This window comes from Rhea pennata, chromosome 3 (assembly GCF_028389875.1).
Source record: "Rhea pennata isolate bPtePen1 chromosome 3, bPtePen1.pri, whole genome shotgun sequence".
Classification (NCBI taxonomy): Eukaryota; Metazoa; Chordata; class Aves; order Rheiformes; family Rheidae; genus Rhea; species Rhea pennata.
Genome location: NC_084665.1, coordinates 59060299 through 59204477, shown reverse-complemented (window position 1 = coordinate 59204477; position 144179 = coordinate 59060299). Strand labels below are relative to the sequence as shown.

General features: G+C 38.6%; 1 protein-coding gene across 1 annotated transcript; it reads left to right on the top strand.

Moving 5' to 3' along the window:
* Nucleotides 1–69273: 69273 nt before the first annotated feature.
* On the top strand, nucleotides 69274–143880 carry RGS17 (regulator of G protein signaling 17). Its single transcript, XM_062573733.1, has 5 exons — nucleotides 69274–69333; nucleotides 116600–116743; nucleotides 137458–137547; nucleotides 139829–140063; nucleotides 143692–143880. Exons 2-5 carry the CDS (start codon nucleotides 116625–116627, stop codon nucleotides 143878–143880), a joined length of 633 nt encoding a protein of 210 aa, XP_062429717.1. The 5' UTR covers nucleotides 69274–69333; nucleotides 116600–116624.
* The last annotated feature ends 299 nt before the right edge of the window (nucleotides 143881–144179 follow it).

The following is a 144179-nucleotide window of genomic DNA, read 5'->3' as shown; positions in this document are numbered from 1 at the left end:
TGGCAAGGGATGACAAGGACAAGAAGGGATTCTTCAAATACATCGGTAGCAAGAGGAAGACTAGGAAAATGTGGACCCATTGCTGAATGGGGTGGGGTGCCCTGGTGATGAAGGATGCAGAGAAGGCAGAATTACTGAATGCCTTCTTTGCTTCAGTCTTTACTGCTAAGGGCGGCCTCAGGAATCCCAGAACCTGGAGACAAGACAGAAAGTCTGGAGAAAGGAAGACTTTCCTTTGGTTGAGGAGGATTGAGTTAAGAGATGTTTTAGGCAGACTTGACATCCACAAATCCATGGGCTGCGACAAGATGCACCCATGATTACTGAGGGAGATTTTATTGCTAGGCTGCTCTCTATCATCTTTGAAAGGTCATGGAGAACTGGAGTGGTGCCCGAGGACTGGAAGAAAGCTCATGTCATTCCAATCTTTAAAAAGGGCAAGAAAGAGGACCCAGGAAACTACAGGCTAGTCAGTCTCACCTCTGTCCATGGAAAGGTGATGCAACAGCTCATTCTGGTTGTCATCTCCAAGCATATGGAGGAAAATAAGGTGATCAGGAGTAGTTAGCATTGGTTCATGCTTAACCAACCTGATAGACTTCTGTGATGGAATGACTGGCTGGGTAGATGAGGGGAGAGCAGTACATGTTGTCTACCTTGACTTCAGCGAGGCTTTTGACACTGTCTCCCATTGCATCTACCTAGGCAACCTCAGGAAGTGTGGGATAGATGAGTGGACAGTGAGATGGATTGAAAACTGGCTGAAAGGCAGAGCTCAGAGGGTTGTGATCAATGGTACAGAGTCTAGTTGGAGGCCTGTAGCCAGTGGAGTTCCCCAGGACTCAGTCCTGGGTCCAATCCTGTTCAATTTCTTGTTCAATGACCTGGATGAGGGGACAGAGTACCTCCTCAGCAAGTTTGCTGATGATACCAAACTGGGAGGAGTGGCTGATACACCAGAGGGCTGTGCTGCCATTCAGAGAGACCTGGACAGGCTGGAGAATTGGGTGGAGAGGAACCTCATGAGGTTGAACAAGGGCAACTGCAGAGTCCTACACTTAGGGAGGAATAACTGCATGCACCAGTACAAGGTGGGGGCTGACCTTCTGGAGAGCAGCTCTGCAGAGAAGGACCTGGGAGTGCTGGTGGATGACAGGTTGACCATGAGCCAGCAATGTGCCCTTGTGGCCAAGAAGGCCAATGGTCTCCTGGGGTGCATTGGGAAGAGTGTTGCCAGCAGGTTGAGGAAGATGAACCTTCCCACCTACTCAGTGCTGGTGAGGCCTCAGCTGGAGTACTGTGTCCAATTCTGGGCTTCCCAGTACAAGAGAGACATGGAGCTACTGGAGAGAGTCCAGCATAGTGCTATGAAGATGGTTAGAGCATCTCTCTCATGAGGAAAGGCTGCGAGAGCTGGGCCTGTTTGGCCTGGATAAGAGAAGGCTAAGAGGGGATCTTATCTATATGTATAAATACCTGAAGAGAGGGTTTCAAGAGGATGGGGCCGGACTCTTTTCAGTGATGCTAAGTGACAGGACAAGAGGCAATGGGCACAAACTGAAACACAGGAAGTTCCACCTGAATATGAGGGGGAATTTCTTCCGTGTGAGAGTGGCAGAGCACTGGAACAGGTTGCCCAGAATGTCTGCAGTCTCCTTCTCTGTAGATATGCAAAACCTGCCTGGATGCGATCCTGTGTAACACGCTTTCAATGACACTGCTTGAGCAGGGAGGTTGGATTGGATCATCTCCCAAGGTCCCTTCCAACCTCAAACATTCTGTGATTCTGTTATTCTGTGATTCTGTGTGATAATCTGTGTGGTAGCGACATGCTTTTTGGAGACACAGGGATGGGTATTTTGAGTAGCTACTGTATAAATCGAATGGCTCCACTGGTTCCTTCTTCTCTCTCACCTTTGGTCTGTCCTGTATGCAAGAAGAGAACAGAAATCCTGAAAGAGGTCCAGGTTTTCAAGGAGCACTGGTCACCTTAGTCCCTCATCCTAAGAACAGCAAATTCCAGTTTTATCTGTGTTTCTGAAACACTTGCACCTAGTTTTGTTTTTATTTTTTTTTTTCCTGCTACATGGTGCAGTACAAGCTAAAAACAGGAATGACTCAAATATCTGGACAAAAGATATTTTGATGATTTGTAAAATGAGTTGCCAACAAATAAGTTACTAGGATAATAACTAGCCTAATACACATTAGTAAAAATAGGATATACCTGGACCAACAGTTAAAGTTGATTGTCTTTATTTTCACTATTCCTTCCCTCCCAGTATGAAGTTTTCTAGTTATATTCAGTAGTTTCTTTTGAGGTAACCAAACATTATTGCTTGACATAGCTAAATCCCATTAAGAGCATATAGTTACCTGACAAAGAATTTCCTCTTCATTGCAATTTCTTACATACTCTCAGCAACTGAAGTGGGGGTGGCGGGGGTGAGGGAGAGAGAAAATCACTTCCTGTTAGCGGGGAGAGTATGGCTGATTTGAGCTGTGCCAATGCACTTGCAGAACTTGCTGAGACTTATTCAAAGAAGTAAGGTCAAATGATTGAAGAAGGCAAATCAACACACTAGTGAACATGAAGAAGAATGAAAAATCCTCTTGCTGCTGCATCCAAGCAATTGTACTACAGTAAGCCAATCAACATTTTTACACATAAATATAATGGTTCATATTGTATGCAGGCTTTGTATGCGTTTGTATGCAGGCTTTGACTCTCTGTGACCTGCTGCTTATCTTACAGAGTCTTTTATCTATCTGGTCTTAGGGCACACAAATAGGCAAACTGAGATCAACTTTAGCCCTATTCTGGGATTTCAGATTTGGATGACATGTAGGAAAAAGTTGGCAGTAGTCTCACCAAGAATCATGGCAGATTCAGGCTTAAATTCCTGAAATTGTATGTTAAGCCTGTCCTGATAACTGACCGGTTCTAGGCAAATTATTTCTGAGAAGCCATTGTGCTAGACAGAGAAAAATTGACTTTCACAGCACAGAAATGGAAGCAAAATAACTCAGATTTCTTGCAGTCCAAGTAGAGGCCACCTTTAATCCATGACAGTAGTATTTGACACATTTCATATCAAAGGATTTGGGGGCTTCTTTAATGCACCAAAGACATAGGAATGTAGTTACAAGTCTTCAGGTTGTTAGCCTGATATCAGGTAAGGTTACTTTTTAATACCTTCTAAATTTTAAAAATAATTTTTAGACCTTTTTCATTTTTGAACAGTGGCTTCAAATGTTTTTTCCAGCAGAAAGATACTTATTACTCTTCATTACACTTGTTGACCATAATATGTTCTGAAACATTTCAGCTAGTATTCAATTAAACACATTCTAATGAAGAGTCCAGTCTGTAATCTCCCGGCCTAATCATGAGCCACGATGCTTCAGTTCTGTTTACTATGTGTATATCTGATGTTACTGAATAGATATCTACCACAGATAGAATAACAAAAGAAACTGCCCATAATTATAATGAATAATCAATAAAATAATCTTTGCATTCTTTTTTTTTTTCCATGCAGAAGGGAAAAAGGACAGTAGTTGCAATGTCCGAGACTCTGCAATAATTACTTCTAGTCATAATTTATTGAAGCAATGAGAGGGAATTTGAGACTGTGCAGAGGGTCAGTGGCAATAACAGCAGTAACAGCATCCTTCTCTGTAGTAGTTATAACCATGGAAAGGCTAAAAGGGCAGCCTTTGAACATACTTGAACACCTTGATATAGCTGTCTGAATCTAGTGGGAGAAAACTGAAATATGCTTTCAATTCCTGTTGTAAGCTGAACAGTGGAGGAAGAACTGATCATTTTATTTAAAAAGAAAGAAACATTTGTATCCGGTTGCACATGTTTGATTTTTCAATTTGGAAAGAAAAAGGCTTCAGAAGGGAGAGAGGATAAAAGGGATCCCTGTACACCATGAGTAGAACAGTCACATAATGCTAAAGGGCCAAAGATCTGTCACTATAAGGTTGGTGCACAAGCCACAGACTGAACACAAAGAACAAAGTTTACTTGTGAAACCTCCCTCTTACCTTTATTATACATTTTACATTTCCACTCCTTTCTCCTAGTCCTCCATTTTGGCTCAGTCTGGCATCCTTGTGGTCAATTGTAGCTGATGCCTCCAGCTCTGATCCTGGACAGAATGAGCTACACGTCCTTCTGTATCATATCCCATGCTACGCTATTCTCTTTATTAATGTTTCAGTGTAGTAAGACATACAGTTTTAAATTTGTGTCTGCTGACTACAGAAAAGCAATTAGAAGATCCAGCCTGCTTCTTGCCTAGCCTAGGACTTCATTTAATTTGTAATTTACAAACAAAAATGCTTACAGTTGTTGGAGGAAAGGAGGGCATATATTTCTCTCAATAACGCAGAGATACTGTTTTCTGTTCTTTTATTAGCACATCATAAGATTTAGAGAAGCTAGAGACACTGATAACTTACTCTTCTTTGCTTCTGTGCATCCAGTATTGCTCCTCCATAGCTACTGCTACAAAATATAGTACCTACATCCCACAGTTTTCAAGTTTAGTATGCAATACATATACATCTATAAGAAAAAAAATCATATGGTAATATTCAGTTCTGCATCAACTACAATGACAAGATGCTTGAAAGAAGTGAAATTACACTTTTTAAAAAATGTTAAAATACTTTTAAAAAAAAGTATTTTTAACTCAATAAAGCAAAAATTATTTTTTTGTGTGTGAGGTAATATAAGGTACTTTTCTTCCAGTTTTCCAACAATTTAAAAGAATGTTTCTTTAAGAAAGTTAGTGTATTGCTGATTAAGATGTTTAAATTTTCTGTGAGCACTAAAGAAGCTGTTGGGCAACTTTTCAATGTGGGAAGAAAAAAGTATTTTATAATACTGCAGTCTTGGCAATATGATAAAGATAACATTCTCTGTCTTTCTTAAAAGAATATCTGTTTTTGAAATGTGATTTCCTTTGGTTTAAGTGTTTTACAATACAAATGGAAAGAACCCTTTTGGTAATATTTACATGCACAGACATATTAGACTAGAAAGTCAAGTATTCAGAAGTTGAGAAAATGTTATAATTCAGGTTCCTATTATTATTATATTAATTTGACTAAGCTCAAATATAGCATTAATTGCATAATCTCAGTCTTATTTGTTCCCTTCAAGCTCTGACACTGCAGGAATCTGAAAGAAGACTGTTTGCTAAAAGAAACATAACAATTATGATTAAGATTTCTTCTATTTCCTCAATGGTTATTCTTTTGGTTTTTTTCCTGAACTTTACTCATATTTAAGGATTTTTTATTATTATTATTCCTTGTTAGACTTTTAAAGTATTTATTCCCAGTACCATATGGGTGCTTCACAAACTTCCTTTGAAGAAGAGGTATTATTATTTCATCTTTCAGATCTTGACTGAAGACCTCAGATAACAACATTGAAAAGGGACAACAATTTTCAGTATTTTTTAGTTCCCAGACAGACATTTCAAGAACTCCCTTTCAATTCTACTTAACATTATGTGGTACTTCATATGCTCAAGGCAAACACCCTTCTGCATTCAGTTGCATTTTTTGACAATTCAGCACGAGATACCAGCCTTGAATGTGGCAGCCAGGAAATGAGGCCAGCTCAACTGGTGACAATCCTCAAAATATTTAGGAGGCATGCTCAGCATCACATAGCAGCAGGGGTATGGCAGACACAAACCCCAAATTCTCCAAGCCTGTGCTATTCTCAATAGCACATTGCTATTTTAGGTATAAGATTTCTTAGTAGTTCTTTTTCTTCTTATCTGCTAGGCAAGGAAATTTTTTTATGGTTTCATCCTTTTCCCTTACATGGCATATCAGATTTATAGCAAGAAATAGCACTGAGGTCTGGATCTGAGGCCAGCTGGTACAGTCTACCCGCATCCACACTAACAAGTTCTCTTAGACTCCAAAATGCTGTGGGCTCTTCCAAACTGCATCCTGTATCCCTAGCTAACTCCCAGCTCTGCCTGGAAATCATTTGGAGCCTTTCCAGTTGGCATAGCCCAAATCCATGCTAGGGACCTTTTAACAGTTTCTGCAAATAGACGATTGAAGTCCAGTGCCTGTTCCCATGCTGTGGCACTGCTTAGAGTTTCATTTTTATTGAAGAAAAAAATCATTTTCAAAAGCAAAAGAGAGCCCCAAATGTTCAGCCCTCACCCATCCTGCCAGTGTCTTCTTTGAACACCTTGAAAGCAGCCAGCTTTTGAAATGGTAGCCACAACATCTTTGGGCACAACTGGATCTACATAGCTACATACACACACAGGTTTGCACACTGATCCATTTTTTTGAACAGAGTAGATGTGTTCAAAATTGCATGCATGCTAAGCCATAATGCTAATTTTAGAAATGATTTTTGTTCTTATCCTCTAACAATGGAACAGAAGCTTAATAAGCTGTTTTGTCCTTTGTCCATAATTACAAAGCAAACAGTAAAAAACTACTCTGAAAGATGTTTTAGAAACTAGTTATAATTGGTATGACATGATTACTGGTAAGTACAATGATCGTAAAAATATGATTCATGTCTAATAATATTTAAAGAAATTTGTCTTTGATTATGCAGTGATGGCAAGTGAGCAAAGCTCTTATCATTTTTTAATAGTCATTTTTCCTTGTCATGGATATCTGGATGGAATTTACTTCTTGTTTTGATTTTCTTGCTAATTGAGAACTTTGGAAGTTTCAGTTGGATTACTTTGTAATACAAGCATCTTCAACCAAACACTTCACCCAACTTCAATGACTTTGTTTACAAGTCTTCCATCTGGAATCAATATCTGATTATACATTTAACTAAATGTGCGGTTATAGACATCTAATTAACTGTAGTGTTTACCAGACATTTATACAGCCTAACCTTTTTTGAAAAAGCTATTAAATGGTAACACAGGCCTTGCTTTAACACAGAGAACAGCATTGCTTAATATTTTGTAAGGAATGACTAATCTGTGAAATGAAATCCACTTTGCTGAAAACAAAGATTTTCTTACTGAGAGTGACTCCTTCTTGTGCATTGACTACTTGGCTTGGCCCTCTGAATTCTCTTGTGGTTTTTTTGTCCACCATTTCCAAACCACATTGTATACCAGTACAAAAAAAAACTTACTGTTGGTAAGTAAAAAAGGTGCGCTGGTGTGAAGTCAAGCAGATAATTCTGTTTTAATGTTTTAAATGTAGAAGGCTGTATTCACATAGGATGATGTGCCCACAATCTTTCGGACATCAGCTCCAAGTGCCCATACCTAGGGAGCGCAAGGGAGTTGCACAGTTGTCAGTCTGCTCGAGTGCCTGATTTCCTGCCAAGGAGTTGAAGATGTGGGGAAGCAGAGTAAAGAGTTGCCTTGCATCCTGGTGCACAACCAGGATGCACAGGGGTAGGATTGCTGTCACTGGTACCGTGGGGGCGCCGCAAAGCCCCGAGGAGCTGCAACGAAGAAATTATTCAGCTCTGTGCTCCTTTTACTTAGCCTCAGGCCATGTCAAAATGACAGTATGACTTCTTTCAGTCTTTGTAGATCAGAATTATCCAAAACAGTTATCTGTAGTAGACATACTGGCTCCAATGCCCCAGCAAACAAAAAGCTAGGCAGCTATATTCCAGCTATGGAAATTCTCCAAACAGTTACACTGATTGTTATTTTTCATCTTAACTAGTTGCACAGTGAATACATGGCATGTTTCACTGAAGAGATGACAGGATTTTAAACGTGAATGAAGTGATTCAAATGAATACAGCAGTGCTTTTGTGCGATTAGAAAAATAAATAAGCTGTGCACATCTATTCTCCCTTTTGGGTGAAAGGACCTATATAGGATAGTTATCCAGTATCAAATACATAGATGATTATTTTGAGAACTGACAAGAAACATAGAAATTTGGACTGTTTTTAGTCTACTAGAACAGCAAGGCTATCACTGATAATACTACAGGGGTCTTCCTAGAGCTTATTCTTTCCCTATGTGGCTGACTAGCAGTCCTCCAGATTCCAAACTACTAAAATTACTTACCAAAGTAAACAAAAGTAAATGGCTAACCTTGTGTTCAATGACCTACATTATTTATACCACATTATAATTGTTTCACTGAGTCACCATAACACTGTCTCTAGTAATATTGATGCGTATACAAGGTCTTGTTTTGAAATAGAAGCAGCTTCAGAGTTATATGCACTCCTTGATTTTAAGTTGCTAAATGACATATACCTTCCTGCACTAAAGCCAAGTGATTTTAGAGTGGTCTCAGAGCATGATGCGTTGTGCCTGCAATGAGATCCCATGACTGAGGATATATACATTTGTCATTTTGAAAAAAAAAAAAGATTAAATGAACCTGGAGAACAGTCACTTTTACTGTAATAAACTGGAACACCATATCTTTTTTCTCTTCTCTTTTTCCTTCCTCAGATTACTGAAGTAATAGTATGTTTCTTAAAATGCTTGATTACTATTTTTCTGTAATTTTCTAGGAAAGAGACATCTTATCTATCTTGACAGAAGTGTTGCTACAGAATATCTGAAAAAAATATATAATCTCAGAACCTAACACAGAAGTGGCCTGAGTTTCAATTTCTTTGCTCTTGGGTTCAAACTGGATACAAGAGGTAGGTGTGACAAATGGCTCTTTAACCCGTCATCAGTCTCTCTCTTGTTCAGTGATTTGCCTACAGCCTACTATAGAATGAATTCAAAACCTCTAGCTTACCTTTTGCTTCCTGATGGAGTTTCCTCATGGGCCATCTGTAAGCCTGACTAGCCCTTTCAGAAATTGGAAGATTCAGGTTTAAATTTATTTGCCAAGCTACCAGTGATTTGTGGAACCCAGAGACTGCATCCAGACTTCGCTTGCTGGGACATGTCATGATTCCTCACTGGATTGTGCACCTTTTTGAGAGAAACCAGATACAGGATTGAGGAAAGGAGCTCAGACACCCAGATGCCTTGACTGTGTGGAGTCCTCATGCAGCCAAGGCATGGGAACTTGGAAGTGCTCCAGCCTCATCAGAAATGGACAGAGATCCTACGTTCACCCTTATCTTTTTCTTGTAAGATACAAATTAGTATGAAATTTCATTTCAGTTCCAAAACAGCCTATTAGAGCTGTTTTCCACTGCAGTGCAAAATTACTACAACACTGTGCCAGGTACTCTGTGTGATAACTTGTAGGAAAAAGGCTTATGTGAATTCCCACTCCTCAGGAAGAATGATATAGCCCTTCAAAATTTGGAGCTATGTAAAATTAGAAAGGTCTTAAATGTCAGTAAAATGCAAGGCTTCCTTGTTGTTCGTGACCTTTTAGCTAGCTGCATACAATGAGATTTAAGCAAAAGACTTTTCTTCATTAAAAACTACCACAATCATGACCTCCATAAAATGCAGTTACTGTTTTTTGTTCAGCAAATGAATCTCACAAGCAGCAGCAAAAGCAAAAGCAACTCAAGTGAATGATGAAATGCATATGATACTTTAGAAAAAAAAGTGCTCTAGGAGAAAAGCAAATCAATTGATCAACAATTGTATAGCTCCTTTACTAACAACAGTGGTGTATGGAAGAAAGGATACATTTAACTACCACTTGTGAAGACATTAGAACAAAAAATGCATCAATAGATCGATCTCTCCCTTGGGCTTCCATACAGCCTTGTGTGTTCATCAATTACCAGCAGCTAATTGAGATTTGTATCACTCTTCAGTCTAAAAAAATTATGAGTTCCATCAAACCTCAAATGACCCCCCACTGACCGAGCACATTGCCCTGGAGAAAAGCCTGTATAGAAAAGACCTAGCACTTACATTATCACAATTGTAATTATGTGTTCCTCTTCTGTAAACTGCCAAGATAATCCCTTTCACCAAATTGGTATTATACACAAATCTGTGAAGCTTTTACATTTGTGTTCTTGCAAAGTGAACCAAATTAGTATGAAAAGAATCAAGCAATAAGAATTTTTAAGGTGGTAGGCAGGGTAGTGATGGGAGGAGGACAAATGGACAAAGAGAGAAGGAAATGAAGCAGAAAGCTGGCCAGTCTATATTAAAAGATATGCTGTTTAGCAATGAGATCTCCAAGGCAAGGAGAGAGTGAAGTGGACTAAGGAAAGAGTTCTGTGGAAATCCCACAAACCAATGAGTAGAGAACATATCAGACAAAAGGTAGCGGACACATAGCATGACAGCTGAGAGAGGGTGGTTGGAAAAGACAAAGACACTTGAACACTGAAGAACAAGAGCACAGTATGGTTCAGGCTGGTGGTAGATTCTGTAGGCTGACCTGTTGGGCACTGCTAGTCATTTAATGATAAAAATTACATAGCTTCTGGTCTCAGAATTAGTTCATGTCTCCTGCTACAAATGTAGCCTGGGTGTGTAGTACAGAAAGCTAAACTAACAATTGTTAAACTAACCAAGGAAAGCTCAAAATAAAGTTCATTGTAAAGCTTAAAATAAGAAGCCACTTAAGAGGCTGTTCTGGCTGAGTTTGCAGAATATACTACAAATGTGAGTAACATATCTTGTATATTTGAGTTTATTGCTCTGCTTCCGCATGCAAGCAGAACTATTTACTTCTATTAATGAGTTTTAAGATATACTAGAATTTGACTGGGGATTTTTTTATTTGAGATTATTTTACTTTGATTTCCTGGCAAAGATAAAGTAGATATGAATGACAACTATTTATGGTAGCATCAATAGGTTCTAGTATGGACTGACAGTAGGCTTGAGTGTCTATTTACTAGCAGAATATTCATCAAAATGAAAATCCTTCCATCTAAACATGTTCATTATTTCAGGCTACACTGGAAGAAAAGTTAGGTCAAAAAATGACAGAAATATCTAAATACCTTAAAAAAATGTTTGAACTGAACATTTCTGTTTTTTTTTTTTTTTTAATAGGTTGCAGACACCATTTACAGAAGCCTATATTTTAAAATAGCATCCCAGAGTAACTGTAGTTTTCCTCTTTTCTTGGATTACGCTATTCTCACTCTCCATTTTATGAGATGACAATTTTATATAAAATGATACAACTACAAAAAGAAAACTTGGAGAAGTGATGATGGTCAGATTGCTCTCCCAAGAGGTTAAGAAATCAGGATTTATATTCTTATTGATAAATGAGCAAAGAGTTAGGATTTGTATCTGTCTTTTTCCAGCCTACTAGGAGAGACTGTTTTTCCTTCCCAGCTGTTTTAGGAAAGATGACTACTGTGTGTAAATATAATTTTGCAGAGTGAAGCTCATTTGCTCTCTCAGTAATTTTTAACTGTAAGTTCCTCCACAAATTTACTGTCCAGTAGAAACAGAGCAAAATTTATTCAGAGAGAAATAGATCCATGTAGAAAGAGCAAATACATCTACTTCATAATAAATATGTGTTATTTGTGTATATTTAAAGGACTCACCTACAGAGAATGCAAAGTAAAACCTAGGAAATGTAGCCCCTAAAAAGCTTAATCCTAACCTATGACATACAAGCTGAGCAACCTCCCTTATAACAAGGGGCAGAAATTTGCAGAAATTCCTACTGTAATGCATCTATTTTTGGTTAGTTCAAGACATTGGCATGCTACATGGATATGACATATGGGCATATCCTTTGGCATACTGGATGGACACTACAGCCTGTTTTATTTAATTTAATACATTCCTTTTTAGTTTGTCAATATCAAAGAGCTATTTAAGGTAAATTACCTGTTAATATGTTTTTTTTTTTTTAATATTGTTATGATAGTTTCTTCTAGAAACTTTATTTGGAGCAAATAACGGTACTGCCTTTTGCTATCGCTGCCATAGAAACAGCAACCTTCTGCTGAAGACTAGTGTGACTGAGGAAGACAGGTTATCTTTTAAATGGTTGCCACTCTTTGGCAAGTGTGACTGAAGCCCTAAAGCTGCCTGAGATCAACAACTGTGCTGACCAAGGATCTGGTAGCAAACAATGTGCTTGGCTCTGTAGAAAGTCTGAGGAAGGCACTGGCAGCAAAAAGTCATTTTTGTGTCAGTCAGTAGATTTGTCAAGTGCTGTCTACAACTACAGCTTTCAGGCAGGTTTTTTCAGATGTTTTAACATGATGAGATAAGGATGCACAAAAGACAGTTATTGGAAAGTTTGCTCAAAAATACGTCCCTTGAGAAAAATATTGATAGCAACTGAGTTAGAACAAAAGTGGAAAAATAGGATAGAAACATTGTTATTCTGCAGATCTGAGGAAATGTTTTGGATTTTTTGTCATTTTTAAACTGTCAAATTAATGGCTTTCTGTCCCTCATACAGTAGCTGACTCATTGTTAGTTTAGAACTTGGAACATTGAACATCATAAAATCTTTGCAATCTGTCATTCCACAGCTGCAGGAGGTATTTTATAAGCTATCAAAGGAGATATAAAATTTAATCTAATCTTATAAATGCTTGAATCTCTAGGGCTACATTTTTTCATAAGCTCTTATGTTTGAGTTGGTTGTCTTTAATTATCAGCTATGGTTGCCTCTCTAATTGTTGGCTCTAGCATGCTCTGAAATATCTACTTACTTTACAATAATTACTGTAGGGCTTTGCACAGTTCAGCATTGTGGGAGAAATAATTATGCTCAGTATATATTTGCATTAATGAGATTGAGCTGCTTTGACATATTCTAGTGTTTGCAGAAAGAAAAAAGTAAGGAAATTATCTGAACATTTATAGATAATTTGCTATCAGAGGACATTCTGAGCTCTGTCTATAAAGAAGATGCAAATAGAGTTGAGTAAAAACTGAAATTCATGTTTCCATTGTACAGTCCCAGCTATTATAATTTCCCTGCTTTTTTTTTGACATTCTATACATTTATATAAAATAGAAATGTTCAGGAAGAAAAGAGATGTTGAGGCAGGGGGCAGATTGAGATAATTTTTGAGGTTTAGAAACCTGCAGTTGGGTACTATGAAACCTTCACAAATATTGCCTGGCTGGGTCACTGAGTTGAAGGTGCCAGCAAGGATATTTGCCAACCGGTGATTTAATGTCTCCCTTCCTTAAATGTGCCAAATGTCCCAATCCAAACAAAATATGTCATACTTCTCAATTCAAGAACACTGTCAATCCAAAAGGAGTTTGTTCACATAGTCTGCCTTTACAGAATAAAACATATGATGAAAGTGACTGACTTGAGAAAGAGGTTTTAACTAATCTGATGAAGATGCACTTTCCTTCTTAGATTAACTCTGAATTCCAAAAAAAGAGCAAGCATTGTGTGAAAAATCACAAAAGCACAGTGTATTTGCTCTTATTTTGCACCAAAATACACAATACTGCTGGCAAAATGACCAGAAGTAGTTCTCTGCACATTATTCTGTGTCCTGGATGCTGAAAAATTGTGTGAGAGCCATCTGATAGTCCCTGATAGTTCAGTAGCATGGCTGATAGGCACTATAGTGTGGAAATTCCTTGCATCACAGAGAACATCAGAGAAAACCACTGGAATACTCATGGCAATGCTCTAGCACCCAGACACCCACACCCACATGCACACACACACACACAAACACACACAAGGTGTTTTAGCCTCATGTCCACAGCGTACGAAGAGTGCAACATTATCTTAAAACCATCTCTGCACTCCTATTCCAGTCGTAGTTAAGGAGTATCAAACATAGTTATAGCTATTTAGGGTATTCTCATTTCTTTAGTGCCATAAATCCCCTTGTCTTTAAGAGTCAGTCTGGAAAATAAAAGTTTATGTGCTTAAAGTATTATCATATCACCATAAAGAAATAAAAACTTTTCCAAGAATTTAGGCCAATATTGGTGAATGCCACCTCCTAAATTATAGAATCATAAAATCATAGAATCAGTAAGGTTGGAAGGCACCTCTGGAGATCATCTAGTCCAACCTCCCTGCTCAAGCAGGGTCACCTAGAGCATGTTAGACAGGGTTGCATCCAGGCGGGCCTTGAATATCTCCAGAGAAGGAGACTCCACAGCCTCTCTGCGCAACCTGTGCCAGTGCTCCGTCACTCTCACAGGGAAGAAATTCCCCCTCACGGTCAGGCCGAACTTCCTGTGCTTCAATTTCTGCCCATTGCCTCTTGTCTTGTCACACGGGGCAACTGAAAAGAGTTTGTCCCCGTCCCCTTGACACCCTCCCTTCAGGTACTTGTAGACATTGATAGGATCCCCCCTCAGCCTTCTCTTCCCCAGGCTAAACAGGCCCAGCTCTTGCAGCCGTTCCTCATAGGGCAGATGCTCCAGCCCTCTGATCATCCTCGTAGCCCTACGCTGGACTCTCTCCAGTAGCTCCATGTCTCTCTTGTCCTGGGGAGCCCAGAACTGGACACAGGACTCCAGATGAGGCCTCCCCAGGGCTGAGCAGAGGGCAGGATCACCTCCCTCGACTTGCTGGCAACACTCTTCCCAATGCACCCCAGGATACCATTGGCCTTCTTGGCCACAAGGGCACATTGCTGGCTCATGGTCAACTTGTCATCCACCAGCACTCCCAGGACTTTCTCTGCAGAGCTGCTCTCCAGGTCAGCCCCCACCTTGTACTAGTGCCTAGGGGAAGGGAAGGGAAGGGAAGGGAAGGGAAGGGAAGGGAAGGGAAGGGAAGGGAAGGGAAGGGAAGGGGGAAAGACAAAAGAAAGAAAGAAAAAAACAAAGAAAGAAAGAAGGAGATCAAAATGTCCTGAGCAGCAGCACCCCGTGCACCTTGGGAGAACAGTAACGCTGCCAGGAGCTGCCGGGTGCTCTCACCCGTCGGAGCCGGCCCTCGGTCAGCGCTCCACGCCGTGCTGAGGGCTCCGGGTAGCCCAGCGCCGGGGGACTTTGCATTCACTCCTGCCTCACGTCCCTGCAATAAAGCACTTTTCTGCACCCCGCGTGGGCTCCTGCTCGTCTCTCTTGCAAACGCTCGGGCACCCCGGGGCTTGCGGCTCCTTTCGGGCTGCTCTGTGCACGGCACGGCGGGTCTGCCCGAGTGCCCTGGCGCAGCGCCGGCAGCAGGAGCCGGAGGGCGAGGGACTGAACCGCGGGCAGCAGCAGCGCAGGTGCTGTGGTGGGAGACTGCGAGCTGCGTCCGGGGGAGAACTGCCTGCGTGTCGGGGAATCAAGGGTCACCCCCGGAGAGCAGCAGGGAGCTGCGGCGGGGGCACAGAAGTGGCGGAGACGTGCTGCTGCTGCTGCTGCTGCTGCTGCTGCTGCTGCTGCTGCTGCTGCCGCCAAAGGGGCTGGGGAGAAAAGCAGCACCGCGGCATGGCAGGTGGGCTGTCTGCTGGGTGCAGCTGTTGCCGGGCCTCGGAGGAAAGGGGCAGGAGAGGACCTGGCCTGACAGCAGCTGTGGCTGGGCAGAGGAGCACGTGGGTAGGCTGCAACTCTCTGCAACTCCAGTAGAGTCTGCATCAGAGTCTCTCTGCACACTCCTGGTAGGGAGTTGAGTGGAGGTGGCATTTAGCCTGCAGGCATTTGGGAGCTACAGGGCATTGCAAGGACTTTTTGAAGGCATCAGCCACTGGTGGATGCCAGTCCTGGTGTTTAGGCAACTTGGGAAATCTTTCCCTCCACTCACCTGTGCCTGGGCAGCAGGAGCACTCTGCTCCCAAGGCAGCCAAGCGAGAGGGTCCCGTTGCAAGTGGCCAAAGGCATTTCCCAGGCTCTGGGACCTGCAGCTCTGCCGCCACGAGGCTTCCAGCTCTCCTCTGTATAAACCAGGAGCGTTTTGTCCTCATGGCAGAGCTGGGCATGAAGAGACAACCCCCGCCCCTGGGGCCGTGCCAAGACTCAGAGGCCACAGAACCAATAACAAGAGCTTCAAAGTGTCTTTAAGCAAAAACCCATGGATTTCTATGGCGGCTCACTCACTTGTGTTGCCTGTGCCAAGAGGAAGAATCCCAGGAAGAGAAAGTGCCAGTTTCCTGCTCTGGAAGCACAGGAGAAATCCTAGGGAGAATGATCTTCCAAACACTACACTGCAGAGGAAAGAGGTCTCTCTTTGGGCCCAAGGAGGTGTCCGAGGGCAGGCATGATAGTAAGCTTAGCTGGGCTCCAAATCTTCAGGACTCGTGAGCCTGAATCTTCCAGCTTCTGCATGAGAAAAGGTTTTTATTCTTTCAGAGACACTTTCAAGGCACTTCCAACACAGAAATGGAAAATAAATTAGGGGGGTAAAACCCAGAGTAGCTCTACACATTGGTAACAAACAAGGTTTAGTGGGAAGGAGTTACACAGAACTGTGCTCCAGCCTCCCTCAGCTTGCTCTTGCACTGGTTCAAGTCTAAGAAGCACCACAATCAAAGAAGGCTTCACTGTAAACAGATCCCACAAGAAATTGCCTTCTCTGTTACAGAGAACTTTATCTTCCTCCATCTCTTTCCTCGTTTACTTACCTTGTCAGTCCACATTCTCTGTTCATGGCATGTGCCTTCTCACAGGTGACTTCTCTTCCAGACACACACTTTGGGCGGCTTCAAAGAAGAGTAAGAAGGCTTTTCTTTAGCATTCTATGTTCTGCCTTCAACTTGACAAGTTAATTTACCACGCTAGCAGAGCACCCAACTACAATCACACATCTGGCTCAGCTCTCCTGGCTTCCAAGGGGAAGGCTCTTGGACCACTGTAGCCAATAAGCAAATTCTCTGAGAGCTTTTGTCAAAGCTGCCTTTGGCTCCCTAGCCAGAAATATCAAATGCCCAGTTAGAGCTGTGTCAGCATGTCCTGGCCTTTAGCGCAAGAGCCAAATGATGACGGCAAGGCTCCTCTGCTTGTTGGGTTGCTCCATGAATAGTATTGCACCACATGCTTCACACATCCCTTTAAATTTCAGAAAGGCACTCTAAATACACAACCATGAGTAAAACAGAAGATCCAAGCATTGCAGTGGCAGACAATACTGGAAGGCTACTGATGCAGCCTGAATGAAGCTCCTCTTGTCCGAATCTTGCTGGAGTTTGAAATCAGAAGATGCACTCTGTTCTTCCCAACGTCATGCAGCTGCACTGGGGAGGAGCCCTTGTTGTGCTGCAAAGGAGACAGTCTGGCATTCCCCAACTCAGCTTGCCCAGTAGAGCAGCCTGCCTTTGAACATCCTGGTATGTCTGATTTTCTAGGATTTGAAAGAGTAAACAGAAGAACATGGTTGTTCACTGAATTGCAAATCGTTGAGGTTGGAAGGAACCTCCTGAGATGATCTAGTCCAATCCCCCTACTCAAGCAGGATTCACATTTCTCTTGTACTGAGGAGCCCAGCCAGCACTGCATCTGTGGCCTCATCAGGTCTGTGCAGAAGTATCACCTCCCTCACCTGCTGGCAATGCTCTTCCTAATATAGCCCAAGATGCCATTGGCCTTCTTTGCCACATGCACCTCCTGCTCTTCAATAATGCCATTACTTTTGCCAGCTTCAAGAATAGCCATCACAGTCGTAGTACAGCTGGCTCTCTCTCTTAGATGTCACATCTATGGGCTTGATTTCCATTGCAAAGATGAGTGATGTGACAGATTTCAGAGAGCAGAAACAATAGGAGGATGCATGCTCTTCTAGACATGCAAAACAGAAGATATCCAAATAAAGCTACACCTATGCAATTAGCTTCATGAAGATGGACTCTTTCCCACCCAGGCTGCATGGTCTTGCTTTTGGACACATTTCTGAATGAAAAGAGATGCTGATGGGTCCTAATGCTGACATCCCAAGCAGGTGAGGTCCTTCACTGGTGATGCATTTATGCACATGCATCAGAGAAAGAAGTTATCTAAATCTTTTGTATTAATCTAAAACCTAGAATACAATTGTGAAAACCCTACTTATTGCTTTGCATAAAACCAAAGACTATTCTGTAAAGAACTAAAATAGAATTATAGCTAGTTTATTCAGTTCCCAACTTTGCCCTGTCACATAGGTGAGCTGGTTGTGCAGCATGGTAATGCATTACCTTGGCAGTGATTTAGTCTCTCAGCTATGGAGATCTGTTTATTGGCATATTTGTCACACAGGTTTCTGAGTGAACAATAGATCCAGAGCTTGTAGAAACTTATGCGAGTCATAGACAGAGTGCTGACAGCTTCGTGTTTTGGCATAACTTTGCATTAAATAAGTGTACATCTGATACATGATATTGTGCTCATCCAGACTACACTATTAATCATAGTTACAGCGCATAAAAGGCTAAAAGTGAGCCAGTCCAAAGGAGCACTGTTATTCCGCCCTTGGTAAGAAAGAGAGAACCCTGAATCACCTTCTTTTCCCCTTTCTTTCAGGGTGAGCAGGAACCAGATTACTGCTGGAACAACATTCCCTCTTCCTTGAGGACTTACTGTTTGACTTCCTAAAGGAAAGGGAGAAAAGAAAGATTGCCTACTTTTGCACCTTTGCACAATCACTACCACCGTTCCTTCATTTTATTTTCATGTGAAGACCACAAAGGTTTGTGTCTTGTGCTGAATCTGATCTTACTTGAGGTCTCCTTTATCTTTGTTCTCATACCTCACATGGAGTGTAGAGAGTAACATCCTAAAAAGCTGTGGGTTGTATTTTTCAAATAGGGCTGCCTAATGATTATCTTGTTTCACCCACCTTGTTGCATACTGAAAAATAAAGACTTAAACAACCCTGTCGCTGGCACAGTGAATCAGTAAGTGTAAAACTACTTGGTTTCACTCCATATGAAGGATATAACTTTCTGGAATTAAAGTTCTACTACTGAGGAATGCTAAGGGACTTTTCATGATTATTTCAAAAAAATATTTTGCTCTATTTCTGTCAAGCAGGCATCAAAAATGGGCCTGAAAGAAAATCCTGTACTGGTAGATCAGGAGTTCAACTCTCACCTTTGTAGGAAATTACAAAGCCCCACGGATCAGTGTATTATTTGTATGTATGAAATGAGTTCAGCTAGAATCTTAGCACTATATTTGGATTTACAGTCCTCAAAACTCTCACACATCTGATGTCTCTACTCTATGAGTTCTTCAAATTGTCAGTGTTAAAATTCCAAAGGCACCCTAAAATCTGTATCTGTCTGTGCCAAAGGTGCTGGCTGCCTTGGCACCTTATCAACACCTCAGTCTTACTGTGAATCAAAGTGTCTCTCAATTGTGTCCCTGGTGAGGGTCAGGCTGGCCAGCATGCTCAGGGGTGTTGCGTGGGGTAAGCACAAAACACAGCAGCAGTGGCTTTCTTCCACAGCAGCGCCTCCTGGACAGATAGGGTGGGTGTAAGTAGGGCAGACTGGCGTTTAGTCTCCTCAGATTCAAGGTTGCTCATTCTGCTGTAGAGAGGTGTGGAGGTATAGTAGCCTAACGGTAAATTTATTGGGGAATTAGAGGGGGAGGAAATTCTTGTTTCTAAATATTACTTCCGATAGACTTACCATCACTGGATAAAATAGTCCATTGTTGTGTTCCCAAGAGTTTCTACATGGGCTTGAGAGAGGTAATTGAGAGTCACCCCTATCTGGAATAAAATATAGACTGGTCCCTGCGACATTTCTGTGGCTCCAGCTCTACCAGATTTCCCAGGCAGCTAAGAAAGTGATCCCCAGTCTCCTGTGGAAGGCGAGTGAGGGGAAGCCTTTCCTTGCCTTGCCTTTGGAAACTGAAGGACTATCCCTCTCCAACATGCATACACTAATTTTGAGGAAAGAACAGACTTAGGCACACAGGCAATTTGAACAGGGTGTGAGCAGCTAGGGAAGGACAGGATTGAAATCTACCCCCCTACAGGGGGGTCAGTTGGGTTGCTGCTGGTTGATTTAGGCAGCCCTTTCCTCAGTCCTTCTGCTTTCTCTTCTGGGACAACTCTGCCACTTTGACAGAGGAAGGATGGTGAAGCAGGGCTGTCCCTAGAGGAGTCACGGACCCACAGTTACACCTGAGAGCACACAGTGCTGGAGCACTTTCACCTTCTCATTGATTGAGGTCAAAAAGCTGTCTCAGCATGAGATCCCCAGTGAAAGAAAGGCTGCCTTTTGACTTCTGAAATGCAAAGTTTCAGACCTTAGCACTGTTACAGACCTATACCCAAAATTCCAGCATCTATTCAGTAATAAAAACTCTCATGTATCTGAGAAAGAAGCCAGTTGACCTCAGGCCAAATAAGGTGACCTAACATGCAGTGTGACATTTTATTTCATCAGTGACTCTTTTTCTGAGCAATTGTGTGAAAGTGATGGTGACATTAGTATCAAAAGGATTATCAGCATGATTATGCTGACTAGAGAATTAATTAATCAATGGAGTTTGTCAAAAAACTGTCATTGAAATTCTATTACTTTATTATTAGCATAATGAAGAGATCGTGTTTGCTCTCTCTGGCAATCAATCAAGCATCTGAGATGCACTCCAAAGTCAAAGAACTAAACTTAAAACCAGAAAGTATTTGAATTTGAAAACAGGTTCTTTTCTTGGTTTGATGAGTTATACACACTGTTTTTCAACAGTTAGGTATTATTTGTATCTTTGAGATGATACTGGATAAAAGTCAAAGGATCACAGATGCCAGAGCAAAATGGCTTACCTATACTAAAATAGGATTATGAACTAGTTACACATAGGATAAAACTAATCCTTTCTTCTGTGAGGTTTTATGAATAGATTTCAGAGTGTTTTTTTCTAGTGACTGTTATCATTATACATGTTTATCAGTGGCAAAAGTGGCAGAAAGAAGTGACATGACATGCCCTTAGACAAGTAGCAAAGCTACCCTCCCGAGTATTCGTTCACTGCTGTATTGCCAAAATAAAACTTTGCTAATTAAACTTATCTTGATTGTAATGCCATTTTCAAAAATCAGAGATGAATTTGACCCTCATTCATTACTGAATCACAGCATTCAGAAAAGTAATCACAAAACTAATGTCTCACAATAATTGAACTTACTGCTATATTGTTTCGGCACAGGTATCTCAAGGAAATACCTGAAGTCAGAACCAAGGAAGTATAAACAGGGTAGTACTAATGTTTCGTATCATGCTGTCTGAAGTTCAGGCATGATATACCATGCTGCTGCCTCCTGTCTCCTTGAGTCATAACCTTAAATTTTGCTCAAGTCATAACCAATCCATGTCTTCTGCAACTCAATAGTAGGAGTTGCTTTTTCTGCTGAATAGCAAATGGCCCAACTGAACTTTTTGAGCAGCATTCCCTGAATACGCCTGTGGAACTACTTTCTAGGTATCAAGGTTTCATCAGGATCTTATCTTTTTTCATGTAACCATAGGATATGCTTTATGTGATATTTTCCTGATTCCTCAGATGCATAGAATATCAATGAAAACTGCAAGAGAAAATAACAGCTACAGGTCCTGTACTTGAAGGCTTAGATAACATTTAGCCTATGTTGTGTTATTTACAGAGTTGCTGGCTCTTTTTTCAGTCTACAATGACTGTGATGTTTTTAATCAATATTTAATTTGGACACAGACAAAATATATCAGTCCTTCTGACAAGAATTTTCCCCAATTTTTCTTTCTCTTGAACAAAATCCACCTCTTTATTCCTTCTTTTCCCTGTATAAAAAGGAGGAAATAATACTGCTCTTGTTTATAAAGTCTGTGTATGTATAGGAAGTATTTCCTATATTACTAACTCATAGCTTTACCAGCTTTCCGGCCTCATACTGGTGGAAGCATGCCACATTGTGCTAATGCATCTGTACATGTGCAAACTCACATGCCCTGCACAAAAATCCGTAGGAAGATATCTAAGCAGGCAACAGCCAGGAGAGGCTAATATAAAGCCTGTGTGACAGAAGTGCATTCATTCAGGCAACAGTGCTCAGGAAGCAATCTTGGGGATTTAGAGCTCCCTTTCAGTGCAGATCTTGGTACAGATCTTTAGACAGCTTTTGTGGATGTTAGAGATGCCTCTTTCTGACTAGGAATTATAACAGCTGCAGCACATGCCAAATCCTCCACCCGGCTGAACACCACCTCCAGAGCCAGCCGGATAAGCAGTGCTGGCAGCAGATACGTCAGCAGGTGCGGCGTGTCCAAGAGCAGTCTGCAGTTCGGAGCAGGATGGCAAATTATGACAGTCAGCAGGACAATTGTTTCTGCAGAGCGATGCACTCGTTGCTTGTTGGCCCTTGTTGCCTAGTGCAGCCTCTCTGCTGTGTTCCTGCTTGTGTTCGTTGTGGCGCTTGGTGTGATACACGATGCAGGTTGTTCCCTCACCTTATGGTCTTCTTGCCCTTTCTTTCCCATGAGCACTAGCATTAGCTCAGGTGGGGTTTAACCTTGCCTAAATTTCCTGAATCTTCTTAGTTTTCACTTCTGCACTTTCAGGACAAAAAATGGATCATTGTGGAAAAAGCCTGGTGATGAATGGGATTTTCTAACACATTTTACCACTGTGCACTTCTGTCAGGAAACACAGGTCTGATTGGAATAGCTGATGTGAGGAAAGAGTAAGATGGAGGCCAAGTACAAAATAATTACAGTGATAGATCAAATCCTATTAATATATTTCATCTTTGGCTAAATATTTCCTTTGAACTGAAACTTTGCATTTAAATTTTGAGTCATACAAAATAACTTTTTCATCATATTCAAAAGCAGATAAGTAAAGAATCAAACTCCAGAGGTCAGACTGGCACAAAGAAGGCAGGAAGAAATAGTCTTTTTGCACTTCAAACTCTTGTCACTGAAAATGGCTCATTTCCTGTTCCATAGACCTCAGATTTTAGAGCCTAAAGAAAGTTTTTGCAAAATAAAATGCTCTTTAAAAATATATTCCACAACTGAGTGAACATAGCAATGACAAAAGTGAACGAGAAATGTCCACCAGCATAATACAGGCCAAAGTCAACTATTCACACATTAGAAACTAAGCGAAGTTTCTTCTAGGTACATTGTGGTGATGAGGTTATCCTCATCATTGCAATCATACATCCTTTAACCTCATATACCCACCCTACTGATTGGTCAGTGTTAATAAGGTATGTGATATAGATAAACTAGAACTATGTAAACCAATGTTATGTTCATGGGAGATTTTGAATCTGTCTGAAGAGACTCAAAGACTCTCCTTATAAGCTACTGCCCTTCTCTCTACAAAAAGAGGTCATTAAAGACTTTTTTGTTACATTTCACACACTTTTTTAATAAAACACATGGTTTTGTATTATTTATCTTTCATATTAGTATTATTGTGTATCAGGCTTCTGATTCAGAAGTGATTGGGAGGATGTTGATGCCACCAGGCCTGGAATGGGCACCAAAATGGTAATACCAGGATGCTCGATCAGTTCTGTCTGGATATCTTTCTGTTAACCAGAAAAGACACCCCGCTCCTCTGAATCCTCCTTGGACACATGTGATATGGTCAGAACAATAGGCTGTATTGATCAAGCCCAGGGCTGCCTGACAGGTATACCTGGACAGCCCTAGTCACAGGGTTTGCACATCCTATTATCTTTTTTCCAAATTCTTGACTATCCTTTTCTCTACCCTTTTACCTACCTCTCTTCAACCCAGTCTCCTTACAGATAAACAATCTACCCCAATTACTTTTTACCCTATAGTCCCTGTTTTGCTACATCTATACCCAAACTGGTTATTTCTGACATCATTACCTAGATAATCTTGCCTTATATGATCAGTCTAACTAATGTGGTTTCTGCTGGCCCAACAAGACTCTGCTCTGCAAAAGGTCTCCAATACTGCTCTTCAGGTATCTGCAGTTTAGCTGTTTTTCACATAACCCCCCTTTAGCCTCTGTGAAATTCAGCCATTCCTCACAGCGCTAGCTGTAACGTTTGTCAACTTTTCACACTGTTATCTGTCACATCTGGCAAATTTTCATGCCTTGTCTCATTTTCATGCCTAGTTTCTCATGCCCTACTCACTGAGCTCAGCCTCAGGGTGAGGCCTAGTTAGCAGTCTACTCATTTTCCTGCAGTCTCTACATGCCATCTCCATTGCCCTACTGTGTCACCACTACTAGAGTAGGGTAATAGCCCCAAGTCATTTGGTTTGCCAGCTGTGAAATAATCTTTGTGCTCCCTGGCCAGCTGAGAGATTCAGATGCTTATTGGCTGGTCAGTCAAATTGGTTTTCTACACTTTTCCCTTCCACACTTGGCTTTGGAAAACAGATTCTTGCACCCAAGTTCACAGAAATGCAGAATGAGGAGGGGAGAGAGGGATCAGTGTTGCATTAAACTTTCTTGCTATTTACTGTTTATATGACTTTTCTGCTTAACCCAATACCTCTGCTTTTTATTCAGAAGTAAAGAAATGTTAGTATCTTCATTTTGTCTCATCAGTATTGAACTCATTTCAAGTTGCCCAGCTATTAACACTGGTTCACCTTTAATGAGGTACTTCTCTGAAGATCAAAATGGGTTGCCCTGCACCCTTCAAACTTTGCCCTGACCTTTTCCTTCAAAACTTATACTCTCAATAAGAGGTTGATAGGTAAAAGAGGATATCACAAAAAAACCCAAACAAACAAAAACATTTTTCTATATGCTTCTTATTCCCCTTTTAATATCTTTTCCTAAGATGATCTTGTATTACTTTCCCACATCTCATTAAAATATCTTTACTAATTCTGTTTCTAAGGCTTTATTTTTTGTCTAATGAGCAAACACAATGCTGCAAATTCTCAAAGCTGCTTTTCAGAAACCTCTGCTCTTTCGCCTCCTTCAGCTTTTCCTTTTATGATTTCTGGTTTTGTTCACACTTTTGTAGATAGTCAACACATTAGATCCCATGCCACACTAAAAATTCACTTAGTGAATTTCACCTTGATACAGCATTTTTTTTACCTCTTACTTTCCCTCTGGAAAAAAATGAAACATCCACCCTGTGATGGTGTTGCCAAAGATTTACCAAAACCAAACAGTTACTGGATATATAATACCTTCCTCTTTCCTATACACTCTAAGGGATCATTTGCAAAATCTCTGTACAGCTGCAAGATAATCTTTACTGGATGGGGCAATCTGTTGTTTTAGGGTCTTCACATTCTATTCTTTTATGTATCAGTGGCATTAGGCTTACTTCATACACCTGATATGCAGAGTCTGTAATTTAGAAAATTATAAGATATTCTAGAGGCAAATGCAGCTTTTTCCCCTCATTTTCTTGTGTAGGAGAATTAAGTGCTCAGCTCTTCCTCAGACAGAAAATCTTTCCTCCTCCATCCCCCCAAATACCTAGAAATATCTCACCTGAAGGCTTTCATGGCTGTGTTGACCAGAGAAGCAAAGGGGTGCCTAAGATTAACATTTCCTTGTGGAAACATCAGGTCCTGCTGTTATTAGCCTCTCCTGTTGCAAGTTTCTAGCTTATCAACTCTTCAGGATGTGTCCAATCACTTGTTTGTTTAACCTGTTCTAAGAAGGGGCATTCACAATGATTTCAGGGTGGAAAGAGAAGGTTCTATAAAGGCAATTTCGTATTTTCTTTTAACCATCTGCCTCTTCCTTTCTGTTTCTCAGCTGTGCCTTTCAAATAAGAGCCAGTCTTCTGTTTGTAGGCTCCCCAGTGTCCTTGAATGAAGTCACAAACCTGTTCTTTTGCTAGAAATCTGCTGTTGAGGCGCAAGTTAAATACTGCCTTTTGCTGCATTGATGAAAGACAGGAATATGAACTTGAAACCAGACAGTTCAGAGACAATACAAACACCACTGATCTTTATAAATGATAAAGGAAATAAAAGACAGAAATAAACACCTAGTAAAACAATAAGGATATGTTATGGATTTAAACTTGACATATCTTTAAAGACAGAAGTTTCTGCTAATCCAATCAAGACCCTAAGGTTTTATTTTTTGCTCATCCACTGAAGAAATATCTAACTAAAAGAGGGAATAAATAACTCCTCTAATCGTAGCCAAGCATCCCTTTCAATTTAGCAGCATAGGTGTTGAATCAGACAGTGGGGACAGGAGTCTGGGCATTACTGCTGTGTTCCTTACATCCTAATAGAAACCTTTGCCTGTTTTATAGGTCCCCTTCTCTGTGTGATCAGGGTCCTATGTGGATAAATAATACAGGATAAAGAAAGGGTATGTTTACTGCCTGGTAAAGATTTACAGGACATAGAAGAGCATATAAAAATTATTGATCTTTATAGTCTTTTGATCTTTATATATTTGCAATTTATAGTTATATATATTTGTTCATTATAGTATTTTGGTCTTCATAGTCTTTTGGAGAGGGAAGATTGGCTACTATTCAACTGCTGGACAGTCTAAACATCAGATTAGAGAAAAGCTGGCATTTGTTGAACGTTAACAGGAGCTATATCGGGCATTTAGGTTTTCAAGTCCAGAACGTGTTCGTGTCAGTTCAGACTGACTTCACAGATTCTTTCTTTTTCTCAGTACGTCCATTAATACTACATTTCCCTATTCCAACTGAAGAAAATTCATTTTTATTCCTATTGAGTTGAACAGCAATTTTCCAATCAGATTTAATGGTTCAGTACAGGAATGTAGTTCCCCATCAGAATTAAGTCCCATGATTCTATAGCTTTTATAAATTCATGTGGGTGAAGTATAGTAGGCAAAACATATGCAAGTTTTTGGAGTCACTTTTTTTTTCATAATGATGCTATATTTTTCCTTTTATGGCATGCTTACTTCTTTGATTTGGTTTGGTCTGGTTTGGTTTAGTTTACAAAGTTTATAGACACCATATAAGAATTTACCTAATACCTAAAAGACAGCTATCCAAGATACAAATGGCACTCTTGAAAGAGAGCTAATTTCATATAATGTACCTTCTTCATTTTCTTTCTGTTAAAGTGTTTATTTTTAAAAGTTTGTTTCTAAAAGCTGTGAAAGAACTGCTTTAAGCGTCAGAAATACCAGTGTTCATAACATTTCTCTGTGACTATTTTGTGACATCTTTTCAGGACATGAAGAAGGAAAGGGAAGAAAGGGAGGAAGGATGGGAGGAAAGAAGGAAGGAGGAGCGAGAGAGAGAGTGAAAGAAAGAAGTAGAGAAAGAAAGAAAGAAAGAAAGAAGGAAAGAAGGAAAGAAGGAAAGAAAGAAAGATAGAAAGGGAAGGAGGAAGGAAGGAAGGAAAGGAGGGAGGAAGGAGGGAGAAAAAAGGACGAAGGAGGGAAGGAAGAGAAGTAGGAAGGAAGAAATAAGGAGGAAGCAAGGGAGGAAGGAAAGACAATCATTACATTTACAGATATTTTCTTCTGAAAAATCCCCACTAGCATATAGATAAGCATCAAATTTGCTAGACAAAAATTATCTTGTTTTACTTTAAACGTGTTTAATGTTAAACACATTTTACTTCAGGTATACAGCTACCTTAGTGTTTGGACCTGCTATACAACATTGTGTCAGATAAAGTCTTCCACTTGCATTATATTACTCTGCTGATTGTACCACTGATTTTCATAGAATCTCTGCCTTGAAATTAAAGCTCAGGAGAAACAATCCTTGTTTTGTTCCAGGAAAACAAATAAGAGAAAGAAAGTTGATACTATCAGCTATGGCTATGGGGTATTCCCTATGAAAATTTGTGTGTGTATGCATGTTTAAAAATGTTCTTGATAATGTTGGTGAGTGTTAATTATGAGAAGCTCTTGCCTACCTAAGGATTATTCATAAACTCTCCTTTATAATCAGAGAGGTAAAATGTCTATTTGAGTATTCTTAATATTTTCTTCAAGAATTTTATGCTCTGACTTAGCATTAGGCAGGGGAATAGCAGATGGAAAGGCATGCATCGTACTTAAAACACGCATATGCCTAAAGGTGTCTGAGAGACACAAGGGATCAAGCTTCCTTCAGGAATTATGCATTTGGTAGCTAAAGAGCTGCAAGTCTTATTTTGCTAAAAACAACAGGCAATTGATCAGAAGAACACTAAAAACTTGAAAAGTGTTCCTTGAGAGAGAAAGCAGCTGTATAGGGAGAATAAAGCTACTCATATTAAACAAATACTAACGGGAAAAGTTGTGAGAAAGAAACTCCTGATGTTTCATGCTGAAATCAATGATTAATCACTGATATTGTTATCAATCTGGAATTCTCAGAGGTTAGGAAAAAACTCACAGAGAACAGATTTTCCATAGTGAGAAGGCATATAATATCTTTTGTTTTCCAGCACAGCAGGTGCTGGCAGTCTTCAGTAAAAATTAAAGGCCTATATAGATACACCTGATTACACAAAAATTGTGTAACTTTATTGCATCAGCAGCTTAGGAAAATCCTACCTTTCCCTTCCTTCTCCCATCTTTGTCCTTACCCCATCTGCCATCCTATCAGTTGTGCTGCCACCACCAATTTTCAGGTTGCACAGTCAACCTTAAAAAAAAAAAAGTGTCATTTTATCAATGAGTTCATTTTTATTTCACATTTCCTTTCATAATCTCTCAATTATATTCATGAATAGTTTTAGAAGAGCAGTCCATTCAGTGAAGATCGTATTTTTATCTGGTTTTGTACAAGACTGGACAAAATGGATCTGTGAATCTAGTAGGATCCTTTCAACATTACTGTAACACAGATATATCACAAAGTCATAGAACAATTTATTTTGGAAGGGACCTCTGGAGTTCATCTGGTCCAATTCTCTACTCTCCTAACCTGAACACAGGTGTTCATTATCTTTGAGAGGAATTACTGAGAGCTTCTATTTCTTTGAGCCGTTTTCTCTGTCAAATTCATGCTGTGGGTCACTGTTTTTTGAAGAGATCATGCAGAAAGAACATGGAGCCAATGTGGTTAGAGTATTTTTCTCCATCTGCAAACTCAGAAACTCTTTGAGCAAAGTTCCTTTACAGCTCTGGACAAAATGCAGTAAAGGGAGGATGAGACTCATTTCATCCATATGTCTCCCAAACACCAGCTTGGCAGCTAGCCACAAACAGGCTTTTTATTCTCACATCTTCTTTCCCTTCTTAGCTAATTAGTCTATGCTTGCCCCCTATACATCTGAGGTGCTCTCTGCAGGTTTATGCATGTTAATTTGCTATGATGTTGACCTTGCTGGCAACCACTGCCCTTCTAAGTGATAGTACTTGGAAGCTTGGCTATCAAAACAACATATAACCAATATTTGTCCACTGTCCTATACCTCTCAAGCATCAGAGTAAGGTAAGTGCGTAATGGAATCAAGTGCTATCACTGGTTTTATCACCTTAAGCTGATGGGAATATGTTCCTTTGCTTTCTTTTGCTATGCTTCTTCTTGATTTATGTAGAATATACCATAGGGCTTTGACTGAATATATACCTGCTGGGGAAATTAGTATCTCAAGGCGCAATTCTCATTTTGTTTTTATGTACAGCTATCCAAAATGATTCTATGAATGTAAGAAAGGATAAAATATCCCTGTTCTCTTGGCTTCCATTTCTTCAGTATATTTAATTTTAATAATTCTTTATAATATGTAACATAAGGAATACTCTGTTGTGTTTTTTATTCATTTTTTATTTCTAGACACAAAATAGTTGCTCTGAACTTAATGACAATGCTTTTTTTCCCCTTTTGATTGGATTTTCCAAGTATTTGTGCATTCATTCAGATAAGGAGGCATACAGTTAGTTATCTGCTACTGGACTTTTCACATCAGACTGCATGGAAAATCTGTACTCCCAAACACAGGAACACACTGAGTGATGCATATGCAAATGTAGATGAGAATTAGAAATATGATGCGCAGATAAATATTCACAGCTTATCTTTTGCTCACATTTACTTGTGCAATATGTCTTACTAGAAGAACATTAGCAACTAAATAAGCCTTTAGACTTAAGGGTAAACAACTACAGTGTTTTAGTGCCTTCTTGTGTTGATGCCTAGAAGTGCAGCTAAATAGAGCCTTTGAAGATTAATTTAATTCTGCTCAGACATAGTAAAAGAATAAATTCCTGCAGCATTTTTCTAGTGCTTTGCTGATAATGTCCAAAAATAATCTGAAAAGCAATAGGGAGAAAGATTAGTAGTCACTTTAATATTTGTCGCTCAAAAACTTCTTTTATGTTATGATTTCTGTGCTAGGAAGAGGCACTGACTACATAATTGCAGTACTAGGGAAACCACTGTTGGTCTCTCGGGCCCCACAGAGATTCCCCAGACAAAACCAATTACATGGAAAAGTCTGTCCTTGCCTCTCTGTGCTGTGCCCTGGATATTCACATTACTCTGCTAAGCCAAGCCAGTTTTCAAGTAGGTGCAGTAGCCCATTTCATGAAGGAGGAAGGCAGGACTTGTGCCTACTGCCTCCTAGACACATACTCTCTCCCCTGCCACACTGGTGATAGTTTTATTGCAAAAGACAGACGACAGGGAAAAAACAGCATAAGAAGTCCAGAGGGGAAAAAGATCAACAAGGTTCATTAATAAACATTCACTAAATCTTAAGTTCAAATAATCATGTAAGAGGGGTGAGCTAGAGGGATTAAGCAAAGCCAAGCAGTACTGAATGTATAAATTCAACACACTGCTGCTAAAAGCAGAGGCGAGCACCACTTTTTTTGCTGGCCCAGGGTGCAGTGCTTCATCCTCTCCTTTGGGCATAGCCAGGGGAATACCCAGCCTGGCTCTCAGCTACTGGAGTAAGAGCATTTGTGGACAGATGGGCAAAGCAGCTCTATCTCTGTCTTTTTTAACCTGCTCAGATAGTCGGGAAATGCAGGGACATTAGACTTTTGCTAACTTGTGTTTTCATTGCAATATTACAATAGTTGCTCATTTCCTTCAATGTCTAGCTTTGGGGTCTCAATATCCAGTGAGGTTTCACTGCTGACTGCATAGAAAGGCTTAAATATATGGTAAAAAGCCTTAAGAAACAGAAGACAAGTAAGATTACCAATGTTATTATTGTACTACATCTTTTTGAAACTTTTTAGCTATTCACATTCACTGTTACTGTTTGAGAATTATTTATACTCTGCAGAAGTACTTTTTGGCTTCTCTTTCTAATTATGAGTTTGTCCATTTTATCCTGAAATAGGTTGCAGGAAGAAATGGTAACAGCTAGTGGTAGATACCCTTATATCCTAGAAAGGTATGTTATCTTGCGTGGTATAAATTATAATGAAAAATATAATGAACTGAAATTACAGAAAAGAAAGTATTTGCCAGATGTGGAAATATAGATGAAATGTATGGTCTGTTGGGCTATGAAACATTCTCCCAAGTGAAATAACAGTGGAAACTCCAGTTCCTGAATCATTTGAGTATAGTGGCATTTTGAAAAGTGGTCTGGTAATACTGATAGGTTGAAGATTGATGTGACTCAATTATTTTCACATCAATGGCCTAAATTCTCAAGTAAGATGTTCACTGTAGCTATTAGCCTTGAACATTCAGCCTGAGAGCTGAGATGCAGGCTAAATTATTTCTACTTTACACATTATCAGCAACAATAAAGATGATCCCACATGATTATGTCCACAGTGATACCTATGTGTCCTATGTGGCTTTGCAGAGGTGCAGCTGAAGGAGGCTTTGGAAATATTTCTTTTGCTGATCCACGAGGGTGCATAGATCCTGCAGTTCTGCATCTGGTCCTCCAAGACTAAGAACAGTAAAAAACAGGAAACATAATTTTGTTATTGCAGTTAGCCGAAAAACATTTATCTTACCATTAAAATCAGCAAAGATGAGGGACTGCTGTTCTGTGTGGTAAGATAATGCTGTTTTTACGGACCTACCAAAAATGCCTCTAAATTAAATATACTGAAGTATAGCATAGGAAACTATCGTTTGTTCACAAAGAACAGACAAAATATCTTAGTAGGCATTTCTCTATCTAATTTCTATTACTCTGTGAAGTTCACCAGCAGTTCAGGATGCATTTCAGATGATATTATTGAAGAAACTATTTTTAAAGGCTGCATACATTTTGCTGAGAGTATTCTGTCACTAGTCTTCCACCAGGCCTCCAGCAAACTAATCAATCAAGAATTCCTTAGAATTACAACAAAAAAAAAGATTCCATTTGGGTCACTATGTGAAATAAAAATGTCATTACTGTGGGAATGCCTTTGTCAAAACACAGAAATACACTTCAGCCCAGAGCCAGCTTTCTGTAGGTCAAGATACCAGCTGATGTTGGTTTGGAACCATTTTATTTTGCAGTTAAATGAACAGAAGTCAGTCCTCTTAACAGAACACTTCTCTTCTGGATCCATGTAAAGGCTAATTATTAATGATGCACTTTACAACAACTTCTAAGGATATTAATCCTTAGCATCCTTAGCATTTTCTGCAGCACTGATTTTCTCTAGGATAACAAGTGGTTTCAAAAACTAGCTCCAGTCAATCATTGAATTAACTAGTTTCAGTGGAAGAAGTTAACCTATAGTTTCTTCTCTCAACACATATTTAGACTACTTTCAGGTAAACAGTAACAAGATAAATTAAGCACATATAGTGTCAAATGTATCTGTGTAAAATTATAGAATAATTCAGAAGATAAATCAACCCAGGCATTTTGTTGTCCTGTACCGATCAAGATCAGTCTTAGGAATGTTTGTATGCATATATATTGGCCTAACTACTAGCTAGATCTTGGTAGGAATGTTCTCTTAAATCTCACATTCCCACCCAGTAGAGGGCAATAGAAGTTTATGATCAAAAGCCAAGGTATTATCTAATGCCACAGATTTCCCACAACATCATTTGAGTTGCTAATTACTTAGAAAGAATAATTCCCTACTAAGTGAGAAAACGGCAGGTTGCAGAGAGGAAGGGAATGTACTATTCTCCCTGTTCACTTAACTGAGAACAATAAACAATGGGTATAAATTACAGCAAAATAAATCATTCTTTGGCATTGGAGAAAGCATTCTAATTGTAAGGACATTTCAACATCAAAATAGATTTCCCTGTTGTGGGATCTCCATCACTGGCAGTCTCTAAGAACAGGTTAGGAAGACATCTCTGAGAAATAGCTTTGGGATCCTGCTTGGGGACAGGGTGGTTTAACTGAACTCTTGAGATCCCTTCCAACCTTATTTTTCTAGGACTGATTATTCTACCTTTGGAGCTGAAGTACCTCAGTCACTACTACTTTATACAAAGCGATTCCACCTGCAAGTATAATGCTACTTATCAGAGTTTCTTCTTCAAAATAGTATCCCAAATCTCATTAAATGTCTAGGTAAACCAGAATGTATATGTATTAAGAAATAATAAACTAGAAAGAAGAGGGAAATAATAGAATAGAATAATTCATAATAACCCTAAGTAGCAGAGTAACTTGATATTAAAAATCTTATGGAAGCTTTACCATTGAACATGCCAAGACAAAACCTAGCTATGTGGCATGGAAATCAAAAGACATACAAACCTCTATATATGCTATACTTACATCATAAGGTGAGCCTACATACTTACAATAAAAAGAATTAAAAGGAATTATATATAATATATATATGCCTGGATAGAATCTTTTGTTTTATTTTGTGTGCTTTTCCATTGTTGTTGATATTCACAGGCCACAAATGCAAGTACAGTTGCAAAAAAGGAAGTTGCAGGGTCAGGAGTTAGAGAAGCTGAGAGAGTAGATGGGAAAAAGCAAAGGGAAAACAAAGAAAGAGAAAACAGCAGGTAATGTAGAGGGTAGCACAGTATTTGGTCTCCCATTAATTCACAGCTTTTTAGTAGGTGTTCAACTCACTGAGGGAGACAGTAAAACAGATTCATTATGACAGGTATAGCTTATTAATCCACTCTTGGAAGATACATTGTTTTGTTTTGTTTTTTTAAGGAGGAAGGAAAAAAGTAGTTCACAGAAACATCTCTTCATGGAATGCTATTAATTCATGGAAATTACTGCTGCAGGCTATTCTCTTGGCAAACTGTGCAGGATGGAAAACAATGTTCTGTAAAAAAGATTAGCTTTGCAGTTTAGTTTGGTGCAATGGTTATTTTTACCAGACTTCATAATGCAAAGTATAAAGTAGTCATTGGATGAGTATTGGAAGACATTTCCTTCTATGACATATTATAACACAATTAAACACAAAATCAGTGTGTTATATTTATCTGGAGCGTTCCTTCACCAAGAGAACCAAATACCAGGCTTCTGGGACAGGAAGAGAGACATCTTTGGGTTTTTCTTTGTATATAGATGCAGATGTTGCAGAAAGTGTTGTTCTTTGCATACAAAAAACTTAATTTTGGGGGGGTGCATAGCATTTTCTCTGTGTTCATCTGCCCTAATTTTAGCCATATAAAAGTAGACACTGTCTAAATTAGTTCTGACTCTCAACAATAATCAATAGAAAGAGGTAGGCAAAGATACTCCTTCAACCCCCGAAGAAGTGTCTAAAACACATGCAAAGTGTTTCATAAGACACTAGAGTTTCTCTATTTTCTATAACGGGAGTTAACAGTATATCAGGTCAGATATTTAACTGAATTAAATTCTAAAGGAGATAGTCACATTCCCCTCAGCCACTAAATTGTATTCCTGTTGAGGCATTATAAAATGACAGAAATTTCATTTTAAAAACGTTCTAATAATTTGTCCCACTGTTGGAAAACTGCTTTTGAGCGTCACTGCTTTTAAAATTAGAAAACTTCTGATTTCCACCTTCACTGCATTCGAGGCCATCAATATCCACTTGTTCCTGCACATTCTAAAAGTTATTTGAATGCACAAAGTTTCAGGTAAACATTCAGTTGGAATTTCTAGGCATACATGATTTTTTCAGCTGAGGATAATATGAGTTATATCCATCGTTCCTCAGATAACATTTGTAAAGTCTGGGTTTTCTTTTATTTATTTTTTCTTCAAGAACATGCTGGACTATTAGTAACAAAATGGATATAGTGCTATGGAAGCATATTACTGTTTGCATCTTAAGTGCATTGGATGTAATTGCACTGATTATTGTCCAAACACATAATAAGAGATAGATCTACCCCAAAAAAGCTTACAGTTTGGATAGAAAAATCAAAGAAAGGGAAGGATAAGAAACGCAAACAGGGCTCACACGGGAAGTGATTTGTAAGGGGCTGTGCTGCAGACTTCTTGTAGAGCCAGAATTACATATGAGATCCTGTGGATCGCAGGCGCATTCCAGAGACTTCCAACTGTACTTGCCTCAACGTATACCGATCACATGTCTTATTTTACACTTACCATACTCTCACGGTACTTCTGTTCATCTTACTAATTGTGTATACCATTGCTTTAGGAGGTTAGGCATAGGAAAGCATGCGTCATAGCAAAACAATCTGTAGGTGTTGTAATGAGGTATTGGACGCGTACAACAAGCACTTCCTCTAGTAAGGAGCACTGGTGCTAGCACGGTAATATTTCACCCATTGCATACAGGTTGGTAGAGACAGATTCAGGAGTATGAGATCCAAGAAGCCAGCTGACAGATGAGTGTGTGTGTCTGTCTGTGTGTGCGTGCGTGCATGGAGACCTGCCTGCTCAATTTCTGTGCATAAAACAAGGAAAGATTTAATCGTGCGTAGCAATGTTCAGACCACTGTGGTTGTAACAGGAATTTGAGTTTACTATTTTCCTTGCAGTGCTGCTTTTTCTTGGATGTTTGTTCCTTGATTTTCAGCATGACTCTAACAGTGGGGTAATCGCAATCAGTATGGAGAAAGGTAAATGAATATTTGTCCCTGTGACAGTTAAAATTCCTACACTGCAATGATTTCCAGAACTATTGCTGTAGGTACAGTATTTACTCAATAAATATGCATTAAATACATATTTATGTGCATACAATATTACCTGGATATTTATTAAACAGAAAAATAGATTTAAAATATCTGGGCATAAGTAGAGATCAGCTATGGCAAAAACAGTATGGAAATTAAGAGGAATAGACAACTGCACATGACCAGGCAATGGTAATTAATTAGTCCCTCTCTCAACAGCAATAATTTTCTGCCTGTGATAATAAAGATTTAACCTCTGTTATTCAAGCTGAAAGGGAAAGAATGTACAACCCCAAAGTCTTACATAGTCTGTGTGCCAAAAGACTCCATATATAGTAAAGCTCTTTAGGATTAACTTTCTATATTTTCAGTTATTATTCAAATAAATACAGCAAACCTGAACACTGCTCAGCTATCTGACATTGCTGGTATTCATGTTATGCCCCAAGTCATTTATATCTGCCAGCCTTATGATCTAAACAACTCTTTTGTACACAGACTTCCTTTATGCTGGAATTAGATCATTTTCTGGATAGTTTTGTCATTTCCCATCTAATGATAACTAAATGCCCTAACTCATGTTGTCACGGTATCATTTTAAAAGTTTTTTTATAATTGTTCAAGCTGTAACATTCCTAAGTCCTGCGGTATAGGAGAGTATAAATAACGGCTCCTGCCCCTATTCCCAGGAATTCTGGAGCCCACAGGCAATGCAGGCAGCTGCCTGCAGCTTCAACATTCAAACTGAGGTGAAGACTGGAGCAGTAACAACTAAACATAAAGGACGACACAATCTGAGCAATGACAGCTGTCAAGGAGAGCAGGAATATTTAAGCTGTTGTGGAGCAGGCAGGAAACACATCACTCGTGCACATAGGATGTGGTGGGTTTTTTGTTTTACTGTTTTTTCTTGAGAGTGGAGTTACAGTGTTGTCTCCCTGCTGACTCCCCCAAGTGCTCCTGTCAGAGGAAGGGAAGTGTGGGAGTTCTGAAGTACCTGGCTTCTTGCTGTATTTGCTGTCTTATCATTGAACAAACTCCTTTTTAATAATATACTCTCTTAATTAGACCTATGAAGGAGAGAGTGTCCATGAAATGAATGTGTTTCTATAGCTACCTATTTTGAACACTGTTTTGGCTGCCATCACCACATCTGGCCCAGAAAAAATGAAGATCAGAATGGGTATCACTTCTGAATATAGCTCAAGTGGGATAAATAAAGGTCATGTTTTGAAACAGTTAAAGTGATGTATGCTGTACTCTAAACCTTCCGTTTCAAGACCTTCAGTATCTGCTGAAGCCTGATCTTTAAAGGTCAAAATAATTGTGAAAGGTTCGTGCAATAGTGAACATTTCAGATAATGTAACTCTAAACGAATAGTGAGAAATGATGAACAAATGGATAACTTGTTAGTGCTGCCCTGTTCTAACGCAGGTAGTAGCAGCGGCACTCAATAAATGAGGTACTTTCAGAAGTAAATTCTACTTCTGCCTGATCCGAAGTACCTCAATGGGATCATGGTGCCATTTTATTACATCTATGAGCACAGCTGTCCAAAGATGGTGGTAATTAATCCTACTGCCTGTTCTAAAAAACAAGTCAGATTTGTGAAAGCACTAAACTTGTCCACTGAAAATATAGTCAATTAATGCTTCTGAAGAAGCCCTGGTATTCTAGGGCCTTCAAGAGGCCTTTATTCCATCAGCCTTTGAATACAAAATGTCCAATCTGTTTATTTCATTAGAAAAAAGAGGGAGAAGATCTTGAACTTCAGCTCTTTCACAAAATTAAAATACTGGAAAACTTATAAAGCAGAATAACTATTTTAACGGTGCCTCTTTCCCTTAGGAGAATGGAAATGCTGTACTGAGTGAAATATTTTACTCTGTCTCAAGGATATTGTGGACAGGAATCTTAATTGCTTTCAGCTGAGTTATTAAAGTCCAGCCGGGACCACAAACCAATAAAACTGAAATCTTGTATGAATTTGATGTTGCTGTATGAGATGCAACAAGCAGGATGAGGATGCAAGTATCTAGGAGTGTATTTCAGTGTCTCAAAAGGGGTTACTGCATGCACAGAGGACAGGAAATGTGAAGTGACTTCAGCTGAGCTTACTTACTGCTGCACTAGAAGGAAGACTGACTTCTCATGCTCTTTGGAGATAACTTTTGCTCAGCTTTAGCTGTGGTTCTGCTGAATTTTGTAAGACACTTAAGCTGTTAGAGCTAAATTTTATATGGGATTTGCCTGCCTTTCTCAGAAATGCACTGCTATTGGTATTCACAAGAACTTCTATGCATTTAATGCTCCATTCTCTTGAAAATTCCAGTAGCTACTTATCTGCATATTTTCATATTTAAGTTATTATGTGGACCTATACCATAGCTGAATTTTTTGTAGGCTGAAGGAACTTGTTTTTAGGTAGACTATGAGCCTCAGGTTCTCAGCCTGAATTACTGATTTATTTATTTATTTATTTATTTATTTATTTGGGTTATCCAGATAAAATTTGTGATCCTCTATTAAATTTTTATGTCTTCTAGCCTAATACAGAAAAATTCCTAAGGGACTGCTGTTGATTTAGAAGGAATCAGGCTAGTATATTACTCATGAACAAGAAGATTTCACAGTGAATTACAAGGAAAGCTTTGATGTTATTTGTATATATTTATATATATGGTGGTTACACAGATGTAATAGTTTTCCATTTGGCTGAAAAGACAATCTTTACAAGTTCTAGTAGTTACAAACACTGATTCAAGAACCTAATAGATGTCACGTATTTGTTGAATTAAGCTAATGTTATTCCGGTCCTAGCCTCTAAGAAGATCTTCTGTTTGACCCAACAAAAACCTTTCTAATACATAAGAGGAACACAATGAGACTGAGTAAAGAGCAGTTAGCAATCTCTGTGGGCCATTATAAGGTAACCTGTGTTTTATGCCAGGATCGTCTTTATTGTGTTTGTGGTTCTATAGTTAACTAGCTTGCTGAGATCTTCAGAGCATTACAAACTCTATGAAATAGCTTGTAATTGATGCATTCTGTTGTTCAAACATATTTGGTTAGAAGATGGGTGAACACGACACCATTTGTATTGGATATTTTCTAACTGGCCTACTGTTTTCCACATTTTAAAAAATACAATATACATTTGATCCTCTACATCTGCCTCAAATTTGTCTACAGATTTTGATTTCCACCTAATATCTAATGCCTTTGTTTTTTTTTAACAGATAATTTTCTGCTCAGTCCTGTGATTAAATGTTTCAATTAGGGAAATATGTTCTCATTTTCAAAAATTTTGGTGGTATTAACTTCACTTCTTGTGAGAATTGATTTCAGAAAGCCACTTGCTATTTTTACTGATTTTTTTTTAATTAGGTAGTTTTATGTATCTGTTCAGGATGGGGATTTTTATTCCCCACTAGGAAATGGAAAGATATGCCTTTCCTCTTAACAATGATTTTGCCAACATTTCAGAATAAGCTTGTAAGAATTTCATTGGTAGTCTACTGACAGCAATTATGTCAGTATGAGACATATAAGAAAAAACAGTTCCTAATTATCTAGGATAATGCCCTGAAATTCTGGAGTAAGGCTATTTCCTTCTTAGGAATGTATTTACATTTATAACATTTTTGTATTGGTAGGCCTAAAAAGTATTTAAAAAGCTGACCCAGGACATTACTGATTGTTAATGCTAATTTTTCAGTAAGCCATCGAATACAAATTTTCAGAGATTTGAAAGAAAGACAACGTTGTGCCAATGTTTAAAAAGTGTAACTAGAAATGATCTACTTAATGCTAGGTCTGTCAGTTTGATTTTGTTTCCAAAAAAAATAATGGAATGAATGGTTCAAGCTGGACTCAATTCATGAAAAATTAAAGGTCAGCAGTTTAATGATAATCAATGGGGTTCATTTAAAAAAAATGAAAGGAAAATTACAAGTTTTGATATACTGGTATATCAGTATATGCTTATACTGCTAGTGACAATTTAATGTACTTCAGTTTCGGGCATTTTATCAGACTAAATTAGAATGCTACAAAATCAACACAGAAAACATTAAATTAATTAAAATTGACTTCCTGTTACATTTTTGAGATATGTCTATGGACAATCATTACTGGAAAGATGTATTTCTAACAGTCTTATGCAGGGACTAGATATTGGTCTTAATTAACATGTATCTGTGAACTGGTATAAAACATATAATCATTACTAATAAATTGTGCAAGTGAAATTAATGAGGTAGTGAATCACCAGCGATGAGTGAGCGAGACTGAAAACTGCTTGCAAGCTTAAAATATTTATTTAATGCAGTCAAAGGAAATTATATCTATCTGAGAGTAAAGCACAAAACCCATATTTATAGACATGGCAATTCTAAGAAATAATTTGGGGTTTATAGAGGATAATCAGCTAAATATGAACCTTCAGAACAACACTGTCAAAAGCAGGGCTGACACGTTGTGCTAGAGTAATTAAGGACTATAAGTTTACCCTTATTGTGAGCTCAGCTGTGAGAAGACATGAAATCTCAGCTAATATGAGGACAATCTGTAACAACAAATAATCAGAAAAGAGATAAAGAAAGGAGAGGAATGGCCTGGACTTCTCCAAAAAGAAAAGCTCTTTGTGCTAGTCAAGAGTTGTGTCAAAGTTGCAGTGGATAAACTGGATCAGACAATGCTGAAAACTAGCCCTAGTTGGAGAAGTTATGATGTGGGCATCCTTGCGAAGCTCTAAAAGTATTTGGTGATGGGCATGGTGAAAGAGAAAGCCGAAATTTCTCTAGGGGGAGCTCAAAGGCCCCTAGTTTACTCCAAGGAGTGTGTCCCCTATTCTTGACCATCCTTGGTCCACATGCTGCAGTAGTGCCCCAGCAAGGCTGCTTGCCATTACCTGTGGGTCAGCACAGATCCCAACCACGGCATGTAAGGGATCTCTCAGCCATCTCCTCTCCCTCTCTGTATGTGGGGGCATCCCGATACCCCTTCTGGCACCACCCGGATGCCATGGGCTCCTTTGGGAAGCTCTGTCCAGCCTGGCCATGGCTCATACAGGTAGGAGCCCAATGGAGCCAACCAACAGCATGCCAGCTTGTAAAGTGAGCAAGGGCCAGAAGAACAGCTGTCACAGCCACCTGCCAGCACCTGGCTGGCCTCTGGCATCATGTGAACAGAAGGGACATGGCCTTCTCCTTGCTGCAGCTTCTCCTTTTTCACTTGTGGATTTGTTTAACTCAAAGAAAAGTCAATGATGTTTTCCAAACTATGTTTTACTGAACTATTTCTGAAACTATTTTAATCATACTTTGCTTACGAGTCCATCATTTCATCAAAAATTGACCCAGAAGCCTTTTAAGGTATTCCCGTATAAATGGGATAAAAGGTTTTATTATATCTGTATTTAGCAATGATGTGACTGCAATACAGATGCTATGCCTAGTTTCCAGTAGTCATGGTTCAAGAAGAGAACTAATGACTCAATGTTTCATTTGTGAAAACCTAAAGAAGATACATGAGGGTGATTACAGGACTGGAAAATAAGCCTTTTCATGAAGTCTTGAGAAAACATGGAATTAAAACACATAAGGTTATCAAAGAAAAAATGTACCTATCTGCATTTGGTAATAATACTTCACAAATACTTTTGACAATAGCTTCTGAAAACAGACCAAGGCAAAATGACAAAATTCAGTGACTGGCTGAAGGAGAAGATAAGCAAATTCAGAAATGTGCAACACGTTTCATCTTATGGAAGGTAACATTAGACTGTGGCATTCTCAACTATGTGTATATGAAACTAAACAAGACTTTCAATTTATCTAACTCAATATTGTTTGGTGTCCATTGAGTTTCCATTGTTTGTCTGATAGAATGATGGATGGAACCAAATAGAAAGTGTTTAAACTTTTAATTTATGTCCTACAGATTTGTAGCCTGAATTCGGTCTTCATGCCTGCAGTCATATGATAGTACTTTGTGCTTACATAGTGCTTCGCAGTGAAAGCATTGATTCATGTCCATTTAGACCCCTTAAATACTCATCTGAAAGTAGTAGTTGACTGTTTGGTCTAATCTATTGAATGACTCCTTTGGCACAAACCATTCTCTTGCACAGTAGTCATAATATTTCTGAAGTCATACAGACTAATTCAGTAATTTATACCTTCATTTTAAATATACTTATACTTAGGAATCGTTCTTATCATTGCAGGTCACACCAATCTAGATGGCTAAACTCCATTTTCAACAGTTCTTTAAACTCTAATCCTCAAAAGATCTTAAGCATCTAACAGCAATTAATATGACAGGGATGTAATGTGGTAATTACTGACCAGTTAGTAAATAAATTACATAAAATATATCACTGCTGGAAAGGAGACTTAGTCATCTAAATCACTTAGGCTGTATATTATAGTATAGTATATTAAGTGATACAAATCTTGATCTTAAAATCTGTTCTGTTGTAGGGTGAATCCAGTGGATTGCTGGCTGTAAAACAATAGAATTGAATTCATTTGTGAATATGTGAATATTAGTGAGTTGAAGGTTCTTCACTTAGTCATCAGTGCAACACCACCCAATTCCTTCCTTTCACCTTAGGGGAATGTTGACCTTCTCACATTGAGCCATTCTTCACTTTCTTACTCATGCATGACATTACAAAGTGCTTTGTAAAATAGCTATTTCCACTAAATTTTATTTTCATTATGAAGATAAATATACAACCTCTCTTTGCAAAGGAGTTCATATTTCCTGATCAAATCCTGCTTAGCTTGAACACTGGTAAATATAAATGGAAGATTACTGTGGTAGGCGACACGGGGCGCTGCGGAAGATCACGGGATGTGACGTCCCGACGAGGCAGGGCTAAGACAGGAAAAGACAGTGCGAGCGCGTATATAAAGAACTGTAACGACGCAATAAACGCCATTTGCCGCATCCTCCCTAGGGAGTCAGTGTGGTGTGGCCCAGGGGCGGGCGGGGTTGCGGGCTCCTGACCTCACCCTAACTCGGGTATTGTTGCGACGGCAACAGATTACCCGAATAAAATATTCAGAACTGATTTATTTAGTATCAATAATTCATATTTTACTTTTAATCCTTAGGTTGGCTTATGATTGTCTTATTTTGTCAAAATCACAGCAAAATACACAAACATACTATAAAGAAGATATAATGAATCACAACAGAAAATATCACATCTCTTAAGAGGAGTAAACATCCAATCCTGCATTCTAATCAAAGACTTCCTTCTGGTTTTGTGCATTAGTTGTTAAGAAAAAGAAAAATGACGTGTAAGAGAAAAAGGAAATATATTCAGTAATATTATTTGGCAATAACATTTGGCTAAGAAGAAAAGCTTGTAGGTATCCATGTCAGGAACAATCTGTAACCCAAATAATCTCAGTCTGAATTTCCTTTGCTTTGAAAATCCCATGCCAGAAATGCTAAGTAAAAATGAATGACATTTTTCCATATTTTTTTCAACAAAAAAGCAGATTCACAACAGCAGCACTTTTGTGATTATATAGAGTAAAGAAACAGCAGAAAATTTAGGAAGATTAATAATGTGGGATTTTTCTAAGCAAACCATTTTTATTATTTAAAAGATGCCTTATTTTAAACAGACATTTACTAAAACTTGAAATTATAGTATTGATATACTTTCTACTACTTTTTTCAGCTATCAAACTATATAATAAATCATTTGAGATTGACCTGATTTTTTTTTCATTGTTCAGATCTAAATTTGAGTGAGAAGTATTTTCTATTCTCTTTTTCATATCCTCTAATTTACAATTTTTTTTAAGGAAGAAGCTTTTTGCTTAAAAAAGACAGGGATTTTTTCTATTCTCTGTTTCAAAAGCTAAGCACTTTCTCTTTTGTAGAAGACAAAGACGTGTTTAATTCTTCTGTGTTTAAATCCAGGTAGATGAATCAGTTTAGAATCTAGTTACTGGTAGTTATTCCTGAATCTCTTAACTAGTGCTTCCTAATTGCACTCATTTTATTGTTTTTCATCATGAACCCAATAGGAAGTAATTTTTTTAACATAATAACAATTTTTTACATATGCAGTAACTATTTCTAAAGTACCAATGGCTTGTCAGTAATCTGTCTGTCAAACTGTAGAAAGGTTCGGAACTCTGTAAAGCTTGTGAACTTTATTTTCTGAAACTTTAAGACATGTTTCTGGTCACTATTGCATAAGAAATGGCTTTGTCTGATGTTATGTAGAACCATGTTTTATACTTACCTGTAAGAAAATAATGTTTATAACTTAAGTGGACTCAAATCTTTTATAGGGCAGAAGTACAAAGTAATTTTCCTAATTCCTATTCCTGTAATTAAAACTACTCGTAAGTAATTTATTGATCTCAGTCCTGCTTTTGAATAACAAAATATCAAAGGCCAAACTCTCAAGCCCTTATTCATTAGATTTGCATTTTGAATATATGGGATAGCATTGACACACACAAAAAAGAAAAGAACAAAGTAGATATGTACACTGATATTTGCTATAAATACTGTCATTGATACCCACATTAGAATCAATATTAAAAAATGTAATAACTGTCAGGATAATAAACAAAATGAGCAAGAAAGTGCTAGCACAATGGATTGGGTTGCTGGAGTTACTAGAAATATTTTCAGAGAGAGAACAGCTTTGCCAACAGAGCAACAATTTCATCAGTTATCTTAAATCTTCAGGTTTTATATTATCACTTTGAAGATAGTATTATAGGTCTGTTTCACTGACAGCCCTTCACCGGAGGGCTCTCTGATAAGGCAATTATTCAGACAACAGAGAGAGTAAATTGTTATTCAGGTAAAGCTGCACATAGCTACACTGCATCCAGAAACTCGCCACGTTCAGATAACCTGACAATACCTCTCTTCTTGAGTATCTGAATTGCAAATAGGCTTTAGGAATCAGAATTTATAGAGAGGCTCTTCAACTCAATTATCCTGTTTTGGCATATGTGATATGATTAATGATTAAAAGTAGCCTGAGACTGACAGCTCCCTTACTGCATAATTTTTGAGGCTTCAGAATTTTCTTGCATTCTAAATGAGCATGAAACTAAAGTTTTACAAAAAGGAATATTAGTGACATTTTAATTTATGATCAAAAAGCGCTCTTGTTTCCTTCCAAGTTTTATTTCTCTTGCGAATAAACACTGTAGGCTGAATTGCAAAGAACCGTTCCCTTGAAAATGTTACCGAAACCAGCTTCTCCAAAGACATTTCAGTTTCAGTGAAACAGTACTTTTATCATAAAATACTTTTTGTTGAAAAAGCTTTGACCTATTCATTTGATGAATTAGACAATAATCTAGGGTCTATACAGTGCTTTGACAGCATAGAGTTCTACATATGACAGGACTATAGTTACTGGAAATATAGTAATGTTTGTGAAATTTGACTCCAGTGTTATTAGCTGTAAGGAATTCACTGGTAAAACTGTATGAAATACATCTCCCTTCTTAGACTATAAGTTGTATACTGTTCATTTTCAGAATACCCAGAGGGAAAAGCCTCAAATGGGAGCCCTCAAAGCATAGAATCATAGAATCAGTAAGGTTGGAAGGGACCTCTGGAGATCATCTAGTCCAACCTCCCTGCTCAAGCAGATTCACCCAGAGCAGGTTAGACAGGGTTGCATCCAGCCTGGCCTTGAAGATCTCCAGAGAAGGAGACTCCACAACCTCTCTGCGCAACCTGTTCTCGTGCTCTGTCACTCTCACAGGGAAGAAATTCCCCCTCACGGTTGGGTGAAACTTCCTGCGGTTCAATTTCTGCCCATTGCCTCTTGTCCTGTCACATGGGACAACTGAAAACAGTTTGTCCCTGTCCCCTTGACACCCTCCCTTCAGATACTTCTACACATTGATAAGATCCCCCCTCAGTCTTCTCTTCTCCAGGCTAAACAGGCCCAGCTCTCGCAGCCGTTCCTCACAGGGCAGGTGCTCCAGCCCTCTGATCGTCCTCGTAGCCCTACGCTGGACTCTCTCCAGTAGCTCCATGTCTCTCTTGTACTGGGGAGCCCAGAACTGGATGCAGTACTCCAGATGAGGCCTCACCAGCACTGAGTAGACGGGCAGGATCACCTCCCTCGACCTGCTGGCAACACTCTTCCTAATGCAGCCCAGGAGACCATTGGCCTTCTTGGCCACAAGGGCACATTGCTGGCTCATGGTCAACCTGTCATCCACCAGCACTCCCAGGTCCTTCTCTGCAGAGCTGCTCTCCAGAAGGTCAGCCCCCACCTTGTACTGGTGCCTAGGGTTATTTTCCCCTAGGTGCAGGACCCTGCACTTGCCCTTGTTGAACCTCATGAGGTTCCTCTCTGCCCAACTCTCCAGCCTGTCCAGGTCTCTCTGAATGGCAGCACAGCCCTCAGGTGTGTCAGCCACTCCTCCCAGCTTGGTATCATCAGCAAACTTGCTGAGGAGGCACTCTTCCCCTCATCCAGGTCATTGATGAAGAAGTTGAACAGGATGGGACCCAGTACTGAGCCCTGGGGGATGTCACTAGCCACAGGCCAATGCAGATGTTAATCACATGAAGAGACTTTGCTACAATCGTTTGATTTACTAAGTCTCTCTTTTTCCTCATATCCTTTCTCATCACAAATAACCTGCTTTGACTGGAAGTTGCTAACAAATATTCATGAATCGAATTTTAATCTGGAGAGTCTCATTGCTTCTAGAAGAGCGCCTGTAAACAAAGCAGTATTTGCAGAGTCCTATATATTTCTTGCTTCAGTTTATACTATTGCAATTCACTCTCCAAATTGATTTCATATGAGAATGAAAGCTGTTGAATATTTCAGCAGACCAGTTCTCAGTAGTGTGGCACATTAATCCATGCTTTAGGTTCTTTGTTTTTTGTTCTTTGTTTTCAGAATTGATTTTTGTATTTGCATTTAGCGAATAAACCACAGCGTTTACTTGTGTAAAGTATTTCTTTCTAGCACTCATTTACCTTTGATATTGCCACAGCTGAGAACAGAAATAACTTGGCTCTTTCAGATTAGGAAGAGGAGGGCTACTGGTAGACGCTCTCTGACAAGGTTCAGGTTTGGAACCTGCTGCCCGATGGGTGCCTCAAAGACTGTGCACATTAAGTCTCAAAGCATGTTGCCGGATCCATCTTTTCTCTCTTGCCCAAAAGACTTTAGGATGAAGTCAGTAATGTCAACAGAGTTTACTGTTGTATTTTTGTTATACTCATTTTACTGCTGGAGAATTGTCTTCAGCAAGTCAACAGTTGAGTTTATGATATACAAATTATAAAACTTGTTCAGAGATGCCCAAGTGCTGGGATGCGGTCTTCTATAAATGTATTTTACAAATAAAATATTTTCATATGGTAACTTTTTGGTGGAGTGAGGGGAGAGTTTTATCTAATAAGTATATTTTGAGTTTAGTAGGAGTATATAGGATTAGAACATAATGTCACCTGAATGAAACCTTTGGGATTTGACCCTTTGTACTTCCTATAGTCCTACTACTATGCACAAATTGTTTTGAAAGTTATTTAAAAGTGAAATGGTGGACTGAGAATGTGAATTAATAATATCTTGAAAGCTTAATGCTCATTAAGAAACCAGACTCTATGGTAAAGCAGAGAAAGCTAACAGTGCAGAGATTTTAAGTATGATATACATATCCAAAAGTAAAATAACTGCCAAAACTTCATGATCTATACCTCATTTATCTATATCACTAACATTTTAAAGAAATTTGAGACATTAACAAGCTTGGACTGCATACATATTCAAAATGAATTGTATTAGCTTAACAGATATATTCTTAGCTAGACTTATATACCTGACAATATACAATATTAATGTGCAAGAATAATTTGGTAAATTGATAAATTCCAATTTAAATGAAAGAAATTTGCAAATGTGTTTAGATTGCTTATGGCAGAACCTGTCAATTTACAGAAAAGATTGATCCTTCAGCAAGAGAAAAACACCTACTCTGAAATGTTTGCTTTTACAGAAACAAAATTTATTCTATTGACTAGAAATTTCTTATGTTGCAGGTAAATTTATATTTATTTTCCCATCCTAGTTGTTATCTGTATATAATGTGATTAGCACAGCATATTCTATTGCATTTGTAAAATCTTAATAATAAATTGATATTTTTTCCATGCTATTCTGAACATCCATTAAAAAATGTGTAATCAGTCTTTGCACTTAATTCACCAGAAATTCATAATATAAATAATTATATTTTAACTGGTTCTTTCAATAGTCTATTTCTGAAAATTGTTACAGATAATCAGTAGCTATACTAATGTAGCCCAGTAATAATTCACATTCAGATTTCTGGCACTAATCACCGGAACCATGGCTCACTTCCTAGCATTTAGGGCAGCACTTGGAAATAATGTGATAAAGCACTCAAAAGCATTCAACCAATTAGCGTGCTTGGATGAGTGAGCTTTCCAAGCCATCTGATTTTAAAAGTGGGTGCCTCCCACTGTGGAATATTGTGTCTGCAGAATTTCCTAAAAGACTGTTCTATTAAATGATGGGGACGGAGAAGAAAACTGCAATCAGAACATATTATCCTGAAAGGAAACTGGTCAGATAAAGAAAATAGACGCTATATGGGGAAAAAAAGAAAAAGAAAAATAGAAAAAGACATAGAGGCATGGAAGGGCCGGTGGAGGTTGTACATTTTTCTTTCCATTCTAATTGCCTGTTTTGCTTAATGCTAACAAGCATGTAATGTGCAGATACTATGATCAGGTTGCAATCACTAAGAGTATTTTGTAGAATCAGTGCATTTTTTGTTGTTAGTTTTTATACTAAAATAGCATTAGTTTTGTGCAGTGGATAGATTGAGGCTTATATCTTGTTTTGCTTAAGCTTTAAAGAGACTCAGAATTTTCTGAATTTCACATTCTTCATAAAATGTATTATGAAAAAGATTCATATTTCATTGAAAAAAAACCAAAAGTATTAGGAAAAACTATCAACATGTTCACAACATGGCTGAAAACATGAAAGCTATAAAGATGGCTGAAAATTCCTGTTAGTTAAAACATTTCATTAAATAAATAAACATACTAGCTTTTCTTAGAATACCAGTTACATCTGTTTAGTTCATTTTTTTTCAAAATTATCTGTTATTTAGAAGTCTTGCTGTTAAGCAGAACCTGAAAACATTGACATGTTTATTCATGGAGAGATTTTTTCCAAATGTGACTAGATGAGTGTCTATATTGATTTATAAATTTGCTCATTTTAAGCACTGACTGTGCTGGCAGAGGAGTCAGTAAGATAGTTCACTGTTTCACTTATAATCTAGTAATCAAACAGAACTCACTGGAAACTCTAGAGACAAACTGTTACTTTATGTTTTTTTACTTTATTTTATATACTTGAAAGTCATTAACTTACCCTTGAATAGAGGAAAATTATACTTACAGAACATACTAGCAGTAACTGAAATCTTTTAATCTAGATGACAAAACTATCTATGCTTTCTGTTTTTACTTAAAAGAATAATTTGTATGCAATTGTAAACAGTTCGTTTGGGGTTTTTTTAATCGTAAAAAGCCCAAAATGCTTTTTAATGGAAACATTTTTTGTGTGCAAAAATTAATAACTTTCTAACTTGTTCTAATACTTCCTAGTTCTTCCTCATATTGTATAAGATTTATGAGACTCTATTCATTAGTTCCTTTAAAGAATTTGGAGATCTTAGGATGAAAATGGGTAGAAATGTGCAAAAGTAGGCGTGATTTCACTTTACGTTTACATGGTCCTGTGCTTCTAAACTACATGCCAGCTATATCACGAATCACAATCATCTCACTGCATCCAGAATTGTTCCCCTTTTCCAGATCCAGATACATTTCTTGGCTTCATCTAGTGCTGGAGCAAGGTCTGGCTGTCATTAAGTCCCACCTTTACCCACAACTACTGTTTCCATGCAAAGGAAACACGAGTACACACTAGAGAAAGGAGCCACTGCAGCAGCACATACTGAAAACTAAGTCTAAATATAGCCTATATGCATATCTCCATAGCCTACCTCCATAGCCTATGGAGAGTTTGTTATTCCTCTATGTTGAGAAGAAATCTAATTCTGGGAATGGAGAAAAATAAAAAGTTGGGGCTGTCTCAACACATGCCAAGTGAAATGATGTTATCATGAACTTTGTAATAATGCACTGGTTAGAAAGCCTCAATATGCACCATTTTCAACAGTAAGTATGGGTTTTTTTAAGCTTCTAATTCTAGAAGATGGTAGCTACTCTGACCAACAGTGTTTTTCTCAGACTTTCTGTCCCTTGTGTGTCCCCTTATTTCTGTCTGAGTGTCAGAGATGCTCTGTGGGTTGCAGAAGCACTGTCTGCAGCTGTCAAACTGCCCACACCTTGTGGGAATGAGACACACAACCAGGTTTGATTTCTTACAGTGTCATTATTAAATTTAAAAAGTCATACATTATGAAAGGCAAGTAGAACTTTCATGTTAATAGAGTTTAAATATTAGAATTTTAAGAGTTAACTCACAAAGAACTTAAGCCCAAAATGTCTCTTTTGTATTCCTAAATTTCAGGCACAAATCTGAGTACTAGTAGCTTTCACTGTGATTATTTTGCTCACAATTAAATTGAATTAAATTCACATTCTTCTGTAAAAAATGGATAAAAGAAGACAGATTTGTAGGAAATGATTGTAAGAAGTTATGATGAGAGTTGTCTGCATGTTGTATTATGTGGCTATTTCAACAGATCCTGCTCTATCAAAGTTAAACTTCGTGATAAGAAAGGACACTTTCCACTCCTAAAGAAATGCAACCTTTGCTAACTGTAACGGAGTAGAAATCAAAACTGTCAAGGAGTTTACTGAGATGTAGAAGCTTAAGGCAAATTTGAAGAAAAATTCTTCTATCTTGATACCAAATCTCTAAAGAAGATACCATACAAGTAGGTAGAAATTAGGAGAAAAAGATTTTTAAAAATAATCTTTCAAGAATTATAGAAAAAATGCATTAGGAGATGCACTAGGCTAAATTTTTCTCCAGTAATTCTAGCTTCCTGAAAGACACCGTGACCGATCACAAATCTCCTCATTAACTACTCTTTTTGGTAGGCAGCGAAGAAATATTAACCTGATCCAGTTGCCTTGATTATGAGCCATGTGAGCTAATCTTCTTCTGTGGTTGATAAGAAAATCAAATGGTCTAAGTCACACGTTTGCTTTACTTAGCCTGACCATATTCTTTCTATGCTCATAGTCAGTCCTTCAAACCAAAGCAGTTTATATGAAGTTATATGAGGCTTCCTCAGCTTCTAACAGTATTTTGATCAGTTTCTGTCCCTGAAGTGTGCAAGTGAAAGAGAAATACATGGATCTGCTTTCCTACTTTAATCATCCCAATCAATGCATCTCTTTGATCAACATCACAAATCACAGTAAATTGCATATTCTTCACCAAATAAGTGCAGGGGATGCTGTAGATCAATATCCAAATGACACACAAGAGATCTAGAGCAAAGATCAAAGCGGAGAATGTTGCTTCTGACTTGTCAATAGTCTTGTGTTATGCTGTTCTACTCCTTTATGTCTTTGGGTAATGAGGCTTCTGAAAACAGGCTAGCTCAGTGAGCTCCTTCAGGAAAATTTGCATCTTTTTGTGCTGACTATTCAGAAAGCCATCTTGCAAACCTTTTATTGCTTCTGTTTTCTAAATCAGTCACAAAATAGCAAAACATGTATCTGCACAGGAAGCATCTGAAACCATTACCATCACCATGCTTTGGACCATAGAACCTCATTTCTCCTCCCATTAGGTGCTTATACAGCTTCCTTATACAGTGCCGAAGGACTCAGTATAGGTATTCCCCCCAGCCTAACACTAACTCCTTTAGTGGGGCAGGGAAATTCTACTATCTGCTTCATAGATAGGAAACTGAGCATATAAAGCTTAGGATCAGCACTGATCTACTTTTTGCTCATTCCTCTCTTCAGCTAATGCTGTGCCATGCATGGATCCCACATCAACACTCTAACCGCTCATATGTCAGGGAGTCTGTTCCCACCACAAGGTTGTCGAATAGCAAGCAGCCCTTTTGTGGCTGTTTTGAAAATTAAATGCAAGGCCTTCCTCTTCAGTTCATTTCTTTCCAAAGCACTGGAGGCATCTTTTTATGCTAGTGGGTTTTCATTATTATTATTATTATTCCATGATTCCACTCATACATGTAAAGTTAAGCATATGAAACAACCTACTTAAATAAAACGAAGCATATGCTTAACTGCAGAATCATGCCTTCAGGTACCTTGAAGTATGTACATCATAAATCCAGAGAGTGCTTGGCCACAGCTTCTGCTGGGCAGCCATACAATCAGCACATAAGAGTCACTGGATGCTCCTTTCTTCCCTTTTAGGAGGGCTCCACATCTTCTTTGGATGAAATATACCTCTTGGGTAAAAGAGAAAAAAAGGCACGTGTTTCTCAAATTGAGACTGGGGAGTAGATACTCTGGGAGAAGTAATCTATGTTAGGCTCCAACTGGTTATTTTCATTGTAGTTATCAAGACGCAAGGCGAGATTGGGTGGTGACTCTCAGAATTAAATACTCTCCTTTTCTCAAGGAACTTAGCTGAGAATCAATGATCAAACGGTAGCTTGGCTTGGTGTTATATGGTTCATGTGACCATTTGTCATCTCATGAAGTTGGAAGAAATTAAGCTAAAATAAGGGGGGGGGGAAAAACCTGATGTGTTTTTTTGTTGTTTTTTTGTTTTGTTTTGTTTTCTGTCTCATCTCTTTCCCTTGAGCTGATGGGGCCTGCTGGGACATCAGAGTGGTTTTGCCTGCTTAGCACTGATAGATGGGGACACCTTTTTACTGGGATATGCAGTGACATCTCATACTGGCAGCACAGTAAGTCCTATTGGGCTTTATATTTACTAATGACTAAGGAGTAAATACTTGTGAAGATGAAATATAAGCATACTCATCACCCTTTACTGAACCTATTTCCATGTTTCAACAAGCGCTTCATAAGCACTTGGTACAGAAACAGCTCTCTGTTTGTTGGAGGTGCTTGTTCCCCAAGTTCCTGGGACTGTGCCCAGTTGCAATCACAGCAATGTTATTACAGTTCCTTCCTGTCCCTTTGATGTAGAATTTGCTTTTTAAATTCCTGCTGCTCTCACTCATTTTTCTCAGTCTGCTTTTTGGCTTCTGTTCTGAAGGTATTGGGTCTCTCCTAGAGATCAGGAGGGGAGTATGTTTCTCCCACCTCACTGTTTCACTAATTTGTAGTGTTAAAACCCGATAGATTTATTACTGTCAACAACCCCTAGATGCACAGCAGACTACATCAAATGGGGCATAGCCTATACAATGCTTTGAAGAAGTCAGCTTTAATAACTGACAAAGTGAACACTGTTTATTTCCCAGCTGTTCTCCTTACTGCTCAAACGGCTGCAAGAGTTGAAGGAGTTCAACACCCTGGGGGAGGGACTTGGTGTCTTGCAGAATCAAGCCATTAAATGTCTAATACCTTGCAGCAAACAGTCAAGGAACATAACCATTAGCAAAATCAAAGGGACTATAAGGTATTCAGTTTCATGATCCAAGATCAAGATGCAGATGGTAAACCTGACTTCAACACTGAACTTAAATGGGTTGTTTGAAGTATTTTGGGTTAGATTATCTGAAGAGCTCTGTGTAGTCATAAAGACTTGTTTTCTGACTTTTTTTTTTTTTTACTATAAAGTTGGCAGAGTCCCTACAGCTCTGTGCAGAGTTATTAATAGCATTACCATGTCAGAGAGGAATTGACATTTTGCACTCTGTATATGGAGGGAGGAGGAGGGTAGAAAAAAGTCTTCCACAAAAAGTTATTGAATTTACTATTTTTCTCCTAAAGTTAGTGTGGCTAAAATGTAGCAAAAGATGTACTCTCAGCATGCCTGGAGGATTTATTCTGCACATTTTAGGATCATTTATTTTGCCTTATCCATATTTTTTTTGTCTTACTCATAATTTTTTTTAACATCCTATTTTTTTCATGATATAACATAGGAGAGCTCAGAATTTCACAATCAAATAGAAATTCTTTGCAAATTGATAATGGGATTCAAGGAAAACTGTAGATGCTGTGGATTAATGGACTGAGCACAACTCCCGATCTTAGGAATATTACCTCTGCATTCTTGGGTGAGTAACCTACCTTTCCTATTTGTAGAACGGAAACAGTAATCTTTTCCTTACATCACATCCTAGGAAGGATTAAAGTCACAAGCTTACTCCAATGAAGTCTAGTAGGAGAAAGATCAAAGTTCGTTTTAGGAAAGACTGGACAAATTCTGCCCTCAGCTAGACCCTATGGACTTCTGTGGGAGTGTGAGGGTCGCACAAGCAGCATAATTACTCTGTTGTCCCTTTCTATTCATGCTGTGCTAATCATCACAGTATCTGAACATTTTCCCAAATTAAGACTAAATAAAGAAGAGTAACATGTGTCATACAAAATTTCCTCTCTGTTCCTCCCCCACAGAGAAAAGTTATGTGACTGCTATGGGAGAGGGTTTTTGTGATAGTCATATAAACAATAAAGGTAAATGCATATTAAAAAAAAAAAAAAAAAACAGACATGCTTATTTACTGCCTGTTGGGAAAGAAAATGTTGAAGAAATGTGCTTTATAATTGGACTGGAAAGGATTCTGCTTTGTTGACATTCTGTTCTTTGTGACAGTTTTTCAAACTCCAGCTCCAGTTTTTATTCACCATAAACTTTCAGGAATAAAAACTGGCATCTAAATGAGGCAAGGCTAACAAAGTGGACTTTTAAGGGAAAAGTATCATTACTATGCACTGAAGAGAAAAAAATAATGAGAAGGACATCTAACAATTTGAACTGTTTACTAAAATTTACAATAAAATTTTCTATATTGTATTTCTAAAGGACAAGCAGTAAACAATAATGCATGGGATGGGAGCACTCTGCAGCAGCAATTCATTTTTGGGGTGATCCACAGCAAGGCAGATAAAAATCCAGATGTTTGCATTTCTAATCATGTACACTGTCTATCTCAATATTCATACTTGCACATCCTCAGATCCAAACTTTCTGCTGATGTAAAAATAGCATAGCTCACTCTGTTTCAGTACCCCCGTGAATCCATTAGCTGGCACATGGCCCTTTGGGCATGCATAGATAGTTTGGTTTGCAGTCTGGCAGAAATTTTGTGGATGCAAAGACTGACATCACACAGTTAAGGAGAAGATAACACACAAACCAGAGAACTGGTCCTGGCAAATGCCCATTGCCACATCAGACATATGTGGTCTCCTTGCTACACTAACAAACAAATCTCTACCAGGAATATTGGAATATTTAAATTAGATTTAGGTTATCAGCTCATTATACTGAAATGGTGTCATCTTTACTAGTCAGAAAGTAGGGATGCTGCAGAAGCAAAACGCTTCCTGAAGCAAAATGAAACAGCTCTTTGTCCAGTTATATACTCTGTGGTCTGTCTGGTTTCAGTAAACATACCAAGCACACACCTGGTAAGTGGTGGGTAATTGCAGCTCTTTCTCAGCAAACAAAGTATAACTGTGCACAGCTGTCTGCCCTGGTTCTTCCTCTACACAGATTTTTCAAGCTTTCTGCCAGCAGCAAAGCTGGGTTCCAGCTTCATGTCCCTTTCTGCTGGAGTGCGAAAGAAAAACATTTTTTCAAAATGTTCAAGTAACAGATTGCATTTATTTGGAAATGTGATCAAGAAATCTCAAGTTGATACAGTTTAAGCTCTTTTATACATTTCTCTCTCGTATTTCCCTCCTATTAGCAAAATTTTCTCACTCCTATAATTGTATTCATTGTATGTAGGTCATGTTGTTGTTCTCTTAAATTGGATTTCCCCAGTTCTTCCATTCTTATTCACTTTGAAACACAAACTCTGTTTCTTATTCCAAAATGATAATTCTATAGCAAAGCCCAGGGGAGCTTTGAGTGGATAAGGAATGAAATATGGGACCCACTTAATAGTAAAATTATTTGGAGCCACGGTTTTATTTTCTATACAGATTTTATAAAGGAGTCATATTTAATAGCCTTTAGCTTCACTACCAATATTTTCCAATATTTCCCTACATTTGTACTTACCTTTGGCTCACAGTAAATTGATAGATGGGGCCAGGGCTTACGAGCTTTGATAATTAAAAGCTTCCCTGCCATTTTCTATGCACACAAGCTGAGTATCCAGTGCTGCAGAGACTCTTACACGTCATTCAAGCTTCCAGCAGCACTGGAAAAGTCAGATATATTTCCTTGTATTAATTTCTAAAATAGCAGGCAGTCTAACAATCTCTAAAAGATGCTATCGAGAAGGATACTGGCTGACAAGGGCAACCTTGGTCATAACCAGGCACAGGGAGTTTATCAATAAACACAGTCTAAAATGCAGCACAACTTCTAACATGCACAGATCTCACTGTGCTTTCAGATGCAGAAGTATATTGATCAAGTGGCTTACTCAGTCCCAAAGAACTAAATTTAATCTTCATTTACCTTCTTGAAAAGTAGAACTGAATTTGGTGAGTGACTTTCAGATGGAACTTGTGTAACAACTTAATCCGAGATCCTTGTTTACCAAAGGCTGTTAAAAGAATGGTCTGGCCAGTTGCTTGAGTCATTCTTTCATCGAAGTATTTTCTCAGAAAGTCCGCAGCACAGAAGGCATTGCGTATCCATGCATGCACAATATCATTTGTATTATTTTCTCCCATGGCGAATGACTAGGTATGCCTCTTAGAGGCTGCTTCTTTATGCAATATAACAAGCAGAGCAGGTTTTTTTAAAAAAAATATGCAGGTGGTGCTCATAGTCCTCTTTTCTTCCTATTGAAAATATTACAGATAGAGAGAAGAGTTTATTGCCTGTTTTTCTTAAAAGCTTATACTCCAGAAGACCCTTTATTGGGTCATGTGCTTCTCCACTGGGGGATTTATATGAAAAAGTAATGCTTTCATACTCCTACTCTTAGGTTCTAAAATGTCCTGTGAATCTTATCCTCATCTAAATTACCACATTTTATTTTTTTTTAATTTGTAGTATTATAACTCAGGTCAAACTGGGACTAGAATTTTTTTTTAATGGTAAGCAATTTAAAGTGACCCGCTTAAGATGTTTCTAAAAGGTCTGCTTTCAGAAAGTCATGAGCAGGCCTTTTTTCTTCCCTGCCTTTTCTCTAAAAATCAGAGGCTTAGGAGTCTCTCAGGTGTTGAGCCAAAGCAAGAAGTCATTTCTGAAAAGTGATTTTTTAATGTTGGCAATCTTGTCTACCTGTCTCTGACAACATACAGGCCATGGAAACAGCCTGGATCTTGTAAATAACAGTTGGTCAGTATAAAAGAGGCCCTACTGTTTAAGATGCTTTAATTTTTTAATGTTATTTCATTTTATGCCCTTTGATTTGATTCGTATAGTAATGCTTAGGAATTCTTTGTAGTGTTCCTTGGCATGATTAAATTTCCAGATGCTTTTCCTCCACTATAGCTCTGATTGTATCTAGGGAACAGACCTTTTCAGTTAGAGGGTGCCATTTTTAAACATTCATTTTTCAGACTAAATTCACTGTTCTAGTTCCGGTCTGTTGCCTTCTGGATTGTGACAGGCATTGAAATGCTCTTAAAAAACAATGCATAAAAGATCCTCTAAAAAAGGGCCAGTTTCCTCTTGTTTACTATTTCTAAAGTATTTTGCAAGACAGTATTGGCCACATAATACTTATTGAATTTTTAAGCTTCATATAGGTTTAGCAAATAAGTGGTTGATCTTAAAAACCTGTGTTTTCACATGTACAAACAGTGGTATTGTCCACCATTCGTTTACTGTGCTGTCTCTCTTACCTTTGTGACAAAGTATAGTTGACTAGATACTGTGATCTATGCAAGGGAAAAAGAAGCAGCTGTTAGTCAGATTTTGATTTCACATAGATATGAATTTCCTAGTGACTAACAATTATCTTTCAGTAGATAAGGTGCGTTCGCATCTAAATTACCATGCTTTAATTCTGGATTGCATTAAATTAAAGGGAATTTCTCAGAATTTACATTAATATGCTTGAGATTAGATTCTAGCCAATAATGTCAATAGAGAGAGAGAATTTTGTCTGATTTCATTTTAGGTGCTCGTAGTGATTCTTCCTGAACAAACTGTGTGGTCACAATTCTCTGTATAATATTATTTAGTATCAATAGTAGTATCAACTGTAGTATTGTATTATATCTATCAGATAGTACAATATTAACCAATTGATGCAATGGTGAGCTCTTTGCTATTTTTATATAGTGCTGTAGATGTATGTTGTGCTTTAGAAGATAAAGATGGAGTCTTGCTTAAAAGAAATGACAAGTTAATTTAAAACAAGAGTAATAGAAGAAGATAACAAATATAAGAAAATTTTGGAGAGGAAAGAGACTAAACACAAAAAAATGAGCTTATGTGGCTGCCTGGATATAACTTTATTGCTTTATCTTCTTTAAATAAATATATGCTAGTCTAATAGTCTTTAAAAAAATAAAGACTATCCAGAAGTCTATTCAGGGAAGTGGGTTTTGAGAGGTATATAAGAACCACACATAAGTGATAATTACATGCGGCCCACTAGCTCCCAGTTGTATGCTCAGTCAATTAAATCATGATGCCTAGTTCAGTGACAAATTTACAGGTCTTCTCATAATTTGAATTGATGCCATAATCATGATATACTCAAATATATATGTTAGCAGTTGTGCAAATAAGGGAACTATGTTCTTTTTCCCTGTCTAAATGAACTATAAATTTAGGATATAAAATGGTCCTAAAGAAATGAAGAATGAAGACTGAAAACATCAGAGCCAACCACCATGCTGCTCTGCTTAGCACTGTTGTTACAGCTGTCACTGCTTGGCAGCAGTCCTTGCACATGGCTGCTGTTACATCCTCACTGCAGGGATTTGGTTGCATTTAAAAACGACAGGTAGCTGAAGTAAAGTACCACTACTTTCTCTTGTTAGCTATGCAGAGTGCAGTTTCCAGTCTTTCCAAAGGAGTCATTAAGTTTGAGGCCAGTAAGAAAAGAGGCACAAACACAAACAAAGGGCTAAGCAAGTCCAAATGGAGCCACTGAAAAGCTATACTGAGAACAAAACAGTGTATTTTCAAACTAGCTTTTGCAAGTTACCTGCTCTACACCTATTGCCCTCTTTTTGACCTGCTGCAGCCTCTCAAAGCAGCAGTGATGCTGTTGGACTAGAGAATGGCTGTTGGACTAGAGAGCAGCATATGTCACTGCTTCTCAGCTTGGCATTGCCCCCCAACATGGCTAAGGAAAAAGTAAAAGGAAACAGAGGACATCCTGTATACCCCAACACCAGCATTCAGGAAAATAAATTGGGAGAATGCAAGTTACGTAAGAGAAGTCTGAATTTATGCTAATTTTGAACTGGATGTAGAAACACTGCAGAGTCACGGGATTGTTTTAAAAAAATTGTTGATGGTTCCTCTAATAAGAGAAGTTGAGAAGCACTGTTATCTGATCAGCTGCCTATATCACTGATAAGCCTATATACTCTACTGTTTTGTGAGAAAAAAAAATGGAGGTCACGGATGTCCTGATCTCTAAGTATTTGGATCAGACCTTTTTTTTTGAAGACTAAAGGCTGAACTGACATAGTGGAAAATCTGCCAGGGAAACTATCTCTTGATTTTCAAGAGAATAATTTAGAAATCAGGAAATTGCCACTAAATTTCCATTTTCCTACAGAAAACTCAAACTGAAGCCAAAAGATAATTTTAGTGGAGCTCTGACAAAAGTTTGCTTCGTATTTTCATATTGGTTTCCTTGGAAATTATTCTCAGTCAAAGCAAAAGCAAAAAAAAAGTCTTATGGATAACCATAGCCCAAGATGATTTGGAGGATGATTGCTATAGATATGATAATGTACAGCATGGAATATCCTTCCATTTCCTTCTTGATCCATTTCTATGAGGTTGGAGGGGATTAAATTTGCTGAAAATATTTTCTCTCAAGTAGATGGGTAATAAATTTCTGTTGTACACGTGAGCTGCTCACAAGGCCAGATCTGTCCTCATTTACAGAATTTATTGTCGATTGGTCAACCTGGGAATTGGGAGGTTGTTAAAGGCCTTGATCTGGAAGAACTGATGGATTTTATTTTCAGAACTTTTATCAAAAGGCTATTTTCAGATAGAAAGTACTACTTCTAAATTATGCAAATTTAAGGTTTTCCAACCATGACAGTAACCAGTTCAGTGTTCTTACCTCATATACAAATGTTGATATGACATCTTTTTTTCAACTCTTCAGGCAAGTTCATCAGATACTGCCAAAAGCAGTTAAGAAAATTATCCAAGAAGTACCTGAAAAGCCCCTTTGCAACAGACTAAAGAATCCCTTCTTTTCCATTTCTAGACCATTTGTTGTGTTTTTATGAAAAGTTCCAACCACTTTGTCAGATTTTATTGGCAAGCAGTTTAAACCCATTAAGTTATTTCAAAGTATTTCTAGAAAGTTTACCAAAGAATGAAGCTTAGGTTTCTATTTACTATGGGTTTGAAAGGGGATACCACAAAAGGATGTGTTACAGAATACTTGAGGCATCATTCACAAGGACAAATTAGCCACATTTAAATATTTCTGAACTCTTTCTTCTGACTATTCTCTTTGTTACATTTTCTGTATTATTACTTACCTAACTCACCCTCTGCTGCCTCTCCTCTGTGGCTGTACACCACCTCTACCTCAAAAACTTTCAGTTTACTAATAGCAAAAAGGAAATAGCTAGTACCAAGCAGAGAATGGTATTGCCTATGTACAAATACAAGCATCAATAGACAGATGTCCTCCAAACATTTATATGTTTGTAAGCAATGAGTAATCAACATCCTCAATGAGTAACCAAATCATCAGATTATTTGTTCTCTCTCTGATCTGTTCCAAGTGGTCCCGGTGCAGCTCAGTGGCCTCACGCTCCAGAGAGGGATGCTCTGCTTCCACCTCTTGGCGAACTGGAGGAAAGACAGCCAGCTCAGATTTCTCTATCTGATACTTTGCTTACCAAATGCCAGGTGCTTCAAAGGGGGATGATTGCTGTGCTAAGATAAACAGGAGAGTCTGGATACAGAGATTCATTCGTCCAAGCTTTTCTCCCAGACTGTTCCCACTGCTACCCCGAGACATACCATAACTGCAGGTACACGTAAAGTGGGGAGGTTGCGGAGCCAATCCAAAAAAAGTGGAAAAAGACGTCTAGTCTGCGGAAAGAATTCTGTTCAGAGTTACTATCAGATACTGATTTCTAGCTATTAAAAGACATACGACTTTGGGAGGATTCTTCAATATGAAATGCCAAAGACAGAAACAAGGATTCAGGAGTGCCTTTGTCAGGAGTCATGGCACTGTCTGCTGGAGTCAACAAGGGTGGCAGCAGAAAACGGATCAGAGCTGAATCACTGCTGTTGGGCTGAGGGGTGCAGCTTCAGCTGACGACTACACAGCATTTCCCTGCTGTCTGGAAATGAGACCGGAGACTGTATCTCAGGACAGTGGGAATATACTAACTATTGACACCAGCTGTGACTGACAAGTTGTCTATCAGATGTTCAAACTGGTAGGTTCTGAGCTGAATTAATAAACTCCTGCCAAATGTAGTGGGCATGGAGGAGAGGGTCACCTGCCACCATAGCACAAGAAGCTATTCACCTGGCTTCTTGAGTTGTGTAATAAAATCTCTGAAGCTGAAATCTGCAAAACCTGTATTATGTAACACAGTGCACTGAGAATAGGAAGGGTGTGAGGAAAAGATCAGAGGAAGCAAGAAGCAAATGTCAGTAGCTCCTGCTGGGTCTAGGTATTCCACTGTCCCACGACATGACTACCCATGACAGGTATGGGACAGGTTCCTTGGATGATCTGGCAATGTTAGCCTCAGCATGCCTTTCTTTCTCCCTCAAGTAGATATTAAAATTTCTTAGGCGTTCTCATACCTTCACTACCTTCCTACCATTTAGATATCATAGACCTGACATAACCAACATGTACCACATTAAAGTCACGGGTGCCTCAAAAGCTACAAATTAAGCAATTTTGTAAAATATATTGTTAGCCTTTATTTCCCTTTATTTCCAGATATAATTGCTATAGCATTCCATGTTTTTTTTCCCTTGAGAAAGTTCTCATTGGTTTTCTCAGAAACTCTAGGAGGACGTTCATGTGAGTTTCTGACTCCAGTTCTGGTTGCTGCTAACAATTCTAGCATAAGAAGTATCTACATTATAAAAATAACAATAAAACCAAATGGACTGAATTTAATTACTGAACACAAAACTGATTTCTTCACATTATACTGGACACATTACCTGTAATAGGGAATGGATATTACCCAAACACTTCCATGAAACAGAATACCCAGTTTTATTCCAGCACTTCTTTCTTGTTCTACAAATACGCAACAGATCTTCACCTGAAATATTTACTAGGATAGTAAATTTATTTCAGTGGGTTAGTCACTTGTATTCATCTATATTCTCTGGTTTCAAATGGCTGGAGATTTTAAATTCAACCATAACTGAATTTTCTGAGCCTCTACAAGATCAACCTAGTTCTAATTACTGTTGCGTTCTGAGTTTGGAGGGGATTTTAACCTATTATTAATTGCACTCTCATCTCAGGCTTCACCTTAATTATTTTTTAATGGAAATGTGAAGTAGATAAATTAACTAGAAACAAAATATATAAAGCCTAAGTCTTTGTGCTTTCATTTTACCCATACCAAATAATGTGAGGCTGGAGAGTTGGGCGGAGAGGAACCTCTCAACAAGGGCAAGTGCAGAGTCCTACACCTAGGGGAAAATAACCCTAGGCACCAGTACAAGCTGGGGGGCTGAGCTTCCGGAGAGCAGCTCTGCAGAGAAGGACCTGGGAGTGCTGGTGGATGACAGGTTGACCATGAGCCAGCAATGTGCCCTTGTGGCCAAGAAGGCCAATGGTCTCCTGGGGTGCATTGGGAAGAGTGTTGGCAGCAGGTCGAGGGAAGATGAACCTTCCCACCTACTCAGTGCTGGTGAGGCCTCATCTCAAGTACTGTGTTCAATTCTGGGCTTCCCAGTACAAGAGAGACATGGAGCTACTGGAGAGAGTCCAGCATAGGGCTATGAAGATGGTTAGAGCATCTCTCTCATGAGGAAAGGCTGTGAGAGCTGGGCCTGTTTGGCCTGGATAAGAAAAGGCTAAGAGGGGATCTTATCTATGTGTATAAATACCTGAAGAGAGGGTTTCAAGAGGATGGGGCCGGACTCTTTTCAGTGGTGCTAAGTGACAGGACAAGAGGCAATGGGCAGAAATTGAACCGCAGGAAATTCCGCCTGACCGTGAGGGGGAATTTCTTCCCTGTGAGAGTGACGGAGCGCTGGAACAGGTTGCGCAGAGAGATTGTGGAGTCTTCTTCTCTGGAGATCTTCAAGGCCGGGCTGGATGCAACCCCGTCTAACATGCTGTAAGTGACCCTGCTTGAGTAGGGAGGTTGGACTAGATGATCTCCAGAGGTCCCTTCCAGCCTGACTGATTCTAGGATTCTATGATTCTATTCTATGATTCTATAAATGATGTAAAGCACAACAGACAGATAATACTGGCGTCCATTCAAGAACACAGACAAGTATGAGGTGTCCTTATTCAAGTTTAGGTATGGAGTTACCTTTAAATCTATATCTAAATCCTATTTACTGAGAGCAAATATGTGTTTAAAAACTTATATGGCTCAGGATCAAACTCTAGAAGTTTTACTCAATTTTATTCAGACAAAACAATGAGTCAGATCTTGAAAAATTGCATTAGTGATGGCGTAATTATAAAGGGGTTTAAAATTGCTTAAGCCTCCATGACCAAACTTCTTAGGACTCCCCAATATTCTGCTTGGCCTTTTACTTCTGAAAATTTTCCAGAGAGCAGGCAAAGGCAGTTTAAAAGTTTTAAAATGTAAAGTAAACCATCTCTTTCTCAGAGGCCTTTTTACTAGACAAATTAAAACTCACAATCCTAACAGTCCTTTTTACCCTGCACCTTTCAATCAACTCACAATCAAAAAATCCCCACAATGTCATTAAAACTTAAAATCGCACACACACGCACAAATCCTTGCTGAAACAGATTTTAGAGCATGAAATGGGAGAAGTGCTGAGATGCCACAAAGCTCAGAGGGCACAGAATTCATATTTCTATCCTGTGATTAAGGAGAGCAGTTTGAAATCAAAAGACTGAAAAAATATTTACGATTCCTGAAAACATTATTGAAAAGCCAGATACTGTAACAAGGTAAAGTGATTTCAACTAAATTTTCTTGTCCAAAGTCACTGACATTGGAGCTCTAAAGAGTTTACGGATGAGCAAGCTAAGCAAAAAAAAACATTATTTCCTGAGTTGTACTCAAACTTGATCTTGACTATTGTTAACTTACTAACACTCTTAACCTCATGGTTATCAGTCAATATAAGCAGACAAAGATGAATACAAAGCATTTAGAATACTACATATTTCCTACCATCCAAGTATCATTCTTTAGGAGATATAAGTGGCTTTTTTGCCTACTAGCCTTAAAAAATTACTGACCACTCTGCTGGTCCTTTCTGTTCGCTGTTAGTTAAAGTCCAGAAGTGTTTCAGTGCAGAATGCTCAGACCACTAGGTAACTGGGACAAACCTCCATCTCACATTGCTGTGCAATGATACCTTTTAAAATCTTGCCACTCTAGCTGTTAAAGTAAGGGGGAAAGTCTGCAATAATATGATAAAATATATTTAGCTCTAGGAATAGTGCTAACAATCTTCGTCTAGCTTGTGACAGAATGTATTTGATAAAATGGTAAAATAAATATACCAGTTTATTACTGAGCTAGGATCAAGCGACCTGCTGGGTAACTCAAGCGAAGAGGTGTGGTTCAGAGCTCGGTCCCTTCAGTTTAGCACTAGTGACATTTTTCTTCCCATTTGAGTAAATGGACTTTGTTTTTTGGTGGCTGTGGCACATAATACTAGCCTTTGAAATGCTGATTGCTCAGCTAAAGTTAACAGAAACAGCTGCAAAACAAGATGTCATTATCTCTGGGTCTTGCTCTGAGTGAGCTACAAGTGTGCTGCCATCTGCAAAGAGCAGTTCTTTAATAAGGGGACTTCTGAGGCCTTTATTTCTGCATATAAACGAGCCAAATTACAAATGTTGCCCGGGAAAATCTGAAGCTGGACTCTCAGAGATAGACTGTGAGTTTGTTTGACCCATTGCTACAGCAAGGTAAGTCTCTGTAATACTGAGATGCTGTGGCTCTACCCACCTTTTGTGAGCATCAAAGACGGCCACCTTTCCATCCAAACAGCCAACTCAAGATGATCACTTCTTCAACTTATTTGCCTTGTGCCAAAAAGGATTAATTAGTTTTTTTTTTTTAGTTTTCTAGGTCTTTGAGATAGCAGCATAGAAAGGTCTATTTCATTCTTTAAACTCTTCCTAATAGTGTCAAATAGCATTAGACCTCACTATAGTTAAAAGCACTGTCATGATTTTAAAAGAACCACAGTATTGCACAGACATAGCCAAGAAAACCTCAAACCAGTGTTTTCATGGAGTAGATATAAATACACAGTCACCTCTGTAATTACAGCAGACTTTTCTAATCTATTGCCTACCTGATGGTACAAATGTAAGCATCTTGGAGCTGTTGCTACACTGCTGCTTGCAGAGAAAAGAAGAATTATATAATCAACGGTTCAGTCTCATTTTAAATAATTTCATACTACATGGAAGCAACATTGTGAAAATAGAAGATCATGACTTTCTGATCAGTTTCAAGACTTGGACTATGACAGGGGTTTTTTTGAGATAAAGATGAGCAGAGACTACTATTAACAGAATGTAATCTGAAAGGCTTAATGACAATGACAAATTCTAAATGTCTTGTTTTCTACAGGTAAAATAGGAAACTGGTTACCCAGTCAACTTCAATCAATCATTTAGACTAAATACTGGAAAATAACTAGCTTAAGGTCCACTAAAGTCAGTAGGAATCCCTGATATCAAGAGCATTAAATTGTAGATAAAATATTTTTGTTAGATTTATATAGAATCTCTGCATCAGAAAGCCTTCTCATTTCCATGGTGTTCTAGATTTTTGCAAGCCCTTTCATAATACACCATCCATTCCTCTTTCGTTAAACTCAGTGACAATTCACTGGAGAAAAAAAAATAAATTTAGGTTTTAATAAAAAAGCAAGGGATTCATGAGAAATTGTTTGGGAGAGGATAAGTAAAGAAGTACGGAACAAGAGACATGAACTAGGGAGAGAGGGTAGAAAGGCCCAGAAGAAAGAAAAAAGTCATTGAACATAATTGCAGGGGTCTAAAAGAGGCACAAGGATTAGTCAGTGGTCTGAACAGAATGACTGAACAGCTATTGAAAGTAACTGGATTTATAAACAGGAGTTCAAAGAACACCAAGAAATGATTTAAGTGCAGGAAACTGTGGTAAATATGAATGGCTGGGCTTGTTCAGAGCTGTCGGAAACATTAAGAGAGTCATAGAAAGATAAAGTCTTTTACTCATTTGAACATTTTACATACAGTATTTTCTAGCTTATAAAATTGTTAAAACTGTGGGGTTTTTTATTCTGATATGTGGGTAAAAAAAATCCTTTAATTCCTATCCATTATCCCTTTTAGGTTGAATGTCCACATATACTTTCTATGGACTTACTAAACCTTTAGGAGAAGAGACTTGCTTTGACAGGTTTCGCAGCTTTTTTGAAAGCAAAACTCTCTTCCTAATATTAAGCATGTGCTGAAGCCTTAATGCCCTCAGTATAAAGTCAATACACTCAAAAGTATGAGCTTAATGTAAGAATATTTCCTAAACAGGGGGGCTATCATGGGTTGAGGCCTGAGTTGAGAACAGAACTGATGCTCCTTACAGCTGTAGGAAGGTATCTAAATAGATTCTAAGCATCACAATTAACAAATAACCTAAAGAATAATAAGGTGTTTTCTTTATGAAAGTATCACCACTTTGCACAACCTATTGAAGAAACTCATAATGGAACAAGCATCAAATTCTGAACAGTCATTCTTCCTTGTTATCCTTCATCACTCACTCTCAGTCCTTCTGAAGCACATCTAATTAAACTTATTTTTTCCCTTTAAAAATTGTAAAAATATATGCAAAACTCAAAACCCTTTTTTGGCAGACTACAAAATTATCTTTTTCTAGTCAAGGAATTCTCCAAAAAGAGGAAAGAACAAGCAACACAAAGACATTATCTGCTGTTCATTGTACTCTCCAGAACACCGCCTGTCAGATGGCCATCAGTATGGGAGTAGCAGGAAACTAGCACGTATTTCCCCACTTTAGGCAACACATTCATCAATGACCCCTCTGATTTCTATTTACTTTCCTTGAGATGAGCCTTGTTCTTGGTTTGGACTTTTCCAATACCAAAGTATGACCTTTTCTGAGTATCTTCTATAGGTCTGTATTCTTGGAGGATAAGAAAATCTAATACATACACCTGTCACATTCTTAGAAGGGCTATCCTACTTCAGTCCAGGGTATGGACTGCACAAAGGTAAGATAGTTTTAACTCTCCCTTTAACCCTCTGTGAACAACGAAGCTGAGGTGGCAACATATTCAACACTGATAACACTTCCACAAATATTTTTTGTTATTTTTAATATTCTTTCTGGCTCTTCTTTTAAAAGAGAATGGGAGCCAAATTTCAGTAAAGACTTCCAAGTTGCCATCCACTCAGACAGATGTGTAACTCTGAAATTACACTTACCTCTTTATTTAGGTATGTAACTAAAAATGGCCTGATTTTCTGAGGGCAAGACTGTACATGCAGGTAGCATTTTTTATTAGGACACATGAGATATTTGGAATAAACAACTTTTCAGGCCCTCAAGCTTTTCAAGTCCTGAACAGAAGCTTAAAGATCAAGCTAAACAGCAGTTGCTTTTAGTTTAATTATCTTAATTAGTTGGACAATTCAAGAGAAGAGGGCTGTTGATACTCACGGAGCAGAGGGAGATGTTTGCCAGGGAAGACCTATGAGCATCTGTAAGAGAAAGAGGAGACCAACTTAAAGTTTTGTGCATAAAATGAAGAGTTACCTTGGATAGGAATGTGATATAAAACAAGTGTCTTCGTTTAGCCCGTAACTTTAGTATCAAGCAGAGTTCTGATTTTCTGTTCTCAGACTTCTTCTCCATGGGGATTAAGATAGAAGGAAATAGGAGTGGTATATGCTACCGCTATACTGTTAAGTTAGGTAGGCTTTGAAGACAGATTCTTGGGAGTTGAGATGTTTTAATTTGCTTACGCTGCTACAGGTGTCCCATGGGGTAGCCCTCTAGATTGCTTTCAATCCCTTTAATTTCAACCCTACTAACATCTGTGCAGTTTTGGTTTCAGTTTTTGTAGCACTTTCTTGGGTCTGTATGTAATATACAGGAGTCCAGACAAATTTTGTCAACAGAATTAATATGGGTTTTTGGCAGGGCACAGCACCACCTTAATCCAGCCCTGCGTCTTTTTGTACCATCTTGTCAGACTGCTTTGGCTGAATGATAAATGCAGCAATGTGTTCTCTCTTGAGTTATTAACATTTCTGGATTTGTGGCATGATTTGACAGGACCCAGATGCCAAATATGTATTTTTCCAGTGCTGTTGCCTTGAGGTGATCAGGCTCCAGACTTTTAAGGTGCAGTAGGTAAGCTAAATAATGTTTTCTCTTGAGCCAAAATTTGGAAACTGGAATTTGGAAAGCTAGGGGAAAATATAACTGGTAAGATCTGGCAGGATTCATCACTGAAAGATTTTCGGAACATCCTGGTCTTGCTTTCTGAGACCGTGACTAGCAGATCCATGCCAGTTCTGTATTTAGGGGTCGAGCTTCAAGTGCCTGCCGTCAAGAAGTTATTCGGCCACTAAATCCCTGGACCCGTGTCATCTGCACGGAGGAAAATGAAGAACTGGGTGGTGTTTTATGTACCTTCCCCCCCCCCCCCCCCCCCCATTTTGACATACCAACGCGGGCATTAGAAAGAAAGAAGGGAAGAACAGGGAGGAACCCAGCACAGCTAGCGTTTCACTTCTTGCCACCGAGGCGTTTTCCTCGCTGCCGAAACGCGCTCCGCGGCCACGCGCAGGGGCGCCCGCGCGAGGGGGCCCCGCCCGCGGGGGGCGTCCGCAGCCCCCGGCGGCAGCGCCCGCCCGCTCCCGCCGCGGGGGAGGCCGTGCTGCCCGGGGACCTCCCCCGGGGCCGGCGGCCGAGCCCGGCGGAGCATCCGCGGGCGGCCGCGCCGTGACTCACCCGCCGGGGCCGAGCGGGGAAACTCCCGCTGCCGCCGCGCTCCGGCGCCGGTGGCAGAGCGCATGTGCGCTCCCTGCCTCTCCGCGCCTCGCCTCGCCTCGCCTCGCATCCCTCCCGCCCGCCCTCCCTCCCTGCCTCTCTCTCTCCCTGCCGGCTGGGTGCTGAAGTTGGGCGGATGGCAGCAAACCGGCTCCGCTAGGGACGAGCCGCACAAGCCTTTCCGCGGGATCGCTGGGTGCCGAGCACGCGCAGCCAGGCGGGGGTGGGTAAGGCAGTCCGTTTTTATTTAAGCCTGAACCTTGTTAAATGGCATCAAAATGTCTGCTTTATACCGATGCATGGAGTGAAAAAAAAAGGGGGGGGGGAGGAAGAGGAAGAGGAGGGAGGGAGGTGGGAGAGAGGATGGATGGAGGGTGGTGGAGAGTGCGACTGAAAATGCGCTCACCGGAGGGGCTGTCTGTGTGTAAGGGTGTGAGTGTGTGAGTGTGTGTGCGTGTGCAACAACGGGCGGCTGCGGCGCCGAGGCTGCAAGGTGGAGTGTGTGCGCGCTCGTCGCTCCGCGCCCGCGGTGCACAAAGCGGTGGGAGAGTGGCCCCGGCCGCGGCCCCGGGCGATGCCGCCGGGCATCCGCCGCGCCGGGCGCCGCTGCCCGGCCCGGGAGGCCCGGGGGGAGGGACCGGGCCGCCCCCGGGGCAGCCGAGGGGCATGGGCTGGCGGTGTGTGAGAGCCGGCAGCCTGCAGGCGAGGCAGGGCTCCTCCTGCCTCTGCTCTTGTCCTTCCTCCTTGCCTCCTCATACCGCCGGGCCCCTTGCGCGGGGGGGGTGGGGTGCTGCTATGATTATTATTGTTATTATTGCTTTAATCTGAGGAGCCGGAGGAAGGCGAGGGCGAACGAACGCGCCTTTGCTCTCAGGTGAAGAGTTGCCTTCCTGGCTGCGTTTCCCCTCCGCGGCTCCCCGCGCAGAGCCGGGCCGGGCCGGGCCCGGGAGCCCGCAGCGCCCCGCTGCCGCTTCCCCGCCCCGCGCCCCCCTGCGGCACCGCTGGGGCGCTGGGACGCGGCAGCATCCTCCCCTGCCCGCCCCTTCCCTGGAAATGTCGGCGGGATGCGGGCGGGGCGGCAGGGCGGCGGCGGGAGCAGGTGCCGGCGCGCCCGGCGGGGCAGCGGCTGCTGCCGGCCCGGCCCGGCTCGGCTCGGCTCGGCTCGGCCCGCTTCGCCCGCAGCAGCCGGGGGCTTCCCCGCGCCCTAGGAAACACCAGCTGTTGCGGTGCCCGGGCTGCGAGCGGGGGAGCTGCAATGCTTCCCGGTCTCTGCCCTCCGCCACACACTTTTCCAGTGGTTCTTTACCTCTCCTTGGGATAAAAGCCACTGGCAGTCGAGGGAGGCTGAGGCTGTCCAGCTCGCTTAACTGCTAACTTGTTGTCAACCCTGTATTGCACCATCCGCTGTATACTGCACTGCCTCTTCTTGTTTATTTATAAGGAAACCTTCACTGCGCTGTCAGGCTTAGAACTGGCGGAGGGAAAAAAAAATCTCAGATTTTCAGTATTTGGTTTCCTCATTCTCGTGTCTGGATGTTCACCAACATATGTCATAGGTTTGCAGCCAGGTGCTTTTGCAAAATGGATGAAATCTCAAATAGCCTGCTAGGTAAATGTAAGTTACATGTCATCTGGCAATAGTACTGTGGGTAACAGGTGATAAGTAGCATTCTGCAAATATAATATACATGTACCACAAATCTGTGGAGTTTTATAAAGGAAGTTAATTCTTATTCACATCAATGGATGCTAGTGTTATCATCCTTATGTAAAGCACTCAGGACTTTGCTTTGGCACAAGCCATTTCGGCAAGCGGATTATTTAATCTTTATAAGGAGACAGTGTTACACACTGTTATCACTGTTACCAAGATCGTTTTTATTTAACTCCAAATTCAAAATAAGCAAAGGCGTCCTAAAAAGGAAGGCACACCTACCCCACTCCAAAAAGTTTACAACCTAAGAAATGAAGGCCATGATAAGCATAAATATTTAGCTCTCTAAAATCTGTGAGAGTTAGATATTTAAATGCCTTTTTCAATCAGGGCCTTAGTTCCTTCTGGACAAAATAGGAACACAATTTGATTAAAAGCATAAGATCAAACGAATGGCTATAGTGAGTTGGACATCTAGTTCAATATCCTGGCTCTGACCGTAGTCATTATCAGATGCTGAAGGGGAAAAAATGAAGTGGGATTTGTATAAAGTGATCTTTTCCTGGTGTATCCTTTCAAGCTTGAACAATCAGTAGTACAGGGATTTCTTAAACTGGGAGTTGCCTCTAAACCATCGTATTTAATACGCTATTGTATTTCTGTACTCCCTTTTTTTTTAACCATTTATACTTTGGTCTCAACATCATTCTGTGGCAATGAGCACCACAATTTAATTATGAGCTATGTGAAAAGGTACTTCCTTTTGTTTGCTATGAACCTGCTGCCTCATAATTTCCTTCAGTGCTCCTTAGGTTTTGTGTGTGACAAGGAGCACATACTGTATTTGCACAAGGTGCTAGCCTGGCAGCAGTGTCCTCTCGCACCGGAGCAGGTACAGCACTAGACGTTCACGTCCCTTTGTTATATCTAACGTTGAGTTAAGAGGTCTGCCTAGGGGTGTAGAAGCCAATGCTCTTGCTCTATATGTTGAAAATTACAGATAAGAGTAGTGTGTGGGAGAGTTGTTATGCAATATGGACACCTGTGCACAAGGAATTGCCTTGAACCCATGAACTCATTTCAAAAAGGCTACTGAAAAGCTGTCTGGTGAAAATTAACTCTCTGCACGGTTGATTTGAATCAAAATCTGACTGACAGCCTAGTGAAAAATTCTCTATCCTAATCCACTTCTCTACTACTCTGAAAAGAAAATGAAAGGTTCTTGAAGAGCAATTTTTCATTTTCAGGAAGTGCAGTAAATACAAGCTACATGTGAAGGGGCACCTATCTATGAACTCTGTACATTTGAATTAGCATCACTTCTAATTGCTCAGTGTTAGGGTTCGTTTTAAGGAACATGGATGCTGAACAATGTGCATAATTTCAAAAATTATGTGTAAATTTCCCACAAAATCTAAATGGTTTTGAAGGGCTTGTGACACAAATTCTCCCCAAGAGTAGGGATGAGTTAGAATCATGCTTGAGGAGCACAAGTATTGACCAGACTAACATTGCAGTAGCCCTGCTTTAATTTATTCATAAGAAAAATACAGGAACAAGAAACCAGAGATCTATAAAACATGGTCAGGACCTAAAGACCTAGGATTTCTCATAGCTGGAAATCAGCAGCAGATAAAACTTGGAACAACATAGTTCTCCACAGCAAAATGTGGACAAGTGGAGAATAGTAGAAACTCAGTAGAGATAAGAAACCCTTCACAAAAAATAAGATACTCAGAAAATAAATAAATTGCATTTTAAAGAAATCCACTCAGATGCTGGAGTCCTCATCTCCTAAAAGACTAAGGAGGAGACTGAGTGGCATCATTATTAAGACAGGATAGAAAAGATGTCAGACAATCTTAGACTTAAGCCAGTCTCAAATTAAACATGAGAATGGTTTGCCACCTATAAATGGCATATATATATATATATATATATATATATATATATATGGATATATGTGTGTTTATATGTATAGATATGTATATATTTGTTTCAATGCAAATACATTAGCATGAATACCTTCTATAATCTTAGCACCTTTTAAATAAAATTAGACTTTTTCTACTCCTATAATAAGTGAAAGAAACCACTTTTTCACTTGTTTGCCTCATGCTTGCCTTTAAATGTGAAACATACGGATATTCTTAGGAATGCTCTAAAAGTGTGCTAAGTGAAACAATATTAGCTCTTATGGAGATGTTTATCACATTTGCATTACAGCTTTATTGATCATGATTCCATAGTTAAGATAAGGATTTATTTGGGCTCAAGGACTCAACATCAGCTTTTTTAATGAAAAATATATCCTCACCTTACTTGTAGTGCCTATTCCGTGAATACAGAATGAGTTTTTTTATGAGCTGACAAGTTCATATTGAGTTTAAACTGGTTAAAAACTAAATCATTCAAGACATTTAGCATTTCTATTGACCTGTTGTTTGTTCTGAATAATCTTAATAATAACACAGTCAAACCTTCCATATTGTTAATTAATTAAAAGCCTGTATGCAGAGTATAAAAAATGAATTTATTAATTTGTAATTAAGCTCATCTATGCATTGTTATAGCTAATGGCTATAACTATGCAGGCTGTAAATAGGTTTGTGTCAGTAGTTTTGATGACTCTTGGGGGGGTCCTGCAACCTTTGAGGGAACTCAGCCCGTCATTGCGACAGCTCTGCAGGAGCTGGCTACAGCGAGTCCATGATATGGGAGGCTGGATACATGCGTCGCTCCATTTCACTGGCAGATTAACTGACTCAGAAATCTTTCTGCAGAGATTTTGTGCCTCTGCCCTAAGTCAGAAGGTTTCCCCTGGCACTGCTGCTGTCTTTAATGCACAAAGAAAGCATCCATGCAGTGTAACTCAGGCGGGAACCGACAGGAATATCTGAAGCACACAAATATATGAACTGAGAGTCTACATCCTTCCTCCTGCCCAGCCACCAAATAATGTGGGTTTCAGCTAAATGTGGCTCCTCTAAACCAAAGTAGGGGCTAGATTCACTAGTGCGGTTTAGCTGCTTTGTGCTGTTCTGGTGATGCAAACCAGATGTAAACCCAATTTAAATGACTAGTGTGCTTTGAATAATTTGTGCTGTTCTGTCATGCTGAAAAACCTGTGCTTAAAATAAATTTTAAAAAATTTTAGAAAGAATAAAGCAAAGTAGTGCAAAGTGATACAGGATTGATTGTATCATGTCTTCATTCAGTTTTTGAGTAATATCCCTGTCTTTGGGTTCCTTGTTTACAAAACATGAATGAAATGCTTCCTATCTGTCATACAGTCAAATTTTTCCTTAAATTTCCTTTACTTTTGCTTTAACTTCTTTTAACCTTTACAAATTAACTTTGTAAACAAATGTTAGTAAGCTTATAGAAATCAGTAAATTTCTAGACAAAATGAACATTGGGAATTACAGGCAGGGATGTGGAACAGAAATAAATGAATAATAAAATTGTATGCGGCTCCTCCTTAAGCCAAATGTTAAAAGTTACAGATTATATTTAAAGACACTCAAACATCTTAAACACTATGTCTACACTGGATAATCCATTTCCATGCAGAAATACCCAAATATCTAGCCTAGTTCTGTCAGTGAGAAAGGGAGTAAATTAGTGAGTGCTGCATTAACACAGCTATGCAAGCTAGGCAGCTTCTGCTACCAAAGCAACTTCATTTAAAGCTAGCTTGGGTATTTTCTTGAGTGATGCCAGTCCTGTGCCTACTGAAACGTGATACAGAAATTATAAACAGGACCACTCTGTATAGCCCTAACTCTATTTGTATTGCCCAGCAGACAGTAAGTATATTAGAGAAACTACTGCCTTTCAAGTGAGACAGTCACTCTATCATTGCTCATTACTATAAAACTCAACTGAATATGCCACTTTTCTTTGTAATTTTATTTAAGTGCAATTTCCAGTTTGACTTACTCTTTGTTTTAGGAAGGCTGAATATGGTTTAAGCTGTTCTGCTATGTTTTACTTTTCTATGCTGTGGTATGCTTTTATATTTTTAAATCTTTCTCTTTGGTGGGAATAATGACAATAATAAAAATGAAGTACAGGATAGAAAGAGCTTGGTCATTGCCACACTGTAAATAGCTCTAGCTTATGGTCTAGCAATGTCTTCTTCCCTTACCATCAACTCATGTCAGTTACAGTAAAATAATACTATAAGGTCAAAGATAAGGCAATTAAACCACAGGAATCATGGATGAAGGCTGTCATAGTGTCCTTAGCACAACACTTTTATACCTCTTGCAGCTCAGAGAGCTTTCAAATAAGAGATCTCAAAACCCAGGGCACTCCAAGAGGTAATCTGTTCTACCATCCCTAGACACACAGCAGCTTAAGGCAAGGAGCTGAAGGAAGTCTTTAGGTTTCTCACAGCATCATTGGCCAGCTAGTATCACAAAACACACTCTGATCTCCTAAAAGCTTTAATTAGAGAAAAATATATAAAAAAATTGTTAATAGCGTGGTTACTACTTACCATTTCTGTGAGGAGAAGAACTTTCTGAAATCAGGAATTTCTTACCTGATTCACTTTATTGCAAAAGCATTGCAGGAGGACTCAGTTTCCGATAGCCATATTACACCAGACCTTCGAGTGGTGTAGATGTTGCTTTGTCAGTTGTTTGCATCAGATGAAAATCAAGAACAGTGAGTAATAAGTTCCTTTGCAAGTAGCTGTATTTTAATTAATGTAGATGGGAAGTGCGGTCCTAATTACTCAGTGTCCAAAAGGTAGTTGTATTTCCAAGTCTTAATGTTTTTAGAAATGGCAGAATCGTAACAAATTAACCAGATACTTTCATAGCTTTCACAATGGGCTTGGGAAGAGAGGAGTGAGATGTACAAGCTACTTTTTATCATTCAAGTAAAAGGATTAAAAAATATAAACACAAACTGTTTTCATGCTTAACTCTAAAGTAGTTTGTTGGAATGCAGTTGTGATAATGATTTGATAATCTAATTGTTACAGCTTGATACATCTGATAATCTGGGAACAGGAATCTAATTTTTAACATTTTTCGCTTTGTTATATGTGTTCAAAAAATTTACAACTACTTATTGACCCTCACAACATAAAAAAGCAGTCTTAGCTGTTTAATAAATATCATGCTGACGAGAATAGACAAAGATGTTGTCAAATCCTATGTCAGATTATTTTATATGAAAACTAAGCCATAGAGATACCATAAAAGTCAAATATGTATTCTGTATGATGAGGATCTTGAAAAGGATAGGGGAAACACCTCCATCCAGGGAATGCAGAAACTTTGCAAATGCAGCAGCTATGAAACTGATAGCTTGGAGTTGACAACTCATGTACAATTGGGCATTGGTCAGTGATTTGGTATACAGTGATTTACTATACAGAAATCTGTTCATGGTATTTTTCCTGAGATCAAAACACATGTCTGCACTAGCAGTTGCAGTGTACTTTAGAGATACCTGACATAGGCTGAATGCTGGAAGCAATCTAGTTAAAGCAGCACTGAACCGTGTGCAAGACAGTGAGCCCTATTTTACCTCTGCTATTTGTGTGACATCTTGCATCCCGCATGGACTGCTCAGGAGCTGATCATGCCACTCCTCAATTCTTTTTTTCTTTTTTTCTTTTTTTTTTCCCAAGCTAAAAGTCTCCTGAGGGCATTTACAACGAGACATGTTTCATACACCTTCAACCATTGTCTTAGATCTTCTTAAACCTGTTTCAGTTGATCAATATCCTTTACCTGAGGACATCATAATTACATTTCAACAACAGTCAGTAAAAATTACAAAATTCACATAACTTTTATATACCTGCTTAAAAGCAGTTGTATATAGCCAAGACAGCACACCTATTTTGGCTGCAGGATTGCACTAAGCACTTATTTGCCATGACTCTTACTTCTTTTTAGATTCTCAGGTTATATTTCTGTAAAATAACAAAATCCTGGCCCTATAACTTGATCACCTACATATTAAATTGTTAGAATAGTCCCAAATCTGGCTGGGAACTTAGCCTAATCCAAGGACTATAACCAATAAGCTGTTTGCGTGAGGCTGTCCTGTTATGCAGATCAGTTGAGACTAATTATATGAATACAGCTAAACTGGCCAGTTGGCCTCAGAGCCAAGTGATGGAATTGCTTCATTTACTTATATCCATACATCTTTCCCCAGGATATAGTTTCCAGCTTCTGACTTTGGCTTGCATTCTTTCTTCGTAGACATATGATTTTAGGTTTAACCAAATCCTTGTAAATCCAAATCCAAAGTAAATCCATGTTTGCTGTGCCTTATTTAGCAATGGATCTAGATCACCTTAAATTAATGAATTTTCCTCTTTAGATTATATTTTTCACTCAATATTTGCCTACTTCAAACAGTAACATTAGTGATTTTTATAATTTCTTCTTGGTTTCTTTATTACTCACAGTAGAGCAGAAGGTTATCAAGTTTTCTAGAAGAATATATTCCTGTACAACCCAATTAGAAACATACCTGGTTAATTAGTCCCATTTGTAATTGCAGACCAGAACTAGGATTTAATATTTACTATGTTGATGTCTTATCAGTCTCATTTACAATGAAAATGTTGCATATAGTAACAGCAGTTGAAGTATTTGTATTGACAATATCACTTTAGCCATCAAACTGTTAATCTTGTAAGAGTATAAGTACATCTCACATAAGCGTAAAAGATAACTAGTTTTAAGAATTCTATTTACCATAACTCATATTGAATGGCTTTATTATGTTGTCTTCCTTGAAGTCCTTCATATGTTCATTGTTACTAATATCTTTTTACATCTGTGGGATACAGTGAGTATGGTGTTATGTTCAGTGTTCATTTCTTTCATACAAAACAGGAGGTAGAACTGTTCAAGTACATTAAGCAAGAAAGTGTAAAATGTAGGAAAAGTGAGTGGCTCATATCCTATGTGAATGATATAACAGGAAAAATATACTTTGTGTGACTTTACTTCTACTGAGCACTTTTCTTAGCCAGTCATTTAATGGTGTGGCAAATGCTGTGACCTCTTTTCACACACAATGTGAAAATTTTACACAATATGTAAAAGCAGGTGACATTTCAGGAGCTTTTAAGAAAATTGTGACTCCAGAAAGCTAACAGTAAAAGAGGAAGGGTGCTATCCTTATTATTATTATTGTCCTGAGGATTTAGTAAATACTGAGAACAAACATTAAACAAATTATGAAAAGTCAATTCTTTTTATTACTGTGTTTCCAGATACTTTTTCTGAGTTTCAGTCCTAACGGGTTTTTTAAGGTAATTTTCTCATCATAACACCTTTTCTACAAGTTCACTTTTCAAACAACGGCAGCACCTCTGCATGCTAGGACATACTAAACAGCACTGCTATTTTACAGGAAAGGAAATTTGTATATATATTAGCTAAGTAATTCTCCAAGATCACACAGTAAAATAGTGGCAGATCCCGAAAACGCCAAAATTGACGTTTTCCTTAATTTCAAGGGCCAAAATATAACATCAGAAAGAGCTTAAGATGTCAAAAATCTCCAGGCCAAAATGGGAATTTGTAGCTGAGTAGGAAGTCAGTCTTTCTGATCACATATTCTTAGACAGTCTGAAAATGACCAGAGCAAAGTCAATGCATTTGCACCCAACATATTTACACTGTGTGCTTGAATAGGTAACCTGTATATCAATATGAAAAATACTGGTTATGACCATGTTAGAAATAAATGCCTCAAAAAGTAAGAGACTTCAAAAACATGATGGCAAACTGAGCAATTTGGTCCTAAGTTTTACAAGTTAGGAAGAAGAAATGGAAATATATAGTAGATAGTATAATACTTTCTGCATCTGTCTCATGACATTCAGCTCATCTTAGATCAGTTCTTTGAAAAAATTTGGAGCTTTTTTTGTGATTCATTAAACCACTACCTATAGATTTGTCTTCCTTTTATGAGCTAACTCCAAGAGAGTTAAAATCAGTCATAAAACGCCTATTTTAACTTTAGCAATTTAAGCATAAAATAATTTTATGCACATTTCTTTTGACTTGTCAGTTTTTGTGATAGAACACCCTATAAAATATCCTTTTACCCTTTAAAGTTATAATACACACAACAAAATGTGCTTACAGCTAATGACAGGGGAGTGGACTAACTAGTCAACTCTTGACTGCTGCTATTGAATATACCACATCTTTTTGAATCTTAACAACTCTATAGATTTTTAGGCTAATCTAACATTGATCTAGGGGACATACTTTAATCAGTCTGTATCAGCATATATTTTATATATGATAATATGTATTTACTTATAATCTGTTCAGCCTAGGATACTTTAAATTAGTTGCCTTGTGTTTACCACAGAGGCAGAACACGTGCATGAGCTGTGGCATGTGTTACTACCAGTCAACTGCTCAAATAAATATTTATCTGCCCTGGAATATACTGACAGCCCAAGCAAACATAAGGTAGTTTACTCCTTAGTGAAAAGAAAGTTACTTCACATCCCTTTAGTGATGGAGGGAAAAGGTCTTTTTGAGTTCAGGTAAATATGATCTAAAAGAACTTTAATGTAAGAAAACTAAATTCATCCAGAATTGTACTATATTACAGAACCATCTGTAGCAAGAATTCAGTTGGTTTAAGGTTCATAAGAGTCCAAATAATTCAACTGCTGTTAAAGTATAAGGTGCTTTTCCATTTACTCCAGCAGACATCTATGGAAGAAATTATTCTTACATGCAGTGTTAGCAATCATCAGTTTTGTTTCAAACGTGCAGAATCGCAAGACCTCTGTTTAGGTTCTGATAAGTAGAAACTATATTACTGGGCAGCAGCAAAGTGGTTGAATGCCGCAGGCACCCTGAACTCATTTGACTGCACCCGCCTCTGTGAGATACTAATGGGAATATCTAAAGACAGTATTTTATATTTTAAAACCAAGCTGGGTATGAGTCGTACAAGAGACTGTCTTTTTTTGTGTGTTTGTGTTAAACCCCAAGCCATCTAGGTGACAGACTGTTTCAAACTACACTACAGCCCTATCCTCTAAGGTAAACGTATCCAGCAGGGTGCCAGGCATATCAACCGCTGTCGAACCAGTCTGGCAGCAAGCACTCAGCAGCTCTCTGGATTGGACAGCTTTTTATTATCATGGGCAATTCCAGCAGGTGGTTCAGGAGTGGTTTTAGGAACCCTGGGAAATGTGGATGGGAAGGAACACCATGGCTGATTGGATCCAAGTCCCCTGCTGTTTCTAACAACCTTTCCTTCCTTTTCTGTACCAAGTTAATATTAAAAGAAAGTAAGTTTTTACCTCTATTCAAAGGCTGTTCCAGCGCTCCTGTTGAAAACCCTTTTCTTGTTTCCAGGCACATTTATTCAAAGAAAGCTTTTTCCCAATTTGTTCCTGTGCAATCATCCATCTTAAATCAGTCTTTTCCCCTTCCATTTGTCCATCTGACACACTCATCTCCCTCCCCTTTAAATATTCGTTGCAATAGTGCTGCTCAGATCAAACAGACCTCAGAAGATGGAGGGAACCCTCAGAAAGCAAAATCTTCAGATCTTGTGAAGAAAGAGGGCTCAAACGCCATGGCAACAGCACTCCTCCTGATCATGAAAACCCTCCCCCAACCCTTTCTATGACTGAAGCCCTGGAACTCGCGGTGGTAGGAACGTACCAGGCTGTGCAGCTATTGCACGCCTGTCTTCTCACTCCCGCTGGTGTAAGGGGGATCCCGTTCTAAGGAGTATTCAAAGTACAGCTAACACCTAAAGAAATCTTAGAAGTGTGCTGCTTGGTTCTCAGTGCTCTGACTCAGTGCAATCCGTCCTGTGAGTAGCGGCACCGATCCGCGTGAGATGATGCGTGTAAGAGAAGACTCACCTACATAAATTTCTGCAATCTGGACCTAACTGAAAGCCGTATCCTGGCTTTTATTTGTGATGGTGTTGCACCTTATCCTGCAAATGAGGCGATTGATGATGATACCTCTATTAATGTGAACAAGTGACTAGTTGCCAGAAGAAAAGGTGGTAGGGGCTAACAGATAACCACTTCCATTCCATGTTAAACAATGCGAAAGGAAAAGAAAGACATGGTGAGTGTCACAGAAGTTAGAAAAGACACAAAATTACTTTAACTTCTGTATTCATTTTCCCTACATTGAATGTAAACCAGTAATTTTCTGAATATTAAAATGAAAATAAGCAAGATATAAATGAAAAAATGAGAAAGCATAGATATAATGCATTCCCCAGAAAAAATACACATCTTTAATTAGTCTTCAAAATGTACTTAACCCAGCAAAGTTCTGCTGACTTCATGTAATTTTAATAAATGTAATTTCTTTAAAAGTCAATAGAGCTGTTTTTGGAATTATTTCAAACCTAATAAAGGAAGCAACTAAAGAAGATCTCACTAATTTGATAGCAAAATTTCTGGTATAATAGAATTCTCTATTGCTCTCCCAACTGAAACCAAATTTATTCTTGATTACTACTAGTTTTATAGGGGACTCAATTTTTCTTCCCCCCCCCAATCACCAAGATATCATTTCTGTGTTAATCTGCATTTATGAAAGACAATCATCATCAATACAATTTCTGTTCTTATACAAAATGGCTCCTTAAGCAAACGCTTCTGTAAGTTGCTCATAAGACTTTTGTAACTATGTATCATATACATCTCAATCTTGGCATCTTGTAGAACTAGATAAATAAGCAAGATATGAAGGAAGGCATGTAGATACTAGCCTAGAAGAACAGGGTTCCAACAACTGCATAGTGCAAATGCTTTGGTTCACCTTTTTGCACAGGGCCAAAAAAATATTGTCCACTTTGATTTGTTGCTGCATGAGTCACCTTCAAAGGAAAAGTTAATCACAAGAGAAAATTAAACAGTTGTCAAGCAAATTAATAATATGGGCCATTTGCATGAATTGGCAGATGACTATTCTAAGAGTTCAATTCTATTATGGTATTGCTGACCCACTTGCAGACTTGAACACGAACAGATCATGCTGCTCTATGAGGGTTTCAGTCTCATCTCTAGAAAGTGGTCTTAACATCCAAGTAAAGAACAGATTCCAACTGACAGTAATTACCACATACCCCTTATTCTGCTTGCCATTCTGCTATTTTTAGCCATGACCATGCACAACCCTATCTCAGGGCAGGGACCTCAGCAGGAAACAAAATTTGGCTGGGTCCAAACTTACAGTTTATGAACAAAGACAAAACAATTCATATTAGCAGGCAGCAACTCTCCCAGCAAATGCAATTATAATGTGACCTCAATTTATTTTTTATATTTAAAAAGATGTATGCTATAATTAAACATAAAACCTTTTAGAAACCATCTTAATTTGACTTTCAGACTGTTTCAGATTTCATGTGCTTTGTCAAATGGAAATACAAAGGTCAGTGCTGTTAGCACATTGAAAACACTTCCATCCATATCTCCTTCCTAATATATTGCATGGATGATATACAAGAGGGCAACACATGCCTTAAGTGTTGTCTCCGTATGTCAGAAAAGAGTTCCCTGAACAGAAAAAGCAGCTCCACCAAGAATCTCTTCAGTTGTGCATACACTGTTTGTTGAGGCCGGACAGGAGCTCAGACTGCCCACGCTTCCACATTACAAACATGTGAGGACAACACTGAGTTGGTCTGGGTGTCTGTGAATGAGCTCTTATCTTTTGGGTGTTTATTCCTGCTAAGACTCTAAACAAATCTGCAGCTCCCCAGAATCAAAATTTCAGACTTGGATTTAGACAGAATATTGTTGGCAAGAGTATCTAATCTTTGTTAGTTTCTCTCCAGAAATCACTGGAAATCACCAGAAATTAGCCATAGCACATTTATAGTGATGATGCTGTAAATTAGAGTGAAGCCAGAACAATTAATTCAAGGAGTTTTGAGACATTTAGAATACCTTAGAGAAGTGTCCATAATTGTTTCCAGAATATTAATGAAAATTGGAAGGTTAGAAGTAGATCTGTAGTGGTATAGAGGTTCAGTGACCAGAGACGGTTTCTGACAACAGGAGTAGACATATACTTTCTTAAAGTGCTTGGCACTTCTGCCTCCTGAAAGGTAGAATTGAAAATATTCCCCATTAAAGAACCATAATACTTCCCCACAAGTCTTCCCAAGAGAAGAGACACAACAGTCCAAATTAATAATTGCAAGGCAAAAGTTCCAACATTTCCATGCACTGGAACAATGAACATGAACACAGACCTCCACCCAAGCACAAAAATTTACAAAATCTTTATGCCCAAACATGCAGAGAGTTCAATTTAACCCTGACCAATTCTTTCCACAAAACTGCCAAAAATTTCCTTGCAGGAGGAACTGCTTGAGTCAGCTCTGCAGAGAAGAGTTTATCTCATTCATTAAGTGGGCTGAATCTTCTGTTGAGATGCAAAATACTACTTCTTTGCCTTCCACACAGCCATTCTATATGATCTTAAGAACTTCTTATGGCGTAGTCATTTATACTCAGTGTAAGCCTTTTCCCTCTGGCTCTCCAGCTGTTTCCCTGCTTACACCCTGAGGCAAGAACTGCTGAACTTGGGGAGCAGGAAAACTGAAATACGGACAGAGACAGTCTGCAGGAAATTCTAGACGGTGTGCGCACTTCAGAAGTGGATATTCTGATCTTCCAGGAAAACGAACGGCTCTGCAAGGGCAGAACAGTAACCATCACAGACTGAGGGAACGTGGAGATTTTAAGGGGACGTTCAAAGTGTAAGAAGGTATGGGACTGGCAAAACAGATACTAAGATTGCAATGGTAGAGAGCAATGAAGGGTAAGTGAGAATACAAGTTTGGATGTTAGTGAAGATTAATTAAATAGCAAAAGTAATAAAATGGAGGTATAGAATAGGAAGAACCCTGAGAGGAGGAAACTGAAAAGTAAAGATGAGAGAGAGGTGGGCAGAAGAAGGCTTTTTGCTATGAAAATAGGAAGGAGAAATTGATTTTAGAGCTAAGAAAAATGACTAATGGTATTTTGGAACAGATTATAGGATAAGTAAAGGACAGAGGAGTTAATGGTGGCTGAAGGCTAAGAGGTTGAGAATAAAGTGAAATTATGGGGCAGAAGGGAGTAGAAATTTTGAGAAGGAGATCAGGATAGTTTTTCTCTATTCGCCAAATTTAAATTGCCATTGCAACCTCAAGCAGGAGAAAGCCATTCACAGGTGGGCTAACAGAGTGCAATCTCGCCAACCCTTAGCTGACTGTAAAGATAACAGCACAGAAATAAGGCAGTAAAGGAACAAGTTGTGGGAAAAAGAAAGGTAGCAGTAAAGAACCAGAGAAAAAGGGAAGAGATGCTGAAGAATTTTATGAGAACTGAAGAGATTGGGAGAAATGTATTATTATCACTTTTAAAAAATAAACAGTGATTTCTAATAGCTTTGGGTTATTAGGAGATATTTGTAGCACCCAAGATACCCCATATTCATAAGGATATGGAGGACTTTCTTGTCTACAACATGCTTAAAAGATATTGAGCCAAGTACAAGTACTGGTGTCCTGAGTACTACCCGTCTGGTAAACAGAAAGTGATTGGCCATTTCAGTAACATTTAAATACACATTCTGGGGTGAAATACATAATCTTCAGATTTTTCAGGATGGAGGAATCACTGATTATCATTCTTTTTGAGGAAAACGTGTTTCTTTAGACAAAAGAAAAACAAAAAATTTTAATTAAAAGAGTTAACTTAATTGAAACATTTCTCACAAATCCAGTGTACATGCAGCCTTCCAGAATGCGATATTTGTGTACAGGTGAATTAGCCTTGCATAGAAATAAGCAAGGGAGTGTTTATCTACTGCAGCTGAGATGGTTGTAGCTGCTGTGTGCACTTGATGTGCCACAGCGATTGAGCATCCAAATTAGTATTTAGTAGGAGTTCAGTCCTCTATATCCAAGAACACAAATATCCCACTTCCCATGCACTCTTTAGGTACCTAAATGTCTCCAGTGAAGTCTCCCAAGAGCCTATTATTATTCTTGTAGACATGCCTGCAGCTGCTTCCAACTAAGTCACAACCAACTCTCATCAGGACATTTTCTTCTGCCTGAGATCCCTGAAGAGCTCAGTCCAGGAGTCACGCTGAGAGTGTGCTTCTCATTTCCTGAAATAGCTGAGCTCATCACAAAACACAAAAGCCAAACGAACTGGCACAGTTAAAGAAGGAGGCAGGTCATAAGTAATTATGGATTATTTAATCACTCCTGATCTCACCAAAGCCACCGCCATTTTCTCCTCTTTTCTTTCATAAAATACTGGAAAAGCTACAGCTCTACCCCAGATGTGAGAAACCTGGGTTCCATGTTGTGTTAATCTGAGGGAGTTCAGATCTCCCTTTCCTACTCACAGGAAGCCTGCCCTAATCACCAGTATAGAGTTTGGAAGATGTTCAAGGGGAGAAATACCTTCCACTATTCCTCTTGATGTTATGCTGCTTTGCAGATTCTCTGCTAAACACTTAAATAGCCATTAGCCAGAGAGGCAGCAAATGGCCCACCATTACACCTGGGAACAGGAGCACCTTGGTTTCTGCCCTAGTCTAAGCACTGAAGTGAGCATTGGAGCCACATTATTTAATCTTGAGGATACTGAGTAAAAGCAAGAAAGCACATCCACAACTTCCCCTTTCAAAGAATACATGTTTTTAAAAGGAGTGATTCAGAGTCATAAATCTTGGAGAGGGGTCATAGCTGAAAATCTCAGTCATTCTGCAGTTCAGATTGTGTTTCTCAGTCCCCTAAAGGGACAGGGTATAAAGCACTCTCTCTGGGCACCACTCCTCCCGGTACTGTTGTGCAGCAGCTTAAGCCAATCTAAGTCAGAACCACAGTACCTCTCCCCTTGCCATGTGTGAGCAACTGCAGTGAATCAGTTCAGAGAGCTAACTCAGCTCTCCAGGTTATCTGGCTGAGTAATCATTTGTTTCTATGGACTGACTGTTCTGCCAGATCATCTTGATTTGACTTTCCACGTAGTAGAAACACATCACCAGAAACTGGAAGACTCAGGGGACCAGCAGCTTGTACCTAAATTGGCCTAAACTGCCATGGACTCTCACCCTTCGTGTGCTGGCTTCCCAGGATTCATTCTGAGGTGTCTAATCCTGCCGAGGTATTGCAGATACCTGGATAAAAGTATCCAGGTATCTGCAATACCTCGGCAGGATTAGACACACGGCTGTTCCTTTCTGGGAGGCAGTCACCAATATCAAAGTGCTCATTGCATCTTTGCAGCCTGAGTTTTCAGGCCAGCTGAGCTAGGCCAGCTGTGGGGAACCTAGTACTCTCTACAATGCGCTAAAAGCAAAAGGCAGCATTGGTTTGACTTTTGCCTTTCCTCGTCTTGTAAATAATGTCCATGTGAACTGTGCAGTGTTTTTGGCTTTTTTTTTTTTTTTCTCCTGAAGTATTGGTTTTATTGGGTCCCAGTTCTAACTTTCAGGGTTCTGCTTGTGTTTCATCTCTTTAGTCATCTCAAAAAATATATATAATCATCTGCAATATAACTAACACATAACTAAATCAAAATATTCATAGATATTGTGTAGCTAAAAAGGGATTGTTTGACTTATGAACTGCTGTTCAAACAAATAAAAATTGTACTTATGGAGCACATTAAAAACAATGTTATATGCAACAGATGCCTGACAATGTCTCTCCAAAGGTCTGGAGTTACTATTAAGTTCATGTAAAGCCAGACATGCTAAGATACCTATCCTTGCATAGAAGTTCTGCAGCAAGGTAGCTGTCCTAAATCTCTAAGTAGCAAATTCATTTCTCTCTACTCCATCATTTCTTCCTTTTTTCATTTTCTATTTACAGTATAATCAAGTCTTTTGATACTTAACTCAGTGAAAGTCTTCACCAAATCTGGATAGAGAGGGCATTAAAGGTAGGCCTTTTCTGAAAATTTCTCTAGGCACTGTGCTTGATCTGGGCACAGATGAGTTCTTCTAGGATTTGTGTCAGACAATTTTGAAATTCTTGCGATCTGAAGAGTCCATGACACAGGGACATCAGGTAAAACTGTAATGAATTTATTTCCTGCAATGCTGATTGCAGATGGATTTAGGAAACTCCATTTAACATTTCAGAATGCGCTGTCAACCCCTGCTCCAGAGACCTGTGAAAGAGGCAAGAGGCTGTATGTTGTCCTACTTTGAAAAATTATTAATATGACAACATGAGTTATTGTTTAAAAGTGACCATAGAGCTGAAACAAATAAGGTACAACATCATTTGTAATTCCAGCAAGAGCTTCCTTAACACAGACAGGTCCACCATACCTATTATGGCCCTCCACAGTAGCTTAGAGAAATGGAAAAAGACAACTTTTACAAGTTCAAGTTTTTCTCTAGATACCTACATTTCTTATGTATCTCTAATTATCATCTTCTCCAAGTGCTTCACAATCTTACTGTATATACTTAATAATACAGGTCTGGAAATTAAATTTGAGTAGGCAAATTTTTATCAGAAAACACAGGTCTATCTTAGACTAGCATTTTTGTGCAAATTATTTACCAGTCTCATCAAAAAAGGCCTTGAGTCCAAGCTAGACCATCTGGTCAAAAACAAAAGTCTCCTCTTTTTTCATCTAACTGCCTACTTTTCCATCTGGATTTAGAAAGTAAGGTTTAAGTCCATGCTGAACATAAAAGAGACTCAAACTTGGGTCTCTTGCATCCCCTAGCTTTATATCTCACTAACAGTGAGACTATTGACTGCAGGACAGAAAGTACCTTTCATGTTGATGAGACCTACACACAAATGAGAAGTCTAGAGTCACTCTTGATTCAAAACTGGGGAGACATTAAAATCATCAGTATGTTTGAGGAAATGGGAAAACTATTTTGTACATGAAGAACTAAAATACAAAAGTTCACACCCTACAGTGTCCAATTCTTACTAAAGCAGTGACTTTAGACAGTAAGCCACGAATGAGGACATTAAGCCAGGCTTCCTAAATTTTAGGATAGTCCTCAGCTGTGGGATCATCTTTTCTCTCTAGTTTGTTGAATATCTCTGATCGGTCAGGCGTGGTGGCTTCCTTTATTACTGGGCAGTTAGTTATCACAGAAAGTTTAACTCCAATGTTCTTTTATACAGTCTGAACACTTGCTTTTAAAATGCCCCTGGCTCATCTACTGAAACACTGCCAGATGTGAATCATAGCAGGATTTGGTGCTTCCTTCTATGTGAAGTTGGATGCACTGAGAAAGTGTCCTCATCTCCATCAACAGATTTTCTAAGAAGTTAATGTAAACAGTAACTCTGTATTGCTGTTTTTTCTGAAAGGAACATCTGACTTGTACAGTGTTAGGTTAAAGATACGAGAAAGCAGCAATGAATACTGACAGACAAATAAAATAAAAATTCAGTGTGGTCTATCAGAGCAACACAATAGTGATACAATAACAAATAATGCAAGGCAATACTGTTAAAACAAGTGCAATAAGAGGTAGCTTTCAATGTTAAATTAAACTTCAATTATCAGGATTTCACATGAAGCACAGAACTCATTTCTTCAGTAGAAAAGCATGCAAGCATCTTTCTGTCAGACTAACAGATGTTGAGTAACTTTTTAAAGCCTCCCATGAAAGTGACGTAAACGCGCAAAAACAAGAATAAATGAATAAATAGGGAAGCAACGTTCCTATCCATTGCTTCAATAACTTTTTTATGTTAAATGGCATACCATTAAAATGGAAAGGGTGATAAAAGCATCTAGCATCACTAGAACAGTAAGTTTGCCTGTACTGTAAGCCATAAAAGCTAGGAATCATCAGGCTGAGTGTTCTGAAAGCTCCTCCATTCAGCAGGATACAGAAAACCAATTTCTGCATTTTGTTATGAGTCAGGTCAACAGGATTGTTTTAATGGGCTTTCAGGCTTGATTTTGGAAAGATCATGGTGTCACTTATGGTAAAACCAGAACAAATAATCATCTTTCTTGAACGTAGCCATCTCAACCTCACTACACCACAGCAATGCCATTAGAAGCAAACTGACTTTACTGTCTTGTCTCTCTATTAAGTTATCTTCCAGAGTGATAGCATTCTTACCAGAAAAATTTGTCAGGCATGTCTAAAAATGATTAACTGTTTACATATTATTTCATTTTCTTCATCTGTTGCAGATTCTGATTTCCTTTGGTTTATGTTTTAAGTGCCACAACTAAAAAGTAATATATTGGCCACATATGATACAAACAGCCTCTCTATCTGAAGGAGGCTCTCAATCAGTCTGTTTCTAGATTATTATAATGGACATTTGTAACTGGAAAATTATGGATTAGATACTCCAGACTAGAGAAAATCATTCTTTTAAGAAAGTATGATATGCAGAGAGTTTTTGAAAAAAATTGTCTGTTTACCTTGCCCAAAGCAAGTGTGCAAAAGTAACGTATGTAAATCACAAGATGATTAATGTCAGATGTCACTGAAGAAAATGCCCTAGGGAACAACAGTGTACATCATTCAGCATGGAATGGAAGACCTTGAATCTCTTTCCTATCATTCTGGTGACAGATTCTGACTTGGTGCTAAACACCAGAGTATTATTCTCTTGACTGCAGTTTAGCCTCCATAAATTCACTTGAGCTAATGGACTTTCAAGAACTAAAATACTAGAAAGAAATAGCTACTGCAGGAAACCAGACTGGGATTTTTCCTAAAATCTGTGGTCAGTTGATTAAAACTACATGGCTTCTGAACATCACTGATTCAAATAGCAGTTTCTTGACATCATGATAAAGCATAACTCATCTTTCTTTGCGTCATGTGGCTACAAACTGCTGCCAGAGCCCTACAGTAGATATCTCTGTGGTTGTAGTATAAGCACTTACTGAATAACAGTGAAGAATTGAAAAGGAGGATGGAGCACAAGAAAAACGAAGCAGAGAAAAGGTGAGACTGAACTACCTTTGAAAAGGAAAACTGTGTGAACACCTGTAAACACCTGTCTCATAGCATATGTCATCCTCTTGAACAAGGAACAGACTGTAAACTGTCCTCTGCATCTGCCCAGGAGTAATCACAAATCATTTCGGAAACACCACGTATCCAAGCTATTGCTTGGCTTTTGGTAGAAGTAGTTATTAGTAGTTGCTTCTGCTTGTTCTATAGCAATTTGATAGCTCAGCTGTCAATATCAAGCTTCTTGACTATCAAGCAAATAAAGCATAAATCTGAGTCCTACACCATTTCCCTCATTCTTCATAGGAATAAAAAAGCAAGGATTGTCCTTTCCAAAGTAAAAACGTTGCAGTGCCTCACATTCCACATTCCTCTTGCTTTTAAAAACCTAAAGAAAAAAAGTAGCCCTTTATACTTAATATATCAAGTGTGTAAGTTTCTGACTGTGGAGAAATAGGAAATCCAAGAACCTTGCACTCTAAATCCTTCTTTCCCTTGTCATAGGCTTCCTGTATAACCCTGTAAATCTCCCTCCACCTCACCCCTTAAAAAAAAACTTCCACACCTGGACTTACGTGAATATGACCAGTATTAAGAAACTAAAACTCATTTTGCTTCCAGTGTTATTAGGAAATCTGATTTATATCTCAGATCCCTGGAAGCTGATAAAAGTTCTGCGCAAGTGCAAAATGATGAGGTGTAGTGCATAAAGGTGCTTTCTTACAAAATAAATAGTGTCTTTACATTAGCTAAGATGGAGTTAAATCAGAATCACACCTAGGCAGCTTTATTGTTTCACTGATTAAAATGACTACTCTTTGAGGTACACTGTAGCTTCTCTTTAAATTATACCTCTTCTCCATCAGCACATGTAAAGCTCATTGCTCACTATTCACCTTCTTATTTTAAGACATCATTTTATATAGCTTTCCCAGTATAACACTAAAGGAATGATAATTGATGTAGATGCATTCATGATTCAGCACCCCTAGAAAGCAGCTGTACAAATAACAGGTATCTGTCTTATGAAATAAGTACTAGTGGAATCTCTTAGTCTTTGAGACAGAACTTTTCAGGAAGCAGTCTCTGTGCATCACTCAGTTTTGCCTCCCTCACCAGTTCAGTGATCCAGAGGGAATCCTTCTAGACAGCTCATACATTGCAATGTAATCAAGACTAAATACCTTATTATAATCTTCAGTAAACTTGATCATAGTCACTCCTCTGGCCTCTGTTGGCAGGGACACGAGTATCTATATGGCATTTTATTATTCTTGAATAGAAGAACTTGGTTCACATAGATTTACCTGTAGAATTTGAAAACGTCACAGAAATCTGAGAGTAAAGTCTTATAGTCCGTTTGCCAAGATCACTGGAAATTGATTCTCAGCATAATCTTGGCATGTAAAACAAAGCCAGGAATAACCCTTTGTGCCAGTTTTGAAATAATTTAAATTTATTGTCTCTGATAGGCGTATAGGCAGTCCAGCTGGTACTAATTGTACTTATCATTAGCCAATAAATTTTGTGCCTCTTAAAAAATAAAATTGAAATCAGCATCAATAGCTACGCTTGCTAGTCTGTTGTGTAAGATACTCCCTCTAGACTGATACAAACTTTCATGCTGAGGCTAACCATACTAGTCTAGGCAAAAAGAAATGATAGTCTTGCTTCCTCCAGTTTTCTAGGTCTTCTTTGTGTCTTGAAAGATTCTGCCAAATTCTAAGTCAAATTTGTCATTGTAAAAACAAACCACCTTTGCCACTCTAAGCACTACCTAATACCTAGGTAAACGAAACAGTCTCTAAAGGAAAGCAAAAAACATATGTCAGTAAGTATAGTTCATATTAGCCACATTCTTTATGAGACGTGAAGGTGGGAGGAAAGACCATATCCTTTGCCATGCTGCTTTTACTGTCCAAAATAATGTCACTTGAGAACTAGCATTTTAGTTCTCTATATACTCATTGACTATTTTACGCTACATGACAACTTGTCTGCACGAAGATCTGGCTCTTCTGCCCCTCCGTGCCCACAAGATTCTGCTCCTTTGGGGTAAATCACCTGCTTACCCACTGGTGTAGCCAACTGGGGTTGAACTAATCAGCACACTTAGGCTAGATGTCTGCAATGGAAAAAGTTAAGTAATCATAATGTCTAAATATTCTTTTTTCTTGTCGTTGTCAGATACTTAAGAGTAACTGGCTTGTTTCCTAGCTACTATGTATTTGCTTTAGAGAAAGGAATACAACGCAGTGCCTTAATGTACTGTTTGCTGGGCACATACTGTTTTAAGTAGAAAAGCTTTGGTAACCTAAAAAGCTTTTGCTTGTAATAGGATTTATTTTAAGTTAAATATCTAACTTGGTATGAGGCAACACTGTTTTCTGTTGTAAAATAACCAGGTATAGCCTACTGAATAAGAAGCAATCAGTTAATTATAGCCAAATTTATGTTATTTGTTCATATCATAAAAAGCAAGCCAACATGGTTCGAGTACAAGCACTCTAAATGTATTCTCCAAATACTGGTTTGTTTTTCTGCAACCAACTATTTACAAATTCTATAACTTGAGCTCTGATTTCTCTTCTCAATTGTTTTCCCCCTTTTAATCATGCCACAGCGGTTTTCCCTATTCATGTGGAAACACTCAGGGTTTTTTCAGAACAACTGCTTGAAAACAAGATAAATTGGATTCCAGAGGAGAGTACAACTTTTAAATCTAGAAAATTAGTAGTGTATAGACAAGTGGGAAATTGATATTATTATAAAAGAATTGCATTCTACTTTTAACTTGCTGGAATTTCTAGGAACTGGTTTACATAGAGTCCTGAAGAGCTCCAGTTTAGAAGTAGAGAAAGAGACATTTTTCCTGTCTCATGAATATCTTTAATATTTCCAAAAAATGTTTCTGTCCTGGAGTGGGAGAAAAAGTCTCTCAAACATAAAAACCCTTTATAAAAAGAAAATGTGAAAATTTGGTCATTAACTGAAACACTGCTTTTTTAGAATCTATTTATTTTATAAGCCCAGTATAAATTGATCAGTTTCAAACCAAAGTTTCTTTAAATGAAAAACTGGCTTCCATTTAAAAGCAAACAAAAAAGAAAACCCCAAACCACATCAGCAAGATGCTTTGGCAAGTTCCAAACTTTCTTAAAAAAAAAAAAAAAATGAGAGGATATCTGTCAAAAACAATCCCTTTAGCAGTCAGTTTTGGTTTTGACAAACATAGACTTTTCTAATTAATGTTTAATTGAAAAATTCCTGACCAATCCTGATATTTGCACAACCAAAGGAAGAAAAGCAAGCTGGGGAGTGAGGTCATAAAATTAAGGTGATGTTATATAAGGCAGCTTCATTCCCAGAAAAATCTCATAGTGTGTATAAAATGTTACTGAGTTTGTTTGCCATGAGAGCAAGGGGGAACTAGCATGGCCAAATTCGGATTGCTTCATACCTTGACAGTTGGAAGTGTCTCCACTTATTCATATGTCCCTTTCAGCACATAGCAGTAGTATCTCAATATGCACTGTGCTAGTGGTTCAAACGTTCTTATTATTCTTACCAAACAGCTTATTTTTCTGCTAATTACAGGGCTATAGAAAAGTGTCTAAGTACACACAGTCATAGAGCTTCACGTTCCTATTGTACCATCTTAACAGAATAACTACTTTGTCAATTAAAAGTTAACTCTGCTTTTAAAGCACACCCTCATTTTAGGCTAAATTTTCAGGAAAAAAAATTGAAGCTTTCCTTGGTGTTGCAGCACTTGCCATGAGTCGCTGTGCTGCTACCACAGCTGTCTCCCCTAGCAGAGGGTGCTGAGGTGCACCAAGACAGTCACATAATTTGCAGCAGGAGCTGTTCCAGTGGAGGTAGAAAAGGTGCAGTGATGAGAGCAGCAGCAAAGGGGGCTGGTACAAGCAGGGAACAAGTGGGAATTTCTGCACTCTCAGAGAGAGGAAATGAGATGCTGGAGAGATTTCAAAACCTTTTCATTCCATCAAATCAAACTCTTCTTTTTTTCCTGCTAAAGCACAGCAGGACAATAGTGATTACAGTCTCCCCGCGCAATTCCTGCTTTCTAGCCACAGACATTTTGGGGGTAGAGATAATTAATCTTTTCCTCATGTACTTGAGAATGCATTGGGATACTCTCCAAGTTTCTTCTTCAGCAGACACCTTTGGTCCCCAGGAGGGATTTATTCCCTGCTACAAATCATTCACTTTAAACATGCAAATCAATGTTTCAAGAGAGTCTGAATAAATTATATTGGGACTCTGTGGTGAATAATTCTTCATTAAAAAGAAAACAAATTCTCCTTGAGAAGGAACGCATCATGTATAATTCTGAAGCAAAATTGACAGAATGGATGGAGCTCACATAAATACCTAATTCACTAAACCAGAAACTTGGTTCCAGTGTGAATTTTAGGGGCCTCTAAAAAAGATGAAGAATTTTCAAGTTTGTAGCATGGTGGCAGAAGAATTTCTTCTTTCTTCTGTAATAATAAAAGTAAGTCTCTTCCGCATAGGCCTCACTAACATTAAAGCTCTAGACTTATCAAGAGGACAATAGATCACTGTCTCAGCTTCAAAAGGTAAATGAGCACACTGGATATTACTCTGTCCCTTTCCTGACAGAAAAGGACAGAAAGTAGACATGAATGTCAGTGCTACAGGAATCCTCATAACTCCCATATAATGATTAAAACTCTTCTCTGCTTTATCTTATTTTTAAGAATGTCAGCAAGAAGGGAGAGGAGAAGGGGAGGGAAGAACATGGGGAATGTAATAGCTATAAATGACTTGACACAGACCCAGCTTGATTTATTTCAAGTGTGCTAATGCCTACCAAAAAGCTAACTGAAACAGATACTACAGTCTTAAAACTACTCACTGAGAATAGGCACAGAGAAAAGGTCTTTAGAACTGCATGAGTGCCATTACTGAGGGGCTGAATTACTGATCTGTGCAAGAAAATCCACAATAAGTGATTCAAGTAGAAAAGGACCCACTCCAGCAAAATTATTCTTTGGGCTTAATTATTTGAATTTGCAGAGACTACAAAGTTGATACAAATGACGGTGAAGCTTTTCAGCCCGTCATTTGTCTCAGAGACAGAAATTAGCTTGAGCAAAAATGAGAATCAGTCTTGGTTTTTTAATTATTTTTATTCATCTCAAATTGTTGAAAATATTCTGCAAAGCTTCTGAATTTTGATTTAGAAACACTGAAACATCATTTGAACAACTCTGATCAAAACATTTGAAGCATTTATTGCTGAATAGCACCTTTCTATTGCATCAAGATCTTTTCTGGCCAGACAGTGTTTCCCATGATGGACTTGCAGTAATGGGACTTGATACGTTATGTGATTTAAGCAGAGGGGAAAACGGTGCATCACAGGAAATAAATCTAGTAGATACTCGCCAGGATTTAGGAAACTAATGAATCATGGCATCAGTGGCAAAAACAATCTAATATGGAATTAAACAAAACTGAAAAGGGAGGAGGATTCCCCCCAAACAGAAACTGAGAATGTAACCAGCAAAATCTTTCCATCACCACTACCACACACTCTGGAAACTTTTAATGATCCAAAAATGCCATTTGCCAGCAGTCATAGGGAAATGCTGACTAGTCCTTGGTAGGATCAGATTAAATGTTGTTCAGTAATTTTCAGCAAGGCACAACTGTTTATTTCTGCAGAACCCTTTCAACTGCAGTTTTTAAACCATATGATTTGAAAATATCTCTGAAAAAGATTTATTTACTACCTACTATCATCTTCAGTATTTAATTTGTTTTTACTTTGCCCGTCATGTTTATATTTATTTTCTAGGGGAGAAATATAATGGCAATTGTGAATATTATCAAGAAATTACGAAGTGTTTCAGGATAGTGAAGGTTATTTGTAAGTCTTATTTATGCATAAGATTATAGGATGCCTGAAGAATTCATGAGAGACTGAACAATTAGTACAGAACAGCCCGCTACGTTACCTACACAATTTTTCGTAAGTCATTTTTTGTTCAGCTGAATTTGTTTTTATATTGGCGTACATGGAGTCAGTGGAGTACTCGACTTCTGAGCTCTCATCACTTTCATTAACTACATTCAGATTATCTATAATGATTAATCAACTTGAATAAATTGCTTGGAAGTATTCCTTTAACCACTTCCTGTTTGTGTCTCATTAAAAACACTGTCTTTGCATGACAGGGAAAGATGGCAGATGTATATACATACAAATAGAAAAAATAAATCTCACTCATGTTGCCACGTTCCTACCACAGTAGGAATTGTTTATGGAGTTATCTCGGTTATTAGACCATACTGGAGGAGACTGTTCCTGCAGTTCCTTCTGCTGAACTGCATCTTTATGGGGGCTGGAGCTGGACCGTTCGACAAGCTCCACAGAGGTTGTGCAGTGAAGTGCTGGTGAGGCAGACCGCAGGGAGGAAGCCAGCCTCAGCCAGACTCTGGTTCCAGGGCAGCCTGCGTAGTAATGGAAACTGTTGCCATGTGTGTAGTGGAAGAAAGTGGATCATCCTCCACTGAGAGCTGAAACTCTGGAAATGTGGAATTTAGTGGATTTCCACTAGTCTTAGTGGAAGGCAAATGGAGAAGTTTCAGATCTTGTTTCATTTCATCAGGAATTGGCGCTATTTGAAAAAGAAGTTAGGCAGAAGCATTCTTGTTTCTGAAAGCAGATGATGCTGAAAAAAAACCTGTGGGTTTTGTTATTATTTTTGCTAACTTGGGCAAAGAAGACTAACTACAAAACTGTGTTCAAAATCTAAGGCACACACAAAAATGAATCCAAGAGGAAGTATATCCTTAAACAAGATACTACAAGCAATTAAAAATGGAGTTAATGACTGGACTAACTTTCAAAGGTAATTTTGGAAAGGTGAGTTCCTGATACAAGACCAGACTAGGACTGCAATTTGGGAAAATGCCCTTGCCCTACAAAACAATATGATTAGAGTTTGATGAGCAAAAGAAGTACCTCTGATTACATTTTGAATGATGAACAGGACATGATACTGTGGACAACAAACAAAAATATAAAATGCAGTTAAAAATAGATTTGATGTAGAACAGCATTCAGAACTCAAAATCCACCATATGCAAAAAACACAAGTATGACTGCCCAACATGGGAAAATTGAAGGAGCTGCTGTGGAATATCCTCTTTAGAAGAGTCAGCAAACTTCAGGAGAGTCTGATAGACATGAGCTGACAAATGTATAAATTGCCCAGAAGAATCCTTCCTTACCATCCTGGACAGCACTGGAATAAATGATGATTGGATTATTAACTGCAAATATATGGAATATTCGGTTATCTGGTGTTGAATAGTGATGTAAAAACCAGTATAGTGCTAGAAGTGGAGAAGTAACAGAAAGTAAAAGGTGAACAGGAAATATGACTTCCGAAGTGATCTCTTCCCCACTAAAGGACAGCTAAAAAATAAATGGGAAATGTATCACTTGTGCCCCACAGTGTACTGTGTCTCCACAGTATTCTCTGAGGAAAAGTATTCCTGATAGGTCTAATATCTGTCATATCTTTTCTTCTTATGACTAAGCTGTCCTCCCTCCAAAAGAGGCTTCAGGTGGTGTCAAGTGCAATGGTAGTCCAGAGATCTCTGCCCCACGTCCTCTGAGGGTGCTTCATCTTCCTTCCACGCTAGCTCACATTTGTTTCCACATAGGTGAGCTCTTCTTCGCAGCACATGGCAGTTATTCCAGCCAGTTGTCTCCTAACATAACTGCATAACTCTAGTGAGCTTTTGCATTCTTATCTATATTGTGGAATGAAGCCACTTCAAGAGATGTTTATTAGAACTAGTAAAGAAAAACGGACTGGCACTAGGCATGCTGACTTGTGTCAGATTTGCTGGGAATAAATGCTGAGCTTTGCTTTTTCAGTTTTGCCTTCACTGAATATACTGGAAATTTACAAGAGGCATGAGTCAAATATAAAACATAACATGAAAGTATCCTCTAGCTTGATAGCTCTTGAAACAAAGCAGTGGCCTTTTATAGAGAAATACTGTGTTTAATGTCCCTCTGTGAAGCCTCCATTCTTATTTAGCACTGCACTTAGTATCACAGTATTCAAGTATCAACAAGGAGAGGCACACAGCAGATCTCTGAGGCTGCACAGATGTGTTAAATATTCATCTTCTGCCTCAGAGAATAGTCTTACTTATTTAGCTGTAGCAAGTGTGATGTTGCTTTTTGCTTAGTGAAAGTTACAGTGTCAGAATAATCACTAATCCAGATTATATAACCTTAAAAATCAGGTTATTAAGCAACCCTAAGTCTAATACTTAAAATATAAACAGATTTCAAGTAAATAAAATTAATTCCATGCTGTTTTCCACTTTTATGTATTTTTGAAATATGTGTCCCAAAAATCCTTTCTACCCAAGCAGGTTTTAAAAGAAAGAATAATAGAATCATAGAATCATAGAATCAGTCAGGCTGGAAGGGACCTCTGGAGATCATCTAGTCCAACCTCCTTGCTCAGCAGGGTCACCTGCATGTTAGACAGGGTTGCATCCAGGCGGGCCTTGAAGATCTCCAGAGAAGGAGACTCCACAGCCTCTCTGGGCAACCTGGGCCAGTGCTCCGTCACTCTCACAGGGAAGAAATTCCCCCTCATGGTCAGGTGGAACTGCCTGTGCTTCAATTTCTGCCCATTGCCTCCTGTCCCATCACACAGGGCAACTGAAGACAGTTTGTCCCCATCCCCCTAACACCCTCCCTTCAGGTACTTGTACACATTGATAAGATCCCCCCTCAGTCTTCTCTTCCCCAGGCTGAAGAGGCCCAGCTCTCGCAGCCACTCCTGATAGGGCAGGTGCTCCAGCCCTCTGATCATCCTCGTAGCCCTATGCTGGACTCTCTCCAGTAGCTCCATGTCTCTCTTGTCCTGGGGAGCCCAGAACTGGACACAGTACTCAAGATGAGGCCTCCCCAGGGCTAAGTAGAGGGGCAGGACCACCTCCCTCGACCTGCTGGCAACAGTCTTCCTAATGCACCCCAGGAGACCATTGGCCTTCTTGGCCACAAGGGCACATTGCTGGCTCATAGTCCACTTGTCATCCACCAGCACTCCCAGGTCTTTCTCTGCAGAGCTGCTCTCCAGAAGGTTGGCCCCCAGCTTGTACTGGTGCCTAGGGTTTTTTTTCCCTAGGTGCAGGACTCTGCACTTGCCTTTGTTGAACCTCAGGAGGTTCCTCTCCGCCCACCTCTCCAGCCTGTCCAGGTCTCTCCGAATGGCAGCACAACCCTCAGGTGTATCAGCCACTCCTCCCAGCTTGCCGTCATCGGCAAACTTGCTGAGGAGGCACTCTGTCCCCTCATCCAGGTCATTGATGAAGAAATTGAACAGGATGGAACCCAGTACTGAGCCCTGGGGGATGCCAGTAGCCACAGGCCTCCAGCTGGATTCCACGCCACTGATGACGACTGAGCTCTGCCTTTCAGCCAGTTCTCCATCCACCTCACTGTCCACTTGTCTAACCCACACTTCCTGAGCTTGCCTAGGTGGATGTTATGGGAGACAGTGTCAAAAGCCTTGCTGAAGTCAAGGTACACAACGTCCACTGCTCTCCCCTCCTCTACCCAGCCAGTCATTCCATCACGGAAGGCTATCGGGTTGGTTAAGCAGGATTTCCCCTTGGTGAATCCATGCTGGCTACTCCTGATCACCTTCTTTTCCTCCATGTGTCTGGAGATGACATCAACAATGAGCTGTTCCACCCCCTTTCCAGGGTTGGAGGTGAGGCTGAGTGGTCCATAGTTGCCTGGATCCTCCTTCTTGCCCTTCTTGAAGACTGGAGTGACACTGGCTTTCTTCCAGTCCTCAGGCACCGCTCCAGTTCTCCAGGACCTTTCAAAGATGATGGAGAGCAGCTTGGCAACAACATCCACCAGCTCCCTCAGTACCTGTGGGTGCATCCCATCTGGGCCCATGGATTTGTGGATATCTAGCCTGCCCAGAAGATCTCTAATCCTGTCCTCCTCAACCAAAGGAAAGTCTTCCCTTCTCCAGACTTTCTTCCTCATGTCCAGGCTGCAGAATTCCTGAGGGCTGCCCTTAGCAGTGAAGACTGAAGCAAAGGAGGCATTCAGTAATTCTGCCTTCTCCGTATCCCTTGTCACCAGGGCCCCCACCCCATTCAGTAGTGGGCCCTCATTTTCCCTAGTCCTCCTCTTGCTGCTGATGTATTTGAAGAAGCCCTTGTTATTGTCCTTGACATCCCTTGCCAGACTCAATTCCAGCTGCGCCTTAGCCTTCCTCACCACATCTCTACATACTCTGACTGCATTCCTACAATTCTCCCAAGTAGCCTGTCTCCTCTTCCACAGTCTCTGTATTTTCTTCTTCTGTCTGAATTTGGCCAAGAGCTCCTTGCTCACCCGTGCAGGTCTCCTTCCCTTTTGCTGCACTTCTTGCTCATAGGGATGCTCTGCTCTTGAGCTTGGAGGAAGTGATGTTTGAATATTAGCCAGCTCTCAGTTTTCAGAGATGTTCACCTTCTTCAAAGAGAGAGCTTTATCTTCACTTTGCTTCAAATGGGAGAAGTTTTGAGAAGTACTTTTTTCAGTAGTTGAAGCATAACATCACCACTGAATGCTTTTGAAAGTCTTATCATACAGAACATGCTGTATTTTTCAGAAGAGATATATCCTGGTCCATAACAAGCTTTGTTTGCTACTATCATTGTGCCCTAATTTCTACCTTAGAAATGGTTTCATTATTCTTTTATTGTAAAGAGCTTTGGAAGGAAAGATACTATAGATAGCTCATGTAGGAATTTTAAAGCAATATGTCATTTCTAATAACATGTGAGTACTACGGGATTCTGTAGTCTGGATGCAAATCTACACCCATCTCAATAGAATCAAGTGAGACCATTAAAAACAGGCATAGAAATTTTGAGCTGAAATGAGAATTCAATAAAACAGTTCAGCCTCCATTTTGAAAGCATTTTTTTACTTCTTATGAGACTAAAAGCAAAAAGACTAGACACCTTCTTTCTAGTAGTCACTACCTTTTTCAAAATGAGACCAAAGTTGTTTCTGATACTAAACTTACTCTTTAGCCTACTGCCAAGCTTTGTGGCTTTAATCACGTTTTCCAGTTTTACTGTAGATTTTTTTTCCCTTCTATCAAACATGAAATAAGGCTTCATAAGTAGTGGGACTGGATCAAGACAAAGTACTGCTGGAAACATAAAATTAAACCATGGTAGGTTCTAGCCCTTCTTTATTCCATATAGCTGAGCTAGACAGTTAGCACAGTTCTCCTTCTACATGCTTCCAAAACACCAGAAATAGCTCACAGTGGCTCTGCACCTTTGACTCAATCACTGAAGATAACTGCAAGGAACATTTGCATGGATCCTAGCTATGGTTGGAGAACAGGAATTTATCGTTCAGTTGTGAGGCTGTTCTAAGCTATAATTGTGGACTGTTCTAAGCCACACTCCTCAAAGCTCTTCATGTTCATCTGGTTTCTGACTTTTTGTTTTGGATCCCTAAGCAAATGATTCTTGTGTCTGCCTATCTATCCTTCTCCACTAACTTTGTGTATGTCAGCTGATTTCAGCTAAGGACAGAAAATTAGTGCATTTTTTTTAGAAGAAGAAGAAGAATCAGCAGCCAAGTGAAGGCAGAGAAGTCTTATCAAGGTTCTTTTGGAGAGAAGATTGGCCTATAAGTTTAGCTTTTACTGACCAACACAGAATTCCTCTATATCTCCCAGCTGCTGGAAAAGTTGTCATGATGGCTTACTGAGGAGATTATCAGATATCACAAGTCACAAGACAATAACCCTTAGGAAACCAGGAGTTTTAGTTCAGGTGGTCACCCAGTTGTTTCACTTATGTAAATCCAGAATATGGCATTTACTCAGAGAGAATCTGTGGAGGTGCCTCAGAAACATTTCGCCCTCGTACATGCAAAGCTTGCTCTCAGGCTTCCCTCATTCCCTGTCTTCTTACAGATGCCACAGCAAGGTCTTCCTTCTGAAGAGAATTTGGGACAAAAGTGAATGCACAATTCGCTACACCACTTGATGGATGGGAAATAGGAAGTTGAGGGAAAAGTGAACCTGTGGATAGTTGGCTGGCCCAGCAGTGCTGTGTCCATAGTTCTATTTAATCTACTTAATGCTGTTGTTTAACACTTAGTAGATAGGAGCTGCCCAAAGCTCTTGTACAGGTCTTTTAGATTATTAGAACATTACCTTGTTCTCTTATCATTATAAACATATTTTTCTAAAATTCAGCAAGAAAACTATCTAATCATATTTCTCTGTCAGAAGGAAATATAGCTCTTTATACAAAGCTCTTAGATTTTTTTTAGTGTTATGAAGTACTAGATAAAAGGATGCAGCTGAACTGTCCTTATGAAACCAATATTGTGTGTGGCAGTAAATAAAGACGTTAAACAGGCTGCACTGCACAGTGAATAGAGGGGTGATACACCAAACATTCATGTCAAGCTTCATTCAGTAATCTGAGAAGAACACATGCCAAAAAGTCTCATTTACTGATCTTTAGGGCTCTATTTGTCAAAGTTAAATCAGTTCACCCGATACCATTGCATGCTCAGGTGGAAGAATGACTTTAATAGCCTACTGTACAGTAATATAGGTCATGACTGTAAATTTGTACTAATGCTCAGGATAAGATTAGAGAACCAGTAAATGTACAGATCTGATTAGATGCAACACTTTCACACTAAAATTTGTATGTATCCAGAGATTTCAAAGGTTTCAAGTTTTTCTAGCATGTTTCTAGTCCTTTGCCTTTGAGCATTAGATTCTTTAATATTGGTACAGTAAATAGACATGGATTATGATAAGTCATCACTGCAGATTAGTTTCCAGTTCCATTCTTTAAACTGTAGAAAACGTGAGGTGTTAAAATAGACTTTTTATATAACTTTTTTTTAAAAAAAATTTCCTTATAAGTGTCCTTCAGAAGATTTCTGTGCATTTGGACATACTTTGCTCTTTCTGGATAGCAAATGATTGCAACTCTTTTTCCCTTCTTAAGCTTTGAAACCAATGTAGTAGCATCACAGCCTTCACTAAGCACATACTGCTGTAAGTATAGCATTATACATGGCAAAGGGGGAATAAACTAACGTCTGAAATATTGCATGCTCTTCTTCCTTATCTTCCAAATGCAAATATCCTTTCCTAAAAGGAAAAAAGGTTGGATTCTTTCTACCCAGATTTGTATTAAGTATTTACATAAACATTCAAGTTTATACAAAGAGTTAAGTCATATCCTTGATAGGGGAAACAAAGGGCAAAAAAACTGCTAAACTGCTATACTTTTTTTTTTTTTTCATTCTGAAAGAAAATTAAATCTTCCATAGTGCAATAGCTATCAGATTCTGCAGGAAGGCATATTTTATTCTTTTCTGTTAGTGAATATGAAAGAATACATGATCAGCTTGCTATGAAAACTTGTTTACTAATAGTTAGAAATCTGTATTTCTTTAAAAAGACAGATTAAAAATTGACTGTGTGAGGAGAAAAGGTGGAGAGGATAAATCATAATTGTTTTTGTTTTCATTCATTGTATCTCCATATATCCCTCCCATCACACAATATGCTAACCAGCTTTAGAGACTCCTCGTGCTATTTTGAAAATGTCTCAAACTCTTTGCCTTAGAGCGGTATTTTGAGAATCTTTATGAACTTACAGATACCACTTTGATTGTTAAGATCTTTTAGACATTTATAGCTGACTTTTGTTGTATCCTTGCATCCTACCTTCATGCTCAAGGGAAGAGGGATTCTGGTGTGAACATCCACTAACTAATGTTATAAAGTACCAATAACCACATTAATTTGTGGAAGTGAAGTGTGAGGAGCTCCAGAGAAACCCAATTTTTCAGACAAGCTAACAAACAACAAGCTAATGAGGATTCAGGCAGCTGAGGCAGATGCTCAGAGGACAAAGTAGACAAAGAAGGCTGCAGCTCCCTACATGGGAATCCTTCCAGCAAGAAAAGGGATAAAACAAGGACAAGGGAGAAGAAACTAAACCTGCTTCTTTTCTCTGAAAAGACAGTGAACAAGTTCTACAAAGCTCCTGAAATGACAAAGGGATCTACCTGGAAGACTGTTTTGGGTTTTTTGTTGTTGTTGTTGTTGTTGTTTTCCCCCAACAAATCTCTCTTCATCTCCTGTGCTGTCTAGTGGCTTTAACAGATGAGTTGTAGTGAGTCCTGCTGCAGCAATGTAAGACTTGGACGCACATGTCTGCCTGCTGTATCGCTCTGCAGGTTACCGTTTCACAACAGAGCTGTCAGACATCTCAGGCAGTGAAAGCCAGTGTCCTTGAGAGTGGAAGGGAAAGGAGGCTGTTGAAAATGATCTCAGCTAATACACTGGAGCAACTCAGGAGCAGGCAGATGGTCCCCTGAAACTTTTATTCTGTTGTAGGTTGAGTGCAGCCTATACCACTGCACTGTTTTGTTACTGGTGAAAGCAAATGAAAGCTCAAAAAGCACAGTGTCAACATTGGAAAAAAATATGTGATGCTTTTTTTTCTGTTGTTAGGAAATCTTAGAAGAAAACAGCTCCAGGGCTTCAACCAGTGGTTTCCACAGCCCAGAGATGTGTTAGACCTGGAGCCTGCCTCATTTTTTTCATCAGAGCTAGGCAAGATTTTTATATTTTTTTATATTTAAATTTATATTTTACATTTACATGTTGCAGAAATGTTTGCTGTGTTAAGGTATACCTACATATATCTTCAAGATACCTAGGAAGTGAAAGCTATTTGTCTGTTTTTCTATAACTCTGTGACAAATAGCAGAAAGTCTCCCACTGAAGGTTGTCAAGACACATAGTTTGTAATCTCTCAGATATCCACTCTAATTCCTTGGTTCAAAATGAGCCTAATGCAAGTTTTCATCAGTGAAAGCCACATCTTCTGTCTCCAATATTTGTTTGTTGTTCTTCCATTTTCCCACCATCCTCATCTCCCCTATTTCACACCTATGTTTCCTGATAACTGTTTGTTTGCTCATGAATAGCAGAAAAGGAGAAAAGAGCCCTTGATAGCTCCGGCTCAGTCACTCTCCCATGGTTGTAGCTGTGATCAGTGGCTCCTACATCCATCTGCACTGCTGAAGTCCCAGCTAGCACTCAGAAACAGCAGTCAAGGGTATGGAGCTTGGGGAATAGAGGAGAAGTGCACAGATTACATGAATCTGAAGAAGTCTTGATGCAGCATGTGGCTACAGCATTCACTGCAGCTTTGGCATTTTCCTAAACCATTCTGTTAATAAATAAAGGAGCTACTTTAATTTTATACGTGGGTAATCCACTCATGTTACACAGCATGTAGGACATAAAACTTGGTAGCAGCAGATGGTAAAGTGAGAGTCACTACAGGGGAAGTGTGACTAACAGGAAGACATAGCAGTATCTAAAACAGAGCAAACAAGCACCTGGAAAGTCAGACCAATGGAAATGTAGGATTTTAAGACAATAAACCTTCTCCAAGCATGCAAGCAATAGCTACTTCTATAAAGAGCTGGTCATGAGAGATGAAGATGAGAAAATGAAGGCAAAGCTTTGTAACTATCTTTATGGGGGGGAGAAAGGGGAGACAGGAAGAGACTAAACATCATTGACAAGAATAATGTCAAAAACAAAGAAACAGGTGATACTGAAAAACAGAAAAAAGCAAAAGGTTTTGTTTTACTTATTTATTTATTTTTACCTAACATGTAGAAGCACAGAGAGAACAGTGGTTCACAAGACAAGAAGACTGGCATGAGAACTCATGAGAACTTTAGTACTTTTGGCAAACATTCAAGATTCCCCAATCAAAAAAACACATAATTTGGAGGACTTTGGATACCTATGGCAAAGATTTGTATAAGGTCAGGAGAACAGATTTCACCCTAAAGAAACTGTCTAAACTAATCATGACAGTGATCCAGGGGAGATTAACATACCTACTTAAAGTGAAAAATAATTATTTGCATAGCCCTGACAAAACCATAGCAATTAATAGAAGAAATACTGAAGATGTTGCAGTCAAACCTAGAAGAGGTCAAGAGCAAGCCTGTGTGGTTTTAATGATAAGAATGACTATTAGTCCACATCCCTGAAATGAACTAGCAATCTAGAACATATTTGTCTATGAATATCTTCTAGATATTCTTGTATGACTTCTAGAAAACCATGATTAGAAGCTTGTTCTTTGCTAAGTACACAGTATTTTCCATATGCTACAATAAATTTCACCTGCAGCATAGTACCAAATCTGAGCACAAATCATCTTTACCTAAACAGTCACAAAACAACAGAAAGATCTAGTCAGAAGTAAAGATAAACAAGAGATTGACAGATGTTAAAGAATAGATGTAAGGGATCCCTCTTATGTCATGCTTAATCATCCTTTCTATTTTATCAGGTACTAAATTTTAACACTGAACAGAGACTGACAGCTAGAGACCTGCCAGTGAGAGTCAAACGCATAGAGAAATGCCTGAAGCCATTACAAGAATATTAAGGAATAAAAGTGGCATAAATATGAACCTATTATACAGGTGAGCAGATGGTCACCCTCAGCAAGGGCAAGAGACCAAAAGCCCAGGCTGCAATGGGCTGTAAGTCGCAGAAAGCAGCTACAGATTCAGGATGAGAGCAGAAGAGAGAAAATCAAAGGCGATTGTGGAGTGTAGTAGAAAGTGTCAAATACTGATGGGCTATACAAATCCTGGGGAAACTCTTGAAAACCCTCAATTAAGTACTAAGGAATAAGTCAGAAGAAATGAGACAAATGTGTTTCCCAGCAGTAGTATGGCAGTGAATGGGTGGAGACAATAACAAGGGGGAAGCAAGAACCTTGGCCCTAGCAGTGCACTACCAAAGGTCAAGGATATTACCACTATGGTTCAAAAGGTTAACATCGTGGGAGTTGGCATATCCCTTGCACAGTGTAGACACTAGCTTCTTCTACCACCCCTTAAGTCAGCAAGCACAGCATTTACTAGAGGAGCAGAAATAGCAGATGAAAATCTACAGCAGCTTGCTAGGAGTTTGACAGAATTATCATAGCTTGTAGGAAGGAAGAAGAGATTCCACACTGACTTAGGAAGAGGCACAGAGATCTGACCTGTGTGTATACAGTTGGAGTGCTTTCTGTGAAAAGTAACTATTGCTTCAGTTCTACTGTCACGAAGTTCATAGACACTGTCAAGCAAGCAAAGCATGATATCTGGGCAATCCGTCCCCTTGCCTTTACTAGTGGAAGCAGCTGTTGCAGTATGTTCTCCTCCTCTCTTGTTTCTAGATCAAGCCTAGCCAAATGTTGCTACTTACACTAACCTTTTCTGACTATCCCAAACTGTCCAGAAAGACTCTGCCTTCCTAAATCTATTTCTCCCTCATTGCACCTTCTGCTCCTCTCCTTCCTCTTTCTTACCCTGTTAATCAAGTACCTTTTTCCTGCAATACTGGTCTCCTGATTTTGTTTACTTTACCTTTTTTTGGTACTTTTGAGGGTGGCTGAGGGAAGGAAGACTAGAGTGCACACAGATGCTCTTGGAGGATACCTCAGAAATCAGTCAGAAACACAGTGAACTTAAAATCAGCATGATAATCAAATCTTCACTCACTTCAAAAGGCCTTTATAACAAAAGGCTACTCCTGTCCAGAGCTGGGACTTCTACTTCTGGTGTAAATCTGAAAAAAGAAAGTGCCTCAGAAGCAGAGGATTCAAGCCTTCATTTTACAGTGGAGTATGTAGATTCTGTCACTTCAGAAAGTAAAATCATGTGAAAGGTCGTTTCAGAAAATCTGTTTTACACCAGAACAATTTTCCTAATACTTTCCTTTGCTTTTCAATCTGTAGTAGCACGTGCACATTAAATGAAATTTGTGTGCATTTCTATAATTAAATGCTGTAGTCATTTATGCAAATTTGCTGCCATTTCCACAGCTGGAAATTTGCCAGTGAGGCCTTATGTGCAGTGAAAGCAGTTCACCAACATTAAAGCTTGTTCTGATTCTTGCATTGCACATGCAAATCTTTTTCCCTTATGTTAGCTGCAAAGTCTTGCACTGGCCTTATTCTTATGATTTTTCTTAAATTTCTGCTGAAATTGCACAGAATCTGTGCAGTTCGCAAGATCATAACTCAAAACAAGATTTGACTTTTCACACAGAAAACTGGCTTTGAACACAGAAAAGCTTATTTAGAAGCTACAACACTGACAACTACAGTAAAACTTTCTGTGCTGCTCTCAAGAGTCTTCTGAGTGTCCTCTTTATGGGGAATGTCATGGACTTTTAACAAACATTTCTTTAATTTTCCAGCAATATGTCAAGCTTTGTATTTCCCCCAATGAGGAAAACAGCTTTTCAGCTATGTCCAGAATAGTGCATCATGTGTCTAAGTCAGCTGCAACCATGCTAGCCACAATCAATAGACAGATTACTGTAGCAAAAAATGGGATTCTCAAATGTTTTTCAAATATATACAAATAAAAACCAGTATGTTTGAAAAAGATAAAAGGTTTCCTGATGAGTTTTACTTTTTGCTTTTTATAAAATTTTCCTAAAGGCTGTAAAGTGCTCTTAATCATAATTTTAGTACAGCTCCTTAAAAACCTCATGCAGGCAACCCAAACTTTTCAATAATATATTACTGTCAGGTTTAATGTTTTGTTAGTGAACAGTAATGTCTGATTTAGAAGTACGAATCCATATCTACTTGATAATGTAGAGACTTAAGCAGGGTTTCCTAAGGATACTCAGTTCACCATAAAATAATAAAAAGAAATTTCAGACATTCTTTATGAGCACACAGGCTGTCTGGCAAAATCAAAAAAAATAATATCGCTGTTACACAAGGTAAGGTTTTGGTAATGTTCGGCCAAATTGCACAGTTTCAAGTTACATGATCATTCACAGGGCAGTGTCTAATAAAACACTTAATGTCTGTGCGCTTTCTGCTAAAAGTGGTAGTGTTTGTTCTGAAAGGCTTTAGAAAGAGTCGAATGTCTGCAGATTAGAAGACTGGACAGGAGAAAGGTATAGGTGCAGAAGAAACGTACATGTCCTGAAGCTCTTTGTTGAGTTGCAGTAACTAATAGAAGAGCAAGAAGTTTTGCTGTAGATACTCAAGTCTCCAATCCCCCAAAAGAAAAATTCAGTGGGTGCAATAACTTGTTCTCTGAGCCAAAAAGTATTCAAACAATAAAACTGCAAAGGTTACTACCAACAGGAAGTCTGCCTTCTATACAAGCAGAGTAATGGAATGTAGGCAGTGGGGTGTCTTAAGTGCTTCAAGCTATTTAATAGAGAAATAAATTGCTTCCATGGTATGATTCTACCTGCGTGGTAATCAGAACAGGACTATCACAGTAAAAAGCAGTGGCTCATACAGCTTGATATAGCTGTCAGCTAGGCTTTTAAAATTAAAAGATCTAATGTATGCATGACCTTTTTTGGCTGAATTCAGAGACTGTACTGGCCTGGATGGTCCTTCAATATCAGGTATTCATGTATTATAAAAAAAAGTTTCTGCTTTGCTTTTTAATTCAGATATTCAGAGCTTCTCATTTGTCTCAAAAATCTGTTCAAAACTGAATTAAGTAAATCTGTTAAAATTTATAGTTAAAATTCAAATACTAGCATGACTTCTATTAACCAGAATGTTTTTTAAAAAAAAAATTGCCTTTTGCATTGCTGTTTCCTTCCAAAACTCAGATTCTTAACAATGCAATCAGTCCAGACTTTCCATACTGCTGCAATTAATTGAATTTTTCCATGTAGACTATATTTAAAGCAATTAAGGCACAATTAAGTTCTATTGTTACCAATAGTTTCCAATTGTTCTGCAATAGACTACAGACAGGTTGAAATAAGTAAATGGAGCCATTAGGAGAGCAAAGGTAGCTCACCTAATTACACTTCTGGTAGACTCATTCTTCTCTATTACCTTACAGGAATTCATTTCAGAAATATTGAATGGCTGTCATGACTCAGTGGCATAAGAAAGAATGTACCCATATCAAGATTTCTCTTGTATAGACAGACCATGAATGTATTTTGTAGAGTATGAATGTCATTGCTCTTTAATAAAAATTTTGAAGGTGGTCAGCAGGCCTTAAAAGGGTGCCCTTGGCACCCTTGATTTCACTACTTACTCAGTGTTGCCAGGAATTTATGGAAATCTTAAAAGTTCACAGGCATTTGATAAAATCTCTTGATCTATCTTCATTTGCTCTGTACACATTCCCTTAACACATTCCTTTAGATTAATGAAGTCATCACAAGTAAGACTGACATTGTGCTTGGGCTGTCATTGCCTTCCCAGAGCAGCACAAGTAGCTGTGAGACAGTTTAACTGGCAAGTGCATCCAAGCTGCATTGCACTGTTCTAGTACACCAATAAATCTGTCTTTAAAGGAAAAAATGGTTTTAAAACTGATAGTATATGACAGATTATTGGAAATAACACATTATGGCATTCTCAGAGGGTTTCTGCTTAGTGTCTTGTGTTAAAAAGCTGTCTTATATGTTAAAAATCCAATAAAGCACCTAACTCCAATGGAAAAGGTAAGATTTCAGGGACATTTCTGTCACTAACTTCTGCTCTTGACTGTTTTAGGCAACTCCCTGCACAGGGAAGGGCCGAGAATCTCAATTTTAATAACAACCAGTCAAAACCCTGTAAAGCTCACTCTAGTTATCCCATAGCAACCCATTTAAAAAATCAAGGAAGCGTTATTATAACTCTGTTCTTACTAATGCCCAGATTTTCCAAATGTCTGGAAAATCTAAAACGATGGACGGCTTGACTCCTGAGTGAGGCCATGAACAGCATACAAAGCTTCCTCATTGTATGTTTATTTCATACAACAAAGTCTGAATGGGGTTTTAAATGATTAGTGTTTACCTTAATGCTGAGGGCGTGAAGGATTTCAACATCCCTAAACTTAAAAAAAAAAAAAAAAAAAAAAAAAAAAAAAAAAAAAAGCAAGCTTGTTAGGATTCCATGTATCTAGTGAATGGCAGTCAAGACTGAGAAGACATGAAGTAAGGTTATGAGAGATCAATAGAGCCACATCTAGGGCTGGTATAAACTCGTATAAGCTTTCAGTTTATGTTAGCTTCACAGTTGAGGCTTTGGTCCTTTATGGGCAACTTTAAAGGAAGCAAAACAATACAGAAGAACTGATCACCCAAATAAAGTATTTTAACGGCTGCATTTATTTCCTGCAGAGTAAATCACCCTTGATATCTTTAAGTCATTGACTGCTCCTTTCTGATACAAGGTGATTTTCTCTCCTATTGCAGAAGTTTGAAAAAAGACAGATTGCTTTAACTGATTCTGCTCTGATTCTGCTCTGAAAGCTAAGTCATTATGTATCCTACCTGCAACAATAGAAATAATGCCACTTGCCTTCTGTAGGAAAAAAAATGCATGTTTATCTGCACCCTCTTATATGATAGCCTTCTTTCAAAACAGACGTTTGGTAATAGCTCCAGAAGATACAACAAAAAATTCTCAACTCCTATTGGAATCTCAAGATACTTCTCTGGCCTCCCAGTGCCTGAGTTGCCCCAGGGAATGTCCTCTTGATCCTGAGAGGGGAACAGAAATACTTACATGGGGAGTGGGAAGCTCCTGAACTAGCAAGAGACTTTACCAGAAGCAAAGTCCAGGTAATTTCTGGGCCAGTTATGTCAGGCTTTTGAGGCTAGGGAAAAAAAAAATCAAAAAAACAAAAAAACAAAAAAACAAAAAAAAAAAACAAAAGTGGTCTTGCTTCATCAGAGGACAGACATCAGTAGAATCACTGAAGTGATGTAGCCTGTGTTTTGTGCCATGTCCAGCAGCCTGGGAATTTCTGGAGAAAAGTTTCTAAAACCTAAGCACAAATCCTGTCGGGAGCAGAGGAACAGGGAGGTGGAACAGCTTGGAAATTACCTTTTTTTCTTCTAGAGGCAAGTGCGTGGAGTTTGAAATGGCTATAGTCAACATTCAGTAGGACTGCTCCAATATAAGTGTAATAAACCAAACATTTCTTCCCTCAGTTATTTCTTTCTGCGCTCTCTTTCCAAGATACTCCTCTGTGCACAAGGGGATTTCTCTGATAATTACTCCGGAGTACCCAGCGGAATAAGTGGTAATTACACTGTCTAAACATAGAAATAGAATCCTTTATGCTATGAGTTCCATAACTGACAGTAAGCCTTACTCCAAATTTCTAAGGATTTTCATAAGGGCTTTCAGTTTTCGTATTCCTGTAGTATTACAAAATTGAAGATACACACAGAGCAGTATGAACTTTCTTGCTTTGCAGCTTATATGAAATACTTATCTCTTAACAAATGTAATAAACAGTTGCTGTATCTACCATGAGTTTCCTTTCCTCAGCTGCAGAGTGAGACAGCAGATGTTCTGCAAGATGAAATCCTTCCATGATTACAGGATTGCTCACAGAGCCGTAATACCTACCCACCCCCAAGAGAATGAGTCAGACAAGCAAATAGAATATTATTCTTATTTCCTACCAGCACAAATAGAAATCATAACACTGTTAGTAAACCCAAATGAAGGGAAAGAACCAGATGCAAAATTGGCAGAAGGACCTTAAACCTGTGGTGTGATTGTCTGAGACATCATCTAGAATACCAAGGATATTACTTCTGTTGGAAAAAGACCAACTCCTTCACCACTCAGTATTACTGCCAAGCTAAAAGATCTCAGGAAGACTAAAAACATGCAAAATGCTAAAGGGCAAACTCAGATCTTGGCAGTAGTAGGTACAGCTTGTACCACCATCCTAGAAGGTCTGCTCAATGTCAGTTCACAATATTCTACTCCTTCATAGCTATGTACTAACTTTTACACTTAGTTCCAGCAAAATAATTTTATCAGACTGACTTGCTGAATTAAAGATTCTAAAATTTTTTGTCATACCTTGGACCAAGACACCAAATACAAATCCTCTGTCTACAGTTCAGGCCCTAAATACATCCAAGAGTTAATATTATCCTGCTCCTACACCCTAAATAATTTCATGGAATCAATGAGAGTTTTGCAAGGACAGTGTCTGATATCTGCAAATGAAACATGAAATCCAATCAAAGTAAGCATGGAACTAAAATTACCACACACCATACTTCAGCTTCAGTAAACATATTTTTGTTTTGCACCACAGGATGTATACTTTGTATTTCTCGTAGACTTCAGCTTAGAAGATTCTCCATTGAATTTAATGCTAGCAAAAGAAAAGGACTGGTAACTTTGACTTCAACCAATGGTTAAGCCAGATGAGTGATCATTGTTCACATATTTACTGCAAACAACATCTCATTTCTTGGATTTTCAGTCTTGTACTTTTTTTGAGTAAGTTGCCCATCATGCTAAACTAGATAACGGTTTGCATACAGCTAGATTCACACTAACCGGTTTCAGTTGTGGAAAAAGGCAGAATATGGACCCACAACAGATTATATAGAGCTCTGTCCCACTGTGCCAATAAGATCTTTGCTCGCTATCTTGGGAAGATAAGTATAGTTCCACCACACGGCATGTGTGTTCTATCCATACTATCAACTCATTTCAAAACATAAGTCCCTATAGTGCTATTCTAGCATCATATTAAATATAAATGTATTTTCACCTCAATTAGCCAAACATTGCATTAAGACTAGATGCAAACTATCCCCACAAATAAGTAAACAGTTTTTTTTTCTCCCCATCAAGTATAGCCTAGATAAATATAACTACACCTGCAATTAAGGATTGTTCTTTTCTTCCTCCTCCAAAGAATACATTGCCAGGAAAGGAATGGGCTAAGTCCCTCCGTATACTCCAGAGCACAGCCAGAGCACACAAAAGGGAGTAGTGCCACTCTGAAGACTGGATAGCCTGTAGGCTCCAGCATCCTTGAAGGAAACCATGCTCCTGAAATGCTCTACAGTGCAGACCAACGTTCCCCACAGCTCCTTTTGATGTATATTCTATGCTGCCAGACTTGCAAACCTCTGAAATGGTTGGCCATTGCTGTCCAAGACAAAAGGTGCACGGCCAGGAGATTTGGAGTGGTAAAAGTTTTTGGGCAGGGCTGAGGATGACGTGGACTGCTCCAGTGAAATCATGCCTCTGACTGCCCCAGGATATGCACTGTGCTCTGTGTTGAGAATTGCAGCAAGAAATTTTACCTTCACACAGCTGAGCAACTCCCATCACCTTCATCATCACTTCATGCCAGTTTAAGCAGGAACCGAAAAAAGTATCCCTGCTCTCCCCTCTCCTGCCTGTACATTCCAGAGCCAACCAGACTGGGATTTGAACCCAGCTAAAACCTATTTCTTTTTTTAATCCTCTGGATTAGTTTTAAATGATGTCAGTTCGCTTATCCAATTCACCAAGTACCTGCACAGATGCTGCTGCCAGCAGAGCAGAGGCAGGGCAGTGCAGGTATGGGAATGGGTGGCTGTGGACTGTCGGGGGAGAAAAGAGAGAGAATCATTTCTTTGAGGTACAGTGACAGCTTACACTGGCTTAAAGCTATTGTGAAACTACAACGAAGTCACCAAAGGTCTTCATTATATCTGTATGTATGACCATTATCCTGCCACATTATATTTACAGTACAACAGATTCTAGCCTTTTTTTAATAATGGTAATAGTACATTTTATAGATGTAGCTAAAATAGTGCAAGAAATGCATGGTTTTAGGATACTCAGGTGGAACCCATAGGTTGTTTTCATTCTGTAAAATTCAACAGACAGCATAACAGCTCAGTGTTTCCTGAAATACTAAAATTCTGGTTCTACAAACACCTAAATATGAGTAAGCTCACTGGTTTCTGAGACTGTTAAATTTTGTGGTTACGTACAAATGTTTCTAGAATCTCTGTCTGTCACAGCAGCAATAGCCGGGGACAATAGCTGGCTTCGAAACCTTTACCCACAGTCACGGCACCTGCTGAAGCAAGTACCATTCACAGCATGACACAGCTATCTATGAAATAATTTAACCGCATCAAGCATAGTCAGCAAAGTGCAGGACTGTAATTTGGAGAAAGTGACTCCACACTGTCACTGTTCGAGCTATGCACTGTGCTGCAGTGCTTTTCCTTTCTCTTGCAAAAATAAGGGCGTTCTCTCAGCTATGTCAAAGTATCCAGTGTTAACCACATGTGTTTACAGTTTATAGAAAAATGAATATTTTAATTTTTTTTAAGAAGGCATTTTAATCTTCAAGAGTTCAGCAAATACTGTGAAAAGTAGTATCAGCAACATTGTTAGGTGCCCTCATCACAGGTAATTAACTTCCGAAAGCCTCGCTGAGCTACCGCAGCTACTGCAGGAAGTGGTGGGGGATGAGTCCCCTTAAATCTAGATCATTCCACTTAAAACGAGCATAAAATGGTTGATCGTTCTTTAACTTGATCAAACACTTCAGAAACTGATTCTGTTCAGTGAGTGTGTATACTGAAGAAACCAGAAAAGTTAGCTAGCCACACAAGAAGCTGAAATGATCATTGACCCTGATATTTGCAGCATGAATTTGAGTGCTGAAGCTTAATATTCTTGTTATATGTGGTTGCGCATAAACTATGTATGAAGATACTGTTACAGGAGAAGAGCTTCAGGAGTTTTAAAGGCTACGTAAATCCAAACTTTCACAGCTGCAGCTTGAATGCATATCAGCTGGGTACAACTGTCTCTCTGGTATCGGTGTATTTAGTATCCAGGTTGCAAATGAACCAGAGCCTGCCTTTCCTCAGCACTCCTGGCAGCAGCGTGATGCCCAGGAGGGTGCGGAGCAGAGGGCATGCTGCACACTAGGCCCTTTTCTACCCACTGGGCTGCTTTCCACTACAAGCTGTTTAGACATTTTTCAAAGGCAAAAGTCCTAAATTCATTTTAATTTACATATGCTTGTAATAATCGTTACTCTGGGAAACTGGAAGTTTTTGTACAAAGGAGATGTGCACCATTAGAAGAATCCTGACTTCTAAACCTTCCTAAATAACTTAGCAATGAATGCTTTTCTTCTTCTGAGAACTTTAAGTAATGCATAGAATATTACTTTCAGCTGCATATTGAAAGTTCTTGGAAAAACAAAAATTCTTGGCCTAATAAAATCTAGGAAAGACTGGCAATGAGCAAAAGAAAATCAGCTGTGGCCAGAAAATAGTCCCAAAATATTTTGGAATCACATATTTATTATTCCTTGAATTTACAGAAAATAACTCTCAAGTAACATAACTCCCCGTTACGATATTTATGATAATCTTGGCTCAATGCTAGCATACAGCAATTATTGGCCCTGACTTTTATATCTCTTAATTCAGTTTCATTGGTCCAACATTGACCAGTGAAGTCACTACTTACTTAAAGTAAAAAGATCACTTTCCAGCTCATATTTAAAGTGCATAACCACTTGCTATATTTGTAGTGCAATGGAAAAAGCTCTGATAGTCATATGGTAATTAACAACTCAGTCTCTACCAAGTGCTACACAAGCTGTGGAGCTTGCTGTTCAGAAGGGTAATAAACAGTTCTTTTAGTCCAGTCAAAGTGATAAGAATAGCTGTGATTCTAAGGCACTGTGGCATAAGCTTGTCACTAAATGTGGTCTTCCAGAGACTGTTTTGACCACAATAGAACTATTATTTAGCCAGCACAGTCACTGGTCATGTGCTTTTGTTGCCATAAACTGGGAGAATTAGTGGAATTAGAGATTACTGTAGAAATGTGAATGTACTTTATGATTGTCTGTAGTAATTCTGTACATCTCTTATGTCTGTGTTCTTATAGCCGCTTGGGCACTGAAGTAGCTGAAATGAGAAAGAGGCAGCAGCCACAAAACGAAGGAACATCAGCTGTGTCTCAAGCACCTGGAAACCAAAGGCCCAACAACACATGTTGCTTTTGTTGGTGCTGTTGCTGCAGCTGCTCATGGTATGTCATGTAGTCTGCTTGGTTCCGTATGCGACGCAGGTAAACAGCGAGAATGGAAAGGGCCAGCCACTGGGAAAATGCAAACTTCTGGGAGACGATTTCTCCCAAGAGGCACATTTTCACATTTCAAACGAAAACTTTTCTAAACGTTCCCTGATTTGGTTGGGCATATTGTGATGAGGAAGAGGAAAGAATGGCAAATTCAAGCTATCTTTGCCTTACTTAAACCATAACCAAATGAGAAAATTTAATTCATAAAAATAATATATGTGGATGAAAGATTTGATATTGAACATTTTATATTTTGCATTCAAAGTATTTTTCCCACTTTTTTTTTTTTTTTTTTTTTTTTTTTTGCTGTTCCCTGCCTTCAGGAGGGAGAGAGAGAAATGATCATAAATATGAATATATGGTCACTCATTTTATTACTTAGTTGTTAAGTAAGATGCATGCTGCAAATCTGAGATCATAAGCGTTAAATTCCATATCATCTTTTAATTGGTAAAGCATAATTTTAGTGGAAAACAGGCTAGAGAACTGTGGCTACTTGTCTCTTCCTAAACAAAGAGTTGCTTTGGAAAGTTAAAGAATTTAAAATGCTTTCAGAAATAAATTCTGAATTTTTAAATTCTCATCATCTTGAGAGCCAGGAAGTCTTTACTTCTTATTTTAATAAACACAAGTAGTGTTGAAAAGTACTGTTCAGAGTATTACTGCTCAGAGTCTCTGTGTCCAGTTACATACACAGTTAGGTCTTTTTGGAGTGACCACTCTTGTATACATTTGTATTACTTTCTACTTGAATCAGCCATTTGGCCTCAATCTAAAATTGAACACCGTTTGCCCTCAATATATCTAGAAATACACATCAGCCTGTATGCACCAAACACCAGAAGGAGCAGCTTTTTCCGTTATTCTGCCTTGCCACATCCTGGAGGCATAAGTAGCACCAGGATGGACCTGCTGGATCTGTTGCTTCCAATTTCACCTGGAGGCAGAGGATATTTGGAAGAAGGATGAGTGAGTGGTCATGATTCCACAAAGACACTTTGCAATGTGTTCATTCCATGCAGAAAAGGAAAGTGTCTTAAATGGAAAGAGAAGGGAGTTTTGGGGTTTCTTTGGGTTTTTTTTTTGTTTTTTGTTTTTTGTTTGTTTGTTTGTTTGTTTGTTTTTTGCCACTGCTGACTTCTGCTTTGTGAAAAGGGCATTAAGTAGAGCAGCTATCCTATTACAGACTAAAGGTCCATTTAGCTCTGTATCTTAGCTTTGGATGTGACCTGTAGCAGATGCTACAAAGAAAGGATAAAATAACTGGGCATCCATATCCTAGTCCTTCCCTCAGCAATACTTCTCACAACTTCTGGCAATCTGCAGCTTAGGGATTTCCTGACCCAGAAGTTATATCTGTGTGTTTTATACAAGCCCTTGATGGAATTTTCACTCATTAATATGCCTGACCATTTTATGAAGTGACTTCCTGAACTCACCTAAACTTTTGGCATCTAGTTTCCCATAGCAATAAATTATATAACTTAATTGTGCACTTTTTGAAATATTACTCCCTTTTATTTGTTTTAAACTACTATCTGAGAATTTCATTTGATGCTTTCTTATTCTTTTGATTGTGAGGAACAGCAAATAACTTTTCCAAGAACGACCATCTTTTTTTTATAAAGCTCTCTCATATGCCCTTTCAGTTGTGCTTTCTTCCACAGTCTCATCTATTTAATCTCTGTTAGACAGAAACTGATCCAGACCCTGGTTTATCCTCACCACTCTTCTGTCTATCTACCTACCTTGTATTTATCTATTTTCCTTGCCTACTGTACTACCTCCAGTTTGAGATGTGTAACCAGACTGTTGCAGTAGTCAAGACTTGGGTGCATTGTGGGCTTATACAGTGGCATACCAATGTTTTCTGTTTTCTCTTGATTTTTTACCAATTTCTAGCATTCTGCTTGCATTTTAACCATATCTGAGATGATATTTTCATATCCATCATGACTGCAAGATCTCTTTACTGCGTGGAAATAAAGCCCATCATTGTGCATGAATAGCTAGGGTTGTTTTTTTCCCTTGCATACTAGAACATGAATGCCCGTAAAAGTATCAGTCTAATTTATAAAACTTAAAGATTTTATTTTTTAAGTATACCATAGCTCAAGAGCACTTATTTGACAAATATATTCTGTTTTGAAGCTTTAAAAGGTTCTGTGATTCTGGGAGTGCCTCCACAGTGATATGCAATACCACTATATGCTTGTACAGCCTAGGCCAATTTAATCTATATTTGAGCAATTATTGCTTTAAAATGTAGGATGCTCCTTCAGCTGCTTTAGTAATTGTTTTTTACTGTTTATATCCTGGCATTGTGGTGTTGAATAAGGTGTAGAGAGGTTATTGTCGTTGTTATTGTTGTTGTTGTCTTGGTAGATTAGACTGAGCATAGAGAAATCACATCTATTTAAGTATTTTCATGTATTAAGTTAGAAACCTGGGTCAAAGGGGGTAGTGACATTATTTGTATCCTCTAAAATCAAAAATACAGAACAGATTATCTAATAAGTCTCTGAGCTCTGTCTTTTGTGATTGTATAGTTGAAGCTCCAAGTGATGGAGGAGAGATGGGACCAAACTTTGAAAAAGTCAATATAACACCTTTCAGAATCTGAGTTAATTTATAATTTGTTCTGATGCCAAATTTGTCTGGCAAATTTAAACTGTCTAGGTGAAATACAAATTACTGCTCTTGCCTCAATTGTTGACACTAAAAAAATTACAAAATAATTTTTAAAATCTACATAATAAACTTGTCCAGTCACTCATTATATAGATGATTCTAGGCAGATAATTCTCTAGGGCCTTATAATAGTAAGGCATATTAGATAATCGTATTGACTCCTCTGGCCTTAGTGTAATTACTTGCTTTCCCTAGTTTTGTAAGTTTTTGTGTTTGGAGTAGCATAATTTTCTCACAAACACCTCTTTGGAAAAGTTGCTCACTTCATTAATGGTGAGGATAGTGCTTTAACTGCCAGTATCAAGATTAGCAGACTTTTTTTCTGTTCTTCTACAAGCCTGTGTGATTGTAGACAACTCTTATATCACTAACTTCTCAGGGCCTCAGCTTCCTCACTACTCTCAGAAAAAAAAGACCTACAGCTTGCTTATCTTGAAAGATGGGGTTATGTAGCTTTTAACAGAAACTATCACTTCTATCTGTTTGAAGAGCTAGTTCATTGTTCATTGTTCATATCTCTAAACAATGCATTACAATTCTAAAAATATTTTTTGTGAATCCTATGATGTTTGTTTACTTTTGCTCTACCTTTTGTTAAAAATCAGAATAGGCATTAATTCTTCTGTTTGCATAACAGCACAGGCAAATATTCACACTTTTGTTTGGGGAAACAGTACCTTGACTAATAGAGACTTATTAGCAGCAACAGGTGGTATCCAAAACTTATTCAATAAATCCTAATATAAAGATTTTTTTCTCTGATAATTCCTTCTTAAAGGTAAAAAAAAAAAAAAAAAAAAAAAAAAAAAAAAAAAAGTTTTGAAGCATGTTTCCACCAGCACAGATGATTTTAAGGACCATTAACTGCTCAGCTTACAAGGACAAAGCAGAGCTGACTACCAAGGTTTGCTCAAATTGGAAGAAGTGAAGAATAAACTGCCTCCTTAAGTTGGCCATTTTTTTTGGAATAAGTATGGCCTAGATGTTGTCCATCTAGCTTAGGCCCTGAAATGGTGCCGAAGCATCAGTATCCAAGGAAGCAGTCCTCCTTTGCGGAGAAAAGTGTTTCCCCACAGGAAAAGCTTGTCTGCCTGCTTCAGAGGTGGATAAGATCTCCCTCCAGAGGTCTTCTAAAGCATCTTCCTCTCTCTGTTGATCAGATACAGCTCTTAGGTGCTTACCTCAGGAAGACTGCTTCACTAACACGTGTAACATTTAGGCACAAGTCAGGTGCCTAAGGTGCCAGACTGAATTTCTATTCCATATCTTAGACTCCCACAAAACATCACTCTCATAGAGGACAGAAGAAAGAACTTTCTCACTAGATATAATTTAAATGATTTGAGTAGCCTGAGAATTGAAAAGCAGTAAGACTCCCAGTGTGATAGTCTTTAATTTCCTCAGTGAGAGTGTCTCCAGAGAGCTGGGCTATTAGTATTTAGCACTTTGGCTTTACCATTTTGAGATCCACCTGGAGATGCAAGAAAGGGAACATACTGTTTCATGGACTAAGGGGATCAACCTAACCACCTTCTTTAACAATCCATTAGCTCAGCTTCTGTGTAGAAATAAATCCAGTCATTCTCTGGCCTGTTAATGCAAATACTTCTAAATCACATTAAAAAAAAAAAAAAAAAAAAAAAAAAACTCTAATACAGGGAGGTTGGCTATTCTGCCAATTTTATTTTGTTTCCTTTCATGTCTCTCAAACAGTGCTGGAGAAGGATCTTTTCATCCTCTCTTCCCCTCATAAGATGCTAGAGTGTATTTTAAACCTCTGGGACACCCTAATGCCTGATAATCCCTCTTTTTTTCACTACAACCAGAAAGCTCAGAAGACATCTAACACTTGCCCTGCAGGACATCCCAGCAGCACGTGAATCTGCAAAACTTGAAAAGTCTTCCTTGGGATAGGTTAAGCTGAACACACAGCTTTACTCTGTTCTGTAACTTGGTTCACATGTCCAAGCTAGAAGGTCTTTTCCTTAAAGGGCACCATTAAATCAGCCACTGAAGACTCCCAGAGAATTCCTGCCCCGTGGAAGAGGGGAAGGTACTTGCATGTCCAGCAGCTCCAAGCTGTACCATGGACAAAAATTATGCCTGCCATTTGATTTGATGTGACCCTGCTATGACTAGTTTCCCACACCCAAGAGATTCCAGGGAAGATAGGGCGTTTGCCAGCTTGGCAGTAAACAAGAGTTGCTGTTGGCAAGAACCCTCTCCCCTCTAGTTCTTATAACTTGCCTAGGACTGCTGTGAGTGAAGTCTGAAACTTCTTCCTGCTGACCTTGTTACACAAATATTTGTCTTTATTAAAGGGAACATTTTCCTTGCACGGGGTTAGCAGTTGGCTTGGGCCTATAAAAAGATATTCCTGTCACTTGTGCCATTAATATGAGATGACAGATTTGGTCCTAAAAAGCAGTTTTAAATTATGTTAATATTTTACCTCTTATGGTGTTCAGCGTTTTCCTCATCCCAGCATACAGACAGAGATAGCATCGCTAGGGTTAATTTGTTCAGGACAGGACAGAATGTAAATTTTCTGCAGCCTGATCAGCAGCTGGCTGAAATATCTGAATTGGATATAAGTTTGCAAATGTGGGGCGTGGTGCTCTAAATGAATCTTTTTTTTTCCCTCTTCCCACCTCTCTAGTACTTTGAGATGAATAATTGTTTTCTAACACATTCAGTATTAGCTTGCCATGGAAAAAGTATGTCTAAATTTTGCATGACTCTACACAAGGTCACTCCTAGGGGCTACAGTCATGACAGTTTTATCTTATTTAACTATGGTAGAAAGTTTGGAGGGGAGAGTAACAAAGAAGGGATGGAAATAGAAAACAATTTAATGTAGTAAATTACAGCCACATGTTCTGAAATATGTGGAAAATAAAATTCATATTCTGTTTCCCATGGCTGTCCACAGCAGAACTTTTACACTAGAAGTAGACTAGAGGTAGTCTTGTATTAAAAGACTCAGTGAAGCTCCAGGTTTTTTGTAAACCTTTCTGCAGACAGAAAAAAAATCTTTATCTTTGAAACAAAAAGCACTCATTATGAAAAAACTATTTTTGGCTTTTGAGACTATTTTTTTAATTTATAGACTTTTTTTATTCTTTGCCTCCCTGAACATGTAAAACAACATATTTCAAACAGATGTACTCAGCTCTCTGCATTCTACTTTTCCAAAACATCAGACCTGGGAAAAGCAAATATGGATAAGTACGCTGGCAATTACTGTACTCTAGAGTAACATATGGAAGTACAGGGAACTGTACCATATTTTACTGAAATAGAAGCTAATATTTTTTAATATATTTAGCAGAAAAAAAGATATTCTATTCTGTGCCATTTTATGCTTTGAAGAATCTTAGAAGGTTCCTTTAATTTTTATCATTCTCAGTAACTGTAACAGAGATTGAAGATGAAAACATTCTCTCTCTTTCTTGGAGAAGAATTTATTTTAAGTGTTAGTGGGCTTAGCCAGCACAGGGCTTCATACCTGTATGGGTCAGTATCACTTGCTTTGCCCCAGGTAATCATAGTGCAATGGTCAGCACTGGTGCTTCCTTAGGAAAGCAGCTCCACTGTCTGACAGGTAAAATTTAAAGCTGGATAAAATTCACTATATTACACATGCTACAAAAAGTGGTATTCCAGAGACTCTCTCTTCAGAGCATCTTGTCTCTGAACCCGCTAATTCTACGTTTTGAGGCTGTGAGCGAAAGCTCCCTGGCAAACCCGTTCCTTTTCTCATTGCAATGCACTGTGGGGTGAGTTTGGGACAGAAACTTAAACACTTTGTCCTGAAAAACGGGCCTCTCAAGGTTTCCTTAGCTACTTAAAATAAGAAATTTAAATTCTTGGAATTTGGAAAAACAAGCAGAAGACACTCTAAAAATAAATAGCTTGTCAAGTATTTTTTTTCATACTTTGCTAAGTTATGTTAACAATACTTATTAAATAATACTCAAGGAAAGCATTTCTTTTCCCTTTAAAGCAAAAGGGATGATCTTTAAAGTTAAAAAATCAGAGGGGAGAAGCCTGCCTTCCTAAGGGGTATGATATTTAGCAGACTCACTCTGCTTTATAATGCAGACAGAGCAAGGCATTTTACCGGAGTTTTGTGGATGTTTCATTCTTCAGGGCAAGATGGGGACAGGTGGCTCTGTGCATGCTTGTTTACACAACTCTCCTGGGGCATCACAGTCTGACTTGCCAATCTCTGGGCTTGGGCCCTTCTGTGACACTGTGCCAGACTGTCAATTTTAGCCTAATAATTCCTGGAAGTTTGCCCTCTCCTTGAGCCAGAATACAAATATGTCTCAGATACAATTCAACACAAGTCTAATCCCAGGACTTCAGAGGCAGCGGGCTTGACCACCTCCTGCACCTCCCCGTGAAGCAGGTATGAAATCCTGTTATTCTAAAGAGAGGAGCACATTTCTTCTACATAAATGACACTGCAAGGTGCAGAGGCATGACATGAATGGAGTCTCAGGCATACTAATTAAACGCAGTGAGCCACTCCTCTGTAATTTTTCCCGCAGCTGTTTCTAAAGAATAAGATGTGAGTGCAGGAAGTAAAAATGCTACCAGCAAGCCAAAAGAACTACAGAAATAAAATGTGCAAAAACACAGTTTAATGTAAAATCGACTAAAGGAAGTTTAGCTAAAATTAACCTGTTATAGTTCATGAGAGCCTGCCTGGGTCACTGTGGAGCCCTACTCTAAACTAAGCAGATCTCCCCTGGTCTAAAAACAGCCCAACAAACCCTGTTTCCAGCCTCATCCACAACCTCTTATCTTCCTATCTTCCTCTTATCCTCTTTACAACCTCGTGTCATCTACCTGGACAGTCCCCTGCACAGGGTCTTGCGCACTTCTGGAGCAGGTGCAGGTGCCTTACACAGCAGGAGCAGGTTTCCATGGGTCATTGCCACAGAGAAGCAACTTTGCTGTAGGTCGTTGCCTTGTGGAACATGTGAAGTAAATCAAGATTATACACTCCTCTAAGAAAAAGCAGTAAGCCATATCCTGCACATATTTTAGCAAGTTTCTGCGGAGAGGTAGTCACTAAAGTATTACTGACCTACAGCAAAATTGAGATGGAAACACTAAAGGCTGTATAGGCCAGTCCAACATACTAAGCAGCTGTTCAACATATAAAATATTTTAAGTAAAATTTTTAGCCAAGAACTCTAGTTTGAAAAAAAACTTTTGACATTATAACTTGAGCCTATCTTCATGTAAACTGATAAATGTTTCTATTTTCAGAGGTATGAGGTAGTTTTTTTCTCCCCACAACAAAACAGAAGTCTAATGTGAAAAATGGAGTAACATCTTACATTGCACCTAGTCAGTTAACTTAGTTTACGTGCCAGTGGTAGAATCATCATTAACACAAAGAAGAGCACTGGGTTTTCTGGGCCAAGCTTTACTAGTATTAGGATTTGATCCTTAATATTTTAAAGTTTGAAAGTTCATTTAATTTTGAAGAACAGATGGAGGCTCATGTATTTACTGACATTTTTATCCATCTGTGATAGCACAAGCAAGTCAGCATAAACATAATATATTAGCAAATGTTTGGTAAATGTTTCTGAAGCTTCACAAACCAAATGTGTGTCTAATATTGTTAAGATAAGAAACTTTCATCAGTCTAAAAGCAGAAGCTAACTGTAGAAAATAGGCCTATTTCAAGCAAAATATTCTGCAAAGGAAATTGGAATGCAAAGAAAGATCAGAACTGCAATCTTCCTAAATTGAAGAATAAATATATGCTCAGAGGGGATTTGGATTTACACAAGCCTCATTCTAATTCAGCCATATGTAAGATGCTGACAGTAGCTCCTTAGAAGGAGATAGCAACCTAAATCTAGTTAACTTTAGAAAATGATCTCGATTCTGCCCTGGTGCAGCATGCACAGTGTATTCAGGGACAGCTGCTCCTGAGGATACCAGGAGGAGAGAAAGCAATGACAGAATCCCCTCCACAGGGTAAAGCAGCTTGATATCTCCTCAGAGCTGCTAAAGAGATGGATTGCTTCAGGACATCAGCATCTTGGCTCCCCCCTCGCCACTCACTGCCTTTTCCCACCTGCTTGTGCCAAAGTGCTATTCAGCTTGACGCCTGTGGAACAGTGGCTGAAGAAAGATTTGTCATGTCATGACAGATTTTCTGGCACTAACACACAGTTTGGCTTGTGCTGTGGAAATCAACCAATCAATCAATCAATCAAGCCCAAGAGTGCCGAGGATATCTGAGTCCAGTTTTCACTACCGTTCGTATGATTTTCAGCTTTTAGGAGATTTGAGCCTATGACAGCTCCCCAGACAGGCTTCAGGGTTCTTCTTTTTCTTCTTCTTCTTCTTTTTTTTTTTTTTCCTTCCTTATTCCAAATTTGACAGTTATGTATTTACACCAAGAAACATTAACTTAAAAGTCTGTAGAAAGACACAAAAATATTGACATGTGTAAGAGTTCAAAACGGGTCTAGATCAAAATAAAAGCTGAAATAAGATATGTTGATAGATGGTGTCATTTTAAAGGAGCAAAGACAGCTTTGCAAATCCTCAGAATTGTATTCATCGTGGAGACTTTAATATTTATATAAATAATATAAAGACTTTAACATGAAAAAACAAACAAAAATCTTGTCCAAATTAAACACACTGGCTACATCTATACTAGTAAACTAAACAGGTTCAGGATACAGTATGGGCTCAGACAATCATCCATACTGTTAAGGTTAGCAATGTTAACTCCCTGGAAGAATTTTGGCCAGTGCCAAAGTGCACAGTTTCAGGCAATGACCTGTCACAGATGCAGAAACCCTGTTTTGCAGACGGGCTTTATGGACTTGAGCTGTGCTGTGCCAGTTAGCCTCCAGGCCAAAGAACTCTCCCAGCCCATTTTACTTGCAAGAATAAATGGAGCCTGTAACTCCAAGCTGAAAGGGAAAAAATTAGGCTACTTAAATTTGTTAGCAGCAAAATTTCCATCTTACATAGGTTTATTTTTTAAGCATGTAGCCTTTTAAATTGGTTTAATATGTCAGTTAAAACAGGAATAAATGTCCAAGACTTTCAAGAGAAAAAATGAGAGATTGTATCATGGAAATGAGTCTGCTCCTCCAGTAAATAACACTTTTAAGATGAAGATCTTCTCACTAGAAAAGTGGGTCAGATACTCATTATGTTAGGCAGAACGGCAGAGGAGACAAGAACTTGCCTAGTCACCCTCAGTAATTCCCTAGCACAAACATTTGTCTAGATGGCAACTCTGGCTCTTGTGAAGGAGCTGGTTTAGGGCCTGATACTGCCAGATGCTGAGCACCCATTATGGAGAATAATGGATACCTTCAGCTCCTTTTGATATCCATGGTGAAAGCACTTGCCACCTCAAGGCCTTGTCTAGCAGAAAATTTGAAAAACAGCAGTTAACTTCCGTCCAAACAGAGGCCTGTCTGTATTATGTACAGCCTGGGAGGGAAGTTCTCAATCAGGTTTGTTAAGCAGAAAGGCGCCGGGGGAAGATGCCCTATCTCACTTGATTTTAATTTTGGTAAATGCACACTGGTTTGATCCAGGTTAATTTGATAAGGAAAGATGTTCTTAAACATCATAGTAGGAATTATACTGTCCAAAAGTAGAAAGGCCTTTTTAACTGAAGAATTTTAAAACATCTAATAAAAAAGTGTGAATTTAGTATGAATGTTCCCATGGGTTTCTTCCCATTAAGAAACAAGTAATAGAAGGGGCAATTCTAGTCAGGCTCAATTCTTTAATCATGCTACTATTTCTACTTTTGCAAACACAGCATAATCAACAGCACTAAGGAAGAAGAGACTGGGCCTATTTATCTGAATACACTGAGATTATTAGGCTTGCTTGGAGGCTTTTTATTCATGCAATCATAATTTCAAACAATATAACTTCTATTTCTTTGAACTCTGGACAACTACCATTTTTAATTGTCTCAGATGCATGAAGGAATTGCTTGCAAAATAGCCTTAGATAGGAGTAAGGATGCTGCAGATTGTCTAGCAATTAGAAGTTTCCATTGTACAAGAAAGAAAACAAATGGTAATATTATTTTGAAGGAAGGAATGAAGCTGACAGCTAGTGACCCGTTGGGTGACCTGACAATAGAAATACACTCTTGAGTTGAATCTTGCCTCAAGAAGAAACTAGCCCTACAGTAATGAAACAAGGATAGAGTAATTCCATTAAGAATCAATGGCTGGTGAACCTACTCAAATTGCTTAGCTATAGAGAAATGACATTCTACATCTGAGAAAAAAATATCAAAATTTTGTCCTAGAGGATCTTCAAGGTTTCCACAAGTTGTAATAGCTTCTAGTGTGACTATCATTATGTAGAAGTAATATGGTCTCTTTGAAATTGAATCCAGCAGAAAAGGTATTTTCTTAAATAATAAATTTTGTGAAGGATAAAATATGTCTAAAAAAAAAAAAGAAATAAAGTTTAGGAAAGTCAGTTGCTTTAAATCAGTAGATCTTTCCTCTCTTGCACAGCTGCAACTTTTGCTCAGTAATGGTCTGAGTTCAAGGGAAGTATTATCCTTTCTTTCAGAAGTTCAAGTACAGTGCAAGTAGTTTCCATATGCCTTTGGATACCTGCTGAGCTGCAATATCTTCAGCTAGATAGATTAAATCAGGCACACAAGGGTAGCAGAGGAAAGCATTTTCAGCAAGGCTGGTCTTTCTGAAAGGCTGTTCATTCAAAGGACCCGTCTGCTTTCACATACCCTTAAGCCTACATCTACTGTCATTGCCCTTGAGAGCATTTCCCTCCTTCACCCAGGAAAAATAAGTCATTCTGAAGTGTAAATATTGTTACATTGTTTAAAATAGCCCACAAACATATGATTCAATTGCAGTCTTTCTTTAAACATGATCCTGATAAATGTATTTGACTTGGCAAAGACTAAACTCACATCTTAAGTATATGCAAATCAGTTGTGGTTATATTTGTGGGTACTTTAGAAGAATGTCCCTTTTGTCAGTGGTTTTCTAGCAGGTTGCTTTCTCCGCTACCAATCAGCTTCTAGACTTATTCTAAAAGAAGAAAGAATCACTAGAGAAGTGGCATCAAAGATCAAACCACAAGGAGCAATCTGGGATGAAAAACATACTGACACACAGATTTTGGATTCTACAGGATATTGCTTTCAAATGCTTCATGGAATCCAAAAGGAAAATGCAGAGTTAGGACAAATTCAAATGTATGTTGTCATGCAAATTTATACTGACCTCCCTCACTCTTAAGGGAAATACAGCAGGAGGATCTAGCTCATGTCTTTAAAAAGGAACGGTTAGAGTGACTGCCTCTTACGAACAGAGAAGGTTTCCAGATTTTTGATCTATTACGTTTTAAACTGTAAAAGGAGTAGAATACTGTAGATTTGCAAAAATGTTTTTAGGTACCTACTTTACTGAACACATCTCTCTGTGACTTACTTTAGCTCAGCATTCATATTTTAGTAAGGATCATCTACCTTCACAGTGGCATGTGGGATGCAGTTTAATAACCTTATATAATGAACTTACATAAACTCCAAAATCTTGGCCAAGACTTTCCATTAACAAAGAGATGATTATATTCTTAAGCACTAGATCATTGGATTCAATTCTGTTTTTACTCAAGCTGAGGCGTAGGACAACATAAGTAAGAATATCTAACTGACTAGACCTTAATAGCCTGAGATGCTCCAGATATCTTAAACTTTAATTTCCATCGATCTCCTTCTTCCTTTATTGTTCCTGGTTAAATCTGTAATGACTTTGACCAATTACACTGAGCTCAACACGGTATTAAGAAAGTAGAGCTATTGCAAAAGCAATAAGAAATTTAGCCTGGTCTCCCCCACCTTCAAAGTGTGCCAGAAACATCCAATCTCAGATTAAGCTGAGAAATTTCTTATTTTTCACAGGGAAGTTCACAATTCTGAACCACGAAGGGGCAGGTCTTATCATAAGCCTTTTAACAAAACCAAACTTCATTTCAGACTTTCAAAAGACAGGAACCTCTTCATTTGCAGTATATTTAAGTGTATTTCTTTCTGAACTTTCAAATTTCTCACAAATTTCTCTTTATTACTAGCTTCACATACTTCACATGCATTCTGTCAACTTCACTCTTCTAGACATCTCAAGACTTATTTAGGGAAGCAAGGAGACTTCAAAAAAAATCCAAGAAACAAATGCAATTTTTGTTATGTTTTAGGATTTTGATGCTTGATGCTTGCACTTCCAAGTTTTTCTCCATAACATAAAAGCATAAAAGTGATTCCAAATGAAAGGTGAAATTGTTAAGTATTTGCAGGGCTCTAAGGGATGAGGTTTTAAGAAACTTCAGAATCATGAAATTAAGAGATATAACTGCTAGATTTTCTGATTAATTATTTTCCTATTAGAAAATATCTTTTCTTGTAATCAGCAAGTTTAATGGAAAAAAATTTACTGTGGCAAAATGTAATTTTTAAGTGTTTTTTTAAGTTAAGCACTTTAATAAAGTTAATAATGTCATTTAAATAAATTATTTGATTATATTCACTAGTTATAAAATTAATTACAAAAGACTGATTAGAATACCAGTTGCTAACAATGAATAACCAAGATTTCTCTTTATTTTACTTTATAATTTGAAGATAATTGTTTTTAAAAGCATCAAAACAAATCACGAAATTTCATGAATATGAAACTTTCAGGAACATTGTTTGGTGAAAAATGTAGGGTTTAAAATCTAATACAGAATTCAATTATTTTTAACTGACAAATTTGTATGGAACACAACTCAGTTTCAATAAGCTATATTGTCTATAACACCACAGTGGAAAAGCCTGTGAAACAGCTTCTGCATCCATTCCAGGAGAGCAAAAATCAGTCCAGCAAATTTCCACCTTGAGTTCCCCATTGGCCCACAGGATTTATGGTATGCAGAAAGGTGCATATGGGAGCCAGAAGTCTGCCTGCATTTACTATTACTGGATTTCGAGCAGACACTAAGCTTTTCAGTTGAAAGCACACTCTCTGCACAAACAAGTGCCCAACCGTCTGTTACATACTGTTTCTGAGCTGTATGCTCTTCAAACAAAGAGATGGAAAAAGGCAAAAATCTGAAGTATACCAAACTTCAGCATAGCAAACTCAGTCAAGGGGAAAAAATACCACCAAGGAAAATTGGAAAGCAAGAAATTTAATGTATTCTAGCCATTGGAAGAGACCAAGCATCTGTTTTTCCCATTTGTTTAATTTTTATTTTACCTTTGTGATCTATGAGAAGACAACAAAGGCCAGTTAACATTGTCGGTTGTATGGTTACAGGCCAGAATGATGGGACAAAAATAAACACTTGTTTTTGTCTTATGTGAGCTAACGCTTACAGACTCAAGCCTCAAGTTTATAAACTCTTCTTGTAAATATATTTCTTTTTCACTCAACAGCTGAGGAGTTGTGTTTTTTCTTTTTTCTTTCTTTTTTTTTTTTTTTTTTTTTTTTTTTTTAAGAAAAACTATTTTGATTATACAGGTCTATTGCACCATCTTTTTACCTAAGGCAAAAGTAACTCTGGCATTCAGGAAACTTAGCACCACAGGTGCCTGGACATTTTGAAAGGAGTTTATAGTTTCAGCAGACACTGCCAAGTAGGCTGATTATAGCCTTATGCTAATTATTGGCTTCTCCCCAACAGACTGCTTTCCTGTGTCAGTCTACTAAAAACAAATCTCCATCACTTAGTTTCAAGTATGAGGTAATCCACTTCCTCAGAAAAGGAAGGAGCTATCTTTCACTACAATTCTAATTTCTATTCAGTTTAAAATTTTGCATCTTACATTTCTTCATGGAATTCAGTGAAGCTCTGAAAATCTTAACGCATTAAAGAATTGGCATGGGTATTAATTCCAAAAAAAAATCCCTCACATGTTTTTGATTTGTTTCTTTTTTGGAATAGTAATTCTCCAAACTAACCAGATTCTTCCAAAGAATTTAATATAGTTATATCAAAGATAGCATGTATTATGAAAAGGATGTAAAACTATCTACTAGTCTTCTATAGAGAATATGTAAGGATAGACATACCACTTGCACATCCTTAATTTGCAACTCTTAAAATGACATTCTTTCACTACTGTAGAAGGAACTGTGATTTTCTGTGTTGTCCCTGACACAAAATTATCACATTCAGCTGATTCAGATCGGACCAGATTCTGACCACTTTAAGTAAATTGTTTCCAAGGTTCTTGACCAACAGACCATGGCCTGGCTCCAAAGTTTCTTGCAGACCACCAATGCAGACATGTTGAAGATATCAAGTTTTCGATTTTTACTCCTTCATCCTTTTCTGTGGACTAATTTCAAAGCACTTATGCTGGCACTGTAGACCTCCAGGGGTCCATGCAAGCCAGGGATCTAGAATTCTTTCAGTTCCAATAATTTAGCTGAAGTTTGCTCTGCACTTACATGCTTTGCACAAGCTGGTATTACTTTAGTCAAAATGCTTTATTCTGCCTTGCTATTCTTACTCACAGGAGGGTATCTTATTTTTAAATTCTCAGATATCAGAGATAAGAGATGACAAGACATGACAAATATTTTTGTGCTCATATGGAATGTTCTATTCTAGACACTTACAATAAAAGTGAAGGAATCAAAGAGTTTGGAGAGATAGAGGGACACAAGCACTTTGTATTGAGGACGCAAGATAAAACCAACAGGTGGAAGATCTAAGGTTAGAACCCATCTGGCATTAAGTTAGAGTCTCTTGTTTCTGTTTTGCATAATGAGTATTCAATTATTTTTATCAAGTAGAATAGCATCAGCAGAGCAGCTTGAACATCACCTACCCCACAAGAGTCTCACAGTATGGGTGTTTCAAATCTCAGATGAGCACGAGAACCTACTGGTTTAAAGGAGGGCTTCTCTTCCTCCAAAATACCCTGAAAAGTATTTCCAATAGAATTTACTTGGCAGATTTGACTAATGTTTGTCAACATTTTCAGGTTAAGCGCCATATTACCTAATCCGTCAGTGGAATTTTAAAATCACAGTGAAATTTTGCTATCTTGCTCTTTTCCTTCTGCTTTGGATCTTTTTAAAAAATGCTCCACTTAAGCTACATCTGTTAAATCTACATTATTTAAGTTATAGCATTCCTGTGGCCTGCTTATACAAAAAAATGGGCTCAAGCATCAAAACAACCCTTCTTGGCCTTTAAACCTATGACCTAAAAATATTCTCTCAACTGATCTAATGACAACTAAACTTCCTAGGAGTAGGATAGGGTGAACAGTAGTCCAAGTGAGATATGCTCTTTCAGGCAGCAAATGAGTGAAAGAAACATATCAGAACAATTGTAATCCAGATGTTCTCAGCTGTACACTGATTTTAATCCAAAGAATTAAATTCTGCCTTTAGATTATGAGTATGCAATTGATTTTAGGTGACCTTCAGATTGGATTACAAAAGGTTATCGTGCTGCAGTGATGGCTAGAAGGGTCACAACCCTACTGCATTACATACACAGATTCAGAGTAAAATATAATAATTGTTCTGAAGGGCCTACCAGCTAAAAACTTCAGGAAAGAGGTAGATATTGAACACAGATCTCCTGAATGGCAACCCAGTGGCCTACTGACTATATCATGGTGTCCTCGTTTGATTTCTACTCCCTATCTTCATGACAGCACAATAAAAACCTTTTGGTGAGCAGGCTTTAACTGACATATTGTCTTCAACACCAGACATAATTACAAAATACTGTGATGATGTACTGGAGATAACTGCATATAACAGAAAAAAAAAAAAAAAGAGTAAGTAGTAACCAGTGATAGCATGAATGGATAGAATATCAGTCTTATCGCCAGATACGCCGGCACATTTTTCTTGCCATAGTGATATTCACTAGAAATAATTTCACTTATTCACCAGATTTAAACTAGTGGTACATGAGAATATGACCTCTGGGAAACAATTAAAGTCCATTCATGTGCTGGGTATATGGAGAATGAAGATCAGGTCCCAGATCTAAAGGGTTTTCAGTTTCTTAATGGCAGTAGAAAATAAGTGCAGCAGTAGGGGCACTAGGGAACTTTCCAAACAGCTAAAATCACTGGCTGAAATGCCTTGAGGGCGTTCTTTGAGACTTCTGCTGTTAAGTTACTCCAACTCTCTTGATGATTCTGTCCAATTAGCTTGGCCTTTTTGCCTTACCATGCAGCAGTGGCTGCAATACTGACTTAGCAAAACTGTTACTGAGCAGAATAACTAGTTGCTGAGCATGAATATTAACAGCTGAAGAATTGTAGCTGGACAAATAAACATTACTCTTCTGAATCCTAGTGGTTCCTCCAAAAACACATCGGCAGTAAACCCGGACCAGTTTAACTTTATACAAAGTTGGCTTTTTAAAATTTGTATACTTCTTCTAGCAGTCCCTAATCATTAACATTTTTACTTTAAAGTTCCCAAAATTCTAAACAGAAAATTAATTACTCTGAATAATAGTGGTTGCCAGAGTTAAAATAACTATTGTTTTTGTAGAAGTCAGAAACCAAAGATATATTTGAAATCCACATCAAGGTCAAGCCTCTTGGGCTTACTGAAGTACTTTGTATCATATTCTCCAGAGCAATTAAATTAGCATAAAAATGAGCAGAGAAAACTTTTTAAAGGGACGGAAACACAACCTATTGTTTGTGCTTTCCACTTCAGCTCTGCCTTCAGACACCCCAAATTCCTCAAGTATGATTAGCTCTGTTGAAATTTCATGACATATATTTTACATCTCTAAATTATAAAGATATCAGCAATATGCACTTTAAATGATAAATAATAATGGCATCATATATGTTAATTTATATCAGATTTCTCTCTAGAACACCTCACTTTTATTTATCTATTTCTTGATAAGGCAATTTAGGAATTTTCTCACTTAGAAGCTCAAACAAGTAAGTTTATTTAGTTGATTTTTATCATGTTACTTCTACTCTGGTTAGTTTTACATCATACAGCATAATTCCTTCTGACATAGTAAACTAGCTTCCAAGATTTATCAAGGATATTAACTCAGGGAATCCAGGGTGCTTTTGCCATTGTGAATGGCTTGAATTCCATGAAGAAATCTGAACTGATGGGGTATTTTTGACTGAAGATAGCATCACAGCAAATAACAATGCAATATTTTCCTTTTGATGTAAAAGGTAGCAATCTGTTACTGTGATCCATGTTATTTAAAGGCTGCTTTCAAATTAGCTTTGCAGTCACAAATGTGTAAATATTTAATTTTTTTCTAAGCGAACATGAACCAGTTCCCTGAGTAAAAACAGAACCATGTCTGAATTGAATGTACTTCTGTATAAAAGTGATGGTTTCCTTCACAGGAAAAACATATCAAAAATAATGTATCCGATGAAACTCCAATCTTTGACAGATGTAGATAAATAAAAGTTGAAATGTACTGCTATTGTTTGTTACTGGAAAAATTACACAGAATTTAGGCCAAGATGTGTTACAAATTTAGCACAGCTCTAACTACAATACTTGAACTTAAGAAATCATTCCAACCAAGTATAAAGCTGCTGTAGAGTCTTGCCTGTGTTGCAAAGTTGACTAACTTCCAGCAATTGAACTCAAACTATGAATGCTGAAATGAATGAATTAGGACCAAGAGTTTATTCCATATTAGCATAGTGGTAAAAATAGCAGAAAATCATACACTACATTCAGGGGCCACTATCAGAACCTTCTACCACAATGCAGTCTTGTGAAAAATCAAAATGCACAGGCCTACTCTACTAGTTTGATAAAAAAGTGAAATGAAGTCAACAAGGCTTTCTTGTCATTTTTCCTATTTCTTATACTCACCTTTCAGTACTTGGAGTCCATCTTCATCAGTCAATACTATTTTTCTTAAGTTTAGCAGAGATTTTGCATGAGCAAACAATATTTGACCCCAGACATCATATTAAATAGTGTGGCTTATCTGCTCTCAGACAAGTCACCTTCTAATTCCAGTGAGGATCTGCATCCAAAGCTCAGAAGAATTCTACCGTCTGGTTAAGTAAATTATCTCAGTAGAGTATAGCTGCTGCTTATGTGGCCGAGAAGACAGGCAGTTTCATTCTCTGCTGGAAGGGCTGTGCCTTGGGTGAACATCCTTTCGCGTTGCCAACCTACACAAGCTGTTTTCTGCTTCCATTCTGCTACTGTTCCAAGTAGCAAAAGGGCATTAAACTCCCCGTATCCAGCAGAGGACATGAATGCTGTCCTATGTAAGGACCGCAGAGCAGGGAGGGAGAGAAGCACTGTGCATTCCCGCTTCTCGCTCACTCCAGCTTTGTGCTGCAACCAGGTGCAAATGACCCTGAGCAGTTACATGCGTGGACTTAAAGATTACAAGACAGAAAGCGGACAGTCCCTTTTTTTTCCCTCCTTCTATACATGGAACTCCCATTGGTTTTGGTGGGCGCTCCCTTTATAGACTGACAAGCAACAGGCCGAAGGAGGTGGAAAGGCTTTTTACCTGCCAACCCCAGAGTTCAGGATGTGTTGTTTCTCCTGCAGCGGTTGATGGCACCCTAACACCTTAGCAGCACTGGAGCTGCTTTCCTACGCTGTAACAGGGGAAGCAGGACCAAGGGCCTGAACTAAGGTCTTGGCAGGTAAGTCAAGGAGCAACCAGTATCAAACAGCTTTGTTTGGAAGTGTATGTCTTTGTAATGTTTAAGTCTGAATATGTGCTCTGCTTTATCTGGGAGCTTAAACTGTCAATTTTCAAAAGTGTATTTGAGATCACCTATTAACTCTGCCAAATGCATGAAAAAATGTCAGTAAAACTCATAAATGGAGAGGGGCTAGGAAGAAAGCGGGGGGGGAGGCTTTATGTTATCAACATGTTTTTATATATCTCCACTTAGAATGACTGAGAGCATCAACATATGATGAACACTTAATATTCAAAATATAAGCTTTGTTGAGATTTGGGGAGGAGATTTTGGGCTTTTTGCTTGTTTGCTTCTTTTTTCTCCATTAAGCAGGTAAAGAACATCTGATAAAGGGAAATCTCCATCTCTTCAAGATGTTACACTTCTTAAGCTTAATTATTGTAACCAGGTTTTCTATACAAATCCTTAGGTCATACAGAATGTGCTGTGTTTCAGTAGTTATCAGGAACTGTGTTTCTGTAAATGTTTTTTCTGGTAATACCATGTTCTAGAGCATTGATAGAGAGCCCAAAGAGACAAAGCAGCTACCAGCGAAGGAAATCCGATTAAAAAGACATCTACAGAAAAATAACTGATGCTAGTTACCAGCTGAAAAGAGAAACAAAAAATAGACCCTTACATAAAGGAAGTCCTTCTTTTCCTTGCTTCTGGTAATATGAGGGTAATGGAAGCCTTTCTTTTGAAAAGCCAGTAAGTTTTATATATTAGAATGAAAAAACAGATTTGGGTTAAAGGAGGAAGTGATACGGACCTGCAGCACACTGAGTTTTTATCCCAGCCATATACTGCAATCTTATCTGGGAGAGAAAAAAAAAATATTCATAAAAGAATTAACAAAATATCCAGAACTGGTGGGACACCAAACCTCCTCAGTGTCTAAGTCAGATATTCTTATGCTACCTACCCTTTCTTGTTACTATTCTATTCTACTATTGAGAATATTATTCTCAATTTGATAAGGGAAATCATTCTGAAAGTTTATACATATTAACAGCATCTGCTATTTAATATTCACTGAAATTAAGGGAGAAATTGTTATCAAAAATTTCTCTCCAACCTGTAGGTCTAAATTTTATAGGCAATAATGAAAATGGCACGTTACATAGGTTTAAAACTTTTATTTATTGTTTTAGTTATTGTTTTAAATTAACTTCCTTTAGTTATTGTTTTAAATTAACTTCCTGTAGACAAAATAAAGTGTTGTACTACATTGCAGCCTCACTGTTAGGAATGAAGATAGAGGAGACAATGCAGGAAGGCCAACACACACAACCAAAATGGAGAGCATCCAAGTTATAGAAGAATGGTAAGTTTCTGAAATCATTTTCCAGTATTTTTTAATTGCCTATATTTAATATCAAGATTTACTTTGATTTGAGGTTTTTGGAATGATGTTTTAATGACTTTCCTTCTAAAATTTCTATACAAATGGAAGAAAATCGGGCCTGGTAACAAAATCCCAACAGAGACATTTATAAGCCAGGGTTACTTACAGCAATTTACTCATGGGGAAAGGAGGAAAGCTGTGTGAGTGGTTTCATAAATTTATGGTCCTCTATAAGAAGTTTCTGCTAATTCTGAAATCATTTTCTTCTGCTTATCCAGACAAGAAGAAAAATTGACTTTGGTAAATGAGTACTTCACATACAGATTTTTAACATGGCTACTTTTTGTAAAATAGCCTGGACTATGGGTTTGGCTAAATTAACCAAGGAAGCACATACTTTGAAAGTCCAGCTTACACGTACTTCTACTAGTCCAGGCTTCTGTTTCTGTCTAACTGTATCCTACATAACCTATGATTCTTCTGTAATCCAATGGAGAGACTAATAGTGTGACTCAGAGCACCTTAAGTTAGCCCATGAAGAAATCTATCTTATTCCATTCACTGTTAGTGGAACTTACAACAGTTAACATCCATCACTTAAGGTTAGCCTTTCTGATATCCTCTTTAAGTATCTATCTCTTCTTTTAGGGGGAACAAGGGATATTCAGACACTACTCCACAGGTGTTTGTGTGTTTAGACTTGCGTTTGGGCTAGATGCTTAGGCTAGCTTTGGTATTTCTGCTGTAACCGAGACTTTGAATAAAATTCTCCTTCGATATCCTAATATCAAGATGAGTTACTTAGAAAGAAATGACCTTAGTTTATCAAATTTGAGATTCTGCATCTGATTCTCTCCTGAAAATAATTAGGTATGTAACATAGAACTATTTTTCACAGATCTCCTCAGGAAACCAGTGTTTAGGAAATTATTTTTTAATGAAATGATATATCTTACGGTTGTAAAAGATCTTAATAGGTGAAACACTATCCAAATGGCCTCATCTTGTATCTTTTTTTTTAACCTACATTTTACTATATTAAAAAGAACTTCCCAAAAGACAACCAGGGAGCACAGATTGCTTGTCAGCTCCATCCACTTCCAGCAGGTTCTTTTCAGTCTCCTCACAGAGCTGTTCAAATCTATATGCTTATACTATTTGGTTCAGATTAAAATTATTTTGCTCAGGATAGTTTAAATGATAAACACTTTTTCGGTTATTTGATCTTTCAGTCTACCAAAGCACTATCACAAATAGTTTCTTGTCATGCAGTCTGCCTTGCATGTAGAGTAGAAGTTGATAATGGTTTTGAAGACAAATCACATGGCCAAATGTCACTTATTGAGCAAAATGATTATACAGAAGTTTTTAACCAAAGCTAGTAAAACTCTTGTGTTGGATCCTATCAGGAAAGAGAGGATGAGCACTCATTATTAAGTTTGAAATGATATTTAATTATTGCTAAATAAGTTCAAGTGTCATCTTCTCAAGCTATTCATTTGTGTATTAATGGAATATTGAAGCAAGGTGGTCTTCTAATCATCTATCTGGGGCATCCACTGTTACAAGCCAGGAATAGCTTCCTACAGAAAATGGGAACAGGGACTTTTTTCCCTCCATTTCTTGTCCTTTCAGCTTTGCCAGCAGCATCCACTGCATCCAGGGCCAACAGATCATCATTCAGGTCAATAGCACCAAACAGAGAGAAGCTTAGCAACCCTTAGGTACAAGCGCAGAGAATATGCTAATTTAAAAGCTCTCTGAATTAGTATTTTGTTTGGCCTCATTAGTATGCTCTTGGCTGCCAAGAGCCTTTTTGTTTTTCTTGTCCTTGCTGAACCAAATCATGTGGCAGCCAGTGATCGGCCAAAGGCCATCAGAAGCAAGCAGTGACATCAGGTGTCATCTAAACCCATCATGAAAGATAATCTATTGTCAGCTTCTCAAAATCTCATCTCCTTTAACTACAGAAGCTGTAATTAAATTCTGTTGTTGGATTTTGCTTTGAGTATGGTGATTAACAATACTAGTATAAATTTGTGGAAAGCCACAGGTGTGTCTCTTAGTACTAAACACATTTAGTGGGCTATTGGGATAGTGAAAGCACAAGTGAAGAGTGAACAAAATTCTCCTGTCACTGCTGAAGTCCCATTTTCACTCTGGACTAAAGTGCAAATGAAAGGAGAATTTTTTGGCCAAATGTATGAAAACACTGTTACAAAAATAGAAGCATATTTGTAATGATACTTTGCTTTTGCAGCCAAAATCCTACTGCAGACGAAATTTTGTCTTGGGCTCAAAATTTTGACAAGATGATGAAAACACCAGCTGGGAGGAACCTTTTTAGAGAGTTTCTTCGAACAGAGTACAGTGAAGAGAACCTGCTCTTCTGGCTCGCATGTGAAGATCTAAAGAAGGAACAGAACAAAAAAGTTATTGAAGAAAAAGCAAGGCTTATATATGAAGATTACATTTCTATACTTTCACCAAAAGAGGTAAAGTTGAAAATTTTACATTTGCACTTTCTGTTATTTCAGAGCAGAAATGTCATACCTGGATTGCCAGATGGGGGATATGAAGTCTGCTTAATGTGTCAGATGAGAGTGATTATTTATACGGAAAGTTAAATCAAGAAAGAAAGGACAGAAAAAATGTTGACACAGGTGCCGAGCCACTTAGCTTCACTAGCCCTAATGCCTCAACTGCTGTGTAAGAGAGATAAAAGAGAAACTCTAGAATCAGAAGGGATGGAAATGGGCATACTTCTCTAGTAGTGGAACATGTCTACCAAAGGCAGGCAGTGAGGGAAATGGACTTTCAGAGCCCACTTCAAATTTCAAAATTTTCATCATATGAAATATCATATGCATGACCTTTCAGAGAAAACGAAACGTGGAACATGTTCACAGTTTGTGTTGTACAACATAAAATAATTTGCATTAAAATCATTACAGATTGATTTGCTGTAACTACTATCTGGGAGCAAAGCAGAATTTGCACTGGTTATTCCTATGTGAGATCAGCTAGTCCAGGAATTGAAATCAGATATTTTCTCTTAGGACAGGGATTATAACATCTAGGAAATTAGATAAAATTTTCTTCAATCCTCAAACTGAAATAGAGAAATTCTGGAATGATCTTTACCTGAAGTGAATAAAAAGCATTATGTATCAAATCATATTCTGGAACACAGAAGAATCTTTCTTAGGTCATGTCAGGTACTTTGGGATCCTTTTCTTCTCTCCAAGCATTACATCATACCTTCTACTCAATGGCATTATGCTAATCTATGCTCACTGTGGATCTGCCCTTCTACATTTTAACTTGGCACTCCTTTTGTGGCAATTTTCAAATTCATTCATATGAATGAAGCCAAACGCAATTTATATCTCCAGTATTTTCTTTAGTGCCATAGTGTATACTGTTTTGGAGATAACTGCCAATACAGCAAGCTAATAATGTGTATTTCTTATAGTATATATATATATATATATATATCTTTAGTACATATATATATGTCCTAAATGCTTAGTCCCCTTTCTAACCCAACCGGAACCAGCAGTTAAAATTATAACAGTACAAAAGTCATGTTGGCTTAGCGTTTAACAAAACTGCTCACAAACTTATTGCACTGGACGTGTGTGGATGCAGCCACTTTAGCACTCCTGCCCCTATTGGAAATCTCATAAAGCAAACACAAACTGTTGACAAGCCTTTACAAGATCACATGAGCTGAAAAGTTCATGTTCATCCCAGCATCCCATTCCATATGTTATCTTTTGGCATAAGAGCTGAAACATTTAGCATCACTTGTTCAGTGATGAAGTTACCAAAGCAGAAAGCCTTAGCATATCAACCAGATACTTCATATACTTCTGTTTACCAACCAGATATCTCTAAAAATTGCAACTCATTTTGCCAGCTTGCTTTACTGAGTCACCGAAAAACTACAGTGTGAATTAACAAATCTCTAATTAATTATTTTTGAGTCTGTAACTGCAATTGATTTTCACTATATTCAATGGCAAAAAAAAATCATTACAAACTAGCCATGATATTTGATGACAAAAGGTAAATTAGCTGGCTGCAGAAACTGGTTTTGCTAAGATATGTATCTCTGTGTGTGTATATATGTGGAGGGGGGCGAGAGAGGGATTGATTAAACCTCAATGTGTCATTTTTATCCTACAGATATGCAATGGTCTAGGGTTGAAATCTATTCAGAAAATTTCTAAGCCACATGGCTGCACCACTGGCCTTCAAGACGAGAACACTGTGCCTCTCCATGCTGCTGCGTCTAAAAGCAGCTAGCCTTTGGCAGACTGCATCAGTTCATTACTGCCACGCAGTCCAGGCTGCTTGCTCAGTTATGCCAGTTATACGACGCATTCAATCAGAAAAATGAGTGGGTTGAAAAATAGCCCAGAAAAAAGAATGCCACTTTCAGATGGATCGATTCTTTAATTCAGTTAGCTGTAGGGCTGCACAGACAGCTGTGGGAGGGAGGGAGACTGCGCGGGTGGGAGCACATGTCTGGGGAAAGGAGCGGAGGCTGCTCACACCGCTGCAGCGGCATCACTGCTGGCGTGGTGCACGCGTCTCCTGGGGTGCTGCACGCGGCCAGGGCAATCAGCAGTTAGATGAAGAGTGTGCATTAAACAGATGTTCTGGGCATTCTCTAGAACGAACATACTGAAATGGTGGGAAAAACTTGCTAGCACAAACAGGCTGCCTGTATCTGCAGTTAACTGGCATCATAATTGTGTCTCGTGGCTGGTAACTATGGAGCAGAGTGACTCTTTGAGGAGAAAGAGCTTGCCTGTTATGACAGTAACATACACAAATACATAACATACCACAAAACCAAAAAAATGCTATATTCTATATTTGGTACTGAAGATACAATGCAAATGTATGCAGTCCTCAATACTATACTGTACTACTGTATTTCAAAGACTTTGTTTCACCACGTACGCAAATACACAAGCTCACACTTCCATGCACATTCTGAATTTTCATTATTCAACCATCTCTACTAGCACCCTTCATATGTGAAGGTATCTTGGTATATGGAGTTTTCCAGGACCAAATATAGTCCTTCAGACAATGTGATACTCATTTATATAGTCGCAGATTTATGGGGCAAGATTGTAACCTGTTTTAAATGACCACAGCATGACTGGTCAATGCCAGCCATTGTGCTTGGTACTTCTGAATTCAGTATTTTAGACTTTTCATTCTAGCTGAGTAACCTCTTCAGCCCCAGTGGGCTTTCCCTGTTCCACTGCCGTTTTGCTTAATCTAGGAGACATTAACGTGATCATTTTTAGGGCATTTTGGGGACAAGCTGTACACTGAAACTTCCAAATGATATTCTAAAATAACCTGTGCATTCATCCCAAGTGTGATATGCCCTTTTCTGCCTAGGTACAAGAGCTCATTACAGATGGAAAATAAAATCAGAAGGTAAAATGGAAACTTGCAAACTTGCTACCAACTTCAATATGAACAAACAATATTCTGAAAGAATAAATTACCAGATGCTAAAGGGTTTTAAAGGGAAGAACAAATTTGAGATACTACTATTAATGAAGATTTTAACAGAAAAACAACAAACTTTGAGTGATTTGTAACTAGTGCCTGAAAAAAATGAAAAAAAAAATCTGTAGGACAGCAAAATGAGAATGTGGAATCAAAAGATCAAAAGATTTAGCTGCAAATGATCAGAAAAAAAAAAATCACCTTTCTGAGTGAAATTCATTCAAAATTCCCCTGGGAGAAATATTTAATAGTATGCATGTAAAAAGCAAAACATTTCATAGTAAAATAATATATTTTGGGAAATCCCAAACTTCAGAGCTTTACTTAGTTGCACTGTATTTATTCTGTTATATAGCACATTTGAACTTAGAGAGCTTAAGATGAATGCAGTGACCAAGCCAAAACCAAACTGGAGGTGATAGGCTCAGCCTGTAATTTTGTGCTCTGAAAGAAGCACAGAACATAACTTGAATAAAGAAACTGATAAACTCTTCATGGTCTGTGAAACCCCATAAAATAAATGTATGTATACAGCCTTTCCAATATTCCTGCTTAATATTAGTCTGTTCTCATCTTCTCCAGGTTAGTCTTGATTCCCGGGTGAGAGAAGTGATCAACAGAAACTTGTTGGATCCCAGTCCTCATATGTATGAAGATGCCCAGCTCCAGATATACACCCTCATGCACAGAGACTCTTTTCCAAGGTTTTTGAACTCTCAGATCTATAAGTCTCTTGTTGAAAATATTACAGGCTCTACTTCTGAAACTTAGTTTTAATTTGAAAATAAAATAACTTGGTTTTTTTGGGTGGGTGGGGTGGAAGAAAAGTAGTTTAATAACATCTGGAGCTGAGTTCCTGGAGAACTACAGTTTAGCACTACTCAGGCTACTGTGAAGAAAACAAATACATATTATGGTCTCTGTCTACATTTTTACCAAGGTCCTCCTTGCTTGAGATGGCGGGGATAGGAACAATGGATTTGCCAAAATACATTTGTTTCACACTCCTTTCACCTAACTGCAGTCAAGATTGCAATGATGTATTTGTAGTTTTATGAACAGTCTCCTTG

Excerpts from the sequence above, each read along its gene's own strand:
- RGS17 (XM_062573733.1), top strand. The coding sequence starts at position 116,625 with ATGAGAAAGAGGCAGCAGCCACAAAACGAAGGAACATCAGCTGTGTCT. Across the intron at positions 116,744-137,457 it reads TGTTGCTGCAGCTGCTCATG|CCTCACTGTTAGGAATGAAG; the intron begins GTATGTCATGTA and ends ACTACATTGCAG. Across the intron at positions 137,548-139,828 it reads ATCCAAGTTATAGAAGAATG|CCAAAATCCTACTGCAGACG; the intron begins GTAAGTTTCTGA and ends TTGCTTTTGCAG.